Consider the following 141,928-nt stretch of genomic DNA (forward strand, 5'->3'; position numbering starts at 1 on the left):
AAAAACTTAGAAACTAAACATGAGCAGAGGGCAGCCTGGGTGGCTCAGCTGTTTAGCACCACCTTCAGCCCAGGGCATGATCCTGGAGACCCCGGGATTGAGTCCCGCATCGGGCTCCCTGCATGGAGCCTGCTTCTCCCTCTGCCTGTGCCTCTGCCTGTGTCTCTGCCTCTCTCTCTCTCTCTCTCTCTCTCTCTGTGTCTCTCATGAATAAATAAATAAAATCTTTAAAAAAAAAAGAATTATAAAAAATAAATAAATAAATAAATAAATAAATAAATAAATAAATAAATAAGAGCAGAAAGAAGCAACTTAAATATGACATATATCTCCTCACCACCCAGAGACTAACAACCATGAACATACTGGTGTACATCCCGGGTCTGTAACCCATGCCTATGGACACACAGGTTCTTGTTTTGTTTTGTTTTTTAACGGAGCCATATTTTGCAACTTGCTTTTCTGCTACGGTGCAAACATCCTGGAGGCATTACAACTGCTCAGGTGACTGGTATCATATCCAGAGGCTTTGGTGTCTGGGTGTCGCAGGCACCAGCTTTCCCCCAGAACAAGCCTGTTAGCTCTGGAGGCTGTCACTCCCCGCGTGAAGTGTGCACAGGATAATAGGACCGACCTGCCAGATTTTCAGGGGGATTAAGGCAGATAACGCGTGGGCAGTGCTTGGCTTAGTACCTGGTACTTCACAGGCCCCGACCCCGCCGGGGTGCTGTTAAGCTGGCCCTGAGCTCAGTTCTGCAGGTGCTGAGCGTCCCACGTTGGAATTCCTAGCTGGTTGGTGGGGACACGCAGTTTGCCCTCCCCGCACCCCCCCTTAGGCGGCCTGACCGATCCCGGGGCGGGGGAGGGGGGCGCGGGCGGCGGCGGGGCGGCCCCGGGGAAAGCCCGCGGCGGGGCGGGGCGGGGCGGGGGCGGGGCCGGGGCGGGCCGGGGGCGGGGCCGGGGCGGGGCGGGCCGGGGGCGGGGGCGGGGCCTCCCTCCGGCCTCCCATTGGCTGCGGCGGCCGCGGGCTGCGGGCCGGGAGCTGGGGGCGCGGGAGGTGGGCCCTGGCGGCGCCGGGCGCGCGGCGCGGGAGCCGGCCTGGCGGGGGTCTGGGCGGTGGCCCCCCTGCTGCTGTGCCTGCTGCAGTCGGCGCTCGGTAAGCGCGGGGGGCGGCCGGGGCGGGCGGGGGCGGGGGGCCGGGGCGCCGATCCCGGCCCGCGGAGCTCCCGGGAGGGGGGAGCCCGCCGAGCTGGTGCGCCCGTCCCGGGCCCACCCACCACCCTTGTCTTCCAAGCTGGGACTTGGGACGAAGCAGACCCGAGTCCCTGACAGTTCCTTTTTTCCGGACGAAACTGAGCCAGTTTCCTGATGCCAGGTCGACGGACCGGGGCCGCCTAGACAGCAGCCGCGCTGTTCCATCAAGGGCTGTTTAAGTTTCCTAAAAGCACTGCCCCCTGCGCTAATGGGACCCTGGGTCCTCGCTGCGGGGAGGGCAGCCCGCAGCCCTTCCCGGGGCCACGGTTTCAGAGGCGCCCCCCAGACCGAGGGGAACTGCTCCAGCTTCCCCGGGCGCTGCCTTTACTCCGCCAGTCCAGCTGCTTCTCTGGGCTCCCACTGGTCAATAAGGTGGCAGGGTGCAAAATACCCCGGCCGGGACCCAAGCACCAAACCCGAGCCAACCCGAGTCCCAATATTGCCCCTAGTCTTAGGCTAACAATTTCAGAGCAAGAGGATTGGGCATAATCTAATACTAATATTAAAAGCCAACGTTTCTTGAGCAACTTCTTTGTGCTGGACACCACTCTGTCCTATGGAAGAGGGAAAGCCCAAAGGTTCTAGAGAGGCAAGTACTATTTTCTCCCATTTCAGATGGGGAAACTGAGGCTCTGAGCAATCAGGGGAATTGCTAAGAAGGAAAACGCAGGTGGGATGTGTGGAAGAGAAGACGGACGCTGAAGCAAGCGTGGCCAGCTTTGGCCGTGGGGTGGGCAGCTGGAGAGAGACCATCCATCCACCTAGGTCAGCTCAGGGGGTGCCTCTGGACTGTACCTCCAAAGCAGTAGCTGTTTTTGCAGCTGGTGAGGGATAGTGTGCCTGTGTCTATGTGGCGGGTGGGGGGATCCTCTGTCCCCCGTTTCACTGTCAAACTCAATAGTTTGCTGTCTGGATGTAGCTACCCTTTAATCTGAGGAATATTTAATACACCCGACACAAATGGTGTTGTGGGATGATTTAGGGTGCAGGGCAGCCGAATCCAGGTTCAAATCTTGGTTCACACACAAACTGGCTGTGTAGCCTCAGGCAAATCACTTACCATCTGTCTCTGAGTCCAGGGCCCCTCCACGGAGGGGGAATGGCACCTTTTTCATAGGGTGGTGTGTCCTGAGGACCGAATGAGGTTTTGTGTATCAAATGCCAAACCAGTGCCTCCCACCCTTTGAAGGCTGGATAGATGGTAGTTACCATCTACTACTCTAGCTGCTGTTTCTCCAGTGTGGCCGACTTCAGACTCTGGACGTGTCCTGCCACCAGATACCGTCTAAGCTATCGTATAAGATACCTTGTAGGACAGACTTTGGCCTCACTGCTCACCTGCTAGAAAGCTGGGAACAATGACAGCATCTGCACCCCAGTGATCCAGTTCCAAGTAGGGATCACAAGATGAGGTGGGAGCAGCCACTCATATTTGAGCTAAAAGGTCAAGGGTAGGGAACTGTGCTGAGAGCCATCAGTAGACCTGCCCCTCCCCCATGCCACTCTGTAACCTGTATGGATTTCCATTAGGGCCGTGTGACACTTTAGGGAGCTGAATTCTCTTGGGACCAGCAGGAATGGAATTATATTCCTCTTTGAAACTTCCGGTGTGCAGTGGTCAACAGATGTCATTGGCCTATAGTGGTTCATAGATGTTGGAAGAATAAAGCTGAAAAGTCCCCCTGAGAACTTCCAGGAGGAAGTGTGGGTCAGGAGCTCAGAATTTGCAGTTGGCTAGGCCTGCATTTGAATTCTGATTCTACAAGTTATTACCTGAAAAGTCCTCTGTTTCCCTCATCCGTAATGTGGTGATCACAGTTAGGACCTACCTCCTAGGGATGTGGGGAGGATTGAAAGAAAATGCAACAGTGTGCTTAGCATAGCTCCTGGCATATAGTTAGGACGCAATACACGTTAGCTGCTATCATCATCCTCATCATCACCGTCACCCCTCACCACCACTTCTTAGAGACTCGCTGAGGAAAGTGACATTTGGATCAAGTCTTTAAAAGATTAGCTGGTTAAAAAAAAAAAAAAAAAAAAAGATTGGATGGCAAAGATGAGGCAGGCAAAGACCCCTGGGTTCAAAGTCTCCCAAGAGTGGGCAGCCCCGGTGGCGCAGCTGTTTGGTTTGGCTATAGCTGGGGATCCTGCTGGGGGAGGTTGACAAGATGGCCTGTCATGTACCTCAGTAAGGAGCGTGGACTTTATTCTAAGTTCCAGGGAAGGACACCGAACTGGGGAGAAGTGTCATCAGGTGTATATGTCAGAAGACAAGGGTTAGCGGTGAAGTAGAAGGGGAAGTAGAAGCTAGTTAAGGGAAAGTGTCCCTGAGAGAGTGACATCAGAGCAGAGATGTGAAGGAAGCAAAGGAGTGAGCCGGGTAGAGATCCAGGGAGGCGACAGTCTAGACAGAGGGCACAGCTCGTGGAAAAGCCTAGAGCTGGAGGTAGAGTGTGTCTGGGATGTTCTAGGAATAGCAGGAAGGCCAGTGTGGCTGGAGAGCAGGGGCCAGGGGGAGAGCAGTGGGAGGGATTAGGTAGGCCTTGGGGGGATTATAAAGACTTTGGATATAACCTTGAATGAAGTGAAAGCCATTAGAGGGCTTAAAGCAGAGGAGCAACATGATCTGACTTTCATTTTCACCCTTGCTGCTGTGTGCAGAATGGACTGAAGGGGCAAGGTTGGAAGCAGGGAGACCAATTGGGAGGCCTTTGGAATAATCCAGTTTATCACAATAATTCATTCATTCAACACATGTTTATGGTGCATCTACTCTGTGCCAGGGACCATGGCAGGCAAGCTCCCGGACATGGCTAAGAACAGAATTTAGTGTCTGCTCCTGAGACCCTTAGCGCTGTTCCCTCCTAGAGTCTAGCAAACCCAGCAGATGGTTCCTGTTGGGAGGAGTTCTACTGAAACCCTCAGGTGCCTGAGTGGGCAGGAGCTTCCTGTTGTGGTACAAATGGGCCACTGAGACTGGGTTGGGGCGGTGAGGCGTGGGGGAGAAGGGACTGCATACAGGCCGTCAGTGGCACGACTGTGACTGGAATCCTGACCCTGGGTTCCCCGCCTACAGCATGTCACCTGTGCTTTAGCTACCCCAGAGGACTCCTGCTTCTCAAACCCAGTGAACACCTGATTGCCCACCACGCCACTCCTTGGCTCCAATGGCCCATGTCAAGACCAGCCAGCAGCTCCAGGCTTCAAGACCTCTTTCTCTCCCACAGGGAAGCCCTGTCTGGCCCCTCCCCAGAACGTGACACTGCTCTCCCGGAACTTCAGTGTGTACCTGACTTGGCTCCCGGGGCCTGGCTACTCCCAGAATGTGACCTATTTTGTGGCCTATCAGAGGTAGAGGGGAGCCTCCAATCTGGGGACTGAAGAGGTGGGCAGAGGCTGGAGGGGCTTGGCTGGGACAGCTGCCCTGGGCATGGTCAGCTTCCTGGTTCTATGTCCCATGGGAGGCAGCACATGGCAGGTGCTTGGAGAGCACCCTTTTAAAGGTCTGGAGGTGGGAAGGATGTAATCAGGAGGGCGGTACACAGGTGCTGGGTCTGCCGGGGCTCAGGAGATCTTTGAGAAGAGTCCAACAGGGCTCAAGTAGAGCTACAGGGCCCAGTGGTGGAATTCCTCAGGGCTTGGATGAGGGGCTTGGGACGGTTCCAGCTGACAAGGGAGAGCATATCTCCTGCAGAGCCTGTGGTAGGCACTGCTAGAGGATCGCCCTGTTCCCTACAAAGCCCCGGGGTCCTTCTCAACCCCAGCGGTCCAGGCCACCACTATGAAACCAGAGAAATCTGAAAGTGGAAGCACATTTGCCATCTTTGCACATAAATGGGAATCATTTGAGGTTCTCTAATGGGCCAGTCAGGTGATGAAAGCAGATAGTCAAGAGGACCATCTAGGATTGGCGAGGAGGAAGAGGAAGCAGGCAGGGGACGTAAGTGCCATGTGCACAGGGCCCACCTATGCCAGGCTGAGTCCTAACATCTTGCGTGACTGTTTCACTTCTGCCTCCCTGTATAGCCAGGCAGGTGCTACATTTCCCCTATGTTATTTTTTTAAAGATTTTATTTATTTTATTAGAGGGAGAGAGTGTGAGCAGGGGGAGGAACAGAGGGACTGTTGAGCCTGACACAGGGCTCCCTCTCACGACCCTGAGATCATGACCTGAGTCGACATCAAGAGTCAGATGCTTCATCGGCTAAGCCACCCAGGTGCCCCTGTACTTCCCCCATTTTAGAGGCAAGGAACCTGAGCTCAGAGAGGTGCCACGATTTGCCAAGGAAACCAGGGACTGAACCAGGAGAAAAACCACCATCTGCCTGGTGCCAAAGCTTATGTGCTTCCTGTTCTGTCATGTTCCCTCCTGTCGAATCCAGATGTGAGCGATGGGGGCCTACTTTGGAAGAGCACAGATTGCAAGCGAGCTTTCAGCAGAAAAAACTGTACAGAAATGTATCAGGAGGCAGAAAATACCTAATGTGTACTGTGTGCCGTGTGTCAGGCACTGTGTCCACACAGACTTCTTTATTCTCACACAGCCCTGTGAGGAGGGATGAAGCACCTGCCCTCTGCAGGGCGGAAAATGGAGACACCAAGAGTGTATTTTGCTAGAAGTCACACAGCTGGGGATAGTGGAGCCGGGATAAATTGATTAAAATCAAAAGTCCATCCTCCAGACCTTTTATGATATTGTACTTCTCTTTTACACTTTTTAAGCACCCGTGAGGATTCTAAAATGATGATATTCTAATTTTTTTTTCATTTATTAGGTAGAATTATTTTATCTTTATTTTTTTAAGATTTATTTATTTATTTATTCATAGAGACACAGAGAGAGAGAGAGAGGCAGAGGGAGAAGCAGGCTCCATGCAGAGAGCCTTGACGTGGGACTCGATCCAGGGTCTCCAGGACCACGCCTTGGGCTGCAGGCGGTGCTAAACCGCTGCGCCACCGGGGCTGCCCTAGGTAGAATTATTTTTACAAAAAGATGCTTCCTCTCTTGTAGTATTTGCTATTCAGTAGTATTATTCAGATAGGCAAAGAATTAAGAATTTTTTAAAAAATTTTAATTGATGAGAGTAACAGAGAGAGAGGCAGAGACATAGGCAGAGGGAAAAGCAGGCTCCCCACGGGGAGCACCATATGGGATTTTATTCCAGGACCCCAGGATCACGACCTGAGCCAAAGGCAGACGCTCAACCACTGAGCCACCCAGGCGCCCTTCAATAGGCGAGAGCCTGGAAGCATATCACTGAGGCTGAGGAAAGTTCTTGCAGCATTTCAGAAACCCCAGGGTTGTTGTCAATTGGCTTGAGCAGTTTATTCAATAGATAACTCTAATCCCACCTCTGTTCCTGGCTTCTGCTGAGATGACTGATGAAGTCCATGAGTCCATTCGTGACCTCCTTATCAAATGATTTCCTAGCCACACCCTTGGTGTTCCATCTAGAACTTGCTTTCTTATTTGTTTGCCATTTGCATAGGCTGAGCTTTTTCCAGTTATGGTTACTTTTTTGTCCAACCACCCTTTCTATGTGCTTCTCTCCTGTCTCCTTTTACCATAAACAGTAAGGAGAAACCAGGTCACATCTTCAGGTCACATCACATCTTTACATCTTTGCCTAGAAATCTCTTCCTTGCCTAGAAAATGAGCCAAGTTCATCAATTTTAACTTCTGTTTCCTACTACAGACCAAAACAATTCAGGCAAGTTCTTTGTCACTTCATAATAAGGATCACCTTTCCCCCAGTTTCCGGTAAGACATACTTCCTTTGCATACGAGTTCTTCCCAGAAGCACCTTTGACTCCGTATTCCTACCAACAGTCTCCTCAAGGCACTCTGGCATTTCTAGAGTTAGAAAGAAAAGCATAATTATCAAAGTTGCAAAGTTGCAAACTGCATATGCAGTTTCCAAAGCATATTTGGGCCAAATATGCACCCAAAAATTCTTCCCACCTCTAGCCATTCCCTAGTTGCAAAGCCACTTCCCCATTTTAAGCTATTTTTTAGCATCCCATGTGTGGTACCAAAATCTGTATTAGTCTGCTAAGGTTACCATGACGAAATACCGTAGCCTGGGGACTTAAACAACAGACATGTATTTCTCACAGTTCTGGAGGCTAGAAGCCCAATATCAAGGCATCAGCAGGTTTGCTTTCTCCTGAGGCCTCTCTCCTTGGCTTGTAAGTGGCCACCTTCTCTCTGTGTCTTCACATGGCCTTTTCTCTGTGTGAGAGCATGCCTAGTATCCCTTCCCCTTCTTTAAAGAATATAAATCCTATTGGTTTAGGGCCCCACCCTCGTGACTGCATTTGATCTTAATTACCTCTTTAAAGACCCTATCGCCAAGGGCCTAGACTGCCATATGGGGGGTTTGGGCTTCAGCATATGAATTTGGGGGGAATACAGTTTAGTCCATAATGCCAAATAAACTGGATTCCATCAGATTTAAAACTTTTACTCTTAAAAAAAAGGCTGAAGAAAATGAAAGAGCCAGCTACTGAGAAAAAACAATATTCACAATATATACACAGGAAAGACTAGTATCCAAAATAGATAAAGAACTCCTGAATCTCAATAATAAGATAGATCACCCAAAAAGACTTGAATAATTGTTTCGCAAAGGAAGATATTCGAATGGCCAAAGAGCACATAAAAAGATGTTCAACAGCCTTAGTCATCAGGGAATGCAAATCAAAGCTACAGTGAAATACTACCACACACCAACTAGAATGGTTAAAATTAAAGGGACTGATAATACTAAGTGTTGATAAGCATGTAGAGTAACCAGAACTCTTGTGCGCCGTTGGTGGGAATGTATGGTCACTTTGGAAAGCAGCTTGACAGTTTTCTTGTTGAGTTTCACCTTCAGTTAGCAAATCTCCCAGATTCTACTCCTAAAGCTTTATTTAGGAGAAATGAAAACATATATCGATACAAAGACTTATACGTGAACATCCATACCAGTTTAATTCATAATAGCCCTGAAATATACTGAATTGTACACCTCTATACTCATATGCTGCAGCCCTAACCCCCTATACAACTATTTGGAGATGGGAATCTTAAAGCAATTAAGATTAAACACTGCCATTAGGGTGGGGCTCTAAGCCAGTAGGACTATGTGCTAATATTTTTGTTAATATTTCGTTGATGGTTCATGTGTGACTCAACTAGTGCATTTCTATTTATGTTCATTAGACCAACTTTGATAATTATGTTTTTCTTTCAGTGTGTTTTACATACTTCCTGATGATTTTTCTTTGTTCAGTCATCAATTACTGAGTGAAGTGTATTAAAAACTTTTCATGATTGTGGATTTTCTGCTTCTTCCTATAATTTCGTCTATTTTTGCTGTATAGAGTATATTTAGCAAGCACATATAAGGGAGAGTTTTTATATCTGCCTGATAAATGGAATAATTTCTCATTACGTGGTGATTCTTCTCATCTTTAGTATTTCTTTGAAGTCTGTATTTTGTCTTACATTCATATAACTACACCAGGGTTTTTTTATGTTTTGTTTTGTTTTGTTTTGTTTTGTTAGTGTTTCCATACTATAGCTCCATCAAGAAACAAAACAGAGGAGTTCTTTCCAAAAATCTGTTCTTTTTGCCTATGCCATCTCACCCTCCTCCATTCACATACCTCTCGGTCCCTAAACCCAGGAGTAGCTGTCAGTCCTCCTCTCCTCACGTTTCATATCCAATCCATGAGCAGGTCCTACCAGCTTTACCTCCAAAATATATCCCCCGCCTAGCCCCTTCTCTCCATCCTCACCTCTCTTCTCCCTTAGACCACTGCTGCAGCCTCCCAGCTGCTTTATCAGAGTAATCATTTTTCTTTCAAGATTTATTTATTTATTTGAGAGAGAGAGCGTGCATGCTCAAGAGCCAATGGGGGAGGGGCAGAGGGGGAGAGAGAGGAAGAGAATCTCAAGCAGACCCCCTACTTAGCACAGAGCCAAAACGGGGTTCAATCTCACAACCCTGAGATCGTGACCTGGGCAGAAACCAAAAGTCTGATACTCAACCAACTGAGCCACCCAGGTGCCCCAAGAGTGATCTTTTAAAAAATAGAAATTAGGCCCCTTCAGTACCCCTAGTCAAAACCTTCCACTAGGAATAAAATCAAGCTCCTTAACAAGATGGGGAGTCCCCAACTACTCTGCCCACCCACTCCTCTACCCACCTCTTCAGCCTGTCCATACCTCTCCCTACCTCCTTCCCCCTTGTCCACTGGCCTACAGCTATGCTGGCCACCTTACTGTCTTCTGGACAGGCCAAGGTCCTTCCCACTGCAGGGCTTCCGCTTTTGCCATTCCTTCCCCCAGGCCTACATACACCTGGCTTCCTTGCCATCAAGACCTTTCCTGGCTTTCCAGAGCCTCCTTTTGGAAAGCGGTCCTCCCACATTCCCCATTACCACTGCACTTACCCGCTCCTGGGTTGACCTCATGGATGTGATGATTGTCTTTCTCTGCCACTACCCCCGCCTCCCACCGCCAGCCACCAGAATGTAGGCTCCAAGGGCAGGACCTATCAGACGTTCCCAGTTCCCCAAGAACAATGTCTAGTGTGCAAGTCCCTTTTTTGAATCCCGGTGTTCTCAGAAGGTTGGTGTCACAGACCTGTGTGTCCCCTCTGACAGCCACACGGCATCCAGTAGGATGCCTGGCACACACCGGGTAACCCGAAAGGCCTGAATGAAGAATGTGGGATGTGGTTGCTATAACTAGTAGTAGCAGCCACCACGTGGCCCCCGGGAGGCAGGAGGATGAGGAGGCTGACCTGCTGAGAACCAGAGCTAGTGAGGGGCAGAGCCAGGATCCTGCCACCTGCTTCTCTGCAGAGCCTGAGCTCCTAATTAGACTGTTCTCATTCTGTCCCAGCCCATGGCTGGTTGATAGGATGGATGAACGGGTGGACAGTCAGGTGGATGGAGGGACAAGGGACCCCATGTTCACTAAACTCCCTCCCCCCAGAGGCAGTCCACAGCCCAAGCTCCCCTGTCTCCTCCCTCAGCGCTCCGACCCCTAGAAGGTGGCGAAAAGTGAAGAAGTGTGCGGGAACCAAAGAGCTGGCGTGTTCTTTGATGTGCCTGGAGAAACAAGACCTATACAACAAGTTCAAGGGGCGTGTGTGGGCGGTTTCTCCCAGCGCCAGATCCCCCTCTGTGGAGTCCAAGTACTTGGATTACCTTTTTGAAGGTGAGTGTGTGGCTACGGGACCTGGTGGGAGACTCCCTGTGCAGGATCTTGGCCCAGTGGCATTGCAGTCCCAGCCACTGGCTTCCACTTCCCCAAGGCAGAGGGCAGCCTCGGGTAGCCTGGCTTTGTGGCAGGGAGTCAGGGGGCTTCTGCTGGGCCACCAATTCTGTTTGTACCTCCTCCTGGTGATGTTCTTTATCTTCTATCGAGCACAACCTTAGTCGTGAGCTATATGAGGCATTTTAGAGATTTATTCCTATTTTTTACGTTCAAATTCTCTTTAAGAAACAATTTTTTTAAATCCCAGTTTTGAAAGTAATTTTCGGGCAGAGAAGGAGATAAGAATAGAGAGGAAATCATCCCCCATGTGTACCACGTTCAGAAATCACCAGTGTTAACACTGAGCCAGTCAAGCCCTTTTCTCTTCCCAGAATATTTTATTCCTAATCCTAACGACAAACCTGTGGGGTTCGTTTTCATCAACCCATTTTTTAAAAAAAATAAACAAAGTAAGACTCACAAAAGTTAAGGAACTTGCCAGGATACACAGCTAATAAGGGATGGAGATGGAATGTGAATCTGGAGGGTTTTGGTTTTTTTCTTTTTTAAAGATTTTATTTATTCATGAGAGACACAGAGACAGAGGAAGAGACATAGGCAGAGGGAGGAGCAGGGCCCCCGCCGGGAGCCTGACATGAGACTCCATCCCAGGACTCCAGGATCACGCCCTGAGCTGAAGGCAGACGCTCAACCACTGAGCCACCTAGGGGTCCTGAATCTGGAGCTTTCTAATGTTGGTCATGGTACTGGACCAGACCAAGTGTGATGTGGGGTGGTAAGAAGGAGAGGATAAATACTCAGAAAATAGCATCATGGAGCTGAGATCTGTAACTTGCTGCCCAGTCTTCTCAAAATATTTGAGAGCAAAATAAAGTTTGGATAGAGAGGAGGACAGGCCTGAATGAAATGGGGCAGGGGCAGGGAGCAATAATAGGAAGGAAGAAGAGCTGACTTGGGTAGAAGAGGCTGGCTGGCCGGCTGGCTGGATGAGAAGGGGGAAAAGGATGGATGGGTAAGAAGAAAGGCAGCATGGGGGGTGTGCAGGAGTACATGGCAGAGAGGGCAAAGAAGAAGGCTCTGTGGGAAAGCATGCTAACTAGAAAGGGAGCATGTGTGGACCGGAAGACAGAGGGAAAGGCAGATGGACCGATCTGTGGGTGGATAGAAGGTGGGGAAGAGAGAAAAGATGGAAGGGCAGGAGGAAAGGGGAGACAAAGGAGGAAGGGAGGAAGGAAGGAGGACTAGAGGGAATGATGTATGGAAAGTAAAGGAGGATGGATGGATGGATGGATGGATGGGGAGGATGGAGGGCAGGCTTGGCTAAACTAAAGGCAGGAAGACAGTATGCAGGAACAGGAAGAAAGGATGGGTGGCAAGGAAGGAGCGTTGTTTGGAAAGAAAGGAAGGATGGGCAGGCAGGCTAGAAGCACGACGGATGAGCCAATAGTTGGGGGACAGGAAGAAGAGATTAGGGTAGAAGGAAAGACACAGTGGAGAGGTTACTTCTTTTATTGTGTTTGCCGCTGCCTCCCTAAAGCTCTCCTGACTTCCCGCAGCGCACCCCAAGCCAGGATGAGCCTTCCTGCCTCTTTCTGCCCTGGGCTGGAGCTCTGGCCATTTGCTCTCTTTGGTAGTTTGCATATTTCATTGCCCCCCAATTTCCTCCAGCTCCTGGAGGTCAAGATCCCCGTTCCTGCCAGCTGCCTGCCCAGGGCTTAATGTGTAATCTGTGTCCACTGGACTCTGACCTGCAGAACTGGGAAATCATGTGTCCGTGTTGCTTTAAGGCACCCCGCTGTGGGGATGTGTCAGCAGCCGCAGGAGGCTGACCCAGGTGGGCAGGATTCTGAGAGATCAGTGTATGTGAAGGGCACGCAGGTGCAAGGGGCAGCAGGAGGAAAGGCGGGTGAGCTGGGAGCCCAGCCTGTTCATTCCTCTCTAAGCCTCAGTTTGTCCCTCTGTAGGATGAGAATAGGTATCTCCCTTCCAGGGTCACTGCAGAGCTTAAATAAAATGGCCTTAAGGCTCTTGATGCATAGTAGGTGCTTAACAAGCCCTAGAGCCACTTTTCCCTTTCCGGGAGCGCTCTCTGGGCTGGGGGTAAGGGCGGGGGCAGGGGTCTGGGGGAGGGGCAGGCCTGCCTACAGGCAGGAGGATGGATGCTGACAGGTCCTGTTCTGTTTCTGCCAGTGGAGCCAGCCCCTCCCACCCTGGTTGTCACTCGGACAGAGGAGATCCTGAGCATCAATGCCACGTACCAGCTGCCCCACTGCATGCCCCCACCAGATCTGAAGTATGAGGTGGATTTCTGGAAGGAAGGAATCAAGAACAAAGTAAGAAGTGCCTTTCCTACCCCCAGGCTGGACCTCCCTCTCCCACTGCCCCACCAAACCCCAGTGCCTCTCACCCTCCCTGCCTACTTTCTACACACTTCCAGGAAGCCCTCTCCGCATGCCTCTCTCTCCTAGCAATCACCCCCTGACTCTGTACAGTACAATTGGCCTGTGGCCTTCTCCACCTAAGAAGCCAAGTATAGAACATGCTGCCCCTGCACATTATAGGTGGGAACAGCACACTTGTTTTCTACCCAATATATATGTTTTTAAATCATGAAACCCTTTTTGTCCAGTGAAATCTGATTGAAGTATTATAGGCTCTAGGAGGCCTGCTTGCCGAGCCACTGGATTCATTACCAAAAAAACCAGAAAACACAGGTACGTTCTAGGAAAAAAAACTAAAAGTGCCCAGAGACCACAAATATCCACTTTCAGATTTATTTCTCACGTACGCAGGTGTGTGTGTGTGTGTGTGTGTGTGTGTGTGTGTATTGATTGATGGCAGAGGTTGTCATTTTCTGTAAAGGGCCAGATAGCAAATATTTTCTTACTTTGAGAGTCATGTGGTCTGTCACAGCTAGTGCATCTGCTGTGACACTCTGCATCTAACACACGAAAGGAGCCACAGACAAGGGTCAGTGAACGGGCATAGCTGTGTTCCAGGGAAATGCCATGTGCAAAAAAAAAGTGGCAGGCCAGATTTGACCCATGGGCTATAGTTTACTGACCCCTGTTCTTACTCATTCTTGCTTTCACTGAACCAACTAACATTCACATTCCCGACTGCCTGCATCTGTAGTCTGGATTCTAGAGCTTCTTCTGACATGGTCCCTGCCTCCGAGAACATCACAAACACCCTAGACCAGCGCGGTCCAATAGAAATGTAATGTGAGCCACAGGTGTAATTTTAAATGCTCCTCATTAAATTAAGTAAAAGAAACAAGTTGATTTAATTTTAATAATATATTTTGTTTCATCCAATAAAATGTTATCATTTCAGTATGTGAATAACATAAAAGTTATTGGCATGTTTTGCATTCTTTTTTCACTTAGTCTTTGAATTTCTTATTTTTTTTAAAGATTTTATTTATTCATGAGAGACACACAGAGGCAGAGACACAGGCAGAGGGAGAAGCAGGTGCCCTGCAGAGAACCTGATGCAGGGCTCCATCCTGGGACCCTGGGATCGTGCCCTGAGCCGAAGGCAGACGCTCAACCCCTGAGCCACCCAGGTGTCCCTTTTCACTTAGTCTTTGAAAGCCAGTGTATATTTTATACTCACAGCACATCTCATTTTGGACTGGTCACGCTTCAAGTGTTAGTAGCCACATGTGGGCAGTGGCTACTGGACTGGGCAGGCAGCCCTAGGGTTTTCTGGGTCTGTAATGACTGAATGATGCTCCCTACCCCCAAATACATCAGGAAGCCCTGAGGGCAGGAATCCTGAGCAATCTGCCCTTCAGAATGGGGACCCGGAGGTCCTCGGGGGCACACACAAGGGTGACCCTGAATAGCAGAGCTGCCTCTGAGCACAGACCATCGCTACTTCAAGACTCAGTGGAAAAGAAGGTAGATAATGTAGGGGAAGTGCTCCCTTAATGCTTAAACTGTAATGCAGGGAAAGATGTGGAGATCACAGCAGCAGCCTATGGACCCCACCATGTCCTGGCTCCATAGAGCCAATCCCCACAGCAGGTCTGCCCACCTCTGTCTCTCCAAACAGACGCAATTTCCAGCCACCCCCCGTGGCCAGCCAGTCCAGATCCCCCTGCAGCCAGCCATCAGCGGACACTACTGCCTCCGTGCCAGAACCATCTACACTTTCGGCGATCCTAAATACAGCGAGTTCTCCAAGCCTACCTGCTTCTTCCTGGGGGCCCCAGGTGAGTGCCAAGTGATACAGAAGTGAGGACATCCCCCCTCCTTGGTCCCCAAGGGCATAGTATCTCCATCATATGGTGGTTAAGGGCATGAATCTAGAGATAGACTCGCCTCGATTAAAATCCCAGCTCCACGCACTCACTGTGTCTTTGGGTAACCTGCATAGCCTCTCTGAATCTTGGTTTCCATAGTCTGTAGGATGGCTTTACTCTTCTGAGGATTACATGGGACAATGCACGTGAAGCTGGCGCACATATGCAGTTGATAAATGGGAGCCATGGTCATTGTTTCTGCAGTTTTGGGGGGAGGGTTAGATTTATTTATTTCAGAGAGAGAGAGAGCTCACGAGCAGGGGTGGGACGAGGGACAGAAAATCATTCAAGCAGACTCCACCCTGAGTGCAGAGCCCCGGTGACTTGGGGACTCGGGGCTCAATCCCATGACCCTGAGATCCCTACCCGAGCCTGAATCAAGAGTCAGAGGCTCAACTTCCCTGAGCCAGCCAGGCGCCCCATGTTGCTGTAGTTCCTATTTTTCCTTCCCTAGGAACCAGCTGGGCATTCCTGGGGCTGCTACCACTTCTGCTTCCACTGTTGTTGGTCATTGCCATCGGCCACGTGTTCTGGAAGAGCCTCACAGCGAACCCCTGGTTTCAGCGGGCAAAGATGCCGTTGGCCCTGGTATGGCAGGTCTGGGCGTGTGCAACAGATGGGGAAGGTTTTTGAAGAATAAGGAAATGGGGCTGGACTTAGACATGGGTCAGATAGAGTATCACGATAGTCCAGACTGCAGACGTCTCCTATCTTCATGCCTACATTTCCATCCTGAATAATTCATTCCTTTGGCCCCAAATCCAAATGGCAATTATACCCGGGAGGGAGAAGTGCCTTAAGGCCCCTTAGGGATATAACTTCATCTCTGCTGTGGATTTGTCAGGTGCCAGGAGCAGAGCCCCCATCCTTGGGACTCCCAGAAGGGGGATAGGGGAGAGGGTAGGGCCAAAAGGGAAATCTTCGAAGGATCCCAACTTCAAAAATCTTCGAAGGATCCCAATTCACAGCCTAACCAAGGGTATGTCTTGCCCAGGCTGACTCTGGAACCTCCTCACTTGTCTGCTGGCTCACTCCCTTAGAAACCGGGGCAGGAGGAAGCCTGGTGAGGCCAGATGTGTCCAACTTGTTCAGATTAGGGCCTGGCCAGGGCGGCTGGGCTGTAAGTGAGGTTCAGTGGGCACTTGGGTCAGGATGGCTTTGAGGATGGATTCTGAGAATCTGCTACACAGGAGTAGGTTTGAAGTCCCTAGCTCTGGGACCTGTAGGGAAATCCCAACTGAACTACATCCTCTGTGTTAGACATTTCTGTACCCTGCCCCACCCTTCCGCCTACCCATTACATGCAAAGTCACCACACAACTCCCAGCAGCCAGCACCTGCCTCCGGGGGGCTTCCTCTGGCCTCTGGTGTCCACTCTGCCCATGCATGTGGCTGGGTGCAAGTGCCGGGGACCTAGTATCACCGCCACCCTCTCCACCCCTCACTGGATGGTGCCCTGAGGTGTGTGGGCTGCACTGGCGCCCTGAGCCCCCGGCAGGGTTAGGCCCCAGCTGCCCTTGGGGGTAACTTGCCTCTAGACACTCTCTATTGGTGGCTCTCCCCAACCCCCTGAATTTTCCCTTACTGGTGTTTCCTGGGATCATTTTCCAAAAGAACTACTTACATTTGAATCCTTATCTCAGAGTCCATTGCCAGGGGAACCTATGCTTCAGGAAAGCCTGAATGTTCTGTTCTTTTCTCCTCTCCCCAAATCAGGACTTTTCTGGATACAGACACCCCGTGGCAACCTTTCAGCCCAGTGGCCCTGAGTACCTGGATATCTTGGTCCTCTGTCCCCAAAAGGAACTGACCAGAAGGGTCTGGCCAAGCCCTGGAGTCAGGACCCCAGTCATTTTCCAGGCAGGATATGAGAAGAACAGTACTGAAGAGGAGAAGGAGGATGAGGAGGACACAGATGACTGTGTCAGCTTCCAGCCCTACCTGGAACCACCCCCCTTCCTAGGGCAGGAGCACCAGATCCCAAGGCATTCTGAGGCAGGCAGCACCTGGAGTGCTCCCGTCCAGGTCGAAGACTCCTCTGCTACAGATGCTTCAGACAGAAGCTGGGCCAGCACTGGGGGCTCTTCCTCCTGGGATGAGCCTGGGTCCTCTTGCTATTTGGCCAAGAAGACACCGGGCCAAGGGCCAAGTGGGGATGGGTGTCAGGAGCCTCTCTCTCTGCTCGAATTCTCCAACGACATGAGTTTCCTGGAAGATCCCCTGAAAGATGACCTCTCCTTCTGGGCCAACTGGGGCTTTTCATCACCAGGGCTGAATATAGTCCCTGGGGAGCCCCCAGTTTCTCTTCACACACTGACCTTTTGCTGGGACAGCTGCCCTGAAGAGGAAGAGGAGGAAGAGGAGGAGGAAGAAATAGAAGGAGGAAGAGAGCAATCAAAAGTTGAGGATGACAGTACTGGCAATTGGGGCGCCAGGAGCCTACAGAAGAGTGAGGTCAGAGGTGAGACACTGGGGCATTACATGGCCAGGTGAGCTGTTCCCCAGCTTCCCTCCAAGACTGGTGCCACTGAGCTTTCCTAGGACCCAAGACACCACCAAGATGAGAGCCTGGAAGCATATCACTGAGGCTGAGGAAAGTTCTTGCAGCATTTCAGAAAACCCAGGCTTGTTGTCAATTGGCTTGAGCAGTAAGAAACCACCCCATCCTTTTTTGACTCACCAGCTCTGGGCTGAGCTCCAAGAAGGGTGGAGACAAGAATAAGCTGAAGACAGAGGTAGATTGGGTGTCGCAACCACCCTACTGCCTTCGGGGTGGCAGGCCAGTTAGAAAAATCATCCCTGGACAACATGTAACAGGTGAAGTCAGGTCACGGTGGACACCAAGGGCTAACCCCGCGAGGGGCCATCTGGATCTGGGGGGAGGAAGTATCAACTCCATCAGCGTCAGGCCTCTTTCTAGCATCTGCTGAGCACCCTCCCCCAGGTCTCGGCCTCCTGGTTCATGAGTCCTTCAGGGTGCGCCCCAGCGAAGACAAATCTAGTAAGCAGAGGATGTTGAAGAGGAAGGGAAAGAGTAGTCGTCATTCAAATCCCAGCCTCTGACTCACGGAATTACATCGCTTTTATTATCAGACGACCTGGGTTCAAATCCCAGCTCTGCCACTGACCAGTCATGTGACTTTGAGTAAGCCACCTTCCTTCACTGCGCCTGGGCTTTCTCACCTGCAGTAGAGGATCCCAAAAGAGAGGTGTGTAGCATGGTGTGTGTCACAACACTGGGACTCTCCGCGTGATGGCTGGCAGGGCTCTCCATCCTCCCAGGCTCTGAGAAGACTGCTGGGCATCTCCCACCTGTGACCCCTAAGCTCTGAGTGATCCGCATTCGCCTTTCAGTTGGCCTCACCTCTCATCTACCTCTTGCCTTCTACCCTCACTGCCTCTCTCCTCCTGGTTGGGAAACTGCACTCTCAGAAGCCAGAGCCCAGCCAAGAGGGACCCTGACCTCTCTCCCCTTTCCAAAAAAGGAAGGAACCAGGTGATCCACCTTCCAGCGGTCAGATTTGTTAGGGTCTGGGGTAGCAACCTGGCAGGGAATTAGACTCCTGGGCCTGTGATCCCTGTTTTAGACAGCACTTTAGACTCTTTGATTATAAAGAAGTCCCATTTTCCCTTCTAGTTGTGAGAAGCCAATGTCTTCTGGCAGTAAGTATGTTAAAGGTGGGGAGAAGCAGTAAAGTATCCCCCAAACTGAGAAGGCACTTTGTGACTGGAAAATGAAGCAGGCCACTGCATACAGTTTACACAGAGTTTTATTCAGGGTAACTCATTGACGGGGGGATTGGCAGAGGATAATCCATGCAGCGCCATAGTTACTCTCTGCAAAATCCAGGGCCTCGATCCACAGGTTTAATAGAGCCAGGGGACACACCGAAGGGCATTGTAGTGAGATCAGAGAGCTCACACACACCTCAGAGGACTTGAATGCACCTTGTTGACCCCTAACCTTTCATTACCCCACCTGTGCAGCAGGAAGGGGAAAGAGTATGTTATCTCTAAGAGTTTCGTGGGAGGCCAAAACAAGCCTTCCCCCATCCCAGCCCTGGTGGGCATTTCTAAGGTATGTATATTGATCTCCAAGGGCCCAAAACACATGGCCCCAAGGTCATGGAGCGAACATGAACAAGACGGAGGGCCAAAGATGGAGTTGGTATTGTCAGTGCTCCTACAAGGTGACTCTCCTTACCTGGGGGGTGGTGATGGGTGTTCTCAAACAACTGCTTTGTTAACCTATACCCACCAGTGTACGGGCGAGCAGAGCTGAGTTTTAACCCATAGGGGCTGAGATTCTTGTCCTTTTGTGGCTGGGATCTGAACAATCAGGTTCTGGGACCTGGGCCCTGCCATTTTAATTGCCAGCACTTACATTTCTCCATTTGTGAAGAGAGCATTTTTGTAGCCATTTCCCCAGAAAGCTGTGTTGTTTTGAAGGCAACATGAAGATATACCATTAGATGAAAGATCTGGAACAGGGTGACTGCTCCAGGGGTTCTCAAGCCGTGTCCCCAAACAGTCTGGGGTTTCACAGAGTAAGTCTCAATTACAGGGGGAAGCGTGGGCTGTAGGATCCCCCACTTCAACCAGAGTGGCCTCCCTGAGCCCTGATGCTTCCCATGACCTTCCACGTGAGGCTGTGCTTAGGAGGCTCCACTGCTAAAGACGTCAGCAAACCATGTTTTTAAATTAAATACCTGTCTTTTCGTTTCGAACAAAGAAATATTGACTCCCTATATATGTCGCTATGGAGGAGATCCTTGGTCTCCAGCCAGCTGAGCCAACCCCTGTGTCCATGGCCATGTCAACACAGTGCCGAGTTCTCAGCTAGGATTGCCAAGGAGCATAAAGCTGGCAGGAGGCCTTCAGCCCTGCTGGGACCCACGCATCCATGCATGGGCACACGTACACACGTGCATTTCCACAGGAGCTGAGGCCTGTCTACATCCCTAAGCACAGAGGAGCAAAAACAGTGAACACTGAAGCCTGGCATCGGGGAAGCCTATGGCTCAGGCCAGTTCCCAGGAAAATACCCAGACCCACGCTGAGGTTCTCTCTGGGACCAGCTGAACTGCTTCAGGGAAGTAATTTTGAAAAATGAAAAGCTATAGTCACAATTGTCTAGGCCTACATGAAGGAACCCCTTTATCTCTTTTCTAAACCCTTGTTTCGTTTTGTTTTTTTAAGCCTGGTTCTTTTTTATAAGCATTATTTTCAAAGTTTTCATTACTGAAAGAGGCTGAGCTCTTTTAGTAATCCTCAGTGCCAGCTCTTTGATCATCATTAAGTCATTAATAAAAAGCCAGGGAAGCATTAGGAAAAAGCATGATATTCAATATAATAATTTGTCAGGCGAGCTCAGGACCTGTTTACAGAACCCTCTTACGCACACGGTGGCCGGTGGAAAAGTGCGCAGCATGAGCTCCAGAGCCAGCTTGAAGGATGTGAGGGTGATGCCCTAAGCTAAGGAATTAGCCCACTGAGACTATGCATTGTTCTTAGGCACTTGCTTCCATTTCTAATTTTGTTCTATGTTGATATTATATTTAAATAATTTTCTAATGATCTTGGATATCTACCCTAAATTGTTCTAAATAAAAAGCTCTATTTTTGGAGAAAACAGGATTGCATGGAAGTGTGTGCACTCATTTCTTAAAGGCTCCTCACCATTCATTCAGCTGTTAGACCACAAGGATTTTGGGGTTGGGTGCCTAGCAGCAGACCCAGAAATGGGAATGCCGCAGTGCTGTGATCCCAGAAAGCACCAACAGGGGAGTGGGAAGCCAGGCAGGAAGGGAAGGCAGCCATCCAGGTACATAATCAAACATGTCACTGCTCTGGGGCTCAGTCCCCCTGGAGGCTCAGCACATGGGACTCTCCAGACTTCCAGTGATTCATTCTCCCAGGACCACCTGGTAACTCACCAGCACGGTGCCTGCCGATCGTCATCATTACTGGGACCAGGGCAGGTGCTAGACTCAAGATGAGCTGACCCAACAGTCCCTTTCTGTGGAATTCAGAAGTCTTGGCTGCCTGGGCCTAGAACAAGGACGTTCTAACCTGCTGTGGCCCCATTTCCCTCGCCAAGGAGCAGGAAGGCACAGCGTGCAGAAGAAACAAGAATGAGGCAGCCAGGTGAGCTGCCCTGATGAGAAGTGATAAATCTTGGCTCCTGTCCATTCCTGAGGCCCAGCTACAGCCCTGCCCCCGGCTTCCCAGCATCGTAGTTTTAAATCATCTTCCCAGGCTGCCTTATTTCTTGTAACCAAATATCCTCACTGATTCACAAAGAGACTGTGCACATTACAGCTTGTGGTCACTTTGGAGCATCTGACCCTTGAATGGATGTGCAGTAGGTCCTTTCCAGAAAGCAGGGCAGAGTTTCATCTCCAAGAGATCCCGATCACCTCCCACCCTGCCCTCCGATGCCAGGTTGCCTTTGGAGCGTCTCTTGGCCTGTTTGCTGCCCACCTTCTGGACAGTGGAGGGTTGGCAGGGCTGCTAGATTGCACAGGTCCTTGGAGCTGGGAGAGGGCAGGTTAGGGTGCTCTGTTGCATCTGGAGAACTCCTTTAGGGAAGGGAGTGTTTTCCTCCTGGCACCAGCACCTGGCAGAGGGTGGAAGCTTGATATTAGATAAATTAATGAAGGAATGAACAAATGAATTGATCTAGGAACTGGAGTTCATGAGGGGCTGGCTATGGCTGAGTCACATATAAGGCAGCCAGAGATCTTGCATTAGATGGCACCATCCCAAGTCCCAAATTCCTGTCACAAGTGAATGATGGTCCTTCCTCAGCCCAAGGGGGGGCAATCTGTGCCACTCGGTGAGTGAAATGGCGTGGAACGGGTCAGAAGTGGGAGACAAGAAAGTATCTTCACTCCCTGACCATAACTTCTGCTTTCCCATCAGTTAGGACTTAGGACTTGATCGATGGCTATTTGCTTCTAGCTTCTTTGAGCTCATTCACTGTGTATACAAAGTGAGACTAACGTGATAAGAGTTTCTGGGTTAAAAAGAAAGAAAGAAAGAAAGAAAGAAAGAAAGAAAGAAAGAAAGAAAGAAAGAAAGAAAGAAAGAAAGAAAGAAAGAAAGAAAGAAAGAAAGAAAGAAAGAAAGAAAGAAAGAAAGAAAGAAAGAAAGAAAGAAAGAAAGAAAGAAAGAAAGAAAGAAAGAAAGAAAGAAAGAAAGAAAGAAAAGGCCAGAGACTATATCTAAATGAATGAGTCAGTTCCATGAGTTCATTACTCAAGAGATACTGGTTGGCTCCAGGACCTATTCCAGGACATGCAGCCCCACCCCTTGGCACATGATGGTACGGAATGCAGAGGTTCAATAGCTTTTTATACATTATCAAGAGTTTTTTCCCCCTGACTGCCTCTCTAAGTGGGTTAGGAGGAGAAGGTGAGAATCTCAAGGTAAGAGTACACCCTGTCTTGGTGAGAAAAAAACATCAGCAGGTGTTGGGAGGCCCCGCTCCAGGTATCCATGCCTCCAAGATGAGTCCCATCCATTTTTGCAAAGCATATCCCACCCCACGGTAAGCCTCAGCTTCTCTGGGCACTATGTAGATATCTCAGCAGCCAGATTCTAATAGGGGCTCAGATTCCCTGCACCCTAATTCCTATCTCTGAGCTCCAGGCCCTGTCATGGAATGCGCCCCCTCCAAATAACTTGAATCCAGCCACCATGCTTAATCTGTATGATGCAATGCCCTCACTTCTATCCCTTGGAATTTGGCTTCAGAAACTACAGGCAACTCAGACTTCTTAAGAGAACACTTATCACTTCCACCATCTCCACACCCAGACACCCAGGATGGGTTTTGGCAAAGGTTTTTAAAAGACCTCCTTGGTCTTTTGTTCCTCATTTTGTAACAGGAAACTCCCCTAGAGCTTCTCCTCAGAAACTGTCTAGAGACCTAGGTATGTTTAATCCTCCCAACACCACTGAGAAGAAGATTCTCACTTTCCTTTTGCTGATGAGAAAGCTGAGGGTCAGAGATTAAGTAAGCCACCTGTACACCTCAGGTTCAGGGGCAGAGCTGGGATTTGAACCTGGGTCTGTCTCCCCAAAGCCCACATTCTGTTCACTTCCTGGTTCCCAGGTCACATATGAAACTGGACCCCCCAATTCTAGCACAAGACACAGATCTCCTTAATGCTTTTGTGAAGAAGCATGGTCTTTTAAGCATGTAAGAAGCTTCAGGAATTCCTTACCCTGAGAGAGAGCTGAAATTATAAGTCAGAGTCAATAAACGCTGAGCTGCACTGTGCTTGTGTCACCCATCGTAGCCAGGAAGGGAATTCTGGGAAGTCAGGGGAGGTTTCCAGCCCCAGAGTGACACAGAAGCGGAGACTGCTCTAACTCCAAGGCCCTTAGGGGTCTTCTAGACCAAGCCTCTTTTACAAACAGAGAAACAGGCTTAGAAAGGAGACAAGACTCACCAAGGTCACCTGGAGTCAGGTGCAGGTTTGGGTCCAGACCCAGGCTCCCGACCCAGAACACTAAAGTCAATGTCCCTGACTGGCAGCCCAGGCTTAGAGCCAGGTTTTCCAAAGTGAGTCTGATTCTCAGTCTCTTCTCTAAGAATAGGCTGGGGGGTGAGTTGCCGGGGCTTGGTTCCTTGCTCTTCGTGTCCATGAATGATCAGGGGCCCCTTTCAGGCTCTCTCACTGCTGAGTTATCAACCCAGGGGACTCTCCCCTCCCCCAGCACACACCCCACTGCCTTCTGGTGTTCTTGCTTCTGCAAAACAGGTTGTGGCATCCCTGGGTGTTGAAAGAAGGCACAGAAGCAGGTCACATTCCTGAGTATTTGTCATTTTAGGATGTGCTTTTTTTCCTACAGCTTAGGGTTTCTTCTCCGCTCCCCACCACACACCAATATTGAAGCCCTGGCCAGCTCCCCCCAGCAGACTCAACCATTCAGCAAATATTACCGGGTACTTGCTCTCTTCCAGATCATGGTAGATGCTGAGATATCAAGGAGACCAAATTACACCTTTTGGCCCCTTAGTCAGTAGCAGGGGGGAACAGACCCAGTGGGTGAGATTCAGGAGGCCAGGGGAGCACAGAACTGGGGCTTCTGACCAAGCCTAGATAGAGGCTCACACAAGGAAGGCTTCCTAGAGGAAGTGAGCTTGAGAAGAGGTCTGAAGAATGAACAGGAATTAGATAGGAAAAAGGGGATGGAAAGTGGATAGAAAGTTTGGACAAAGGCTCACAGTCAAGGTGATGCAAGGTGCTTTGGAGAAATTTATCAGAAAGCAAACAAATGCATTTTTCTGGCAATCTAAACCAGAGAGACTCAGCAGGGGGAGTCTGCAGCTATATAAGTCAATTCAATGTTGGACAGTTGCCCTATATTCAGCCACCAGCAGGGTATGGAGAAATACAAGGGGTGCTCTTTGCACTCAGAATGTTTTCTCTCTCCCTGGGGAGACAAGAACCTTTGAATTTTAAAGACCAGAGAATGGAGTTATTATGGAACATCTAGCAGTGGTCACAGCCATTTACTGGGCACCCCCAGCAACCAAGAGCAGCCCATCCTAAAGTCAACCACACTATCATACTGAGAGCTATTTCCTTAAATCAAAAGAATTTGCCTCCTTAATATGTGTCCCCACTGCCCCCTGTTTTTTCTCCATGCAACAGGTTAGGGTTAGGGTTAGGGTTTTTCAAAGATGGTGCTCCTGCCTCACCTTGCCCTCTCCCCAGTCTGTCCCTTCTAGTCTTAAACAGGAGCACACCTGAAGAATAATACTGGATAATGCCAATGTCAGAATCAGAGCCCTAGAAGGATCTTTATTTATTATTTATTTATTTATTTATTTATTTATTTATTTATTTTCCTAGAAGGATCTTTAAAGTGAACCTGTGATGAGCTGAAGTTGTTATGAGCATCTTGCAAGACAGGAAATCATTTCAGAGGGCTTTGAAGAAGTCTGGAGAAGGGAGAGGAAATGGAATTGCAGGAGGTCGGTACAGCCTTGACAAAGGCACCTCCTTACTGCCTTCTTGTTTTGTTCAGTACCTTGCTTTTCCTTAATATAAAATAATGTTTTGCCTATAAGAACTTTAGAAAATGCAGATGAGCAAAGGAAAGAAAGTAAAAACCGCCTATAATTCTACTACCACCCAGAGATAATTCCATTGATATTTTCACATTATAATCATATCATTTAAGACTTTTTTCCTTCTATATGCGTATGTGGATTTTTTAAAAGATTTTATTTATTTATTTGAGAGAGAGAGCATGAGCAGGAGAAGTGGGAGGGGCAGAGGGAGAGGGAGAAGTAGGCTTCCCGCTGAGCAGGGAGCCCATCTCGGGGCTCCATCCCAGGACCCCAGGATCATGACCTGAGCCAAAGGCAGACGCTTAATCAACTGAGTCACCCAGGCGCCCCCATATGTATGTGTGTTTTAACCAGACTTGGACTGTACATAGTATATGTCATGCTTCTTCTCATTTGACATAATATGGGGGATCTTTGGCCGCCAAATATTTTCTCCAGCACATTCAAATGCAAGGCTGTGCTCATCTTGCATTGGGTAGACATACCATTATTCAGCTAGCCAACCCTCTGTTGTTAGACACGGAGGCTCGTCCTTTTTTTTTTTTTTTTTCCTATTTACTATTAGAAATGAAGTCTAAATGTTCCCACATTCCTATAGTTTTTTTAAATTACATGACTGGCACAAGCCATACCCTAATTCCCCCAAAGCACAGCTCCATTTTGGTTGTTTGGTCAAACAAACTTCACCAAAGACTCACAGCTGATAGAAAGAAAACAATTACAACACAGAAAAGAAAAACTGAAATGCAGATTGCTGGATATCACAGTCTACTACATCCAAACACCATAGGCTTCTGGATGCATCTATAGGCTGCTTAGGGACCAGTTCTGCATGGATCTCAGCCTGCTGCTGTGTGGTGGGAGCCAGCCAAACTCTTCCCAGGGGCACAGATCTCGGATCATGTCCGACCTAACCAGAGTCCAGGCCCTTTCAACCTCCCTGAGGCCCAGTAAGAAGGAGAAAATCATTTCCTAACCACCCGTCCCAGTGAACTTCCCATTAATCCCTGTGGATACAGCTCTAGATGGCAGAAATAACTGCTTGGGTCAGCAGTATGAATTGTCATTGTCCCAAACCAAAGACCAGTTCAGGAGTTTTGCCCCCCCCCCCCCCCCAGCACAGCAGAATCACTGAAGTTTGATACCTGTTTTTTGTTTTGTTTTGTTTTGTTTTGTTTTGTTTTCCTAACCTTTTGAAAGTCCCAGACCCCCAAGGCTCAAGATAAGAATACCTGGGCTTTTCACTTTCAACAACCTCTCTAGAAGGAAAGCTATCCCCAAGGCCTTCATCCCACATGGAGAACCTGCTTTGATATGAGGCACCAGAGGAGCAGCAAACACCCTACATCTCTTCCTGCCAGAACAAAGCCAGCAAGTCACAGCTCTTCCTTTGCCACAAGGAACATTCTGGAACATATTTTCTGCTCCCTTGTCTGCCTCAGTTCTTATCCTCGGGACAAATTCCTGACGATAAAATTATAGGGACAAAAGACACATGCATCTGGAAGGTTTTTGAAACACGTCAAATTTTTGCCTTTTTCTGCCTCTGAGCTTTCTGATAAAGCACGGAAGAGCCTTGGGTTGAATCAGCCGCCAGACCTGACAAACCAGCTGGCCTGTCACTGTTACTGTTCTCCGCAAGTAGGAGGGGAACTCCCTTGGATCCTGCCCAGGACTTGGAATTCCGAAGCACACTCACCAGACACCTTTGCACCTGGCTCCCCCTGCTCAGGCCCCACCCTCCCCTCCGTCCCGCCCCCAGGCCGGGTGGAGCCCCGCCGCTGCCTGCCCGGCCGCAAAGCTTCCCAGCCCCTCCATCTGTGCTCAGCCCCGGGGAGGACAAAAGGGGGCTCTGAGCCCGGCCCCATGAGGACGCTACTGACCATCCTGGCGGTGGGATCCCTGGCCGGTGAGTGCCCGTTGCCCTGTGGTTAGACTCCCCCCATACCCAGGATAGTTGATCAGGGTTATACACACACACACACACACACACACACACACACACATACACAGCTAGCCTCAGGATGGCCAGTTTCATTTTCTTCTCCACCAGGGCTGCACTGGGTGACAAGTTTCCCTGGAGAACTGGGGAATACCTCAGGGTATTGGGGAGAATGAGCAGGTCCCTCAGACCCTGGGCTCTTCCAGAGACTCAGCCAACCTCAAGAGCCAGGGATGCAGCCAACTGTCTGAACTGGGTTCTAGATGCCCTCACCTCAGTGGATGGAGGATTGGCTTGAGGGAGGCAGACCCTTTGAATAATTGTGATAGTTGTACCATCCCTCCCTCTGCTTCTGGCTGACAACCGGCCCAACAAGGAGATATGGGGGGAGGATAGATGGACAGAACTTGAGTGCGGCCATCGTCTCTCTCCATAACCCGCTGGGGGCCTCTCCTGACCCCTCACGCTAGATCTAAAAGAGCATTAACTGGGGCATCTGGGTGGCTCAGTCAGTTAAAGCGTCTGCCTTCAGCTCAGGTCATGATCCCAGGGTCCTGGGATAGAGCCCCCATATGGGGCTCCCTGCTCAGTGGGGAGTCTGCTTCTCCCTCTGCCCCTCCTCCCTGCTTGTGCTCCCTCCCAATACATAAATAAAATCTTTAAAATAAATGAATATAAGAGCATTTACTCTAGGAAACAAACTGAGGGTCCCTGGAAGGGAGATGGGTGGGGGGATGGGTAACTGGGTGATGGGCATGGAGGAGGGCACTTGATGGAATGAGGACTGGATGTTGTACGCAACTGACAAATGACTATATTCTACCTCTGAAATTAATAATACAATATATGGTTATTAAATAGAATTTAAATTTAAAAATGTTAAATAAAATAAAAGAGCATTTTTTCCAAAAACAGCCAGGTCTTAAAACACAGGACCCTTTTAAAACTGAACTAAAGACAGTAACAGGTCTTAAAACACCAGGACCCTTTTAAAACTGAACTAAAGGGCACAGTTTTCAAATCCAATAAAATGGATTTCTTGATTTATCATTATAGAGAACTTTGAGACAAATACGTGAGATTCCAGATTGTCTCTATGCTCCCCAAGATGTTTAATAAAATTCAGGGAACTTTCTCAGGAAGTGAACACATAGTCCAGACTAAGAGCAGGGAGGGATGGCCTCTGCAAGGCCCCTTCTAGCTCAAGTGCAGGATGAAGCCCATAAAGAGCTGGAGCTTCCCAGCCCCCTCTCCTGTGGTCCCCTGCTTAGGTCGGCAGGATCCACAGTGCTTCCAGCTGCCACCTGGGCCCTTCCAGTCTGCCCAACTCCGGCATCAAGCTGGGCCTTCCCAACACACCGGGTCCTTGATGAGTGAGGAAGACTTGCTGCTTCCCCCAAAGACTCCATTCTGGTTGGAAGTCTTAGAGGCTTTTGACCCTTTCAGATGGGGACCAAGGAGAAACAGCCTTAAGAGCTGTTAAGAGCTGGGAAGGTTCTCCGGTCGCTAGGTCTCCTCTGCCCCAGCATCCATCCACCCATAACAAACATTATCCTTGTTTGTTTGCTTTTCCTTAGCTTCCCGAGTTGTTGACATAAAATTGTTTTTCCAAATAAATGTGAAAACTTCCTTTCGTGGAGGCTACCAGTCTGTCAGTTTCTAGACAACACATGTGTTCCCAGGATTTCACAATGTAGACTTTCACCCAGGAAGTGCAGAAACAGCCACAGGCTGAGGAACACATGATGGCTTTGAGGGGGAAAGAAATGAGCGGGGCAGGAGAGGGAGAGATTTTTTTTTTTAAGATTTTATTTATTTATTTTAGAGAGAGATAAGGAGAGAGCCCAAGTGCAGGGGGTGCAGAGGACAGAGGCAGAGGAAAAAAGAGAATCCCAAGCAGATTCTGCACTGAGCACTGAGCCCAACGCAGGGCTCGATCCCAGGACCCTGAGATCATGACCTGAGCTGAAATCAAGAGTCAGATGGTTAACCAACTGAGCCACCCACGTGCCCCGAGGGAAAGATCGTGTTAGTCCTCAATGCCCCCTAAAAGAAGAGTCCAGTCTACCCACCCCATTTCCAGACCCCAACTTCAATTCCCTCCTGGAAAATGGTGCCAACCTCCTCCCAACCTGGGCCCCTTACCTCCTGAGCAAGTCCCAGCCTCAGCCACCAGGCTCCCTTCACCACAACTAGCCTATCAGGATACTGACCCCAACGAGCAACCTTCCCAATGCAGCCCTAACCCACCATTAGGGGTAGTTAAGCTCAGCCTCAGATAGACGCTGGCCTTCTCTCAAATCCCACTTCTCCCTCTTTCTTCTGCTGTAATTTTATCTTCCCACCAGAAGCCACCCTTCAGTTCCAACCTCAAGTGGACTCTCTCCCTTATCTTAAGACCCAGCCCTGAATCCAGGACCGCTCCCTCCAAAACAGACCCCAATTCTGCCCAGACTCAAATCCAAACAGATGTCAGCCACATCTGGGCTCAGTAGCATAGCTATCACATTGGCTGGAGGCAGTAAGACATGTCTCCCCCACCCCCCAAGTCCCCTAGGCCCTGTTCTGGGAGCTCCAGGAAGCCTGCAACACAGATTTCTATAGCTGTTGGGACTGACCAACTCAGATTCAAAGAGAATGTGACCTTAGATTTAGCCAGTGGATGCACAGCAGGGTCAGGCTGTCCAGATACTCTTCCCCATGCCCACAGGTGCCTCCTAAGCCCATGGACCCCTCCTTTTTTTTTTTTTTTTTTTTTTACATTTTATTTATTTACATGAGAGCACAGAGAGAGAGAGAGGCAGAGACATAGGCAGAGGGAGAGGCAGGAGGCAGGCTCCATGCAGGGAGCCCAATGTGGGACTCGATCCCGAGACTCCAGGATCACGCCCTGAGCCAAAGGCAGACGCTCAACCGCTGAGCCACCCAGGTGTCCCCTATGGACCCCTCTTGCAAAAATATTGTATGTAGACTTGGAGTGGGGAGTAAATAACCATCCACTCCCTTACACTTTAGGCCCGTTGGTGGTCATGGCCATGGCCAGGGTGGGGCGAGACACACATAGATCAAAGACACATATGCACGCAGGGCCCCAAGACCTTGATATGACTGGGTCCGCACCTGTTTACTTCCCACGCCAGCCAACCAGGCCCTTCTTAGCATGCTCAGAGCCAGCTGGCAGCTCTGGCTGCCATATTCCTGCAACACTCTTCCTTTCCACAGACCAAGCTGGGAGGACCGAGAGCAGAGTTTTGTAAGTGAAAGCTCTTGTTTATAGTTCAAGATTGCATCAGGGGTGTAGACCCTCCCTGGTCCTCTTCTTGGGACTCAGGCCTTAGGTCCCCTCTCCCACGACCAGTCTAGCACTGCGATGAGTACTTGTCACGTACTCACTGAGACACTGGGCAGATAAACCTCCCTGGGCCTCAGCTCCTCTTATCCCTAAAATGGGGGTAATGAGAGTAACTGCCTCCTCAGGTTGTCGGGAGGGTTAGTGAAGAGACTTAGCTTAGTGCCTGGGACTTGGAGCGCATTTCAGTTGCTGCTCTTGTCATTAGTATTTGCCTTCAGTAAGTCAAATTATTCCCATCTTAGAGATGAAGAAAACAGGTTCCCCAGGGTGGCCCTGCCCACACACGGCCTCCATCAGCCTCCCTCCCCCGGTGAGGTCTGTGTGGCTGTAGAAGGTGCTTTGCCAAAAAAAAATAAAAAATAAAAAATAAATAAAATGGATAAATTAACTAAAATAAAATTAAAAATAAATAAAATAAAATAAAATAAAATAAAATAAAATAAAATAAAATAAAAAAGAAGGTGCTTTGCCTTCTCCCCGTGCTGGGTGGGCAGGGACTGGTTCAGCGAACAGAGAGGCAGGAGCTCACAAACGTCTTCTCCAGCCTTGTTTGGAATTCCTGACTTTGGGGGAGTTACTCTTGGAAGTTTCAGTTGAATAGTCAACGTGGAGTTGAGCTCTCTCCAATATCCAGGGAGAACGCCAACTTCAGGTGCGTTCAGATGTGAAGGAGAGACAGTAAGCATTGGCAGGAGCGTGGAATACGTAGCACGCACACACTGCTGGTGGCGACGTGAGATGATGCGGCCCCTTTGGAAGATGGTTTGGCACACAGTTTGGCAGTTCCTCAGAAAGTCCAACAGAATTACCAGATGACCCAGCAGTTCCACTCCTAGCTCTATACCCCGACAGAACTGGAAACACAGGGCCACTTAAAAACTTGTACACGAACGATCACGGCAGCGTTGTTCACCATCACCAAAAAAGTAGAAACAACCCAAATGTCCATCTACTGAACTGATAAACGAAAGCCATACATTGGTATATTTTTCAGCCATAAAAAGGAAGTCAGTACTGATGCATGCTATGACATGAAGAAATCTTGACAATGTTATGCTAAGTGAAAGAAGCCAGACACAAAAGGCCACATACGTAAGAGTATTTATCTGAAAAGTCCAGAAAGAGCCATAGAGCCAGAAAGCAGATTAGTGGTTGCCTTCATGCTGGGGGAAGGAAGGGATAGAGAGGGACTCCTCATGGACATGGGGTTCCCTTTTAGGGTAATGACAATTCTCCGGACTTGGATAGTGGCCCTGGTTTCACAACTTCTGTGAATATGTTCAGAAACCATTCAATTGCAGGCTTTCAAATAGTGAATTTTATGGGATGTGAATTATTGCTCCATTAAAAAAAATTAAAAAGAAGTGAAGGAGAATGGTGATGGTCAGTTGCAACATTTCTGGTGCATGGGTGCTGGTACTGCCCTCCTGGGACAACTTGTTGGAAGGCTGGGGGCAGGATCCTCATGCCCATCTATCTGCTCACCCTGCTCCCGCTTCCCGCAGCTCACATTGCTGAGGACACCTCGGATCTTCTTCAGTACGTAAAATTCCAGTCCAGCAACTTCGAAAACATCCTGACGTGGGACAGTGGCCTGGAGAGCGCCCCAGACGTGGTCTACAGTGTTGAGTATAAAACGTAGGCTTTCTTCACCCCATGACCTCTCTGGACTCTGCTCTGAAACCAGCCCTTCTAAGAAAATCCCCCTCTATGTCCCCAAGTCCCCACCTGGACTGAGGTGACACAGCCTGCCCCACCCCCCGCCAGATAGAGAGCTTTGCTCCTTTGTGGTCTCTTTTGCAACAGGAGGATAAAATAACAGCTAAAAGTACAGGCTCTTTGGGCAGCCCAGGTGGCTCAGTGGTTTAGCGCCGCCTTCGGCCCAGGACGTGATCCTGGAGTCCTGGGATCGAGTCCCACGTCGGGCTCCCTGCATGGAGCCTGCTTCTCCCTCTGCCTGTATCCCTGCCTCTTTCTCTCTCTCTCTCTCTCTCTCTCTCTCTCTCTCTCACTCTGTGTGTGTGTGCCTCATGAATAAATAAATAAAATCTTTAAAAAAAATTAAAGTACAGGCTCTAGAGTCAGACTGCCCAAGCTGGGCTTTGGAACCTGGGGCAATGGGGTAATATTGCCAAGCCTCAGTTTCCACACTCAGAAAGTAAGTCTAGCAAGGGAAACTTCATCATAGGATTCTTAGGTAGATTACACTAGAGAGTCATGAGCACCTGTGCCTCACAAATAATATAAGTGTTTTCTTATTATCAGGGAGGCTGGGTCCACAAAGAGTCGTGTCCACTCCCTTGAGCCTAAGCCCCTGTTCCTGCTCATCTCCCTTCCTACGCAGAGGAGGAGGTTGGCATGGGCTCAGGGGTCTGCAAACCTGGGTTGCCTCGCTGGTCCTGCCACTTCGTCCTGTGACAAGTCACTTCTGCTCTCTGAGCCTCACTTCCCTCATCTGTAAAATGGGGATAGCTGTGCCTTAAAGGCTTGTGGTGATGATGAGCCCAGAATGCGAACGCAGACTGGCTGGGTCCCCAAATTCACGGTCCAGACAGCTGCCCAGATTTTACTTCTGTAAGCCTCAGCTTCCTTATTCGGAAAGGAGGGAGAATCATGTACGAACCTCATAGGATCGTTGTGAGAACGATCAACCACATAGGGGGCCCGGGACACAGAATGTTCTAAGTAAATATGAGATATCATTATCATTTTTAATAAACCGCAGGCCCGGTGCCAGGCCTGTTCATTAAAGATGTGCTCCGGCCCCTCCCATGCTTCCAGGTACGGAAAGAAAGAGTGGCTGGCAAAGGAGGGCTGCCAGAGGATCACCCGGAAATCCTGCAACCTGACCACCGAGACGGGCAACCACACGGAGCACTACTACGCCCGGGTAACTGCCGTCAGCGCGGGAGGCCGCTCAGCCACCAAGATGACCGACCGGTTCAGCTCGATGCAACAAAGTGAGTGGCCACTCCTCACTGCAGGGGAGAGGGGAAGCCCAGCAGGGCTCTGCATCCTGGGCAGGGGCCAGAGAGAGATGTGGCTTTCAGGGAAGGTCACCCCAACCAGAGCATCTGCGTGCAGCTGGTCATCTTTCCTTAGTGGGCATCCCCCACTCTCGGCCCCAAAGGCCTCATGTCACTATGTCACCACAGTCGACTGTGCATTGTCCTCATAGTTCCTATCACCATCTGCAGTGATGGTGTCTGTCTGCCTGCCTGTACCCCACCTGCCTCCGTGTGGGGGTGCAGATCCCACATTCTCGGTCCTTCAAGTAGGGCCTGGCACCTGGGAGGTGCTCAATACATGGCTGATGAGTAAGTGAACCTGACTTGCCAAACTCCCCACACAAGCTAAGCAGGTGGAGATGTTCACCAATGGACTTAACAGCCACGTGGTTTCCCAAGAAAAGAAAAACTAAAATTAAACAAGTTGCTTTCTTTTTCTTTTCTTGGTTTATCCAATTAATACGTGTTTATCGTAGACAGTCTGGAAAATAGAGAAATGCACAAAGGAAAGTGAAAGTAGCCCAAAATAATCAGAACGCTTAAACTTAATCATAAAATTAATTAATTAATTTAATCATAGTTACTAGCGACTGTCTCTACTCTTTTGTAAGCTGGTTGGTGGGGTGTTTTTCATCTAATGCCACCAGGAACATTTGCCCGCGTCATTAAGTACTTTTCTACAACGTGACATTTCCTAGCTGCAAGATGATCTGTTCTATGGAGGTGTTCTTAATTTACTCCCCCCGGTTCCCTTTATGAGGACTTTTAACTCAGCTTTTCAATTTTATAAACAAAACTGGAAAAGAAAAAAAGAAAACTGAAGTGAACATTCTTCTAGCTCCAATGTTTTCAATCTTGGAGGTCAATGGACCCTTGAGGGATTTTTAGAAGTTCGCCTCAGGGGGAGTAGGGCTCATGAATCCCCGAAATTGAGTGCAACGTTTTTGTATATGCACATTTGGGGGAGAGAAGATCTGTAACATTCATCAATTTCTATAAACCAGTAAAGGTTATTTGGCTATTCAGAAAATTACATCTTGGGAAAGATTGAAGTCTCAGGCCTGGCCTTTGGGGTCAAATCACTAACTTGGGGCGCCCCAAACACTGCTCACTTTATATAGTTGAACCCTCAGGCCCTGAAGCTGTCATTGCCAGTAGACTGGGAAAACAGGTGCTCTAGGCAGACTCGGGGTGGGGATTGTGGTGGCTGACACAAGGGCATGGTTAATCGAGGAGGCCAGTACCCATCTCTCCCTGGGTTCTGCCCACTGACCCCTGGGCACCACTTTGCCAGCCTTAAACCCAAACACCGGTTGCTTGCTGCACTTTTCTCACCTGTTTGTTTGGCTGCTGTTTCAGAAGCATAACTGGGGTTGGGGTGGGAGAGAAGGGAAGCAGTCAGTCAAGTCCCCTGGTCCGGGGCAACCTCAGACACCACTGGCTGATCCCAGCCTTTTCTTTTTGTTTTTCTTGCTCCCCTTTCCAGCTACCATCAAACCACCCGATGTGACCTGTATTCCCAAGGTGAGATCCATCCAGATGATTGTCCATCCCACCTCCACACCTATCCACGCAGAGGATGGCCACCGGCTAACCCTGGAGGACATCTTCCAGGACCTATTCTACCGCTTAGAGCTCCAGGTCAACCACACCTACCAAATGGTAAATATATGTGTCTCCTTGGTCCTTCGCTGCCTGGGAAACTCATTTCCCTGTCAATTAGATCTGCATTGCTTTAAGTAGAAAAGAGATGTTTTCTATAAATCAGCATTTTCCAAAACACAGCCTTCCCTCTTGTAGATCACATAGACAGTAGCATGCTAAAATCTCTGATAAGTCCTGCAAAGCCAACACTCCAGTTTCAATTCATTGAATACAACTTCTCTCAAATTTTCAAATTTCTTAACCAGAGAAACTCTGTTTTGCATAATTTTTAACTTTATTTTTTTTTACTAATGCCATATAATATCCTAGTAACCTCTACTAACATCTTCAGATGTCCACTTTGGAAAATGCTGAAATCTGCTTCTACTGCTCCAATTCTTTTTGCTGGTTCTCCAGTATTGGCAGGAACTGGATCTTAAGATCACTAAGGTGGGAAGCAAGGACATAAATGATCAAATGATTCACGAGGTATTTCTTTTATATCCAGAAAATGTGTTTTCTCCCTAGCATGTGCCATGAATCCATCATTCCATTGAATGACTATTCCCACACCCAAGATGTTTATAATCTAGTGAATGGTGAAGGAGCTAAAACAAGAATTCGAATAGCTATAGATAGAGGAAAAGAAGAGTATTGTGTGGGATGGAGTGGGGACAGAGAGGGAGGAGAAGAGATGGCTATTCAAAGAGTTCTGGAAAAACTTCCAGATCAGAACACTTTCTGGTGCCAAGTAATACATGCTTTTTATCATTTATTCCTCACCATAACCCTGTGAGGTGGGGGTTACCATCTCCATCTTCAGAATAAGAAAACAGAGGTTCAAAGAGGTTAAGGCATTTGTTCAAGATTATTCAGCCAATGATAGCATAGTCAAGATTCAGACCCAGCTCTATTCACAGCCCACATTTTTCTCTCACTGCCCCCCATTATCAGAGAGAGAAGCAAGAAAATGTAAAACCTTACTGCAAAAGCATAAAACTGCCCAATTCAGCTGGATCATGGAGACATGCAGACCAGTTTCTCATGCGCAGCAGTTTCTCAAAACATGGTTCCAGGGCAGCCCCGCTGGCGCAGCTGTTTAGCGCTGCCTGCAGCCCAGGGTGTGATCCTAGGGACCTGGGATCAAGTCCCACGTCAGGATTCCTGCATGGAACCTGCTTCTCCCTCTGCCTGTGTCTCTGCCTCTCTCTCGCTCTCTCTGAATGAATAAATAAATAAATCTTAAAAAAAAAAAAAAAAAAAAAGGGATCCCTGGGTGGCGCAGCGGTTTGGCGCCTGCCTTTGGCCCAGGGCGCGATCCTGGAGACCCGGGATCGAGTCCCATATCGGGCTCCCGGTGCATGGAGCCTGCTTCTCCCTCTGCCTGTGTCTCTGCCTCTCTCTCTCTCTGTGACTATCATAAGTAAATAAATTAAAAAAAAAAAAAAAAAAAAAAAAAAAAAAAAAACCACGGTTCGAAACCAATGGCATCAGAATCTCCTGCAGGTTTTATTTAAAATGCAGGTTCCTGGGCCTTCTTCCAATCTACTTGATGCAATTCTGCAGGGGCACCTCTAGGATCTGAATTTTTAGTCAGCAACCCAAGTGCTTCTTACCCACCCTGAAGTTTGAGAACCACTGACATAGAAGGAGCCATGGGAGGTAAACCTGGGAGGACAGGCTGGGAGGCAGAGAGCTGGGGTGGTGGGCAGAGGCAGTTCTGCTTATTTTAGTAGTCAGGGGAGAAATTAGAGATTACTGAGCAGGGAACGTCCTTATCGTACCATCTGTTAGTAAATATTTGGGCCTTAGTTAATTTATTTACAACTAAATTTGGTTTGTGGTCAGAGAACATACTCGACATGAATGCAGTTCTTTTAAATTTGTGGTTCCGCATATGGCCCATCTTGGTGAGTCCTCCATGTGGACTCAAAAAGAGTGTGTATCAAAAAAAAAAAAGAGTGTGTATCTTGCAGTTGTTTGGTGGAGCACTCTATAAATATCAGTTGGATAATGGTGGCTAATCATGTTACTCAGATCTTCTGTCTTTCCTGATTTGGGGAAGATCTATCATTCTTTTAATTGCTGAGAATATGAAAATCTCCAACTATGACTGTGGATTTGTCTATTTTCCCCTCTAATTCTGGGCAGATTTGCTTCATGCATTTTGAAACTCTGTTATCAAACACATACACACTTATGATTGTTACAGGCTCCTGAAAAATTGACCCTTTTATCATTAGTAAATGTCCTTTTTTCTCCAGTATTATTTTCTGTATTGAAGTGTACTTCACCTATTATTCATATAGCCACACCAGCCTTACACTTACGGTCTGCCTGGTATATCTTTTTTTTTTTTTTTTTTAGATTTTATTGATTGATTGAGAGAGAGAGAGAGAGACCGCATGCAAGCAGGTGTGGGGCAGAGGGAGAAGCAGACTTCCCACTGAGTAAGGCACGGAGCCCACCGTAAGGCTCTAACCTGGGACTCCGTGATCATGACCTGAGCCAAAAGCAGGTGCTTAACCAACTGAACCATCCAGGTGCCCCTGCCTGACATATTTCTTTTTACCTCCATTTATTGTCACTCTATGTGTTATATTTAAAGTGCATCTCTTGAAGATAGCATTCTGACATCTCTGCCCCTTTTTTTTCTGAGATATAATTCACATACCATAAAATCCTCCCTTTTAAAGTGTATAGCTCCATGGTTCTTAGTACATGCAAAAAAGTTGTGTAACCATCACGGCAAATTCTCCTTATGCTGTTAATCTGGTTTCAAGTTCTCTGATTCTCCTGTCAACTCCAATCTGCTATTAAGATCATTGAAGTACGATTTTTATTTCAAATATTATATTTTTCAGTTCTAAAGTTTCCAATTTTCATGGTTTCTACATCCTAATGAGATTTCCTAGTCATTCAATATGAGCACATTTTCTTTCACTGCCTTGAGCATATTTATACTAGCTGCTTGAAAACCACTGTCTAAGCACATCTGGATGGTTCAGTCAATTAAGCAGGTAAGCATTAGGTCATGCCTTCAGCTTAGGTCATGATTCCAGGGTCCTGGGATCAAGTCCCCAAGCCTCCCTGCTGAGCAGAGAACCTGCTTCTCCCTCTCCCTCTGCCATTCCCCCTGCTTGTGCTCTCTCAATCTCGCTCTCTCTCAAATAAATATGTAAATAAAATCTTAAAACAAAAAAAAAAGAAAATCATTGTCTGCTAACTCCAGTATTTTGGTCATCTTGGAGTGGGGTGCCATTGATTGTTTTCTCTCCTGAATATGGATCACATTTTTTTCTTACTTTGCGTGTCTAACAATTTTGGAATGTATCCTGGATGTTGTGAATGGCATAGTGGAGGGACTCTGGATTCTGTTCTATTCCTCCAAAGAGTATTGATTTGTTTTGCTTGTTTTGTTTTAGCAGGCAGGTAATTTGACTGGACTTCAAACTCCAAAATTTCAATCCCATTCTTTCATCTTTACCTGGGCTGCTTGAAGTTTACCCTCCTGGCTTTAGGGGCCAAGCAGGGATTTGGGCTAAGTTTATACTCAGAACTTGGTCCTCCCTCTCTATAGACCTCTACTATCTGTGGTCTTTCCCCTCACTTTATAGCTGTTGGGATTGCCCAGAACCCTGTCTTCTTAAAAATCAAACTAGTAAGATTATAAGGTTTCCATTTAGGTTTAAACCATCCCACAAGGTAAAGGCCTGCTTTCAAGCTAAAAGACATTTTAAAAGATGATAAATTCACCCAATAACTTTTCTTTCTTCCTTTCTCCAATATCTGCATGCTTTTACTTATCCTCTATTACCTACAGGTAGTTTTTATTTAGCCAGAGTTTATAGTTGTTGCCTTAGGGGAGGGTTGGTCCAAAGAAGTTCTAAGTTACTGGGAGCAGAAAGAAGAGAGATCGAATGTGAAAATGAAAGAAAGATCAGGGTAGAAAGTCAGGCCCTCCTGCAATGGTAGGGGCTGGAAATAACCAGGCCTGAAGGAAGCCAGAGGCAGTAAAACATCTGAGGAAGAAGGGATCTTGGGCCTCAGCAACTCTGCTGGACTTGCATCACACGATTTGCAATGTGTGCCATTTCAACCATGAGTTACACAAAACAGTAAGTTGTAAAATCCTTTTATGTATTTCAGCCACTTACACCCACCTCAGAAAAATAAAAAAATAGAATTTAAATAACCCTAGTTTCCATGTGCCTGGAAAGGGGAAGATGTAGCTGAAATGCAAAGACCCAGAGAATAAAATTCTTAGTTTTTGAATGCCCCAGAACACAGCTCCTGGCCCTTTGAAGGAAGGTTTATGGATCACTTAACAGCAATTAGAAACAAAGGATGTGAGAAGCACTTCGTCAAAAATGGCTTCAAGTTTTGGACTTGAATACTGGAACAAGGAAGATACTATTAACAAAGCTAGGGATGCCTGGATGGCTCAGCGGTTGAGCGTCTGCCTTTGGCTCAGGGCTTGATCCCAGCATCTGGGATCGAGTCCCACATTGGGCTCCCTGCGGGGAGCCTGCTTCTCTCTCTGCCTGTGTCTCTGCCTCTCTCTCTCTCTCTCTCTCTCTCTCATGAATAAATAAATAAATCTTTTTTAAAAATTAACAGAACTAAGGTGTCACACACAGGTGCCACTTTGGGGTTCAGGATGGGGCGGGACTCAGAAGAGATCAGCACATTGGGACGGGATCAGGTAGACATGCCCACCAAGTGCCATCCAGCAGACAGCTGGAAGTGCACATCAAACTTTACAGCTCTTACTAAGTTTTCTATACATTGGTGATCTCAGGAGCCAGGGGTCCAGATAAGATCACTCGGTGAGAGAGAAAAAAAAAGTGGATGAAGGGCAAATCTTGCAGAACAAAAGAATCAAGGTGCTGAAACCAATGAGAGAAGTAGGATGAGAACCAGAATGATGGAATGAGGCAACCAAGGGAGGAGTTCAAGATCAAGAGGATAGAGACAAACAGAAAGGCGAGAGTTTAAGAAGCAGCTCTGCAGAAGGATCAGAAACTACAAAGGAGCAAGGGCTTGCTTCAGCAGAGCAAGATGTGGCAGGAACAACAGGAGCCCATAGGGCCAGGTGGGCCAGAGAGAGAGAGAGAGAGGACAGGGATGCAGGGACCAGCGCTTTATCCCATGATATGGGCCAAGCCATCAAAAGATTTAAACAGAGGAACATTGGAACTATGTTAATCCTTTAAAAATATCACTTTGGCCCCAGGATGAATATGGAAGTGGACAGGGGCCAAACTAGAGACAGGTGACCAGTAAGGAAGTCACTGCAGGAGTCCAGGCTCAAGATGTTGAGGCCTAGTTAAGGCAGAAGCAATAAGGAAGGCAAGAGAGGGATGGATGGTCAAGAGTTTTTGATGTTTGATAAAGAAGGAGGAGGAGAAGAAGAAAAACTAGAAGGAGGGATAATGATGATGTTGGTAGTGGTGGTGATGATGATGATGTTGGTGGTGGTGACGATGCTGCTGGTGATAGCGGTGCTGGTGGAGAAGATGCTGGAGGTGATAGTGATGCTGGTGGTGATAACAGCAGCCAGTATGAACAGAGTGCTTACTGTGGGCCTGACGCTATTCTAAGTGAAAGCACGTGTTGCTTGGTGACTGGCTGGGTTTGCAGATAAAGCAGAGGGTAGGGGGATAGGAATGGAGCACTACAGACCGACCCACCAGTTTTTGGTTTGGATAGCTGGTAGCACCACTGTACTAAGTTCAGCAACCCAGAAGTGTGCACAGGCTTGCTTGGGCTTCATGGGGAGGCTGGTGCATCAGAGGAGTCACTCTGGGTTCTCTTTTGAATTCAGCACCTTGGAGGGAAGCAGAGAGACTACGAGTTCATTGGCCTGAGCCCTGACACAGAGTTCCTTGGGACCATCACCATTTCTGTTCCAAACTTTTTCAAAGAGAGCGCCCCCTACGTGTGCCGAGTGAAGACACTGCCAGGTGAGTTCAGCGGAGACCAGAGACAGGTGGGACTCCTGAATTCAAATCTTGACTCTCTGCTTTCTTCTCGGTAACCGAGGTGAGGTTTGACGGTGCTCACAAAACTACCGAAGGACTGATTAGTGTTATCAAGGTCAGTCTTCCTTAATCCATCACTGAGTTAGCTGATAGGTTCTCATTAGACCCGTTTAATCCCCACCCTCCAGCCGGCTGGGTTTCATCTCACCGGCCAACGTTCTGTGTACCCTGGCGAAGCACATTCACTTAATATTAACCCAGGTGAGATAACCTGGGAAATCATCTGCAGGAGGGAAAGCAGAGAAGATAAAGATATGCTCCCTCAATCTCTTCCAAAGTCAAAGAAAGGGAACAGGGATGAGAACTAGCATTTCTGCAGTGCCGACGACCAGGGACCAGGCACCACAAGGCAAAATCCTCATGAGCCATCTACAAGACAAGTATGATTTTCACTTTGTTTTGCTGTGGGAGCCGAGGTTCAGAGTGGTTAAGTAACTTGTACGAGGGCACACAGCTGGCGAAGGACAGAATTGGGCTGAGGTCAGCAGCCCGCGTTCCTACCACGTTCCTACCACGGCTATAGAAATCGTTTTGAGTCATCGGCTCAGGGAGATGGTGCCGGTGCTCCCTTCCTCTAGCACACTGAAACTCGACTCTTCACCATCCAGCATCATGATATTTTTATTAGCGTTCATGTTCACAGAGATAGAAATGTTGTAATGCTCAGAGCTGCAAGTTTAGAAGATGAAAGCGATAGTAGTGGGTCAGATGGATTTGAAAAAGAGCCTCCTCCTTAGTCATCAGCTTCAGATTAATGATGTCAGTAGGTGATGTGTGTTCTAGCGAACAGAGGCGAGGTGGCCGCTAGAGGCCGGGCCCTGGGCTAGGCTGCAGCTTGGTAGCACCATCCTGGCAGGGGTTCTGGTCCTTGGTGTTGTTCAGGAACTCAACTCACCAGTCGCCCCCAAGAACCACCAAGGGACTGATTTCTCTCGCCGAGTCCCAGTGCAGTCACTCTCAGGGAAGGGACGCCTGGGGGAAGAGCCAGCCCCGGCCCGTTCGCACGGGGCAGGCTCTTCGTGGGGCAAGTGCCACCGGGGAGACCAGAATAGAAGTTGACAAGAGTAGTACTTTGCAGGCATCCCGCTGGGAGCATGTGTACCATTTGTGGCCCTCTCCCCTGGATGGGCTGGACAGATCTTGCCCACCCCTGGCGCCCCCTGCTCTCTGACAACATGCAGACCACCCTCCCCTCAGCCTTTTGTGGGCTGGTCCTTACAGGATCTAGCTCATGATGTGATACCTTTTTGTTTTTTCCGAGACTGTAGCTGCTTTTACATAAATCACACTTCTTTTTCTCTTTTATAGATTTTATAGATTTTAGTTAGTTAGTTAGTTATCACAGAGGGGAGTGCAGAGGGAGAGGAAGCACAAGTCGGGGGGGGCGGTGCACGGCTGAGGAAGAGGTTAGAAGCAGACTCCCCACTGAGCAGGAAGCCCTATGCGGGGCTCCATCCCAGGACCCCGAGCTCATGACCTGAGTTGAAGGCAGATGCTCAACCGACGGAGCCACCCAGGTGCCCCATAAGTCACACTTCTTATTGGCTATTTCTTGCTGACCTATAGAAGGCACCTTATCCTTAAAAATAAAGTATAGGAGTAACAATCCCTACTGTTTATTAAGCACCCACTCTGTTGCCAAGCACCGTGTGTTAAATGCTTTATGTATATTACCCCATTTAATTTTTATAACCACCCTGCAGTTTGGGTGGCTTCATTCCCATTTTGCAGAGGAGGAGCTCTGGCTCAGAGAGGCCAAGCAACTTGCCAGTAACCCCATAGCTGGTCAGTGAACCTAGTTAGTTCATCTGATCTTGAAGTCAGCACTTTGCAATTTTGTTTACAGCTAGGCCGCTCCACTACATATTTTTTCTTCTTATTTCCATTTCAGAGTGATATATCCTGCCCTTGACCCCATATCCTGTGGTCTGTTCCTATCCCTGGAGTCCAGAATTCCCACTTTACCTTCCAGGATGTCTGGGAGAGTCACAGAGCCACATCCCACATCTTGATGCTGGAAAGGACTCTGGGACTCATCTTACCCCATATCCAACTTTTACAGATGAGGAAACCAAGGCATCCTTGTGTAGTGCCTGTGAGAAGAGCTTCGTGCATGACAAGCCTAGTTCCCACTGAGTAGCTCTGTGACCTTGGCCAACTCACTTAGCCTCTCTGAGACTCAGCGTCCTGAGACTCAGCATCTCTGGCCCTCTTTGTTTGGTGGGATATCATAGGTAAAGCATGCCACACAGTGCACACAGGAAGAGCTCAATAACTGCTGGCTACTGCTCTTAATACAAAGTAGACCAGAGAGGGTCGTGCAGCAGAGAGAAGGCTTCTCAGCATACGAGTGGCTGAGCCAGACCTCTAACACCCCACATTCCAATGTCATTTCCATGATTTCTTCCTGCCTTCCCATGGGTGAAATTGCACATGGGATTGTTCCAAGTCCCTGTCCTACCCGGCTAGAGGAGCAGTGGTTTTCCTTTTACATTAGGCATGTCATGTTGAGACATCCTGGTCGTGTCTTCTCCCTGGAGCAGCAATGGGAATATCACGTGACAGGGGACAGGGTATTACCCAAGTGGGAAGTTAACCCAGAGAAGCCCAAGCCTAAAGGGCTGGGGAGGAGTGAGGAGTGGGCTCCAGTGATTCTGGGGGTTCACAGCCATTGCCAAGGGCACTGGCAGCTGGTGATCAGCACCCCACGCTGAAGCCTCAAGGGGGAATGGAAGGAAGGTGACCAGGAGAGTCAAACCCCCTGGAGAACATAAATCACCAGTTTTAGCAAAAATCCCAGCTACTGCATCCTTACTATGCCCCTCACTCATCCTACTAGGACTGGTGACAGGAAGTGTGTCATGCCAAGAACTGGCTGCTCCTATCCCAAAGATGTGGCGCCACAGGGCGAAGGCTCCACGCTAAAGCCCTTAGTTGTCCTTCTTCCCTTTCAGAAAGGGTGCCTCCAGGTGCACCTGGTGGCTCAGTTGGTTAAGCATCTGACTCTTGGTTCTGGCTCAGGTCATGATCTCAGGGTCCTGGGATCCAGCCCTATGTCAGGCTCCACACTCAGCGGCAGGGAGTCTGCTTGAGATTCTCTCTCTCTATGCCCCTTTCACTTGTGCGTGCTCTCTCTCTCTAAATTAAATAAATATTTTTTAAAAAGAGAGAGAGGTGTTACCCCAGGCTCCCTCCTGAGCAAGATCTTCCTGAACACCCAGCCCGTTACCTTTGTAGGGAGGCATGGAGGACAGGCCCCTCCCATGGCCACCTCTCTCCCCTCTGCCTCTGTCCCCAGCCCCCTGCCAGAGAGACAGGGTTGGCCTCAGACTCAGGCAGGAGAGGCCTGTTTAGAAGGCTCTTCTCTGGCTTTGCTCTGGCCACGGCCCTCGTCTCCCCACAAGATGAAGAGTCCATAGGTCCAAATGCCAGGTCCCCCTCGAGCCTGTGACATCCCTTCTAGCCTACCCTCTGAGTACCTGGGACCCTGAAATTCTCAGTTCAAATGCCCTGGGAATGTCCAGTCTAGTGGATCTGTCCCTTGCATCCTCCCTCCAGAGCGGAGATACCCTGTTGATGGACAGACCCTCAGCCCCTAGGGTGGCCAGTAGGCAGCTATGTGTTGAGGGGTATGGATGAGCTTGGCTGTGTGGGCTGGGGCATCTACATCCCTGTGCACGAGGTCCACGGTGGGCCAGGGGACTGTGGCAGGCTCTCCCTGCACCTCCACATTTCAGCACAGGACCCCAGGGAGTCCAAGAATTCAAAACTCAAACCTGGCCTTCCAGGTTGTGATGGAAAGCATCCGTGTCGGGGCGGAAGCATACAACGCATGTTACTCGGTGTAAGATACGATCTATAAACTCTGGATATTCAGACATAGCTAGTATGTGGCCCTCCACTTGGGCTCTTAACTCAGCCTGCACATATTGGGGGCAGGAGAGGCCTTCCCAAGGCGGCCGGAGAGGGCAGGGGAGGAAAAGCACCCAGCCTGCAGCATCCACACGGGGTGGGGCCCAGACCGGATCCTGGCCTCAGTCCTCTGCTCTGGCCCCTTTGCTCCCCCAGATCGGACATGGACATACTCCTTCTCTGGCGCCTTCCTGTTCTCCATGGGCTTCCTCGTCGCGGGGCTCTGCTACCTAAGCTACAGATATGTCACCAAGTTGCCTCGGCCTCCCAACTCCCTGGTGAGCAGTTGCGCCCGGGGCAGGAGAGAGAGGTCCTGGGGCGGGGGGGGGGGGGGAGGGGGATCCCCAAAGCAGCAGGGGACACAGGCCCAGAAGATGAGCACACAGCACAGGACATTAGGCCTCGTTCTCCTCTCCAACCTAAAGGTGACACAGACACGGCCTAGCAGGGTGTATTAGAGAAGGGCAGGTGACCGAGAATAGGGGGCTTGGAATAGAAGCCCCCTCGATTTGAGAACGTCAGCTTCCAGGCAGGTAACACGGGACCTGAGAGTGCAGGCCTCTGTAAGGGGCCTGAGGAGGGGTGGGCCCCATGGGGAGCCCCGGAGCTCATGCCCTGCCCAGATGGGCAGCCGGGTACGGCCTCCTGGGAACACAGGCAAGTTGCCAGGTCTTCTAAGCCCTTCTATAAACCACCCGGGTCACACTGGCAGCCCCAAGACGTGGGCTGAAGCAACAGCGTCTGCGGCAGGGCCCATCTGACAGGCCTGGGACTCCAGGAGCTGCCTCTTGTCTATGTGAGGGGCAGGGGGGCGGGAGGGCATTTCGCCCCATGCCAAAGCCCCCATGAGCCATTCCTGTACGACTCTCCCAGCCTTCCCTCGTTCCCTCTCCTTCTGCCCCTGGCGCCCGCCAGCAGGCTCTTAGTGAGTGTGGTCTCGGGAGTGGACCCCAGGGCAGCCTCCAATCAGTCATCGACTTCCTGGACTATCTACCTCCTAGAGAAACCACAGCCTAAATCTCTCTCCTTGAGATAACCCAGACGTTAGAAGTGGCTCGCACCTAACGGGCTGGGAGCCCCGTCCCTTAGGGAGGCCCAGCGCTTAGAGGAAGCTCTGGAAAGCCAAGGGAATGTGCAGGATGTGCATTTTGAAAAGTCCCCTGGGTGCTCTATGCCATCCCCTCTGCCGTCCGGGGCCCCCTCCCGGAGATTCGAGTGGGCCCTAACGGGTGGATTGTTGTCCCTGCACAGAACGTCCAGCGAGTACTGACCTTCCAGCCTCTGCGGTTCATTCAGGAGCACGTACTGATCCCTGTCTTGGACCTGAGCAGCTCCGGCAGTCTGGCCCAGCCTGTCCAGTATTCCCAAGTCAAGGTCTCCGGGACCAGGGAGCGCCCAGGAGCCTCCCCACTGCACAGCCTGTCTGAGATGGCCTATCTCGGGCAGCCAGACATCTCCATCCTCCGGCCCTCCAGAGTGCCGCCTCGCCAGACGCTCTCCCCACTGTCCTATGCATCCCAGGCTGCCTCTGAGGTCAGGCCCCCCTCCTATGCACCTCAAGTAACCCACGAAACTAAGCTTCCATTCTACACTGAGCAAGCCATGTCTGAGGTCCAGCCTGCTTCCTACACCCCTCAGACCACTCCAGACAGCTGGCCTTCTTCCTATGGGACGTGCGTGGAAGGCTTTGGCAAAGACTCCCCACCTGTGACTCTTTCTAGGTCCAAACACCTCAGGACTAAAGGTCAGCTCCAGAAAGAGGCACAAGCTGGGAACTATATCCCAGATGGCCTTTCTCTGCAAGGGGTGACCTCCTTGGATAGGGAGGCCCCCCAAGAAGCAAATTTCTTCCACCAGCATCTGGGAGTTCACACGGACAGAGTACCTGACCCCAGTGTGCGACACAAAGGGACACCATCGTACCTAAAGGGCCAGCTTCCCCTCCTCTCCTCTGTCCAGCTTGAGGGCTGCCCGATATCCCTCCCTTTACACACTCCTTCCCTCCCATGTTCCCCCATAGACCAGGAACCAAGTCCCTGGGGCCTGCTGGAGTCTCTCGTGTGTCCCAAGGATGAGGGTCTCATGTCTGAGATGGAGGCCCAGAGCCCAGCCTCTCAGACCTCAGACCTGGAGCAGCCCACAGAACTGGACTCTCTCTTCAGAGGCCTGGCCCTGACGGTGCAGTGGGAGGCCTGAGCAGAGGACAGGGCAGGCCTGGCGCTTCCTCCCTGTCCCCACCCAACCTCACGTGGTTGGCCATTGCTCCCACACCCAGCCTTGCCGCACACTCTGCAGCCCAGCCTCAGGGGGCTGCCCTTGAAAGAACCGAAGGAAAGAGGGACATAGGGCCTCTGCCATGGCTGGGCTGTGGTTGGAGCAAAGAAGTTGGGCATGATGAGGACTCCGGCCAGAGGAGCCCCGGGTACGCATCTTGCACAAATGAGCATGTGCAAGCAGAGCAGGGCAGGAGGGGACGGGCAGAGCGTGGGGAGCCGAGGCAGAGAGACTTCATGGAGATCCGGGCCCCAGCTCCGAAGATGCTGAATGCAAAATTCCCTACCCCACTCCTGGCCAGTTTCATAATCTAATTCGACAGAGGGTGACGTCCTCTCTGGTCCCCTACCCTGAGAAACGGAGCCTGGAAAGGATGCCTCACAGCAGGCTGGGCAGCACCAGGACAAGCTGCACTTCTGGCCAAAGCCAGAGGCAGCCCGATGGCGAGACTCCAGGGAGGAGTGCGGCCTGGGGCTCATTCCCAACCAAGCCGCTTGCTGGAAATCGCACCATCTCGACTTGGTCCCTCTGCTAGAGTCTTTACGCCAGGTGAAATGCAGGTCCACCAGTGAGGGAGCACACACAAGCCTCTTCTGCCGGCAGAAGTTGCAGACCCTCTCCTGAGAGCAGGGTTCATAAGGAACGTGGGGCCACGTGGCTCCCGACGCCGACACAATGGCAAAGTGCACGCACTTCACAGCTTAGAAGACTGAGCCGTGGGTTCAGCTCATCTGGGTTCAAATTCCCGCCTTACCACTTACCAGCAAATGAATCACTGCTCAAAACCTCAGTTTCTTCATCTGTAAAATGGGGATAGTGACGCCTGCTTCAAGGGGATGTGGTGAGGATGACATTCATAATGTCTATAAAGTACTTAACAGTGCCTGGCACGTGCTCAGTGTCGGATCAACGGTAGCCGTGTCCTGTTGTGGGTTTCTTTGCAAATCAGCCTGCACAGTGAGGGACCTGCTCCCTCAGTTCAGGTGGCTTCACACTGGGCATTTTCTCATGAGCTCGAATCATCCCGATTTTCTCAGGACAGGATTTCTCAGGACAGCTCTAGGCCAGGCCAGAGGGGCTGGGGGGAGGTGGAGGGATTGAGGGGCCTTCTGGAAACAGGGCCCAAAGACAAATGGGATCTTCTCCCTGAGGTTGTAGGGGGAAGTTGTTTGGGAGTGGCGGTGGCATGCCCAGATCTCCTCCGCACACCCCAGCGGAGGCAGCGCGGTGCCAGCTTACCCTGCCGCCCCTGTGGCTGCTCCTCTGGGAGGAAATGGCTCCTTGCTCATGCTTGCAGGGTGCCGCCACCGAAGCCGTGACACAGCTGGAGCTCAAACCTTCCACTCGTCACCAGAAGGAGCTTTCCACACTGGCTTGGATTCTCAGAGATGAGACTAAGGTGGCATAAGGAAGGGGGGGGGGACCCCAGTGGGGGTCCTTCAGGGGCCAGGACCTGTCATCACCCTTTTGTCCAGAAGTCTGTTCTGAACATTACTGAGAAACAGGATCAAAGTCTGTTGCCTCAGCACGACCTTCCCGAGTATACAAGGCCCTCCCTTCTCTGTACCCAGATGTGTCTCCCCTCCTCTTCCTCAGGGCACCCACCCCGCAACACAGCACCAGGTGTTGGTGTTCTTATTTATTTTTAAAGATTTTATTTATTTATTCATGAGAGACACACAGAGAGAAAGAGACAGAGAGAGAGAGAGAGAGAGAGAGAGGCAGAGACACAGGCAGAGGGAGAAGCAGGCTCCATGCAGGGAGCCCGACGTGGGACTCGATCCCCGGTCTCCAGGATCAGGCCCTGGGCTGAAGGCTGCGCTAAACCGCCGCCACCTGGGCTGCCCAGGTGTTGGTGTTCTTATCTGTTTGTCATTAATATTTAACAGCTCTTCAGGGTCATTGGTCTAGACCCGAATCTCCATAACAGAGGGGTGGGCCACCCTCCTGACCACCGCAGTCCTCCCCACCCCTCACCCCTTTTCTCCGCAGCAGCCACTAAGGTGGCCTCAATGATTATCCCCTCCCCCCACACTGCAAACAAGTTTCCTTCCTGTCACTTGGGGTGAACTTGGCCAAAGGTTGACTATCTTGACTATCTTCACCTTGTTTGGTAATGAGAAACAACTTAACAGCCGGACTGTTCTCACCAGGTAAGTGGGACAGGGAGTCACAGAGATATTTTTTTTTTTAAGGCCATAAAAGGGCTGTGAAGCTCTCTAAGCTCCTCGGGACGATAGATAGATGTCCCAACTACTTGGTGACTCTCTGAGGGTGGAGTCTGAGTGCCTGAGGAGAGAGATGAATGGCTCTGAGCCGTAGGACCCTCCGCAGGCTGCCCTGGCCCCACCGAAGGGCAGGTCCCAGGTCTCTGGTCTCCCAAGCAGGCAGCCCAGGCCTGCAGACAGGGCTTGGAAGCAGCTAGAAGGCAAAGGGTCTGAGGCTCCGCGGAGCTGGGCTGAGGCATTAGCATCCCTGAGAGTCCTAGGCCCTGACCCCATTACCAGGAATCTGCAGAGCCTGGCCCCACCTAGCCCAGACAAGAGAGTCTTTGCAGCAGAGCCCAGCCCAGGAATAAACAAACAGGTGTGGTAGCAGGTAGCAATAATAATAGCAATAAGAAGGAGGAACCCAGCCATGTCACTTGACCACTCATCATCCTGGGAAACTGCCATGAAAGGTTGTATTATTGATATTTTGCAAGGGAGAAAGATAGCTCAGAGGGGTTACTCGCCCAAGTTGGTTTCCCAAACCTGCCTCATCATGAGATGTAAAAACGCAGCTTCCCTAGCCACACCCAGACCTGCTAAATCCTCGGCTCTTGGGGAATCTGTATTTCTGATAAACCCCTTTGATGATTCCTCTCTGGCAAGTGGAGGGAAGGAGGCCCTCCTACCCACAGTTTCCCTGTGCATAGCTTCAAATCACCTCCCAGGAGTCACCCTCATTACAGCCCCTGGCGAGGGGTGGGGGGCAAGATTACTTGGGCAGCATTCAACCTGCAAAGTCCGCAGACCCCTGGCCTCCCAAGCCCCCGGCCCCAGGAACATGCAAGAGTTGCCTGAGTTCCCGCCCAAGGAATAGGGCCCCTAGGACTGATGCTCCTCCAGTGTCCCAGAGGTTGGGATCCCTCTGCACCCCTCCCAGGTCTGAGCGTCAGCCTGAACAAGGAGGCTATGACCACGTGTCACCACCAAGGCCTGTCCCTTGTTGCTGTCTCCACCCTACGTCCCATAAAGTGGGCCAGAAACAGTGGAGGCAGGAATGGCTCACAGCCCTGAGACCCTGGCCCCCATGCTCTGCCCCAGGGCTGCTCCAGCCCATGTTCCTTGCCTACACTAAGGAGGAAGCGGCATTAAAGAAGATACCTTTGACCTGTCAGTATGAGAACAGTAAGAGGAATTAACTGAGTTGGGGAGACGACAGCGGGAAGGAAGGGCGACAAGCAGGAGGAAAGGAGGTGGTGGGCCGGACAGCGCTCCCCTTGGCTACCAGGTGAAGCCATCTGCCAAAAACAGCTCGGTGGCTGTCTGAAAAGTGGTGTGGAAGTTTAGGATGTTGGGCACGTGAATTTAAACAACCATCCTTAGGGGATCCCTGGATGGCTCAGTGGTTTAGTGCCTGCCTTCGGCCCGGGGCGTGATCCTGGAGGCCCGGGATCAAGTCCCACATCAGGCTCCCAGCTTGGAGCCTGCTTCTCTCTCTGCCTATGTCTCTGCCTCTCTCTCTCTCTCTGTGCCTCTCATGAATAAATAAATAAAATCTTTAAAAAAAATAAAATAAACAACCATCCTTAATGTTCATACATCCAGGGAAAGCAGTAAGAAGGAGAAGAAAAGAAGGGAAGGGGAGAAAAGAGGAAATATTGAAGGGTACTCGCCACAATGAGCCAGGTGCTAGACCAGGCGATTTATGCATTTTAACCTCATTTGAATCTTGCAACCATTCTGCAAGATAGGTATTCGTTCATTCACTCAGTCACTTATTCTTTTGTCTTTTAAAAGATTTTATTTATTCATTCATGAGAGACACAGAGAGAGAGAGAGGCAGAGACACAGGCAGGGGGAGAAGCAGGCTCCATGCAGGCAGGGAGCTCAATCCCAGGAGTCCGGGGTCATGCCCCGAGGCTGATGCTCAACCGCTGAGCCACCCAGGAGCCCCTCATTTATTCTTCAACAAGCATGTATCAAAGGGCTAGCTGTATGCCCGGCACTGTTCTCGGGACCAGGATACAGTGAACAAGGCAGGCAGGCTTCCCATTGTGTTAGAACTTACCTCCCAACTCACCAGTAAAGGAACTAAGCCCAGAGAGGAGGCCAGGGTCCCTCCATTAATGAGCACAGGTGCCTGAGGTTGGGATTTATTTTTTTTAATATTTTTAAAGAGTTTTTTAATTTAATTATTCATAGAGACACACAGAGAGAGAGGCAGAGACACAGGCAGAGGGAGAGGTAGGCTCCATGCAGGGAGCCCGACATGGGACTCGATCTGGATCTCCAGGATCACACCCTGGCCGAAGGCGGCGCTAAACCGCTGGGCCACCAGGGCTGCCCGCCGAGGTTGGGATTTAAACCAAGGTTTGGGGGCACCTGGGTGGCTCAGCGGTTGAGCATCTGCCTTTGGCTCAGGGCGTGATCCCGGGGTCCCGGGATCAAGTCTCGCATCAGGCTCCCTACATGGAGCCTGCTTCTCCCTCTGTCTGTGCCTCTGCCTCTCTGTGTGTGTCTCTCATGAATAAATTAATAAAATCTTTAAAAAATAAATAAGTAAATAAACCAAGGTTTGGGGGCACCTTGGTGGCTCATTCTGTTAAGTGTCTGCCTTCAGCTCAGGTCCCAGGGTCCTGGGATCGAGTTCCGCGTGGGGCTCTCTGTTCTGTGAGGAGCCTGTGTCTCCCTCTCCCTCTGCCTGCCACTCCCCCTGTTTGTACTCTCTCTCCATCAAGTAAATAAAATCTTTAAAAAAATACGTTTTAGGGATCCCTGGGTGGCGCAGCGGTTTAGCGCCTGCCTTTGGCCCAGGGCGCGATCCTGGAGACCCGGGATCGAATCCCACATCGGGCTCCCGGTGCATGGAGCCTGCTTCTCCCTCTGCCTGTGTCTCTGCCTCTCTCTCTCTCTGTGTGACTGTCATAAATAAATAAAAATTTTAAAAAAAATACGTTTTAAACAAAGTTTTGTGTAATTCCAAGTCTCACTTCTGCTCAGCCTCCTGACCTGTGGGGTTGGCTGTGTGCACTTTAAGGCCCACCTGGGCCTCCCCGAGGCGATGCCCCAGTGAGGAGTGAGGGCATCACTGGGGTGAATGGAATCCCACACACAGAAGGAGGGTAAGCTCTCAGCATCCGTAGTGCTGTGGACTGGTCAATGGAGTTCTCACGTAGCAGGTGTTCGCTGGGCGCCAGGGACTCCGCTGCAGGCTGCACATTCCCTGGTCGAGTCTTCTCAATCTCACTGCAAGGCCAGCATCGTTGACCCCACTGTACAGAAAACGGAAGCAGAATGGTTAAATGACTTACCCAAGGTCCTACAACTGGTAAGTGGTGACACCTCCACCAGGCAGCATTGGGGGAAAAGGGGATTCCAGGACCAGTTTAAATGTCTGTCTCCTGCTGGATTAGAAACCCATACCACCCTGCTGTATGTACAGCTTCACACTCACACCTCACACAGAATGTATAAATATGGATCCCTGGGTAGCTCAGCGTTTTAGCGCCTGCCTTGGGCCCAGGGTGTGATCCTGGAGTCCCGAGATCAAGTCCCACGTCAGGCTCCCTGCGTGGAGCCTGCTTCTCCCTCTACCTGTGTCTCTGCCTCTCTTTCTGTGTCTCTCATGAATAAATAACATCGGGATCCCTGGGTGGCGCAGCGGTTTAGCGCCTGCCTTTGGCCCAGGGCGCGATCCTGGAGACCCGGGATCGAGTCCCACGTCGGGCTCCCGGTGCGTGGAGCCTGCTTCTCTCTCTGCCTCTCTCTCTCTCTCTCTCTGTGTGACTATCATAAATAAATAAAAAACAAAAAAACTTTAAAAAAAAATGAATAAATAACATCTTTAAAAAAAAAGAATGTATAAATATGAGTCTTGGAAAGCCCTTCTGAGGTTGGTTCAGTTCCAGATGGAAGAGAGCCACCAAATGTTCTCCCCCAAAAGATGCTTTTAACGCTGCAGCCAGGGAGGAAGGGGAAGAAGCAGGAAAGCTTAGAAGGGGGTTTTCAAATCGGGCAGGAGATTAAGATTTTAGCTGAACAGCTCATTTGCATTCTCTCTTTCTAGCCCCTGAGACACTAGGAAGAATGACAGGCACAGTGTTGCTGGTCCCATCAGGCTCTAGGAGGAGGCCAGGGAGGAGAGCTGTACTCTGGACGACCAGAGCTGCTGGCACCCCCTTCCTCGAACCTGCTCAACCCCTGAGACCTGGCTCAGGTGTACCTTCCTGGTCAGCCCCCCCCCCCCCCTTAGTAACTGCCTGTCTCCCCACCTAAATTAAAGCTTCCACCACACCAGGAGTCTTTTTCCCTTCTGCCTACAAAGGGTGGGTGTGAATGAATGTGGGGGAAAGAACTGAGGCACTGGAGGGGGTGTGGCAAAGGCTGGAAAGATGGAGAGGCCCTTCTGGAAGCCTCCTCTCCTGCCTCAGCCATGCCCGGGACATACCAGGGCCTGGGAAGACAAGCAACCTGCTTCCATGTGGATGTGATAATGTACAAGCACTGAAGGCTTGTTTTGTTTTTTATTTATTTTTTTAAAGGTTTTATTTATATATTAATGAGAGACACACACAGAGAGGCAGAGACACAGGCAGAGGGAGAAGCAGGCTCCCTGCGGGGAGCCCGATGCGGGACTCGATCCCAGGACCCCGATCACGACCTGAGCCAAAGGCAGACGCTCAACCACTGAGCCACCAGGTGTCCCTGAAGACTCGTTTTAGGTCCCATTCCTTCCACTGTCTTTACAAATAGTGTCCAGTCTCGCAGCTCCGTTTTTCACAAGGTGGGGTCAGATCAGAGACGCCGAGCGCCTTCCCCAAGGCCCCAGTCAGAAGCCCAGCCACGGGGAGAACCGCTCCTTATCTGCTCTCCCTGCAACCAGGGCTGACCTGTTGGGGGGTCTTCTTTCTACTTCAGTTGGGGAGTGGGTGGGGGTGAGAACCTGGCAGAAGGGATCAGGCTGAGGGAAGGAGCAGTGTGCGGAGGCCGGGGTGGAGGTGGGGACAGCTCCACCTGTTGCTGCCGCCTGAGCAATGCTGGACTGACAGGACAGCCCCTCCTCTCTGCCCCCCCTCCATAGTTCCCATCCATTGTCATCAACTGTCTCAGCGCTGCTATATTTAAGGCCCATGCAAGCTCCAGGATCACATTCTTCTCCCAGTCCTTGCTGAGCCCGGGGCAAGAAGAAACCAAGGTCCCTCTCATCCTCTGGAATCTTCTCCCCAGAGACGCCTAAGTGGGCACAGCTGCTTCTGTGAGTGACTTCCAGGGATCCGGGGTCGGGAGGGACACCTTCAAAAAGGGAGACCCTCAGCTTTCCATTAAGGAGTCGGGTGTGTGTGTGTGTGTGTGTGTGTGTGTTGGGCAAGGAGCCTGGGGGATTTGGGAAGAGAAAGTACACACGTGCCCAGGTAGCACCCCGAGTGAGAATGGGAGGGGATTCTGTGCCCCGCGGGCCCTGTCGCTGCTGTGCGGCCCCGGGTCCTCTGCGCTGAGCCCTCTGTGATGTGAGAGGCGTCGGGGATGCTGGCGCAGTAGAAGGGCCCGGGGTGAGCTGGCAGGGCCAGCAGGGCTAGAGCAAAGCTGGCGGAGGCCTGCGTGGCCCACCGGGCAGGCAGGGAAAGGAAGTGAGCCCTCAAGGCCCGAACCCCAGGGCCAGGAGGGCACTCGGCCAGCCTGGGCTCGCTGGCAGGAAACCGAGGCCCAGAGAGGGAAGGGGTTGCCTCAGCTGCTCAGTGGCGGGGTCAGAAGCTGGGGGCGCTCGGAGGACCCAGCTTCCTGCCGTCAGGCCCTGCGGGTCACTCGGCCTCTGGCTTCTCTTTCCCTCCTGAGGAAGGGGAGAGGCCTCCTTGCCCCTCGTGCAAGGGGGTGCCTGTCAGAAGGCCTGGTGGGAAAGCAGAGAGGGGCTCGGGAGCAAAGGGGAGGCCCTGCTGCAGGACCCGTGGCCCAGGCCTCGTACCCCCAGGAGAGGGCAGCCGGCAGGTCCCCCCGCCGACCCGACCCCTCCCCTCCCCGGCAGGCCCACATGGCGCTGCCCTCCTGTTGCGCCTTAATCCCGAGCCTCAGTCAGTGCTTTAAAAAGAATTGATGGCTCATCTGCTAAAGCGAGGGGTCTGGTTGCGGGAGGCCCAGGAGGTCAGGGTTGGGTGCCAGTCACCCCCCCCACCCCCCCACCGCCACGGTGCTAATCAGGAACAGAGCATCCGGGGAAGGGAGCCAGCAGCTGACGCCAGGGAACGTTCCTCAGCTGCTAGGGCCAGGGCCACGGTGTCCCGGGAGAGCTGGGGGAAGGGGGCCTCCCCACCCAGGGTGGTACCCATGTGCTCCTCTGGCGCTGTGAGGAAGGAGGCACACAAGGAGCATGGGCCAGTCGTTCTCCGGGTGCAAGCAGACCCTATCCCTCAGGAGAGGCCTGACGCCCAAGGAGTGACTGTCCTGTTGGTTCAGCTCACGTCATCCCCTGGAGGCCAAGGAAGTTTTGGTGCAGCCTTTGTTCCTGGCTAACAATCTGCAGGAATCCAGACACTGAAAGGGAACAAACTTAGGAACAAGAAGGAGTAAAAGCCCACTAAGATTGTCCCTCAGCAGCCTGTGCCCCCCGACACCCCACAACAGGTCCATCAGGCCAGGGTGCTCAGATGAGGCCAGCGGGCCCATCTCCCATGTTATGGACTCAGAGAAGTGATCCTTTGGTGCCATGTTCACACCCAGGTCAGAATACGACACACACATTCCAGCTCGGTGGGGAAGACCTCAGGGAGGCTGGGGTCAGGGACGACTTCGGGTCAAGGCCCAGCAAGGAGCCTCCCAGGCCCCAGGCCTGCCCACCAGAACTGGCCCCTGGAGGAGGTGGGGAAGCCACCCCAGGGAGTCTGCGGAGCATCCCAGAGCCTCAGCATCAAAGGGGCCCTCAGAGACCCAGTGGTGACACCAAGGCCCAGATCTGGGAAAGAACTCTGTGTAAGAACCCAAAGCTAGCCAGCTGATGGGCTCGCACTCTCCCTGCCCACCTCTCCGTATCTGTGGATTTACTCCCTGGTCCCTGAGGCTCCTCCACACCCACGTGATCCAACCCTTACTGGGCACCACCTGTGGCCCAGACCTGAGCCTCGAGAATACAAAGGGGATCCCTCAGTTGTGATCCCTTTATGAGAAGAAAGGCCATGTGGCCCACGGGGTCCCCAACCATAGCCGCGGCCTGGCCCTCAGTAGGCATGTGACATAGATGTCAAGAGAGCTCGGAGTTGGGTACCAGTCATGGTCCCACCACCAACCAGCTGACCTTGGGCCAGCACTTTCCTTCCTCATCAACAAAATAGGCTGATGATGGGTCTGGCACATAGTGAGCACTCACTGTTGTTCCTTTTAATTCACTTACAATCTTGGAAGAGAGTGAAGATGTACACATATGAAATAATCGAATGGGAGCAGGTTTTTTTCCAAATCAGAGCTGAACTGGGGCGTGGGGACAGAAAAGCATAAAAAGGATTAAAGGAAGGAAAATTCTAGGTGGCCGGTTGTTTTTGGCAGTGTTAGTTAGAAACACAGTGCTCGTGTCTAACCCTTACATGGCACTTGCTATGCTCCAAGCACTCTTCTAACCTCGACAACCAGCCCAGAAAGTCAGCCTGGGCTGTGAAGCCTGGGTGGTGCTCAGCAGCCCAGGAGGAGACAAAGATCTTTCCAACGTGGCCACCAGGGCAGGCAAAGGCGCAGAGGTAGGGCTGGGTGGGCACATGCAGGAGGAGTGAGGACCCCTGCCCATCCCGAGTCACAGAGCAGCCCTCATCACGGGGTGGGATGGCTCGTCATCTGAGAAGTGGAGGCCCAGAGAAGGGACGGCGTGGCCCAGGTCAAGGTGAGGGCAGAGCTGTTGCTCCGGTGCGGGGCGGCCCTCACTCAGCGGCAGAGGGTGACGCGTGGTGCCTTAGCCCACGAGTGTGCAGCCGGCCTCTGTCCTCTCGGCCCGGTCCCTGCCCCTCCCCGGCCTCCATGCCTCTGTCTCGCCCCTGGAGAGAGAACCCCCGACCCCACAAACCTCCCGGGGATGCCGAGAGGACCACGCGGGGAAGGGATGGGCCTGGTGGAGTGACCACGCTCCTTGGCTTGGCAGGTTGTCGCTCTCAAAGCCATGACTCTGCCCCACAGCCCTGGAAATGTGGGGGAACCCCGGCCCCCCCAGGCCGTGGAGGTCCACCGGCTGGAACACCGGCAGGAGGAGGAGCACAAGGAAGAGCGGCAGCACAGCCTGCAGATGGGTTCCTCGGTGCGGAGGCGGACCTTCCGCAGCAGGTGGGACCATCAGGGACCCTACCCCGGCCCCTGCCTTGTCCCCAGGGGTCCCCAGTCTGAGCGGGGAGGCATAGCTTGCTTTGTGCATAAGACCAATCTGAGGTAAGAAGTACAACACTGTCCTTCGGAGACCCTTCTTTCTGGAGAACACGGTGTGAAGTGGGAGGCGCAGCCCTGCTTGGTGGAGGCCCCAGTCTGAGGGGGGAGGCACAGCCCTGCTTGGTGGAGACCCCAGTCTTGGAGAGAGGCACAGCCCTACCAGCTAATGTACTGAGACGGCAGGTAGATGCTGCCTCAATCTCAGGGACACCTGGGCCAGATCCCCTGGATCGGGCAGAGCCATTAACTCCCTTTCCCGGGCAGCGAGGAAGAGTATCAGTTCAGCGCCGCAGACTACGCCCTGGCAGCAGCCCTGGCTCTGACGGCCTCCTCGGAGAAATCTTGGTGAGTCAGGAGACCTTTCCAGAGAACACGGGGCCGAGGGAGGGCCACCCTGTGCAGTCCCTGCCTCTCCAGGCTCCCACTCTGGGCTCACAGAAGCTGCCCGAACTTACACATCTAGCACCAGGGCCCAGCCCGCTCTCTGGATGGGTCCCCAGCAATAGTGAGGGACCACCCCATCCCGAGGGAGAGGGTGGGGGTCCGCGCTCCAACCGGGCTTCGCCGGACGCCGCGTCCTGGGTTGGAAGGCCTGGGTCCCGGTCCTGGCCGGCTTGAAGCAAGTCCCTGCCCTAGGTGATAGGGGGACTGTCCCCGTCCACTTGGCCATCGTGAAGACAAGAGGAACAAAGATCTGTGAAAGAGCTCAGGGAACTAGATCCCTAGTATTTATTATGCACCGACTGTAAGCAGGGCCCATGGGGTATCTGGGAGGCCAGAGCGGATTAAAAGCTTGTCCTCGAGAACCTTAAGGTGCAGCCGCCAATGCCGGTCGGGCAGGACGGGCGGCCTGGCTGGGCCCCCCACAAACCCTGGGCCCCCCGCCTCGGGCCTCTGCCCCCAGGGAGTCCCAGCTGAGGCGCCAGACCTCCGCCGTGGAGCTGGAGGAGCGAGGGCAGAAGCGAGTGGGCTTCGGCAACGACTGGGAGAGGATGGAGGTCGCCTTCCTGCGGACCCAGTGGGTGCTGCGCCAGAGACGGGACCGGAAGGCGCTGAGGTGGCGGGTGAGGGGGTCTGGGGACCCGCAACCTTCAGGGGCCGCCCGCCCCACCTGCCCTCTTCTCAGGGAGCAGCAGTCCAGGCCCTGGTCTTGGACTGGGTTTGAGCCCCGGTGTCCCCGCCCTCCAGCTGTGTGACCTCGGGCGAGCCGCTTGCCCTTCCTGAGCCTCGGTTTTCTCATCTGTAAAACAGATGTGTGGGCGGTGTACGGACTCTGGGGGCCCAGGTGGGGATCAAACCAGGTCGGGCTGGTAAAGAGGCCTTCCCAGTGCCCAGGCCACAGGAGAGCGTCCGGAAACACTATTCCTGACAAACGTCAGGGATCTGAAGCCACCCTCCGTGCCACCTCCCGAGGGCCCGCGAGCGCAGCCAGCACTGACGTGGGCTTTCTCAGGGCCCGTGATTTTTCACGGACTAACTCATTTACTCCGCACTCCAACCCCACAGGAAGGTGGGGGGAGTATTATTCTCATCCCCATTTTACAGATAAAGAAACTGAGGACTTGCCTATGGTCTCACAGGTAGGAGGTAGAAGAACCTGGCCTTGACCCCAGGCCAGCTATTCCACAGCCCGTGCCCTGCCCTCCGCGCCACCTTGCTTCTCAGCTGGCGGTGGGTGAGGGGGTGGCTCCAGCCCACGCGGGTCTGACTCCAGAGCCTGAGTGTCAGGGGCAGCGGTGACAGCAAAGACAGAGATGTGACCTCCTGGCTCACGGGAGTCACAGATCCCCTCCCGCCTCCAGATGGAGGAGAAGGTGCGCGAGGCCAAGGAGCTGAGGGAGCTGTGTTCCGGCCGGGGGCCCTGGTTCTGGATCCCTCTGCGCTCCCACGCCGTCTGGGAGCACGCCACAGTCCTGCTGACCTGCACCGTCCAGGCCTCGCCTCCGCCCCAGGTCACCTGGTAAGCCCCTGGGGCAGGAGACAAGGGGGCCTCAGGCTCTGAGCCTCCAGCCGCAAAAGAGCAAGGAGTACAAGCTCTTCACAGCCCAGCACCACCCTTCTGGGAGCCCACCTCCTCCCCCAGAAGTTCTTGCTGCCTAGAGAAGCTGCAAGCCCACGGACCCCGAGCTCTGCCCACGCCCCAGAGAGCAGCAGCTGCTGCGAGGCTCCGCGGAGTTATTCTTAGCCTCCTCTCGGCCAGCCTGGGGCCAGCCTGGGGCAGGAAGACGCGGCCGCAGGAGAGCCAGCACTTGTAAAAATATGATTCTGGTGGCCAGCTGCTCTGAGCTGGGCGTCCCCGGGGTTGGAGGATGACGGTGGGAGGCAGGGCAGGGGGCAGAGGAGGAGGAGGGGAGGCGAGGAGGGCAGGGCCCACCCCCCAGCGAGGAGCTCAGACCTGGAGTGGGAGCCCTCTGTCCCACCCAGCTCTCTCTACTGTATCAGTGTGTGGCCCCAGCCACGCCTCAACCTCTCTGGTCCTGCTTCAGTTTTCCTGCTCTGTAAAATGGGTTGAAGGCCTCCTGCCCAGCCTGCCTGTGGTGAGGATTTAATGCCACGGCTACATGGAAGCCTCAGAACTCAAGAGGTGCTGGGAAAGTAGAAGAGTGCAACCATAGCAGAAGTCTAGGCCCTGCTGGCGGAGAGGGTGGAGGGGATGGGTGGGCAGGGGAGGCGGCAGGTGTCTCCCCTAGGGGTGAGCATGGCAGCCTCAGGACTCTCAGTCCCCCTAGAGGAAGGCTGAGCCTGTTCCCAGAGCTCCCTCTGGGTGTTAGGCCTGGGATCAGGCCTGCTGGGGGACAAGGAAAGGATTTCAACATGTAGTTACCGGCAGCATAATCTGCCCCAGGCCCAGACTCAGGTACTGAGGCATAAGAAATGAACCAGACACAATCACCCCTCAAAGAACCCTCGGCCCACAAGAGAAATGGCAACATTCATGGGTGCGACTTGAAATAAAAGAGTAAAGATGAAGACAGTGAAGTGGCTGCCTCTGGAGGATCCAGGAAGGCTTCTCAGAGGAGGCAGCACATAAGCCAGATCTTGGGGGTAAATAGACGATGGTCTAGTAGGAGAGAGAGGATAAGCATACAAATGACCGAGATCACAAAGAAAAAAGCAATATCTTATACTTGCACCCACTTTTACTGACTCACCACTTTCTTCTCATTTGAGGCCTGGGGCCACCCATGGCTCAGAGAGGTAGTGTGACTTGTCTAAGATCACACAGCCAGTTTGAGTCAGAACTTAGACTCTGTCTCTTGCCTCCCAGCCTTGGTGTTTCTACCTGCCTAGAAAGTAGCAAAGGGGTAATCACGATGGTTATTCTTTCCCGAAGCTCATGTAACACTTCAGAAGTCAGAGACATAGAAAGCACTTAGGCCGGGAGCAATCAAGAAAGGCATAGAGGGAGCTGGCATCGGGCTGGTCATTGCCAGATGACATTCGTTCAAAACAGCGTGCCAGGAGCTGGAATTGGTGCTGGGCGCTGGATTTCTGTGGGGACCGAGGCAGTCCCTGCCTGCAAGCGGCTGGTCAGGTAGGAGGATTGCTCCTGCCAGCTGGACTGGGCTGGGGGTGGGGGTCAGTCCCTCAGCTGTCCGGCCTGGCAGCCAAGCCTGCCCTGCCCTGCCCTGGCACTGAGCAGCCCACGTCTAAGGCATTCCGGGGGAGCCTCCCAGGAGGGGGACTCGTATCCACCCTGCCAGCAACGTTGCCACAACAGGGAGCTGAGCCTCCAGTGGGAGCAACTCGGGTGGGCCCTGGTGCTCCTGGTTTTGGGGGGTCTGGTTTTCCATCATCTACCGCTTTGGGCAGGGCCACACCCTGTCCTGGGATTGGCTTCCAGGGCTCTGTCCAGGTCCCCGTAGACCCTCTCCCCCAGCTGAAGAGGAGGAAGGGCCCAGCGCACCAGGCTTGTCAGACAAGTGCATTCATTCAGCAATTATTGGGCACTTCCTGAATGCACCGGATGAGTTAGGCAAGGTCCAGTGTGGCGACGTTTCCACTGCAGAAGTGGGCACTGGCCGTGATTCTATCTGATGTCGAATCAATCCACCAGGCCAAGCAGCCTTAAAAAGTAAAATCCGATACCAAAATATGTGTAGAAAAAGCATTTAGATAAATAGTAAAAATCTCACTCTTTTCTGAGGGCCTCTCTGAGCCAGGCTCTGGGCTGCGCGCCTCACCGCTGTTGTCCGGCTTAATGCTCTTTTATGACTGGCTGCCACTAGGGTCACCTGCACAGTCCGTGCCTTCGAGGGGCTGCCGGTGAGGCAGGAGACGGGGGCCCAGAGAGGGGGCAAGATGAGCGCTGAGGTCTCTGGCTGTCTGGGCCTTCCCCAGAGCTGCAGCTGCTGCTATTTTTCTGGAAAAGTTGGAAGCTGGCCAGGCTGAGGTGTCGGAATGTTCCTGATAGGTGGGGGTGGGACGACCTGACTTTGGCCCCCAGGCCTAGCAGAGGTGGAAAGATTGGCAACCGAGATTAGGTACCGCCCTCCTCCAAGGAGATTTAGTAGGGCTCCTTTCAGAAGAGGGTGCAGCCTGGGGGTGGGATGTGGGTGAGGCACTGTTTGGTTGCCATGGACACAAACAGGGTGTGTGGGGAGCCCAGTCCCAGGAAAGCAATGCACCGAAGCTGGGGCGCCCTCTCTCGGCGGTGGCCTCCTCTTCAACCTCAAACACCACTGGGGCTGACTGTCCATGCAACAGCCCCTTGGACAGAGACCCAGAGAGGGGGACTGACTTGCCCAAGGTCACAAAGCAAGGGGTGTCAAGAGTCCAGGCCTCTCGGCCTTCACAAACTTTCACTCTCCAGCCCTGACCCCTTAGGCCTCCCAACCCTATAGACACAAGCAAGGCCACCTCACTGCCCAGTGCCCACAGCAGGGAGAGCAGGACCTCACTCAGAAAACAAATGACAGTGTCGAGGTGCTGTGGGCTGGAGTAGTCCACTGGGCCACCCTTGGGAATCACCTGGGGAGTTTAAGAAATACTGCTGCCCAGGCCCCACCTCCAGAAATTCTGATTCCAGAATGATCTGGGACGCAACCCCGGGCATGAAGATTTTCTAATGGTTTAAATAAGATAGAAGTTTGTTTTTCTTGCACTGCGTGCCTGAGGTAGACAGAGTGGGGCAGCTATGGTGACTCCGCCCACGGCTTCCTCAGGGACTCAGGCCTGCAACCGTCTGGGCCATGTTCTTGCCATAGGATGGAGGGAAAGATGACATAAAGGGGGCAAAGGGTGATAATAGCAACCACATGGCACTTGTACTTACTCTCTGTTGACAAGTCTTAGTCACATGGCCACACCTAATAGAAAGAGAGGGTAGGAAATATGTTACACATCGGGTGGCTCGGTGATGAATCCTATTCCTTTAGAATAAGAGGGAGGGCACCTGGGCTTAGGCAGTTAAGTGTCAGACTCTTGATCTCAACTCAGGTCTTAATCTCAGGGTCCTGGGGGAGAAAAAAGAGAGAGAGAGAGAGAGAGAGAGAGAGAGAGAGAAAGAGAATAAGAGGGGATGGCTATTGGAGACCAATGAACAGCTTCTGATACAAATTCTCAAAGGAATTTGTTCTGTTCAGAGTCCGGGCATGTAGAGGGTGATGAAGGAGGAAGAATGGGGTACCTTCCTTGGCAACCCCATCAGAGAGGAGGGAAAAGCTGTATCCTGACCCTGGGGCCAGGGGGGTACCCCTGGTAGAAGGAGGGGCAGCTACCCCTAGTTACAGGCTCCCTCTTCTCTGCCCCCACCTCTCTGTAGGAGAATGAGCCTTTGAGCATCTAGAGTGTTCAGGGCACCAGAGAAAAGCTTTACATATCTTACCCCAGTTGATTGCCACAGCAACCTTATAGGTCAATGCTCTTATTAATCCCATTTCACAGATGAGCACAACTGAGGGTCAGAGCAGTGAAAGTGCTGCCTCACCTCACGCAGGCAAGTAAACAGCACAAGGCTGAGGTTGGAATCCAGGTCTGAGAGCCTCCGGACCCTTCCCACTCAGAGCCGCACAGCCTGCCACAGACCACTGTGTCCCCACAGGTACAAAAATGACATACGAATCGATCCCCGCCTCTTTCCTGCCGGCAAGTACCGAATCACCAACAACTATGGGCTGCTGACGCTGGAGATTAGGAGGTGAGACTGTGGGCCCTAGAGAGACCCCCGACCCCGGGGCCCCAACACCGCCGAAGCCAGAGCAGGATTTCAAATCCTCCCTTGGAGCTGTTAACTGAGTTGGCCTCATCTTCAGAAGAATTTGAGGTGCTTGTTAAGACACTGATTCATGAGATGGGCCCTCCTCTTGCCTCCAGAGAGTCAGATGAAGCAGGTCTTTTTTTTTTTTTTTAAGATTTTATTTATTTATGGGAGAGAGAGAGAGAGAGGCAGAGACACAGGCAGAGGGAGAAGCAGGCTCCATGCAGGGAGCCTGATGTGGGACTTGATCCTGGGGCTCCAGGATCATGCCCTGGGCCGAAGGCAGGCACTAAACCACTGAGCCACCCTGGGATCCCAGAGGAAGCAGGTCTTAATCTGGAGTGGGCCTGGAAATCAGTATTTAACAAACACTCCGGTGTCATCCCAATGCCTTGGAATGCACGAGGAGAAATTTGGAGTCAGAGGCCAGCTGGATGGACTGAATGCTGGGCTAGGGGTGCTGGGAGTGCTCCTCCCGGTGTGGGGAGGTACAGAAGGGGTGGGGGAGAGGACACACATATACACACATACGTACACACACGGGCATGAGTGCAAGGGGGGGCCATTGGAGGGGAAAGAGTTGGATGGACCTCTCAGGAGATGGTAAGTCTTAAGTGTGGTTTTGAAGGGATAAGCATCAGGGCGCCTGGGTAGTTCAGTCAGTTGAGCATCTGACTCTTGATATCTGCTCAGGTCTTGATCTCAGGGTTGTGACCTCGAGCCCTGTGTTGGGTGTGGAGCCTACTTAGAAAATAAATAAAGGGAGAAGCAGCATGCATGGAGGGAGGCACTGGGGAATATGATCACCAGCCTGCCCAGAGCACGTATTACAGCGCTCACAGGAGCTACCGCCTGCTGAACTCCTATGGGTGCCAAGCCCTGTGTGAGGTGCCAGATGCATAGGATTGATGACACCCACCGCCATTCTTGCAGGAAGCATTGTTCCATCCATGGTGCAGGAGAGGAAACCCAGGCTCCACAAAAAGGATCAAGGGTGTTGCATGGCTTGTGCAGGGCAGGGCCTGGATTTGAGGCACTTCTCCCTCCTGGGTTCTTTCCAGTACACCAATCCCTCCAACTCAACCAACTTGGGCTTCAGAGACATGAATACGGACAGGATATATATTGTACCCCCCAGAAGCAAAATGGGGATAACATGGATATAAGTATCTGGCCATGCAATGCTGCCAAGGGAGATGCCTGTGGGCTGAGCAGTCAGGGAAGTCATCCAGGGTCAGAGTTCCTAAAGAGGCAAGTGGGACTAGTCCTTGAAGCAAGAGGGATTCCTACCCCGAGCAGCCAGGGTAAGAGCGAGGATGCCAAGGAGCCTCTCGGCTTGTCGATGGGGCCAGATGTGCCACATCCCACCAATGACTTTTTCACCGATGTGGCCCTGGAATGGAGCCAACCCAACTCTGGGAACAAGACAGCGTTAGCCTGACTCGTGATGAGACCCAGGGCTGAGATTGAGAACACCTGGGCATCTGGCCCAGTTCTGGCACAGACATGCAGTAGTGCCCTGCTCCTGCTCCAGGATCCTGATTCGGAGGTGTTGACAGGCCAGGAGGCTATGCCTGTGAGACAGTTTGTCACCCTGAAGCTGGGTTGAATTTCGGGTGCTGTGTGACTCTGGGCAAGTCGCTTAACTTGTCTGATCCTACAGAGTCAGTTATCACAATCATATTTTCACAGTACATTCACCTGAGGTAGGTTAGGCTGGCGTCATGTCCCTCGTTCTTCAGGGAAGGACATTGAGGCACAGCTAAGGGCAGTGGCTAGCCCAGAGGCACACAGCTTTTCCGAGGTGGCATCTGAACTAAAGCCTGAAGCCTCCGCCCTCACCCCTGAAGCCTTCATATTAATGCCTGCCTCTCCCACCCACACACAGGGACTTGAATTTCCCATGGAGCCCAGCAGTCCTGAGGGCACCTCTTCCTCTCTCTTTTTCATTTTTTTTTAAAAAAAAGACTTTATTTATTCATGAGAGACACAGAGCAAGAGAGAGAGAGAGAAACAGAGAGACAGAGGGAGAAGCAGGCTCCCCACAGAGAGCCTGATACAGGACTCAATCCCTGGACCCCAGGATCACACCCCAAGCTGAAGGCAGATGCTCAACCACTGAGCCACCTAGGTGTCCCCCCGTCTCCTTTTCAGATGCACCATTGAGGACGCAGCCACCTACACGGTGATGGTGAAGAATGCTTATGGCCAGGCCTCCTCCTTTGCCAAAGTCCTTGTCCGAAGTAAGTACTCACCCTCCAATCGGCCAGGCCGGCCCGCAGCAAACCCAGGATGAGCAGACGAGGGTGTGCATCTGTGCTCGGACTTGAGGGGCCCCTTGACGCAGGGGTATTTTCCCTGGGGTCGGATGACCAGGGCAGCCATAAAGATTCACTTCCCTGGGGCCTTTGGAGCAAGTGAGACTCGCCTCCCTCAGACTGCTCAACCTCTACAACTATCTCCAAAGAGCATGCTCATCTTGTTGGGTTGGACTTGGGGTCCAGATGCAGCTCAGGGCACCCAGGAGGGTGGCCTGACCCTGCCAGCCCTGCCAAGGGTCCTCAAGGGGAAAGGCTGAGGCCTACCAACTCCCTTCTTGACCTCACTGCCCCATCTGGGTTCTGGTGCATATTTCCCAATGCTGCAATTCCCAACTGGTGTGATTCCCAATCCTGGAAGTTCCCCCAGGGGCATCTGAAACGACAGCATAAAGCAGGGGAGACACTCGGGAGTCAGGCAGACCCGTGTCCACACGCTGGCTCTGCTGCTCCCTGGCTGTGTGAGCCTCGGCCTCCTCCCTTCACTTCTCTGAGCCTCCTCATCTGTAGAGGGGGACTCCTCCCACCTCACTGAGGTCCTCGGGTGGATTAAATGGGATGGTGTAGGTAAAGCTTGGCGCGTAGTAGATTTTGGGAAGCCACACCATGACCAGGGAGGTGCATAGCCAGGGGGCCTTACCTCTGGGCCCAGGAGAGTGCTACCTCGCCCTGAGGGCTCCTGGGAGAGAGGTGTGTGTGCAAACACACACACACACACACACACACACACACACACAGTCCCTGGTCAGAGGACAGGCTAGCGTCCAGCCCCCTCCCTGCGCCTCACCAGACCTTGTTAAACTGTCCTTCACAGTCCTCTCCACTCCTCTGCCCTGTTCCCCAAATAGCTCTTAGGTGGCAGCTGTCCCCTCTGCCAGTCCGGCTCTGGAATCTGAGCTGTCCTTATAGGCTGTGCCTAGAGTTAAGCGCAAGGTCAAGCATCAGGGCCCTGCCTCCCTCTGTCACTTCTTCCAGACGCCCATCCCTCTCTCCTTAGGCCAACAACTCTGGATTCCCCTTGGCTTCTTGGCCCCCAGGACCTAGCCAGACTCCTCCTAAGAGCATCCACTCCCGATCATCACCATCCATGCCTGGATCTCATCTCCATAGCAACTGATAGAAGGCCCTGGGTTGGGAGGCTGGAGCTCTGGGTTCTAATCCTGAGGCTTTCACTGACTTTGTATGACCCTGGGCAGCCACCCAGCCCTCTCCATGCCTCACTCAGGAAGGGCCTTTCCAGGGACCAGTCACATCATGGCTTTAGGCTACCAAGGTACTAGCTGGGTGATTATGCCTCAGTTTCTTCATCTGTACAAGAGGATTATAATGGCACCAAAAGACAGGGTACTATGGAGATTATATGTGAGTTAATATGTGGCACGTGGTACGCCCCGTGTGAACAAGAGCTGCTGTCCTCTGGTGGTCTCTGTCAACATCACCTGGGATTTCACCTTTAAGCCCCCAGAGGGTCGTCTTAGCACTGCCCTACCCTTGCCAGCTGTCCTGGACCCCACCAGAAATCCCAATCTGACCAGACTTGGCCTCTATGAGGACTGTGTGATCCTGGCAGTGGGTCTGAGCAGAGGATGGAGACCACTATTTATTGAGCACCAACTGTGTGCCAGCCTCCAGCTGAGAGGGCTTTGTTCATATGAACTCACTTATTCAGAACCCCACCACCACGAGCAAGGAGCCACTGTCCCCATGTTACCAAGAAAGGAATAGAGGCCCAGAGGGGTGAAGGAACTTCCAGCAGCCAGAGGGGGACCCACCAATAGACCAGGACCCGAGCCCACAGCCAAGCCCATGCCTCTAATCTAGTAGGAATGTGAAGTCTGAACCTTCTCAAACCCCATCTGCCTTGGACTTTCAGCTTATGTGGGCAAGGATGCCGGCTTCGATTCGGAGATCTTTAAAAGTAAGGAGGCTCGGGGAGGGATGGCCTTCGGGAGGAGGGTGTCTGGGCTCCTTGTCATACCTTCCAGAGCCACCTTTAGAATATTAGCCATTCATTGCCCACAAAGGCACGTCATCGTCTATGAGCTGCTCATATTGCAGACTGGTGGGGGACCCCAGAGCTGTCCTTAGTGCCAAGCTGTCCAGGGGACAAAAATGAGGGAGAAAGGCAAAGCCAAACAGACAAATGGACATGACCTTTGGATAGGTTGCTATTTTGGCTCATCTGATCCCACCTAGATAAATCTCGCCCCACCTCCACCACCCAAGACAGGGCCCCTCTTTCCTGGTTAAGACCACCTCGGGAGCTGTGAATCCTGACTCAGAGGAGGGGGGATGTCCCAGACCAGGCTGGGGGCCTCAGCAGACTGCTGCTCTAACTTCTGTTCCTATGCCAGGACTAATGGTTGGCCCCAACGTGGAATTCACATCAGTGCTGAAGCCAGTCTTTGCCCGAGAGAAGGAGCCCTTCACCCTGTCCTGCTTATTTTCAGAAGATGTGTTAGACGCCGAGCAGAACATCCAGTGGTGCCTAGATGGTGAGGCCCCCCTGTTGTGGTCCCCAGCTTCAGAGGCAGAGATGGAAGCCAGAGAAGGACTGTGGACAAAGAAACTTGGCCATGCCCCCTCCCCAACCATAGGCTGAGTAAGGAGTCCTGAAGAAAACAGGAGCTCAGCCAGGAGGATTGAGATCAGGTCACCCTACAAAGGGTCACCAAGCATGTGTGGGTGCTGGTCCCTGTGCTGAGTGCCAGGGCAGGGATAGGCAGATATGCATGAACTCAAGGGACTCTTCTTCTGAGAGGGGGAGGAAGCCAAGGCACAGTCGTAGCCACTGCCCATTGACAGCCAGGAAGGAAAAGGATGGCTGAACCTTCTTCCCCACCTGTAACCAAGCCTATAGCCAAAGGACAAGGAGTGCTACCACCCTTAGGGAGACTGCACCTGCTGGGGGCAGGGGGCAGAAGAGCGGGGAAGCCACAGGAAGCCCTGAGAGACAGTTGCAAGAAGGCTGAGATGTCTTCCCCAAACCTGGGGATCTTCCAGAAAAGAGGTCTGACAGGAGGGAGGGATGCAGAGCTGGATGCCCCCCACAGTGTGGCCTCAGGGCAGGACCCACTCCCTGAACCCCAGAGCTGCTTCACTGAGTCCCCATCCCTCTCACTAAGGTCACACTAGTGAGTCCCCGCTCTCCTCACTGACCCCCACTACCCTCAATGAGTTCTCTACCATCCCCACAGACACCCCAACTCCTTCAGCAAGCACCCACTCCCTTCACTGAGTTCACATTCCCCACCCACTGAGCCCCCAACACCCACAGTGAGCCCCCAGGCAGCACGCAGAGACACCCTGGCCCTCACCAAGGGGCCCATCTCTCTTGTTTGCACTTTCTCACAGCACCTCTGACTCCTCACTGAGCCACTGACCACTTCCCTAAGCTCTCATTCCTCCACTGAGCCACCAACCCCTTCCCTGGACCCAGCTCCCCTCCCCAAGCTTTCTACAGAGGAGAGTTCAGGGCCACATTGTCAGACACCTGGAGGTCACTACCCTCTTCCCAACTCCCCAACGGAGCCTCAGGCTATAGCCACACCACCCACACCACCCACACCACCCACACCACCCACACCAGCCATGCTTCTGCCTAAACCCCTAGACCATCTCAGAGTTCCCAGGTAAGGGCAGAGCTCACACAGGATCCCTCCCCTCCTCAGGGAGACTCCTGAGATCCTCAGGACGCCGGCAGACCCTCTACGCAGACCGCCAGGCATCTCTGAAGGTGTCCTGCGCCTACAAGGAGGATGAGGGGCTCTACACTGTCCAAGTGCCTTCGCCCTTTGGGCTCCGGGAGCAGAGCACCTATGTGTTTGTGAGAGGTGAGAGGGGAATTGGAGAGTAAGAGTGTAGCTGGAGCCCACAAAGCAGATGGGCTCTGGAACCTTCGGCAAGTTCCCCCGCCCTCTTGGGGCCTCGGTTTCCCTGTTATAAATAGGGGTGTTGAGTGAGAGTCTCTAAGAATCCCTGTGGCATCCTATGACCCTCCAATAGAACACAGCTTGAGTCTCAGACTTAGTGGGAGCTGCGGAGGGAGGGCTGAGCATGGGCTGGGATGATTCTAGTACCTGGTGAGTTCTGCCTTTTGGTCTTTGGGTTTTTGGGTTTGTGTTTTTTTTTTAAGATTTTATTTATTTATTTATGAGAGACACAGAGAGAGAGAGAGAGAGGCAGAGACACAGGCAGAGGGAGAAGCAGGCTCCATGCAGGGAGCCCGACGTGGGACTTGAGCCCAGGTCTCCAGGATCACATCCCGGGCTGAAGGCGACGCTAAACCGCTGCGCCACCGGGGCTGCCCTACCTTTTGGTCTTTGAACTGATCTGGGTTCAAATCCTAGCTTTGCCACTTCGCTAGCTGGTGACCTTGGGCAACTCAGTTTTCCCCATCCACTAAAGGAAGGGATGGTCCAGGGCTCAGAGATTATTCAGGGGCGTGGAGTAGAATGGGCCCTTAATAACTCGTACTCCCACAGCCCCCCAGATGTTGTTGTTAAAAGGAAGAGGCTGTTGTTCAGGTCCAGGCCTTCAAGATCACAACTGAGCCCTGGAAGGTTCTCTCAAAGTGGTTGTTAGGAAGGAGTGGGAGGGGCCAGTTGCCAAATAGACACCAACTGGAAGAACCTTCCCCTTCTCCCTCCCCAACACCCCCCACCACGGGTTTCAGATGCACCAGCTGAGAAGCCAGGGGCCCCAGGCTCCCCTCTGAATGTCCGATGCCTGAATGTGAACAGAGACTGCCTCATCCTGACCTGGACCCCGCCCAGCGACACGCGGGGCAACCCCATCACCGGCTACTCCATCGAGCTGTGAGTCAGCCTCTTGAGTGGTAGAGTTTCCAGGGGACACTATTGCCTGGTTGTGAGAACAAGAGTGGGGGAGCACAGGAAAGAGGGAGCCCCCTGCCTAGCCTTGGAACAGGAGGTAGGCCAGGTTATAGAACTTAGGGGCAAGAGAAAGGTATCCATTCCTCCAAATATGTCACAGCGATCCCTGGAATTCCACCGCTGGAGTCGGCCTTCCGGACCCCGGGAGGGCCAAACATCAGCCGAGCACGGGTGGATATGTTGCCGACTTTTCACCCTGAGTGACAGGGACGGACAGCACTGACCCAGAGGGAAGGGGCACGCTAGGAAGGGGAGGGCCCAGGACACCCCACCTCCTCCACAAGCTGCCAGCCCTGAGGCCCTAGCGTGAGGTGACACCTAATCCTGCCACTGATGGGGCTCACAGACTAGGTACTGGAGCTGCGTGCCTAATCTCACCGAATCCTGGCAGCTCCCATCAAGGCGGTAGGGGACTCTTTAGTGCCCCCATTCTACAGATGGGGGAACTGAGGTACATGGGGTGATGACTTCGCCCAAAGTCACCTTGCTCATCAGTGGTAGAGCCAGGATTAGGCCCCATGTGCCCCTGCCCCGTCCAGCTGGCAGCGTGTGCTCGCGTACCGCCTGAGGACGGTGGCACCCAGATGGCACAGAGAGCCCAAGCTCTGGGGGTCAGTCTGGAATGCACGCCAACTTAGGGAGTGGACGGCCCTTGGGTGACATTCACGAGCCATGGGACTCACGGCTCATCTCACTCCCGGAGCCCAGAATGGATCCCCCATTTGTAGAGTGAAGCTAATGAGACCTAACACTGAGGGCTGCTGGCATCAAGTGATCTGGGCGGCTGCGAGGGGGCGAGGGTGCAGTGCGGCTCCAGGCCCACGGGGAAGCTGCAGGAAGGCGCTAGCTATTTTGATTAGCATCACCAGCAAGGTGAAAAGGCCTCCTGGAAGCTGGAGGCTGGGGCCAGGCGCCCTAGTGGAGAACAGGACTCTGCTTGGCAGCCTGGGGCGGAGGAACAGCCTTGGGAGGGGCTCAGACCCCCATATGGGAGTCGGGGGCAGGGGCTGAAGCCGAGGCCTCTCTCCCGCAGGTGCCAGGGCGAGTCTGGGCAGTGGGTGCCCTGCCACCAGGCCCCCAGCGGGACCTGTCGGTGCCCTATCCAAGGCCTCATCGAAGGCCAGAGCTACCGGTTCCGGGTCCGAGCCGTCAGCACAGCAGGCAGCAGCCTCCCCTCCAAAGCTTCTGAACTGGTTGTCATGGGCGACCACGAGGAAGCCCAGAGAAAGATAGGTGGGTACAGAGGCCCCGAGGGACATCCTAGAGCATCAATGCAGGACACAGGTGGCACGGTCCCCATTCCAAGCCCTATTCAAAGTGGGGGTGGGGGAGACACAGCACAGCCCTCGGGAACTGGTAGTCTGATGGGGGAGACACAGTCTTGGGAACCCCTAGGCTGTTGGAGGAAGCACAGTGCTGTCCTTAGGAACCCTTAGCCTGAGGGGGAAGGTACTAGCCTGATGGAAGGAACACAGATCTGTCCACGGGAGATGCTAATCTGAGGGAGGACCACAGCACCTTCTTCAGATGCCCTCAATCTAAAGGAGGAAAGCAGCCCTGCTCAGGAGCCCCGAGCCTGGGGGGCATGGAGGGTGGGGTGGGGGTGGGGGCATCACCCTTTCGGCCTTGAGGGACCAGCCTGACTTGGGTTGGCCTCCCAGCTCCACCTTGCCTTAGGTATCCAACCCCAGACACAGACATCACTTCTCCCCTGTCCCCATTTGTCCCAAGAAGGCAGCATCTCTCAGAGTCTAGAACAGCCATAGAACAGTCTAGAACCCTTTGGACCCCTGCGAATATGGAGGCTCAGAGAGTGTGCCCGAGGTCACACAGGAGGGGCCCAAAGGCCAGGACTGGGAGCAGGGTGAGGGATCAGCCCCCAGAGTGGGCAGGTCCTGCCCTGACCCCTCCTGACCCAGCCTGCACCCCCTACTTCTCCCCCAACACGCTCCATTCTCCACCCTAGAGATCCCCTTTGATCTGGGAAACAAGATCACGGTCAGCACAGATGAGTTTGAAGGTACGTGTGAACCTCCTGACACTTTGCCTCAACATTCCAGCCTCCTTTATGGTTCTGGAAACTCTGGGACACACACGGGCAAAGAGGCAGAAAGTGTCCGTGTCCAGGGTGTGGGGAGGGAAGGGTGGGTGAGGTCCATTTGGAGGAGGCCAGGCCTCCCATCTTGCTGTGCTCCTCGTGGAGGAGGTAGCATGTTGGGGGAAGTCCTGGGGAGGACATCGGGACACCTAGCTTCTGGCCCTGGCTCTGCCTGGCCTTGCTGGGTGACCTAGAGCAAATTGATGTCCCTCTCTGGGCCCATTTCTTCTTCTATGAAATGAGGGGTCTCTGAGGGCCCACTCATCTCTGCTCCTCAATGACTCTGATTCCAGACTTTGTGACCATCCCCTCGCCCCCCACCAACGTCCACGCCAGTGAGATCCGCGATGCCTACGTGGTTCTGAGCTGGGAGGAGCCAAGGCCTCGGGGCAAAGCCCCCCTGACATACTCCCTGGAGAAGGTACCGAGATACCAAGGGCCCCAGCCGCAGGTTAGGCTGAAAAACAGACATGCTGTCACACAGGAGGTGTGGGGAGCACAGGGGCAGGGTCCCCGGGGGAGGCCTTCGGAGACTAGAAGAGAACCCGTGCCTGGAAGGGCTGAGAATAGCCTTCCACAGGGGGCAGACCTTTCGAGGTGACCTCAGCCCTGTGAGGCCAGTGACTGGCAGCAGCTCCTGGGGCTGTTCATGGAAATACACGGGAATTAAGACACAGGCAAGAGTGACAACAATACGATCCACCATTTCCTGGGTACCTCCCCGCCCCCGAGTCTGGCTGGCATGGGATCACGCATTGGGCCCAGCACCTCTTCTTGGCCAGGGCCACTTTGGGAGGGTACCCACGAGCCAGGGTCATGAGCAACCAGGGGGATGGGGGTGGCGGGTAGCCCTGGAGGCAGTTCCCCGACGGAGGGGGGGCAGGTGTCTGGGGGTGCGGGCAGCTCACACAGAGTGGATTTCACAGCAGAGGGGAGGCAGCTGGCACAGTGAAAAACAGCATGGTGTTAAGATCAACTCAAATCCTGACTTCTGCTGTGTGAGCCAGTTTCCTGAGCTCCCTGAGCCTCAGTTTCCTCTGGCATCAAATGGAGGCTGAATATAAGACGCAGCACACAGCCAGGCCAGCAGCCCTGAACCTGTAAACTCCTCTGGGTGACACGTTCTTGACTCCGACCCCCGTAAAGGAAGAGGCCAGGTTTACCGTCTCATTACTCCCTGCACCCAGCACAGGGCCTGGCACATAGTAGGTGGACATACAGGGTTAGCGAAAGTTCCAGGGAGGAGTCTCTGCCTCCAGTTATTCAAACAGGCCTCTCTATGCCCATTCTTGGGTGACCCTATTTTTCCCACATAGGAAAGCTGTAGATAGTTACGGATTTGTTCTGTGAGGCTGTAGCATGTCATGCTTAAAATGTTGGAGTCACACCGCCTGGGTTCAAATCTTGTTTCAGTTACTAGCTGTGTGGCCTTGAGCAAGTTTTTAGTCTCTCTGTGCCTCAGTGCCTTCTTTTTTTTTTTTTTTTAAGATTTATTTATTTACTTATTTAATGATAGAGAGAGAGAGAGAGAGGCAGAGACACAGGCGGAGGGAGAAGCAGGCTCCATGTCGGGAGCCTGACGTGGGACTCGATCCCGGGACTCCAGGATCACGCCCTGGGCCAAAGGCAGGTGCTAAACCACTGAGCCACCCAGAGATCCCCCACTGAACCACCCAGGGGTCCCCAGTTCCTTCTTCTGTAAAACAGAGATAATAACCGTACTCACCTCATAGACTCAATATGAGGATCTAATTAATTGAAGCACATAAGGACTTAGAACCTGGCAAACAGTAGGTGTTCAGCAATATTCACTGGTTTTTATTGTGATTTTTGGGGGGCCTAGCTGAGTTCTGGATATCCTGGCAGATGGCTGGGCCTTGGGAGGGGAAAGCACAGGGAGGGTGGGGTTCAGTGAGTTCCCACAGGGCTTCCAGGTCTGAACTGTCATAATCCAGACCCAGCAGAAGTGGCCTCTGGATGCCTCACTCCCCTTCAGCATCACCCTCAGCTCTTCACCCTCTATCTGCCCAGAGATGCAGGATTGGTGGCTGCCTTTTGGGTCCCTTATGCCGTAGACAGCAGATTCGGGGGCACCCACACCTGAGCTTAAATACCAAATACACCAATCATGAGATGCATGATCTTCAGCCAAGTGACCAAAACTCCCTGAACACAAGTTTTCTCACTGGCGGAGAAATGAAACCCACCTTGCAGGGTTATCGTAAGAATTCATTCATTTTCCCATTTATTGGTCCCACAAACATAGACTGAGCACCCTCTATGTGCCAGTGCTGTTCCTGGCCCTGGGGACATGGCAGTGGAGAAAACAAACAAACCCTGCCTCATGGAGCTGAGCTCTGAGTCAGGGGTGCAGAGACCGCTGTTAAGAAGATAAATCAGGAAAATACTTAGCAAATTAATTAGTGGTAGGCCCTAAGGAGAAAGACTAAAATCAAGGAAGGGGTTTGAAGTGTTAGGGGACGGGATGATTGGCATTTTAGACGGGGGACCGAGGAGTCCTCCCTGAGAAGGTGAGTTTTGAATGAGAAGCCCACCAGAGGTTTCTAGAGGGAAGAACATCCCAGGCAAAGATTGTTGCACTGAGGGAGATGTGGCTGTGGGCAGCCAGGGATGTGATCTGACTTGTGTTGTGAAGGGATCCTTCTGACCATCATCTGGAGAAAAGAGTGATGTAGTTCAGGTAAGAGATGATGGCGGCTTGGATCAAGGCTATAGCAGGAGCATTAGGGCGGTAAGCCATGGTTGGATCCTGGATAAATTCTGAAGGTGGAGACCACTGGATTTGTTGAAGGAGCATATTTGGGGTGTGAGGGACAGAGGGCAGGAGTCCAGGATGGCTTCAAGGCTTTTGGCCTGAGCCACGGGAAGGATGGGTCCCCTCAACCAAATGTGGATGGGTTTGGGGACAGATGCAGAGTGGAGTTCCGGATATGTTGAATGTGGGATGCTCAGTAGGCATCCAGGCAGAGATGTGGAGGAGGCTGCTGGGTCCAGAGCTCAGTGTCCAGAGGCCGCCCAGGACTGGGCTTAGAAGTTAATGAGAGCATGTGTGGAAGTGCCCCGGCCCAGAGCCTCGGCCCAGGCAACTGCTTAACCGGTGTGTATTTCTCTCCTTTGTCACAGTCAGTCATAGGAAGTGGCACCTGGGAGGCCATCAACTCAGAAACTCCTGTGAAATCCCCAAGATTCGCCCTTTTGGATCTGGAAAAAGGGAAGTCCTATGTCTTCAAAGTGCGAGCAATAAACCAGTATGGCATGAGCGATCCCTCGGAGCCCAGCGAGCCCATCGCCTTGAGGGGGAAGCCAGGTACCCATGTGATGCAGGAGATGGGGGCAGCCCAGACCAGGCCACTGGGACCTGTCGCTGCAGGGACAGAGCCATACTCAGAGTCCCTGACCCCTTCTACCCATCATGAAGCTGAAAAGCAACATGATCTCAGGCCTATCAAGCTTCAGAGCATCAGGAATCCCATCTCTCCGGGTGGGGAGTTTGTGAGAGTATGGGAATTTTTTTTCCAGATCAATAATTCACAGATTGCAGGATCCAGCTGGTCCGACGCAGGGGCCCAGTGTGAGCAGGTGGTCCCTCGGTTCTTAAGCTGTCCCACCCCAAGCTCTGGCTCACCGGGCAGGACACGTCTCAGCCACAGCGCAGCGTGCGCCTGGGCAAGTCCTTTCCTAGCTGCGAACCTCGGTGTCCTCAGCTGCCAAACATGTTGTTCCAAAGGCCTGGCTATCGCTCCCACTTCTGCCCCTCCAAGTCTCCCCTGTGCAGTGCCACCCTGGTCCCCACCTCCTGCGGCCCCTCCCTCTTCTGAGGCCTCTGGATTCTGGGGTTCTTCGAGTTTTGATAAGAGCAGATCAGAAGGTTCCCTGCAGCTGTCATGACTGACTGGCCCTTTACAGAGCCCAGCTGCAGCACTACCTATTCCAGAGGAGTCCGGTGTGCTGCAGGCCCGTGTGGGGGAGATAGCGGAGTCCTAGATTTGCTCTGGTCCAGTAATTTAGGAAATATATATATACACACATACAGATATATGTATGCATATGTATTATGTGTGTGCATATTATATATATACTCATAGCAAATATGAATGGGTTGGTGAATAAGTGATGTTTTCCTCTCATTCTGGCCCAATTAACACTTAGACGTGATTCGGGGTCTGGCCAGTGAGCAGTGTGTGATCAGACCACAAGGAAGTTTAGGGCAAAGTTCCAGTACAGTTCAGTAAAGGAAAGGAGAGAAAAAGAGAGGAGAGGATGGGAGGGAAGGGAGGACAAAAGAAAAAACACTTACTTGTGTTAGAAAAGTAAAATTATACAAAAATGAGAAAACACAAAAAAAGCAAAAGAGAGAGCATGGCGGGGGAGGGGACAGAGACTAAGGATTAATGACAGAGGCTTTGGTAAGGAAGCAGAGAGGAGGGGAGAGGGGGGAGGAAGGGGACTCTTGATGCCCCAGGGCGTGTCTGCCACCCCCACCCCCATCGGCCTGGATCTCAGTGGGGGCTCCACGCAGCCTCTCCCCACCTCCCCTCCCTCCCCAGTCTGTTAGGCCGGGTCACTCAGCCTCCTCACACAGCCCACATTTCTGTTTTTTAGCTACTCTCCGTCCTCCAGCTCAAGTTCAAGCGTTCCGGGACACACAGACGTCTGTGTCCCTGACCTGGGAACCTGTGAAAGACGCCCCAGAGCTCCAGGGTTATTACATCTACTCCCGTCAGGCAGGATCATCCGAGTGGCAAACGGTTAACAACAAGCCCATCCAGGGCCACAAGTGAGTCTGCTCCCCCCTAACTCCACCTCCTGCAAGGATGAGCCCTAAGGATCCTGGCACCTGCCATTTGACAATGTGGCGCTGTCCGAGCTCTTCTATATTGGGTCACTTAGTCTAGCTGCCATCCTTTGAGTTTAGGACTAGTATTTTTTTTTTAAAGATTTTATTCACTTATTCATAAAAGACACACAGAGAGAGGCAGAGACACGCAGAAGGAGAAGCAGGCCCCTGCAGGGAGCCCGATGGGGGACTTGAACCCTAGACTCAGGATCACGACCTGAGCCGAAGGCAGAAGTTCAACCGCTGAGCCACCCAGGCGTCCCTAGGACTAGTATTTTTGTTATCACTGTACAGATGGTGACACTAAGGCATAGAGCACTTAGGTAACTTGCCCAAACCCCCTTAGCTGGTAGCGGAAAACTGGGACTTGACCCGAATGGCCTTTTATTCCACAAACACTGGCTGAGGGCCTGCTGTCTGCAGAGGTGGCGGACTGGGTCTTGTCGGTCCAGGAGCTTAGAGACAGAGAGAGGGCAGAGGATGCAGCCACGCACCCCTCACCCGCCTGGTGCCCCTGCACTGACACTTGCCCTCCCGGAGCCTGGGATCCTCTGTCAGCTGGAGGGGGTAGCACCAGACTCTCCTCCCCGCTGAGGCTCCCTCTTCACTTACAAGGCCCTGGTCCTTGCAGGAATGGTAAACCTTGAGGCTCTTGGGCTCATGACTTCTGTCACCTGGGGGCTCTGTGGGGTCAGGGGCTTGGGTGGTGATACCCCATCCCTTCCATTTCCATCAGACGGCTGGCTGGGCCCTGAGCACCGCCAGCTGGACTCCCCTTGGACATGAGGCCTTCAATCATCTTACCCAGAAAGGACAGGACCGTGTACCCCACAAGTCTCTGGTGCCTCATGGTCAGCTATGAGGGGTCACTCATAACTTGTTATTACTAAAGTTCCCAAATTGGAGAATCATCAGGTTTTTTTTACAAATTCTGACAGATTTGACCAAGTTGTTCCTAGAATGACATCTCTCCCCCAACTTGCGTTCAATATGCTTCCCTGAGGGGAGCCAGGGGTTGTGGGACAGTCACCTGAAGGGAGTGGCACCTCTGGGACATATATCATACATGGGGGGGGTGGCACGCTCCTCTGGTTTGTAGAGAACATGTGTGCATGCCACTGGTTATGTGTGTCATGGCTGGAGAGAGGCTCCAGCCTCCACTGCTCAACCACCACGGCCCACGGGTGCTGCCTGTGTGATGGTGTAGAGGGAGCCCCGTTGGGCTGTGGGGGTCCGGTTCCCTGCTGTATTATCCAACCCCGCAGAACTTGGCTCTCACTGGAGATGCTCAAGCACCATCTGAGTGTCTGAATGAATGACTAGCAAAAGGGCAGGCTCTTCTCTGGGATTCAGGACACCGGGCAGCGGTCCAGGCCGAGTTCCTAACTGGCCGTATGCTCTTGGCTCGCCTCTTTGCTTCTTGGGGAGCCCCCTCCCACCTATAAAAGGGAGAAACTGGACAGTGTGATCCACAAGGGCCCCTCCCACATCCCAACATTCAATTTCATCCCCATCTCCAAAACGGGTAAGCCACCGTACCTCCCTCAGAAGGTGTTGTGACAAGTGCTCGAGTTTGCATAGATGACAGGGAAAGCCAGTGCCAGGCGTATGTGCATGGCTGCCGTCACAGCTGTCATTGTCATCATCTGTTGTCAACAGGGGCTGGTCCAGGGAGCCATCCCAGCCTCACCTGATCAGGAATTCCCTGAGCTTCATTCCCCTGGTGATTCATCCCTCTTATTGAGGTGTGCTTCCCCCGTTAGCATGTCCCTGAGCAGGGAACGAGTTGCTATGTCTGCCATCAAGGGTTTTATCAAGAAGGGACAGGGTGAGGACATTTTTCTTTACACCAGAGTGTGTCTGCATGACAATTATCTTTGAGAGTCTTTTTTTTAAAGATTTTATTTATTTAATTATTTATTTACTTATGAGAGAGAGAGAGAGAGAACACAAATGGGGAGGGGGGCAGAGGGAGAAGCAGATGTCCGGCTGAGCAGGGAGCTGTGATGTGGGGCTCCATCCCAGGTCCTGGGATCATGACTTGAGCTGAAGGTGGGTGCTCAACTGACTGAGCCACCCAGGCGCCCCTCCGTGAGGGTATTTAAATGGACTTCCAGCTTTAGAATCACAACACTCATGATAAGAGCCACTGTTGTGTTTCAAGATTGAGGCCCAAAGTTCTAGAGATGCACCAGGTAGCACAGCTCAGGGGCTGGCTACCTGGGCCCTCAATGGTTAGCTTTCCCAGCATATTTGTATTCTAATGGTGGGCTCTAAATGAGCCAGACCCTTTAAAATCTTTTCCCCCCAGTTTTACTGAGAAAGAATTGACATACATGACTGTGTGAGGTCAAGGCGGACAGCATGATGGTCTGATTTACACATATTATGAAATAATAACCACCAGAGGTTTAGTTAACATCCATCATCTCATATAGATACGCTAAAAAGAAAAGAAAGAACTGATTTCTCCTTGTGATGAGGACTTTTAGGATCTATTCTCGTAACACCTTTCCTGTATATCACACAATGGTATTAACTGTGCTCACCATGATGTGTGTTACAACCCGAGCACTGATTTACCTTATAAATGAAAGTTAGTACCCTTTGACCAACTTCCTTCAATGTTTCGAATCTTAATAACTTCACCCTCCAGAGTGCAGGCATCGCTTTGGGGGCAGCGGCAGGGGCAATATCTTTTAGGTAAGAACTGACCCCAAATGTCAAATCCTACTGCTGGTGGGCTGTTCTAGAAAGTTCAGGGATGCCTGCAAGCTGTTTGGCCCTCCCTGAAAGCTTGCACATTTCCCTTCCAGGTTTACAGTTCCCGGGCTAAGGACAGGGAAGGAGTACGAGTTTTGTGTCAAATCAGTCAGCGAGGCTGGGGTAGGTGAGAGCTCAGCCATCACCGAACCCATCAGGGTCAAGCAGGCTCTGGGTAAGTCCAAAGGGCAGGTGCAGCCTGCACATCTCTTGGGGGCAGCCCTGGGCTGGGCAGACAGCAGGGCTGGCCAGAGAGAGACCACATCTTGGAGGGTCCAATCCCAGAGGCCAAGGGGGTATAAATCCTCTGAGGGGTTCTAGAGTTGATCCACACACACACACACACACACACACACACACACACACACACACTTTCCTTTGGGGAAGAAATGACAACGGTCTGAGGCCATAGGGGAATGTCTGACTAGCTCTGAGGCCCAGGTGCCCTCCAAGTAGCCGAGTTTGGGTTACCAGCAAATGCTGCTGGCTAAGTTAGTACCCCCAGAGCAGGGTGGGCATCCACTGCAGGAGGCTTGTTGGCTCTCTCAGGCCCCACTGCCCAATCCAGCCACCCCTAGGAAGCAGCAATCCTCACCTCCTCCCTCCCCACAGCCACACCATCCGCCCCGTATGATTTCGCACTTCTGAACTGTGGGAAAAATGATATGGTCATTGGGTGGAAGCCCCCCAAGCGTCGTGGAGGTGGCAAGATCCTGGGCTACTTCCTGGACCAGCATGACTCAGAGGAGCTGGACTGGCACCCAGTCAACCAGCAGCCCATCCCTACCCGGGTCTGCAAGGTAAGCCTGGAATGGGGCCACTGGCTTGGTGTCCTGGACTATGCAGGTGGAGACCAGAGGTCACTATTGGAGGTTCAGAAGTCAAGAGAGGCCTCAGATTCCCTGGACTCAATAATCTGGCTAATTTTCAAGTACAGATTCACTTGATTGAGCTCATTTAAGTCCCCATGGACTTCCTGCTCTGACTTCTCCCCTGTCACTGTACCGCTTTCCCCTTCGGCCCCAGCTCTGCGGAGGGAGGGGGGGTCACAACCTTTCACATTTGTCACCATCTGTCTCTGCTCCTCAAGGTCAGTAACCTTCGTGAAGGCCACTTCTATGAGTTCCGTGCCCGGGCAGCAAACTGGGCAGGTGTTGGTGAACTATCAGCGCCCAGCAGCCTGTTCGAGTGCAAAGAGTGGACGATGCCCCAACCAGGTGAGAGGTCTGAAGATGCCGAAATTCAGTACCTGCTCTTGCTCCCCCTCTCTCCCCACCAGTCCAACCAGTAAAAGGAGAATCACTGAGCTTTCTATGCATCCAAGCTTGCTCTGTTGGTCCCAGGCCCCAGACCACTGGCCCTTTCCACCAAGAGACCCTGTAATCTCTGATACAGTCTTAACTCTGCCTTAGAGGACCCCTGACCTTGGCCATCATCTGGCCCTGTAACTTCAGCAAAAATTATCCCCTAACTCAACACACCATCTGAGCTCTGACTCTGGCCACAGACCAATGTCAAACCCCAAGGGCACACTGCTAGGGTGACCGACACCCCACATGCCACTCCCACAACCCCATTAGATTTCCCCAAGTGAGCCCCCATCTCCTATCTAGGAAGGAAGGATCACAACCTTCCATCATTCCGTTCAGCTCAGTGCTGGTTTTTTCAAGCAAATTGTAGATAACTAGCATGTGTGATGCTTTAGACAATAATTATAAACAACTGATATTTATTGGGTATTTACCATGTACCAACAGAGTTCATAAATTATGCCATTAATTCTCATAACAGCACTAGATTATAAGAACTATCATTATCTCTATTTTACAGATGAGGAGACAGGAACACAGGAGCTAAATAACTTGCCCAGAGTCCCCATGGCCTGAAAGGGTCAAGCTAGGGCATGAACTCCAGTGATCTGACTCTGGAGGTCACACCTTGGCCCCTCCACTAATCACAAAAACACCAAAGATATGAGAAGCATTACTGCTGCCTGGGTTAGGAAAGGGGAATATCACAGATACTTCCAGAAAAAGTGGTGCTGAGCACATTTTGAAGAGTTAACCCTATTTCAGGCCCAGGCCAAGAGCAAGCTTTGTCATGACGCCAAGGCCTGCCAGGTCCTCACTGTGCCCAGGGCAGACGCTTCCAGGCCCCGTTGTAACTGGCAGCTTGACAAGGTTGATGACTGCCTTGCTGCCCAATGCTGGCTGGCCAACTCCTCCTCTACCCTCCTCCTACAGGTCCCCCGTATGACGTGCAGGCGTTTGAGGTACGGGCCACCTCCCTGATGCTCAAGTGGGAGCCCCCACTGTACACTGGAGCTGGGCCGGTCACGGGCTATCGCATCAGTGTCCAAGAGGAAAGCTCTGAACAATGGAAGCCAGTCACCCCAGACCTCATCTCTAACACCCACCTGAGGGTGAGTCCCTGCTTCTTCCCCCCTACCCACCCTGAGCCTTCCCGTCCACTGAACAGTACAGGACTACAGAACATCAGAGCTGGAAGGACCCTCAGAGATCACTGCCCTCACTTAATGTCAGCAGAGGACCAGAGAGGGGAAGTGGCATATCCAGGGTCACACAGGAAATTGAAAGTCAGGCTGGCTGGCTGGTTGTCTTAACCTGCTCCAAGCTGGGCAAACTCCTCCCTCAACCCTCACTTATAATCAGCCAGGTATGTCCGCATTGGGGTATGCATATCCCTTGAGCCAGGAATTCGGCTTCTGGGATTGGATTGTAGGGAAATAATGAAGCAAGTGTGCAAAGGCCTAAGGACAACGGTGCTCACTGCAGCATGTTTATAAAGGCAAAAGTTGGAAAAAATTCAAATGTCCATCAATAGGAGGTTTGCAGCATGTTTATAAAGGCAAAAGTTGGAAAAAATTCAAATGTCCATCAATAGGAGGTTTGCTTAAATAAATCAGTGTGTCCTTCAAGCAGAAACCTGTGCCAGGTGGTGTAAAGACTATGGGTGTTTAAGGAATGACAATGGTATAGACAATGACGTAGACCGATGTGTATGTATTGACATGAAAATATATCCATCATATGTGGCTAAGAAGCAAAAGCAGAATATAAAGTAGGATATTTATGTCTGATAACATAGTGCATATACAGAGAGAGCGCATACATTAATAAAAATATACACAGATATGTCTTTCTTAATTTAAATGAGAAACAAAGGCTAAACTCTTGGGATAAATAAGAAATCTAGCAGAATCATTGGTTTTATTCACCTGTGGTGGTCGTTTTAACTCCACCAACTCACAGAAATTGCCCATGCCGGAAAACAAAGGGTCGATTGAAGCGTTCTTAGCAGACACAAACCACTACCATAGACAATCGGTCGGAATCCCAGGCCTCGGGGTCCCTGAGGCCGCTCCCACACTCCCAGCGCCCATCTCGGCAGCCTGCATGTCTCACGGGCCACCTGTGTTTGGAGGAACACTGGTGAGGACAGTTCTGTGATGTAGATTAGATTTTGTTTCCCGGAGCTCTAGGGACAGGGGAATATCTTCTCCAACTCATTTTGCTTCTCCAGCTCACTTTGTGTAGCAAAAACTACACACCAGGGGGTGGGGGGTGCAGTTTTCGAGACCACCCGTTAGCATCCCATCAGTTAGCAACCGAGAGAAAAGAAGGCGAGTTAGAGACGCCCAAAACAATGTGGAAAGAATAAGATACTAACAAACATGGTGCATGTCACGTTTCTACATGATTTATGTGCAGTTCAAAGTCTAAACAGATTTTTACAAAATTGTTATTTCTGGTCACCTCTGTGGGTGCAGCTGCCAAGGGAGCGTTAACTCTTTTCATTTTATAGTCTTCTCTATTGCCTTCATATTATCCCAAGGGTGTATTTTCTGATCATCAGAAAGAATGAAAACTTTCATTTTGAAAAAATAACAGTAAGGCCAGCTCACACAGAAGCAGGGAGGATAAGCCTTGGCCAGTGGAATGCTCTGGAACTCCGTAGTTTCTGCCCCATGGGGCCAGGCTCCCTGCAGGAGAGTCGGCCAGCGCTGGACAGCTGGCCCGAGAGCCGCACGGGATGGGCAGTCCCTCTGCCTCCTCACAGAGGTTGGCCCAGGCAAGGACTGGGCGGGCCTCGGCCCCTTGGCACCACTTCTGCCTTGCGGATCGTTGGCTGGCATTCGCTCAGTCATTTACTAAACACCTCTTGACACCAACTTAGTGCCACGTCTGGAACCAGGTCCTAGACATAAAAAGCTAAATAGGCCCTGGTCTTTGGGCAACAGGCAATCAGCATGCTGTGCACTGTACCATTGACGGGGGAGGGGGGCGGGGAGGGGGGGCAAAGGGATCCTAGGAGTTCCAAGGAGGAAGGCGAGAGACCCTTCCTGGAATCCTCAGTCTGCCCGAGCTGAGTGGTCAAGAATGAACAGGCGTTGGCTAGACCAAGAAAGAGAGAACATTCCAGGCAGAGGGCCCAGCAAGGACAAGGGTGTGGAGCCGTGAGAGGGGAACGGAGGAGGTGACCGTGGGCACCCGGAGGGAGTCATGGGGTGAAGGGGGCATGCAGAAGGCTAAGGCCCGATGAGGAAGCCTTTAGGAACTAAACCTGGAAACCTGAACTTTCCCGAGAAGGCCGCGGGAAGGTTGGAACGCAATCAGACTGGCACCTCGGAAGAACTGGCGGAAGGAAAGGTGGAGCGGGAAGAGGGGCCCAGGGTCAGGGACAGCATCTCGGACGCTGCTGGACCAGTCCAGGAGAGCAGAAATGAAGCCTCCATCGGGACCGTGGCTGGGACGCCGGGAGGAGAAGCCACGTTCGAGAAACGTTAGGGACATAAGATGTGAACCGGGTGGGTGGACGTGTAGGGCTCGAGAAGATGTTGGAGACGATGCCCAGGCCTCTCCCTGGGTGATGGCCGGAGGAGAGATGGGTCGCAGGAAGGGGGCGAGGCAGCTGGTGACTTGGGCGCACAGAGTTGCAGGTGCGTAGGCGCGGGAGGCGATTCCAGCCCGGGGACCCCTACAAACTGGGCCTGGGCAGAGCACGGTGCTCCGGGCCCGCTCCCCACGCCAGGGCGGCCTGTGCCCTAACTGGGTTCCACAGGCGAGTGGCTCCCTGCACCCCCCGCCCCTGTGGCCGGGGCTGTAGGAAGGGCCAGTCTGCCGTCTTAGGTGCTCACCCTTACCCACCCCTCTACCCCCCACCTCCACCCCCAGATCTCTGACTTGCAGCCGGGGAAGAGTTACGTGTTCCAGGTCCAGGCGGTGAATTCAGCAGGTCCGGGACAGCCGTCCCTGCCCACCGACCCCATACTCCTGGAGGACAAGCCAGGTAGGGGCAGGCGGAGGCGCCGGCACCACAAGGCCAGACTGTGCCATCGAGGACAGGCGGAGGTCAGATGGGGGTCGGGAGAAGCAGGTGGATCAGGACGGGGCCCCCTCCCACTGCCACCCTCCCCGTCTTCTAGCTCTGCCTTTCCTTCTTGCCTATTTCTCCCCCACCCCCCACTCCCGTTTATTTATGTGGGAGCCCAAGATATGAACATTTCTATTTGATGGGGTCTTCCATTCTTTCATATGCCAAATTCATAAACTCACACAACCCTTTGTGGATATTTAAAATAATACCCAACTGCATTCCAGATGCTACACGAGGCTTTGTCTGTCTTGCAGTCACAACTGCTGAGGTCCCCTCCTACCACACACACCATGTGCTGTGCTAGGTCCTCCCACGGCCCTGGCCCTTGCGACAAGCCCCCAGGTGAGGGATCATTGCCCACACTTTAGAGCTGATTTTTGCTGTAGCTCAGAAGTTAAATGATCTGAGCACACAGCCGGTATGAGATGGAATCACTCCGCTCTGCAAACTCTAAAGCACATCTTCTTTCCATTCTTCTGCTTATTCCTTCATTCAACGAATATTTGGTGACACCCACATTGCACCAGGGTCAGAGCAGTGACAAGAAAGCAAGGCCCCTTGCTCAAGCATGGGGGAGGGGCAGGAAGGACAGTAAGCCAGGTACCGATGACGTGAAGGTGATCATATAAGAGGATAGTAAGTGCTAGAAAGGAAATGAACAGGGTGGTAGGGTGGAGTGAGGCTAACTTTAGCCAGAGCAGTCAGGGATGGCCTCCCTGAGGAGGTGTGACATCTGAGCCGAGAAGGGACTGATCGCACAAGTCCTTGGAGGCCACGCAAGGATACTGGGGTTTATTATTTTATTCAAGCACCGTGGACAGCCATGGAAGGTTTAAGCAGGGAGGTGTAGGACCTGGCTTATTACTTCTAAATGTCCCGTGCCCTCCCTTGGATCCTGCCCTCAGATGCCCGAGAGATCGAGGTTGGGGTGGATGAAGAAGGCTTTATCTACTTGGCTTTCGAAGCCCCCGAGGCCCCTGACTCGGCGGAGTTTCAGTGGTCCAAGGACTACAAGGGCCCCCCAGACCCCCAGAGGGTCAGGGTCGAGGAGAAAGCTAACAAGTAAGTGAGGGGAGTGGGAGGTGGCGGACCCAGTCCACAGGTCCCAGATGTTGTCGGGCGTGTCGCCGGAAGCTCATGGGTGAGACCGCCTGGCGGGACTCACAGATAATGGGCCTGACAGGGGCTGCTTGGTCCCTCTCCTAAGAATGCTGCCTGCCACCGTAGGGAGAAATGAGGGGACAGTACATTTAAGAGCAGACCGGGCAACATTCGTTGGCGATTCTTCTTCTGCAAGGAATGGCGTGTGCCTTTGCACCTGTGCTTCCAAGGCCACGCTAAGCACTTGGTTTCTAGCCTTGGTTTCTAGTCACAAACAGTGACCTGCTCTTGGAAGAGGTCTGGGCTCAGCGTCTTCATCTGTAAAATGAGGGATAGGGGCCAGATGTCGAATGTCCCCCATGTCGCACTCCCCCACCCCCAGTAGCTCTGGCTTTGGCCCTGTCCAGACGATGACTTGAGCCATGGGGGGAGAGACAGAGCAGTGCAGCCAGTAGAAGACCCTGTGCCAGAGAGCCCCAGGGAGGTGTAAGGAGGCAACCATCCCTGCTCCGTAGCATGACCAGGGGTGCGTCTGGGGTACAGAGCCTCCAACTCCCAGGCCTCCGATGCACGAGGCACCTCACTGAGTCTGTGTTCTCTCTCTGTCTGCCAGGTCCAAGGTCATCCTGAAAGAGCCTGGCCTTGAAGATTTGGGCACCTACTCCGTGGTGGTCACCGATGCTGATGAAGACATCTCGGCCAGCCACACGCTGACGGAGGAAGGTAATGCCCTCCGCTCCACCGCCAGCTCCTCGGAGAGACAGGCCCTGATGGAGAGTCCCAAACACAAACATCCCCAGAGGCTGGCAAGAAGCAACAAAAATTAATGCAGCAGCAAGTTCCAAAGAAGTAGGCCCTCACCCACCCATTCAGTCAGCCAGGCGATTAATCAGGACTTATTGAGCACCTAGCGTGTGCCAGACACTGTCCTAGGCCCTGGGGGTTACATCAGTGAGTGCAACAGCCAAAAATCCCTGCTTGGTGGAGTTCACATCCTTCCTGTCTCTCTTTCCTTTTTCTACTTTTGATAAAAGCAAAGGTACCAGCATTCTTTCACCTTCTTCTGCAGCCCTGGAAATGCAACAGTGCAGTGTGAGGATAAATTGCAAATGGAAAAAAAAAAAAATTGCAAATGGCAGTTGGTCTGAAGAATGAGGATGACAGTAGGGAGCAGTGGGGACTGTGACAAACCAGGGAGTAGATGCTGCCTCTCAAGGGTCGTTCATGTTTGATTTAAGCAGAACTGGGACCAGGGCTGACAAATGACAAGACTCATGCTCTGCAGTCTCCAGAGTAACTGAGGGACAGACCATTGCCCGCTGATGATTGTACAGGAGACTCTCTGATTTTGTTAAGAATAAGAAGCCAAAAAATAATAATAATATTTTTTTTAAAAAAATAAATAAATAAATAAAAATAAAAGATTAAGAAGCCAGACAGGCTCAGGTTCCAGTTCCGGTTCCATAGTTTTCTGGCTGTTTGAGGTTGAACAAGTCATGTCACCTTTCTGGACCTCAGTTTGCTCATCTGTAAAGGGAGATCATAGTCCCTCGCTGCCCCAACTGAAACAACGTTATGCAGATACCATCAGATGATTCTATGGACTCTGGGGCTTACAAGGAAAGCGAAGTATGGCCTCTACACCCTGCCAATTCTTCCATCAACACACATTTACTGAGCACCTACTGTGTACCAGACACTCATGTAAGTCCAGAGCTCAACTTAGCAGAAGACACAAACCTACAAACCTAATACACAGAAGCAGTAAGTGAAGAGAACTTTGCTGAGCTGCCCTTGAGGCTTGTAGACTGAAGTGCTCAGGATGGGGGGCCTCCCCCCTCAAGAAGGGACAACATATTAGAGTGGGTTAACCCTGGGGCTCAGGAACCAGTGAGCCCGGAGTGCTCAGAGGTGGACAGTAATGTTCGTCCCACAGCCCTTTGTGAAGACTAGTGAGGTAATGCAGAGCCTGGCACATGGTGGGCACTTCTCTGAGGAAGTGGCACTTGATCTTGGGGTGGCTGGCAGCAGCCCCCCACATCCCCCTCGGTGCTCCGGGGCCAAGGCCCACAGTGCTCATCATCACCACCTGTGTAGCAAGTGACTCCAGGTTGGCGGGGGGAGTCCCTTGGGATGGACCCCACGGCCCAAGCATTTCATTCTCTCTTTCATTCTCTTTTCCCCCTTGTTCCTCCTGTTCCAGAGTTGGACAAGCTGAAGAAGTTGAGCCATGAGATCAGAAACCCAGGTAAGCTGGGCCCCCTGGGGTGTCCAAAGCAGAGCTGAATAGGGTTGAGAGCCAGAGCGTGGGGGGTTGGGGGGTGGGAGGAAGATAGGAGCATCCAAGAGCTAGAGGGTCAGGGTCCATGAGAAAGGGGGAGGCCAGCAGGGTGGGAAGGGGGTAGGGTACCGAGGAGGGCTGTGTGGTTGGTTTCATCTCCTTATGATTATTATTACTGGCTCTTTAGTAGTTTGGATTTGGGATCCTCTAAACCCCTGCCTCCCGTCATTGGTGAGGAGTAGCCTGCAGTCCCTGGAGCAGGGGTCACGCACTTGGGCTCACGTTGGAATCTCTCTGAAAACTTTTCAAAGTCCCAATGCCCAGGCCCTGCCCTAGACACATCAGATAACCTCTGGGATGGAGCCCAGACATTGGTGTTTTTTGAAAATCCTCAGGGATCCAGTGGCCAGCCAGGTTGAGAAGCATGGCCTCAAAACCATAGGAACACCAAATGCTTCTCTGAGATAAATTCTATCTAGAGTGGGGGCGCCTGGGTTGCTCAGTTGGTTGAGCGTCTGCCTCCGGCTCAGGTCGTGATCCTGGGGTCCTGGGATCGAGTCCCACATCAGGCTCCCCACAGGGAGCCAGTTCCTATGTCTTCTCTGTGTCTCTCATGAATAAATAAATAAGATCTTCAAACAATTTTTCTATCTAGAGTAGCTGAAATGGAAACCCTCCTAAGGCCCCCATCCCGGTGGTGTGGCCTTCAGAGCTTCAAGCACTTTGCCCGCTCAAGGCCCAGGGTGCGCTGGAGGTGGGGCTGGCCTGGGAGTGAGCAGGGGGGAAGGAGGCCCCACCCACCCCCTCCGTGTCCCCATCCTCCCATCCTCCCAGTGATCAAGCTGATCTCGGGCTGGAACGTTGACATCCTCGAAAAAGGAGAGGTGCGGCTGTGGCTGGAAGTAGAAAAGTTGTCTCCGGCCGCGGAGCTGCATCTAATCTTCAACGAGAAGGAGATCTTCAGCTCACCGGTAACTGGGGGCTCAGACTTCTTAGGGGAGGCCCCCTGCCTTGAGGATGTGGCCTCTCGGGGCAGTGGTTCTCCACAGCCCAGCACCACCCCCTGGTGGACATTGCAGAAACAGCCACATGCTTTGGCTGACCCAATGGTGGGGTGAGGGTGGGACCCCTGGCTTTGGGGGGGGGGGGCTCGTGGCTAGCTGCCCACTGATGCAAGGGACCCTCCAGATAAAGAATCCTCGTGCCACCCACAACTTTTGAATGTCCTACCATCCGTTCTTAAGATTAAAAACTCACATTCGTGCTCATAATTATCCAAGCCTAGACCCTAACTCTATAATATACAGGATTTCTGCACAGTTTTAATATACACCAAATACAGGGTTATTCTATGAGCCCCTTCACCTACGCTCTTTCGTTCACTTTCCTGTCCTTCTCGTACCAAATAGCTCCTGATCCTCTTGCTTTACTTAACTTCTCTTAAATTCAAACCAGTTCATTATAAATCAGGGCAGCATGAGTGAGATTATGTTGGAGCATCTACTATTGAAATACATATGGCTTTTATTTCTTCTTCATATTACAGTCGTGGTGTTACATTGCTTTTCTGGAGGGGAAAAAAAATCATGTGTGTAGGTTGTATTAGATTCAACCACGAGCCGCCCGTAATCAACTTTTTACAAACATGGGAGGTTTCGATCTCAGGAGAAATTCAGTCGTGACATCCATCGTGTGATTTGCAAATTCCATCCCCAGATGGCACCGTGGCCACCAGAAGATACGTGTTACAGAGAAGGGCTGTGGTTCTGACAGAGGAGAAAGCGCTCAGGGCTGGGCGTCAGACTCACACCCACCTCCTGTGTGCCCCGGGGCAGTTCTCGTCACCTCTCTGTGCCTCAGTTTCTATATCTGTACAATGGGGCTGGTTGTCCCAGGATCAAAAGAAGCAAATGAGAAAATTGCTGTGAAAGTTGTGCATAAAGATTAATCAAGACCTTGGCACGTAAAAAAAAAAAAAAAAAAGACCTTGGCACGTGGTAAGAGGACATGTGACAAAGTCTGCACTCTTTAGTGCACAGCATCGGGACTATTGCTTGTCCCGACAGAAAAATAAACTAAAACTAGATGGCTCCCCCATATCATATATACAAATAAACCCAGAGGGAATACAGTCCTAAATGTGGAAAATAAGACTTTTAAGAGCTGTTAGAACGTGACACAATGGAAATGAATGTTAATTCTGGGTAGCAAGGACAGAGGCAGGCATTTTTTACATTATCCTTTATACTTTTGTGAGGATTTGTAGAAAATGTGGCACAGTAGGGGTTGGGGCTTATTATGAATTGCAATTAATTCAAGCACCCAAGACTCTTTCCTGTGCCTGCTGGATCCCATAGGTGTTCCCAGGGCCCCCAGGGGTGGTGGACCCCAGTGTGTGGAAGCCTCGGAGTTACCCAGGGCCTCCCCTCGCATCTCGGAAGGCTCCTAACTCTGCACACATCCCCTCCCCACGTCCAAGCCCGCCCTGGGATAGGGCACAAATCTCCTGGGATAGGAAAAGAGCAAAACAGAATCTCCGGGTTTATTCTCCCCAGAACCGCAAGATCAATTTTGACAGAGAGAAGGGCCTGGTGGAAGTGCTCATAGAGAACTTGTCCGAGGATGACAAAGGGTCCTATACCGCTCAGCTGCAGGACGGAAAAGCCAAAAACCAGATCACCCTGGCCCTGGTGGATGACGGTCAGCCCCGCCCCCACCCCCACCCCACCCACCCCCAGGTCCCCGCTCTCTGCTCTGGGGCGCCCCGTCCATCCCTAGGCCCCGTTCAGGTCCTGCGCTCCTCCTGGCTCATGCCAGCTCCTCCCTGTGTGTTCACAGAGTTCGACAAACTTCTGAGGAAAGCAGAAGCTAAGAGAAGAGACTGGAAGAGAAAACAGGGTAAGAAGTGCTGGGGTGCAGTTCGGACGACGTGGCCACCAGGCCGGCGGTGGGTGCTGGGCACCTGCGGGGCACCTGCGGGGCACCTGCCTGTCGGTGGGCTACTAGAGCCCAGAGGGAGGGCCGCTGCGGTGCAATCCAGGTGGGTCCTCGTGCAAGAACAAAACCCAGAGCGACACCCCTGAGAGCCGATCCACCCCTGAGAGTGACGCCTCCTTGAATTCCGCGCCCCAGTCCCTGCCTGGGCTGGGGCCCACCCGGCCTGCGGTCACTCGCTGCCCCTGCCTCGCTGCCCCCTCGTCTGGCCACCAGGCGGCGCCCTGGCGGAGCCTGGAGCTCTGACGGTGGGCGTGTTTGTTTGCGCTCCCAGGTCCGCATTTCGAGGAGCCCTTGCAGTGGAAGGTCACGGACGACTGCCAAGTGCTGCTGACATGCAAGGCAAATCCCGGCCCTGCCTCCGGCCCTGCCCCCTGGCCCAGTGCGGGGAGCGGGTGGCTCGTCCCCAAGCCCGGTGGCCGTCCTTGCCCACTTTCCCAAATTCCTGTGCTTGGCTGAGGCCCAGGAGCAGCAGCCCCAGGGAGACCACATTTAACTGGAAAACAAAACCACCCCCTGGAGAAACCCACCAATCAGTGTGGTTTGGGTCAGCCTTCAGCCAGATCTCCTGGCTGTTCCGGGAAAGGGTTCTCTAGGGCCTGGGCATCTGGGAGCATGTGAGGATCTGTATATTGAGAGGGATTCCCTGATGTTTATTAGGGACATCAGGGTCTGATCAGGGACATCAGGGACACAGGGCCTTGCCAGACCCTGTGCTCAGTGCTCATCTGCCTCACAATCATCTGTGAGATAAGCATGGACCAGAAAACAGGTAGAGAAATAGCTCAAGACCACATGGTAAGAAGTAGATCTAGAGCACGGTTTTCACCCAGTCTGTCTGACTCCAAAGCTGAGGCCCCTTCTCCGCACCCTGCAGCCTTTTTAGATGACTGGGGAAGGGCAGGAAGGGTAGGGGGAGTGCTCTCCCAGAATCATATCCATTCAGCTAACTCAAAGCAGATACTATGCAGCAGATACTCTGCATGGCACTGAGGACACAAAGATGAAGAAGTGAGGTCTCCTTAGGCCTCTAGGAGCCCAGGGGTCTGAGGCAGGATCCTTGGAAAACAGCATGCCCTCCTGCTGTGATCCAGACACGTGCAAGAAATTGGTTAATCATGATAGGGACACTCTGGGGTGCTTCACGGAAGGCTTCCTAGAGGAGGTGACATCTAACCTGCATCTGTAAGTTGCAGAAGCAAGGAAAAATGGGAGTAGGGAAGAGATCAAAAGTGAAAATCATTAGTGAAAATCCAGAAACCAGAGAAGAGATACGGTGTGAGGAAGGAATAGCTGAGACCTGGGAGGGAATTAGCTAAGAGTGAGTATGGGGGTGGGGGAGAGTCAGATTTGTCAAAAAAAAAAAAAAAAAAGAAAAAAAGAAAAAAGAAAAAGAAGAAAGAAAGAAAGAAAGAAAGAAAGAAAGAAAAAGAAAGAAAGAAAGAAAGAAAGAAAGAAAAAGAAAAAAGAAAAGAAAAGAAAAGAAAAGAAAAGAAAAGAAAAGAAAAGAAAGAAAAATGTGGTGAGTTGAGTTTTTAGTTAAAAAAAGAGAAAGTTTGAGGAAGTCTCTTCATTCCCCATCTCCCTCAGGCGACCAACACCAAGAAGGAAACCCACTTCCAGTGGTTCTTCCAGAAGAGAGAGGCACCGGATGGTCAGTACGACCCCCAGACTGGAGTGGGAATTCTGTGCATCGAAGAGGTAAGTGCAGCTCCAGCTTCATGTCTCCTACCCTCCAGGCAGCACCAGGAGCACTGGGCAGGGAGTCAGGGGCAGGGCCAGAATCAGGGTGAGGCACGTGAGGCACTCACTTTGAGCGCAAAATTTAAGGGGGCACTAAAAACCCAGTAAGCGAGATTAATAATATTTCATGCAGTGTTTTTTACAAAAAATTAATGCATAAAAAGCCCATGGAGGGGAAAATAGCAAAATCTTAAATAAAGAAGGAACAATAATACTGATTTTTTTCCTTTTTATTTGGATTCCATTTCTGGCCCTGCCACTGTGTGGCCTTGGGCTAGTCACCATCCTCCTGTGACCTCGGTTTTCATCTGTTACATGAATGGGTGGGAAGGGATGCTCTCTCCGGGCACCTGGGTGCTCAGTGGGTTAAGCCTGCTCCCTGCTCAGTGGGGAGCCTACTTCTCTCTCTGCCCTGCCCTCTACTTGTGCGCTCTCCTGCTCTCCCTCCCTCTCTCTCTCTCTCTCTCTGTGTGTATTAAATAAATAAATAAATAAATAAATAAATAAATAAATAAATAAAATTTTTTAAAAAGATAAAACTCTTAAAAGAAGGGATGCTCTCTCAAAGATTTGTTCAGTCTAGGATTCAGGACAGGAATGCTTGCTCTGTGCGAGGCAGGTCTGGGCGGAGCAAAGCAGGGCTGGGGCTCCATTGTCCAGCCCATGACCACCTCCTGGCCTCCAGAGGAGGGTGGTCTGGTTACGATAGAAACATAAGGCTTGTTCTCAAACATTCCATGCTTTTCTGCCCTGCTGCTGGTCTCTGTGGCCTCACTGGGTGCCAGGGAGGACTGGCACCAATGCAGGTTTCCTGACTAGGAAGGAAAATAATGATTTCAGGGTCTTTCCCCAAATCCTGGCCAGGATTTGCCCTTTGTCACCTCCTTACACAGAGCTGGGCGTCAAGTAGGTGCTTAATAGCTACTGTGCCTTGTTATAACAGCCCGACCCACTGGCACAGAACTTTCCAGGTTCCAAAGGGTTACCTCCCTTGATCCTCACAGCAGCTACAGCACCTGGCCAGGGCAAGGATTGTGCCACCATTCTACAGACGAGTAAACGGAGGCTCAGAGGTTTACATACTAAGACACAAGGCTGGAGAGTGGGGTCAGAAGTCACTCCAATCACCCTTCCCCCAGGTTTGGCTGGGACTTTGGCACCTTCACTGGGGAAAGAGAGGGGTACATAAGAGAAGACTATTGGGGTTCAGCCCTGTGATCCCCAGATTAAGGGCTGTCTCTGCCTTGGATTCTTCCTCAAAACAGACTATGTAGACCTGGAGTGGGAGGGACACTTCCAGGGGAAGGGGAAGCAGACAGCACTTCCCAGGACCTGAAGGAGGTGCTTCAAAAGCACAATCCAAGTTCTTGCTTTGCTGAGTGTTAGTTCAGACTTCATTTGGGGATGACGAGCATGTGCCAGAAAGGAGCCCCTTGTCATGGGCCAAAGACAACTCACTTCCTTCAGGAGAAGTGCAGAGGGGTTCCCGGGGTTCTCCATCTGAGGACCTCCAGGGAGCAGGGTGGCTCAGGTTACCCTGTGAGGAGAGCTCATCATGCTCTGCTTGGCACAGCTGCCTGTGAATCCAAATGTGGGGTGTCTGCTTCTGCCCTCAGTTCCCCCTCACTCCCACCCTGGGCCCAGACCAAGCCTTGAACTTGGAATCGAAGAGCTCTGGAGCTAGAAGGAGCCTTAGAGATCACCCATTCTAGATGGTACACTGAGGCTCAGGGAGAAGAGTCTTACCTAAGATCACACAGCTAGGGGCGGGCCTGGAGTCCGGGCTGATTTGCACTCCTTCCAGAACCCATGCTGACACCATCATCTCTCTTCTTTCCAGCTGTCCAAAGAGGACAAGGGAATTTATAGAGCAACAGTTTCTGACGATCGAGGGGAGGATGACACCATACTGGACCTCACAGGTGAAGGTAGGAGCTGGCAATGTTAGAGATGGGCCAGGAGGACCCAGGAGGTCACACAGAATCAAGAGACATGATATGACCTGTGGGGTAAAATGTATGGGATCCCCATATCACTTGGGGCAACAGAGAGGCCAAGTGACCTCCCCAGGGCTGCACAGCTGGTCAGTGACAGAGGCCTGGTCTGTGATACCAACACCTATGTTCTCTGCAATGTACCACAGTGAGCCTAGGCTTCAAGACCCAAAGCCAGAGTTCGTTCCTCCACCCTCCCCTGGGCCCCAGACTCCTCATCAGGCTGTTTGGTCCAGCCTCAAGAAAATTGTCAAGCTGACCCATTTGTCTTCCATCCATAGTGCCCCCTTGCCCCATCCATCAGGGAGTGCCCCAGACCCCCTCTACCCCCAAGCCATGGGAGTCATCTCACAGAGCTCCCCATGCTCTGAGCTGTCCATGAGTGTCACCAGCCTTTTCCAGGGACGTGCCCACCCCAGGCACATCCCTGGGAGGGCCCTACATCAACTAATCATTCTCTCTGTCTTCCTCCAGCCCTGGATGCCATCTTCACTGAGCTGGGCAGGATTGGTGGTAAGCAAGCCCCCCTCCCTGCTTTGCTCAGCCCTGTCCTGATGCAAAGACCCTCCAGGGCACCTCCAAACAGGCTCGGCTACCAGGCATAGGTTTATTTTCCAACCTCAAAGACTGAGGGAGAAGTTCCTGCCTCCTCACAATGAGGCATTCCCCCCACCACACCCCCAGAGCAGGGGTGAGCTGGCTGGCCCCCATGTGTGCTGCCCAAAGGACCTTGGCTTTCTCCTTTGCCTCTCCAGCGCTCTCTGCGACCCCACTGAAAATCCAGGGGACTGAGGAGGGGATCCGGATCTTCAGCAAGGTCAAGTACTACAATATCCAGTACATGAGAACCACCTGGTTCCACAAGTAAGTTGGCTTTGCCCTGGAGCCCTAGCCAGGCTGGGGTGGGGGCGTATAGGATGGAGGAGGACAGGCACATCTGCCCCAGAGCCCAGTCCCAAGGGATTGGTAGAGACAGGGTCTCCCACCAACTGCAGTGTCCTCAGAGGGAGTCAGAGACAGGGAACAGCAATTAACAGAAGGGAGGTTCCCCAGGGAAGGTGGGAACCCTGGTGATAAAATCATTTTTCCAGAACATCCATGGCCACAGAAGGATCATTGTCTTAGAGCAGCATCTGGGAACTGGGGCGGGGGGGGCGGGGGAGGGAAGGATGCAGAACGGGGGAGAACCAGAAGGTCGGGTGGGTCACGGTGCCCTTGTGGGTCTTTGCAACCTTAGCAAACTGTGGCAGCCAGGCTGAGGGAGAGGTGCAGCAGAGACTGACTGAGTTCCAGGGCTTGAAGGCAGGATGGACAAGTTGTCCACAGAGACTCAGCCTGGAGCTAAGTGACCACAGACAGTTTGCGAGCATTATTTTCCCAGGGCTGCTTATCGTTTGCGTGCCTCGGCCTCGCAGAGCAGACATGACTGCCCCTGTCCCATGGAGAAGGCTAGGCCGACTTGGTCAAGTTTGTCAAATGAGTGAGAACCAAAGCCAAGAGCTCCTTTCCCAGCTAGAGTTACGGAGCCCAGTGATCAAGTCCAGAAGTGTCACTTCTGCGACATGACACTGAAGATGTGGACCAGGTGTCTCCAGGAATGGAGTTTAAGGAAAGAAAGGAAGGAGTTCTGTGGTTTTTAGGGGCAAGGGAAGGATGACTGTTAGAAGAAACACTAAAGGGTTTAAGCGGAGCAGAATGAAGAGGTGAGGAAGTGACCCCTGCCCCAAGGGTGGAGGAAGTGGTAGGCACTGACCCTGGAGCCCCGTGTCCTTAGATCCCCAGCCTGAAGGACATGTCACAAATATAGGCTCGGCACTGGAACACCACACACCTGGAAACAAAGCCCCAGGAGAGGAGTTTGGGGCAGGGGGTGCCTGCAGACCCCCAGCCAGCCAGCACCGATGAGCAGGGCGGCGCTGATGAGCTGAGCCGTGTCAAACATTTCTATGTCCTCATATCCAGAGAGAAACGCCTGGAGAGTGGTGACCGGGTGAGGGCTGGCAACACCCTCGATGAGATCTGGCTCCACATCCTGGACCCCAAAGACTCAGACAAGGGCAAATACACCCTGGAGATAGCCGCGGGGAAGGATACCCGGCAGCTCTCCACGGATCTCTCAGGACAAGGTGAGCTGTCCACCTGCCCGTCCACAGAGAAACCCTGTTTAGAAAATCCCAGAGTCCTTTGAAGGGCAGGGTGTGCGGGGGCCTCCCATCGCCCCACCCGATCCCAGCACTGCCCTGAGAGCCCACAGGAATGGGAGGACAGTGGAGGAGCAGTCATCGTGAAGCCCTGTCCTGCAGGGCACAGGGACTGAGGGGTGACACGCCTCTTCTCTCCCCCTTTCCTTCCAACAGCTTTTGACGACGCCTTCGCTGAGCACCAGAGACTGAAGTAAGTGCCCTTCGCATCTCTTGTGTGAACCAACTTGTCCATTCTGCCCCTTGGGGTGTGGTGCAAGCTGGGTACAAGGACCCCCTCCTGGGAGCCCCGGCCAGCTCTGCCCCTCCCGCATCACCCCCTCACCCTTCCCAGGCGGGCCTGTCCTTCAACAAGCGCAGCTCGAGCCTTTTCCCCATGTCTGTTTTTCAGAGCCCTGGCCATCATTGAGAAGAGTAAGTCCCCTCGCATTGCTGTTGTTTTCGTGTCTGAGTTTGGGGCAGCTTCCCGTGAGTTTATGCCTCTGGGCAGGTGTCTGAAGTCCTGGTACCCCGTGGGGTCTGTGTGGCCGTGGCGGCAGCAGCACACAGGCAAATGGATGGAAAGGGGCCCGAGGATGGTGGACGTGGTGGGTGTGGACTGAGCAGGCCTGCAGACAAGGTCAGGGGCAGAAGCTGGGGCCTGCAAGGCCGGGAAGATGGGAACGGGGCTGGGCGGGCTCTCGAGGGGAGGCCTGGGGTGGGACGACCTCAGAGCTGAAGCTGGTTCTGGCTGTCGGGACCCAGGGGCCTCACCTAGTCCAGGCAGGACACAGTCCCAACCCTGGAGGAACGAGGCTTGGCCTCTGAGCAGCAGGGATGCCACCACCAAGCCCACATACTTTAGTTTCATCGGGTGTCCCCAGCCAGTTCCTCCTTCCCAGTTCTTGAGGGCCGGGGCACCTCACTGTCACCTCCAGGTTCCACCTGTTATAAGGATCGCTTCAGGTCAGTAACAGAAGCACAGTAGGTCCCCTATCTTCTGTTAGTGAAGGCAAGGAAACATGGAAACAAATCTAAAGGTTTCCACCCAAAATGATGAAAAGAGAGAAAAGAATCATTGCTTAAAAATAAACCCCGGCTCTGCGGAATCTGATTCTGGGAAGCAGCTGGCAGGAAATCATTCATCACTGGTGTCTCTCTTTTCCCTTCCAGATCGTGCCAAAGTGGTGAGAGGCCTGCCAGATGTAGCCACCATCATGGAAGATAAGGTACTGACCACCCCAGCCCGTGGCCGGCGGTGCCCCTCTTGCTCCCTCTGTATCCATCAAAGCTCATGATACAGTGTAGCGCCATGGACTCAAAAACCAAATTTGCCGGCTCCACCAAGGCCAGGTCAAGTGGCCACACCTCACTGGTCATATGTGGTACAAAGGAAGACGCTGAGCCTGGTGTCAGGCCCACGGGCATCACAGACTTCTGTGAACTTGCATTTCCGTTACAGGAGTTCTAGTAGATGATCCCTAAAAGCCCTTCTAGAACTGAAAGTCTGCAAGCCTCACGTTCTAGAAAATGATTGCCGATGTGCATGTGGTGCTTACTTTGTGCCAGGCACTGTTCCATATATATGCACATACCTTAGTTTGTTTAACATCAAGGCAACCACAGGAAACGAGTCACTCTTCATAGCTGAGGAAACTGAAACCCAGAGGGGCTAAGAGACTTTCCTAAGGTCCCACAACTCGAAGGGACCGACCTGAGATTCACAGAGTCTGCATGTGCCCAGCTCCAGTCTGAGTGTTTGACCATTACACTACAGGGCCCTGTGTTAGAGCTTGTCCAAGAGGTTTCAAACCCGATTCATAAATCTTTGTATCAAAACAACATAGTCTTATTTGCACGGTAAAATCATAATCATAAAATGGCATGTATGCGACAAAAAGCAAGAAAGCAAAATTCAGGCCAGTCTGGGGCAGGTAATTGCTAGGGTGGTGATGGTCTGAAATTCTAAGTATTAGTCTAGAAAATTTGAGGAGGATGTGGGAATAAAATAAAACGTCTCTCCCTTTAATGTTATCCTTTTATGGCTTACAGTAGAACACACATAATTCATTTTTCACGGGGAGCAACTTGTACTGGGAGCTCTCTGGGGGGAGCGAAGGTGAATGCCAAGGCGGATTATAAGGAGGGGAGACTGAGCATTCCCTTCCTGTCCTTTCCAACAGACCCTGTGCCTGACCTGTGTCATCTCAGGAGACCCCACCCCTGAAATCTCTTGGCTGAAGAATGACCAGCCTGTCGCCTTCCTTGACCGCTACCGCATGGAAGTGAGGGGTTCGGAGGTCACCATCACCATCGAAAGGGTCAACAGTGAGGACAGTGGGCGCTACGGTGTCTTTGTCAAGAATAAGTATGGCTCTGAGACAGGACAGGTCACCATCAGCGTGTTTAAGCACGGGGAGGAGGCCAAGGTGCTGGAGAAGACGAGAGGGCATGCGGAGGCACCGCCTGTGTTCTAGTCTGCATGGACCAGTAGGGTCAACCAGTGGGTCACAGCCTGGCACAGGCCCTGGGTTGGGAGGGGAGGGGACAGGATGGAATGCAGGACGGGGTGGAGGGGCAGTGAGAGTGGCGTGGGCACACGAAGCCCAGAAGCAAAGACCTTGCTGGGGTCCTGAGGGGTTTTGGGGTATTGGGATCGGCACCGGACTTGCAGTGGGAGAACTATGTGCAAGACTCTGCTCCAAGTCCAACTCCGTGCGAGCCTTGCGTTTCTCATCTGCTAAATGGGAATTTCTGCTCCGATGGATTGTTTATGAAAGACCCTTGATAAACCATATTCTGGGGCTCTCAACAGGAGGCACTGTGCCTTCCAGAGGGCATATGGCAACGTCCAAACTTTTGGTTGTCACAACCGGGGGTGTCTGCTGGCGTCTAGTAGGTAGAGGCCAAGGATGCTCCTAACCCACAGCTCCCCACCACATAGAATTATCAGACCCCAAAGGGCGGTGGTGCCAAGGTTGATGAGCCCGGGCAGATCCCTTCGTTAGGAATCTGTATTTTCAATTCGCTTCCCTTCAGCAAACACTGATCTGAGCTCTACCTCTGCCAGGCGGAGGATATTACTGGAAGCCCAACCCACCCTCGAGGTTTCAGCCCAGTAGGAGAGACAGACCTGGGTACAAAAGACTCCAGGACAAGGCAGATAAGGATCACAAAACGGATCCAAAGAAAGTGCCACTAGTGGTCAGAGGAGGGAGATAGGTGTTCATCTCAATGGGGAAGGTGGACGTTAAAACACCTTCGCAGAATCAGCAGAATTGGTGTTGGACCCTGAAAAATAGGTCCAATTTGGCAACGGTATTGAGAGGAGGACATTTCAGGAGGTGGGGAGATGCCGCCTAGCTGGCCTTGGTGCCAGGCGGGAGAGGTGGATGACCTCAGGACCTCGCCCGGCTCAGGGCCTCTGCCTGGCGTGACAATACTGGTTGGCTTCAGTGGACCCCATTGGAGGGCATGTCAGGGCCCTCCAATTTCCTTCTTTTTTAAAATAAGATTTGGAGGGAGTGAGGTTTATAAAATTATAGATGTTTGTTGTAATATTTTAGGAAACCCTGAATATTATAAAGGATAAAATAAAGATCATTGATACTCCTGCCACCAGGAGATCACCGCTGCCTCTGATTTCTGGAATGGCTTCTGAACTTGAGGATGAAATGAATCTTTCCTACGTCTGCCACCTACACGTGTACGCAGGCGTGGTGGGTTAACTTGCACCCCCAGTTGTTCGTGTTCTGGGCTACATGGGGCAGTCAGACCAGGTGTTTAGCAGTGGGGTGGGGGATGGGGGCATGGGGGTGCAGGGGGGTGAGGGGGGGGAATGTGACTGGCCCTGGCTGGGAACAAGTATGGGAATTGTGCAGATCTTAGAGAGAAACACACCTAGGGTTGAAGCCACAAGCTCACTGTGTGCTCTTGGGCAATTGTTTTCCTTTCTCTGGGCTTTGCTCCGTTTCCCATCTGTAGAACGAGAAGGCTGAACGATCATTTTTGAGGGCCCTTCCAGCCGACCCTAAAAGTTTAATCACCTCCCAGAACTTAACTCTCTCTTTTGCTTTGCTCTTCTCGAAACTGTGGTGCAAAAGAAGGCTCCATCCTAGCCCCTGCTTGCTCCCACTCTGGTACTTGGGATCTCAGAGTCGAGACTTGGCTTCTTTCATGTGTCACTGCAAAATATTACACATTTCAAAGAAATCGGAGAGCATGGTATCAACGCACTTCCTGCTTAGAGCCCTACCAGCCTCACATTTGCTTATGTAAGTACTGCGTCTTAACACAAAGCACTTCCGCTTCTCCTTCACAGGATCATCCCCACACACAGGGAGGAGGTAGGTGGAGATCATGATGGTCACATGCATACAACACTTCAAAGATTATGAAGCGTTCTCGTATCTCATTGCTCATCAGATCGAGTGGCACAGCATCACTGGCTCCATTTTCCCAGGTAGGGCAGTTGAGACCCCAAATGTAAGTGGCAGAGTCAGGACAAGGACGAGATTCCCTGGCTCCCGGTTCAGAGGATGTTTTGCTTTACTATGCCACCCCTGGATAATGTCCAAACCACCGGCCTTTGCCTTCTTCTCCCCTTCCCAGCCTGTTCTCAATGGCCTCTACTCCTGCCCCCAGCCTAGGCTGCTCTGGACCCCTATGGTCCCCCCTTAATTACAAATCCCACTTGCTCCTTCTATTATTCTTTTAATGGCCTCCACTCCTGCCCCCAGCCTAGGCTGCTTGCTGGACCCCTATGGTCCCCCCTTAATTACAAATCCCACTTGCTCCTTCTAATATTCTTTTAATGGCTCATCCTGGGAAACATCTCAGTTGATCTAGCCTGATACCCAGTACCCTATGTGGGACTCAGAGGGTCAGAACTTTCTGGTTTTTTACCTAGTGGAGCCCATCAGCAAACATCTGATCCCAGCATTCTCTAGGAGCCCTCTGTGGGTCTCCCAACGTGCTAGACTTCCAGGGAGCCAGGCAGGATTAGAGGAAGGATGGCCAGTGAGTACCCCTTTATCCTACCATCAGCCACACGTCTCCTACAGGTACTTATTTTGCCACCTTCCACATACCAGCCCTAGGTCCAATCCTTGACCTAAAGCACTAAGAGCTGTAAACAGGAAGAACATAGGGAGCAAGAATCCTAATGGGAAATGACTGGCCAGGATAATAATTAACCTCTACCCACTAGGCCTCAGCCACCACACTAGTCAGATGCTTTCAATACCTTAAAATTCCCAAATCACTTCCAGCAACTTGGGTGACATTTTCATGCCAAAAATACTTTCAGAAGTAACACTCCCAGATGTCTCTAGCTAGAGGGAAGCCAGATATTTTATTTTCAGCATTTGAAAAAAATATAAATCTTAAGGCCAGAGGAGTTTCAGCGAAGGAGGGCCCTGGGTTGAGAGCAAAACAAATTGCACAGCCTGGAAGGAATGTGCCCCTCCGCTCCCGGGCCTCTTTTATGTCATGGAGCCGGCTGACTTTCATCCCACTGCTTCCTATGTGAGCAGACCTAAAGAAAGAAACACGAGGCCACTCAGAAGGCTTTTTATCCCAATTATAAAAACGTTCATGATGAAATGAGTCTTTGGGTTTGCTTAAAAATGCTCTAGTTTTTTTTTTTTTTAAATAGGAGGGAGATAAATGGAAAAAGTAAAATCTTGATGATTCTTGAAGCTGGATGATGGGTACAGAGTCCTACCACCATTTTCTCTACTTTTGTATACGTTTTTTTGTTTGTTTGTTTGTTTGTTTGTTTATTCATTTTATTTTTTTTTACTTTTGTATACGTTTGAAATTTTTCATAATAAAAAATTTTAAAGACTCCACGAGAGGGATGCCTGGGTGGCTCAGCAGTCTAGCATCTGCCTTCAGCCCAGGGCATGATCTCAGGGTCCTGGGATCGAGTCCCACATCGGGCTCCTTGCATGGAGCCTGCTTCTCCCTCTGCCTGTGTCTCTGCCTCTCTCTCTCTCTCTCTCTCTCTCTCCCTGTCTCCCATGAATAAATAAAATATTTTTTAAAAAAGACTCCACAAGAAACAAATCCTCAGCTGTCTTTTCATCTGAAGTCATATTAAGTTTTTTAATCCAGATATTAGTCAAGGATATTAGATACAGGCAAGAGAGCAGAGTTCTTCTCTTGCAGGCAATCTGTAACAGTCTCTTCTATCACACTAATTAAAATAGTGGTAACAGAGATATGCTGTAAGAAATAATTATCAAGTAATAGCTGTAGTTAAAAAAATTTGCACATCCATCTATATGATGTTCTGCAAGTATACTTTCCAGTCTGTGGCTTGGATATCCATTTACTTAGTGGTATCCTTTGATGAGCATAATTTTTAGAAGTTTTGTGAAATTCATTCTGTCAAAAAACATTTGCACATCTAAATGATTCATCTACTCTGCATTCATTCAACACAATCTTTACTGAACTTGCTGCGTGGCAGGAATATACAAAATTAAAGCTTGGTGCCATCATCTGAGACTTGGCTTTGCTTTATACTGTGTGTGAATTAATTGTGTAACCATCCTTCATCTCTTCTGGGAAAGGTGGCTGTTATGAGAATTAGGTGAAGGGATGTTTGCCCGAGTAGCTAGCACAGTGCCTAATTGGGGGAAGGGGGTGGAGGGGACAATAGATGGGTCAATCCAGCTCCCACAGAATTCAACAGTTGCTCCTGTACATTCGTGACTGATGACAATACAGGTGCTTCCTGAGACATAAGCCCACAACTTCACAAGGAATTTCTAAAGTAGCATCTGTTGTATTTTTCTTTCAATCATAGAAATTATAAAGGCCGGTTGTAGAAAAATTGGACAAAACAGAAAAGAGCTAAGAAAAGTAAAAATGTCCATAAGCCCGCCAACCAGAAATAAGCAGGGTAAAAGACACTGTTTATTAACTAACACCACAGATATTCCTACCACTTCCCCACTGCGGCCTTCACTCTGGAGACCGGGAAGCTAAATACTTCTCTTTGGAGCTTCTTTGTAAATGGGGACAGCCACAGGACCCAATTCTGGTCAAAGAGACCTAAGCAAAAATCTGCTGGGGCACCTCAGTAGGCTCTCGATGTGTCTGATAAAAGGGACAGACACTTCAGGCACTGTGCTACTCCCTTTCCTCCTTCCTGCCTCAAATGTGGACATGATGCCTGGAGCTGGGGCAGTCATCTTGTGACCATAAAGAAGACAGAATCACGGGATGCCAAACTTAACATCACCAAGCTGCCAATGCCACTCCCTTAAATATCCAGGCTACTTATGAGAGAAAAATAAACACCTCTGTATTTAAGGCACCATAAGTCAGATTTTCAGTTCCTTAGAGATGAAAGCATCCCAATTCATACACCACTTGTTAATAATTTTTGGTATATTTCCAGCTAGTCTTAACAGAGTTGAGAAATCTTATAATTTTACATTCTGGGCTTTTCATATGCCACTAAATCATAAGAATCTTTTTTCATGTTACCAAAAAGCATTTTAAAACCCTATATTTGTGTTTGTCTATCATGTATTTATGTATCATTTCCCTATTCCTAGAAATAGTTTCCAATTTTTCCCTATTATAAATAAACCTCAGATGGACATCCTTGTATATAAATCTTTGCCTACATCTCTGAAAAAGTTTAGATTCAAGAAGAGGAATTGCTTGGTCAAAGAGCATGAATTATTAGATCAAAAACAGACTAGCTACGTGGCAAGAATGGAAGTTAGCCAGCAGTCATGGTACCCTTGGGCCTTCTCCTCAGGGGCACAGGTTAGAAGTTAGTTGATTAGCCAACACATATTTTTATTGAGTAGCTACTTCACTCCAGGCAATATGCTATGTGCTGGCAATATGGAGATGAACAAACCAGACATGGACCCTGCCCACATCGGAAATGTCATTTAATAGATGGTTATCCAGAGAGATGGTAGCTGATTTTTTTAAGATTTATTTATTTATTATTTGAGAGAGAGAGAGAGCCCATAACCAGGAGGGACAGAGGGAAAAAGGGGAAAGAATCTCAACCAGACTCTGCACTGAACGCAGAGCCCAACACAGGGCTCGATCTCACAACCCTGAAAACGTAACCTGAGCTGAAAACAAGAGTCAGATCCTTAATCAACTGTGCCACCCAGGAGCCCCAGTAGCTGATTTTTATTTTTTTTTAATTTTTATTTATTTATGATAGTCACACACGGGGGGGGGGGGGGGGCAGAGACACAGGCAGAGGGAGAAGCAGGCTCCATGCACCAGGAGCCCGACGTGGGATTCAATCCCGGGCCTCCAGGATCGCGCCCTGGGCCAAAGGCAGGCGCCAAACCGCTGCACCACCCAGGGATCCCAGTAACTGATTTTTATTGGACTATTGCCAACTGAGGAAAGCATAGGCACACAGTGATTTGCATCAAAAGCAAAAACCAACTGAGAAAAACATTTGTAATCTATATGGAAAATATAACACTAATACATTTAGTATATAATTACTATCCAGTCATATCATCAAAAATGATGTTGCAAGAAAATATTTAGAGGCATGGAAAGATGAGATGTCCAGGACAGGTATTAACATCAAAAGGCAGATTTCAAATAGTATATAGAGTGTGAACTTATTTGATTAAAATAAAGATGATAAAAATACAAAATAAAATAAAATAAAGATGATAACATTTTAGAAGACTAGAAAAATAAACAGCAAAATGTTAACAGTAAATTATGCAGGTGGTGGTATTGCAATAGATATTTGTTTTCTACTCTTATCTGTATTTTCAAAATCCCTACAATAAACTTGCATTATATTTTAAACAGAAAAGAGAAGCCCTTTGAAAGTTTTAAAAGCTACCACAGACATCTGTCTTATCTCTGCCAAACTAGCCTCTCCTTCTTCTCTTTGTTTCTTGGTCCAGGACCATTTATTTTGCTTATTTACTTCACTCATCAATGGTAACTGGCACCCTCACTTCATGATCTTTTGAGACTTAGATGACTTCTCACATTTCAGATACTATATTTCATACCTTGGGAATTTCCATTTGGTTCTTTTTTATACTTCTATTTCTTTATTAAGGTTTCCTATCTTTTCCTTCACTATGAATAGGTTTTCCTTTATAGCAAAGAGCATAGCTATAATAGCTGCTTTAAAATCATTATCTGTTCATTTAGGGTAAATCTTTGTTGATTATCTTTTTCTCTTGAAAATGGATCACATTCTCCTCTTCTTTGAATAATTTTGGTTGCACTGTGAATGTTATGAACACTCTAGATTCTGTTATATTCCTCTAAAGAGTGCTGATTTTTGTGATTGTTATTTTGCCAGGTAATTTATTTGGTTGGGTTCAAAGCACATCATCTTTGGAAAAGCAGCTCAAATATCAGTTTACTTCTTGTATCCTTAACTGACCTGCTTATAGTCTTTCCTATATATGTATGATTTGCTGGTCAGCCACAGAGATCTGGAGTTTATTTTTTTTAAGATTTTATTTATTTATTCATGAGAGACATAGAGAGAGAGGCAGAGACACAGGCAGAGTGAGAAGCAGGCTCCGTGCAGGGAGCCCGATGTAGGACTCGATCCTGGGTCTCCAGGATCCTGCCCTGGGCTGAAGGCAGTGCTAAACTGCTGAGCCACCTGGGCTTCCCTACTGTAGGTTTTCTATTGGGATATTAGACACCCTCAAATGGTACTGACTGCAGTGTGCTGAAAGCCATAAAATATTAGAAACTCATCCTGTGGCATTCTTTTCTTCCAAGTGTTAGCTTCTTTCCAGGACCTATCTGCTTTTGTTTATTCTCCAGTGCTTCAGGTAAAATGTGGGGGGTAGGGATGTGGAGCAAAGGTGAATAGCTGCAGCCTGCAGGAGGATCAGTCTAGTTAGAACTTTCTCGGGCATATCACAAGTACAACTCCTCATTGTGACTTACTGTCCTTGCTTCAATCTTCAGGAGCCCCTTCTAGATGAGGAGCCCACATGGCCAAGAGGACATGCCTCTCAGAGCAGCCGTTCCTTCTGGTAAATGCCACAGGGATTTCTGGCATCTGCCTCTTGATCTATAACACAGATATTGTATATGGTTGGGGACCCTTTGCCTTGGCATGGCAGAGATGGCATAGCAGCTCTGACCCTTAAGTGGCCACCCACAACTGTACAGTCAGAACTCAAGATACATTCTTTTGAATCATTTCAGTGGAGTGGTAGCAAATCACTGAGCTTTGAGGATGGGTTTATCTTCAAAAGCTCTTAAAAACTTCTTGGAGAAAACAGTATTGGCCTTAGACCCAAGAAAGAGGATCTTCTTCCCTGGGCCCCATCCTTTTAGCCAGTACTCTGACCCTCTGTGGCCACACCCCTCTCTATGGGTCAAGGACTCTATGGAGCCAAGGAAACATGGCTACACAGAGTCTATGACATCCCTTCTTTATAAACTATGTACCCAGTACCCAGAAAAAGAATCCCCTGACCAAAAGTCTCCAAATTCATTTCCAGGATCTATATGGACTTCTCCCACAGGTGCAGAAAGGAGAATAATAGACTCCAAAGATGTCCATTTAAAATAAATTGTAGGGCAGCCCCGGTAGCTCAGTGGTTTAGTGCCGCTTGCAGCCCGGGGAGTGATCCTGGAGACCCAGGATCGAGTCCCACATTGGGCTCCCTGCATGGAGCTTGCTTCTCCCTCTGCCTGTGTCTCTGCCTCTCTCTCTCTCTCTCTCTCTCTCTCTGTGTGTGTGTCTCTATGAATAAATAAATAAAATATTTTAAAAAGATAAAAATAAAATAAAATAAAATAAAATAAAATAAATTGTAATAGTTGGACAAGAAAGGCATGGTCTAAATGCAAAGAAACCAATCTAAATTAGAAAAAGGAACACAGGGATCCTTGGGTGGCGCAGCGGTTTGGCGCCTGCCTTTGGCCCAGGGCGTGATCCTGGAGACCCGGGATCGAATCCCACGTCGGGCTCCCAGTGCATGGAGCCTGCTTCTCCCTCTGCCTGTGTCTCTGCCTCTCTCTCTCTCTCTCTCTGTGTGACTATCATAAATAAATAAAAATTAAAAAAAAAAAAAAAAGAAAAAGGAACACAGAATGAGTAGGGAGCTAGAATGGATTAGGGATATGGTGACTATGGCATATGTCCCTTGGGAAGAGCACAGTGGTTAGGCATATAAAGCCAAGCCATCTGTATTAAATCCTTCACATCTTTGTGGTTCAATTTCCTCATCTGTAAAATGGCGATACTCTTGTGCGTTCCTCTTTGGGTACCTGTATTGATTGAATTATTATGTGTGGAGCACTTACTAATGTATCCAGCATGTGGCAACTGCTCAGAAAAGATTAGCGATTTTTATTAGTTACTCCCCACAAGAAAAACAGAGGCTCAGAAATGCCAGGGGGAAGCAACTGTACGGGAAAGGCATAATCCAAAAATAAAGCATGTCATGATTTTAAACAATTGGTGTTTTGTATGAAAGAAGAATCCATTTGAAATGGACTCTGGGGCATTCTCCTCTAGTGGCATTAAATTAGTAGAGATGGAAATGGCATGTCAGCACATTACTTGGCTCTACTTACATGATGCTTATATGTAAATTCTGTTTATTGGAAGCCAAAGGTAGCTGCAGAAAGCTAAGAGAAGGGAAAAAAGCTTTACAAAGCCTGAATGCTTATAACATCAAAACAAAAAGAGAGGAAAAGAGGTTGTATAACCCACCACAAGAAGTCAACAGAAATGTCTAAAATGAATACATTGAGAAATAACCACACAACTCTATCTTTAGAGGTGTGGGGCAGCCACTAGAAGAAGTAAAAACAGAATCATTTAAAGTACTGCCTCCAGGTTGCCTTCTGAGGAAGGGAAAGCAACTAACTGCATTCAGCTTATTTAGTATTTCTTTAATAACAATCTCTGGTCCCTAAAGCAGCCTCAGGGTCAGGCTACCTGAGTTCAACTCTCAGCCCATTTATTTTGGCCTAATCACTGAATCTTTCCAGAACTCAGTATTTTCATCAGCCAAGTGGTGATGAAAACATGCCTATGGACCTGGATAACTGATGCTCTCCATTATCAGAGGATGGCTTGCAGCTGGGCTGTGAAGCAGTGCAGCTTCCAGCAGAGCTTTCCCCCTCTAATTCTGAATTGCAAATGTAAGTGAATAATGTTAACACAGCAGATTACAGGCATGCAGCTTGCTGGCCCAAGAGCTCAGATCTCCCTGACAGTAGTAACTCCACAGGCTATCAGCTGGGATTGGGCTCAGTAGGCAAACAGACTGGAGACTCAGAGAGATTTGTACCTTCCAACTTTGACCAACTGAGCTGGCTTTCCCAGCTCAACAACCTGAGACATCGTTAGTTGCTTCCCACTTGCTTTTGTACTGATTTCATAGGATGCTAAAGATGCTTGATAAAGTTGCTTCATTATCCATCTGGTGTTCACCACATGACAACATTCCAAAATCGTTTGCATTTTAGGGAAATGAAAATAACACTCTGAGTACTGGATGCTCTACAACAAATCATTTTCATACATACATATATATTTACATATACACGCATTACACATGTATATTTCATATATGCTGCTCAACAGATCTTTACAATTGCCCTTGGATGCATATAAACCAACCAGGGAAATGGAGATCAAGGAGGGTCAGTGATTTGCCAGAGTCTAAACAGCTGCTAAACAGTTGAATCAAGATCCAAATCCCAGGCTACCAGCTTTAAGACTCCTTTGTCTATGTACCATGATGTCTGTGTAACACCTTTCACATTCTTCAGTTATTTCCCCTGAAAATTTGATCCATCAATCATTAAATTCAAATAGCTAGCTGGGGCTGGCCATAGTACCTTTGACATGTGGCCAGTCCAAATCCAGATGTGCTGAAGTATAAAGCACACACCAATCTCTCAGACATAGTACAATGACAAAATTATAAAATAGCAAAAAAAAAATTATAAAATAGCTTATTTAATAATTTCATATTGATTACATGAAGAAATGATAAGATTTCACATACATTGGGTTAGAGAAAATGTTATTAAAATCAGTTTCACCTGTATTTTTTAATGTGGCTACTAGAAATTTTTAAATTCCTCATATGACTCATGTTACAGATTCTGGACAGAGCCAAGCTAGGCTGTTCAGTTAACAGAGATACCTGTGGTTTAACAGAAAAGACTGTGGTACAAAAGTTGGGGGATGGAGTTTTAAGTCTTACCTTTGACAGCATCTAGCTCTGTGGCCTTACGCAAATCACTCACCATCTCTGAGCCTCAGATTCCTCCCTCTGAAATGACGGACTAGCTCATATTTCAATGAGCCCTTCCATCCTGACAGTCTAGGTTTGTATCAGCAACTCCCTTATTTCTCAGCACTTACTTACATCTCTGTCTTGTGGGGGTTTCTCAGCCAGGAGTTCTATCTGGCCCTTCTTGATCATAAGCTCCGTGAAGATAAAACAGCAGTACATTAACTCCCCTCTGCCCCCACCCCTATTCTTACTGCACCATAAGAAAGACACAGTTTGCATTTAATAAGAATTTCCTGGGACACCTGGGTGGCTCAGCGGTTGAGCATCTACCTTTGGGTTAGGTTGTGATCCCAGAGTTCTGGGATCGAGTCCCACATCAGACTTCTTGCAGGGAGCCTGCTTCTCCCTCTGCCTATGTCTCTGCCTTTCTTTCTCTCTGTTAATCAGTCAGTCATGAATAAATAAATAAAATCTTTAAAATTAAAAAAAAACTTCTTGATAGTTCGAACAGCTCCTGCTTCCTTTTCCTTCATCTCTCCATCTTCCCCTCTAGGGTTTACCCCAAAGATTCACATATTCTAATTCCAAGAAGCATGAAATGAGAATATAGGTTGGCAAAGTGTAAGCAGCTGCTTGCCACCTGATATGCAACAGATGAAGCGAAAAGCTGAAGGGCAGGCACCGCCTTCTAGCCCAGGATTTGGGGTCCTACTTGGATCACTAGAAGAGTACAAAGAGGAGACTTTTCATGCTTGATTTCTTTTCACCCACTTTGAAAAGGACTCCCAAGTCATACTGTCAGTTATGAAACAAATTTAATTCAAATTAAAACACAAGCTAACTCACTCCATGAACTGTTCCTCTGGTGTCGCTTTAAGGTCTATGCTCTGAATTTAATTTAATTATGAGCTGCTTGAGGACAAGTGCATGGTCTTGTTCATCTTGACGTCTGGTGCCCTCATGGCGTAGGGCAAACTAGAGAATGCCAAAAAACAATCTATGCTGGCAACAGAAAGATAAATAGAAGCTAAAATAGCAGTTAGGAAGGCCAGGAACTTGAACTATGAAGTGTTCGTTGGCAGCCACCATAAACAGAACTGTGACGATGTGCTAGGGCCCCATGCTAGGACGTGAGCCATTGCATTTCATCCTCTTAACACTCTTAACAGCCCTACAAGTTAGGTGACAATTATGATGCCTTGTTCAGTTTACCTGAGAAATGAGTTCCTTTCAAAAGTATGTATTGAGCTCCTACTGTGGGTCAGGCACTGTTGTAGGCACTAGGGTCTGTATTCTAGAGGAAAGGAGATAATAAACAAGTGAATAAATAAACAGCTATAGTATCAATTCCACTCCTAAATATGGACCCAAGACAACAGAAACCAAGGACTCAAACAGATCCTTGTACTCCTCATAGTAGCATTACTCACAATAGCCAAAGCGTAGAAACAACCTGAGTGCCTGCCGATCAAGAGCTGAATGGATAAGCAAAGTGTAGTATATCCACCCAATGGAATATTATTCAACCTTTGAAAAGAATGAAAGTCTGACACCTGCTATAGCACAGATGAATCTTGCAAGCCGCACACAGAAGGACAAGTATTATATGATTCTATTTACAGAAGGAACCCAGAATAGGCGAATTCATAAAATCAAAAAGTAGGATAGAGGTTATCAGAGAATGGGAGGAGGAGGGAATGGGAAGCTATTGTTTATGGGTATAGAGTTTCTGTTTGGGATGATAAAAAAAAAAAAGTTCTGGAAATAGCAGTGATGGTTGTATAATGTGGTCAACATACGATGCTACTGAACTGTACACTTAAAAGAGGTGGAAGTGGTAAATGTTAAGTTATGTAGCTTTTACCACAATAAAAAAAAATTAAAAACCTAACAATTTCCGATAAGCAGCATGTGAATGGAGTGAGGTGATAAGAGACAAGGGCTGAGAAGGGAGCTATTTTAGGTAGCATATCAAAGCAAGTCTTGAGAGGGTGACATTTGAACTGAGACTTGAAACATGAGAGGTGACAGCCACGTAGAGAATGTCCCAGGGGAAGGATGCTGCAGGCAGAGGCAACAGCAGAGAAAGGCCTCTCTGACAGTTGATGGAGCCCAGGGTAGAAGGGACATTGGCAAACAAGGGGTGAGTACTAGGAGCTGTGGAGAGGTCAAGAGCCCTGGGGCCAGGAGACCAAGGAGATGGCTACTCCACTGGTCCAAGATCTTCTCTTTCCTATCCATGCCCTCAGCCCAGATTATTCTCCCAAGTTCCATGGCATTAAGGTGCATTTATGTGCTGATGTAATCCAACTTATATCTCCCCATTTGTAAATCAGATTCACATGCATCATAGACCATATTCAAGACCAAACACTACTATTTTAAAGGATACAGTAATTGAAAGATGGAGGCAACACATTCATCCTTGGAGAAGTTTGAGACCATCGACGTAGCTCCCCATAAACCCTTCCTCTCCCACATACGCACATTGTGATTTGGATTTAACATGTAAGTCTTAACCAATTATACATGCCATCACTTACATGAGGGAGCCGTATCAGTTATAAAGCATCTTCTTTTTATGCCCCATTAATTACATGGTATTTGTAACATTTTCCAATAAGCAATGCCCCATAAATCCACAAATTCTGATTTTATTTATAATAAATAATTTGGGCAGATTAAGTATATACCAATAAATACATTTTACAGATAAAGACTATTACCTTTCTGCTAGTAAATACCATTTATTTGCTTATCAGATGCTCTGGTTACTGGAATATTTGCAAGGGGATCTGAGTGGAGATCCTTTTTTGTCCCTCCAAGGGTCCTTGGTAAAAAGGAATAGGTTACAGGCCCGCTGCTATAACTGTAAATGGAAAGTAACTATGTTCTCACATGTAAAAAATGCAAACAAAACAAAAATACCTAAAATAAAAAGCAGAAGTCTTCCCTTCCATCTCCCTCTCTAGTGTCACGTACTCAAGATCTCCATGCCCAGAGGTAACTACTATTAACAGTCTGGAGTGTATCCTTCCAGTCCTTTTTCATACATTTGTATACATACATGCATATATAGGAATATACCCACCTGTACATTTCTTTTTACATAAATAGAACCATACTATGTATATTCTTCTATTTGCTTTTTGAACATAATTGTTGAAGATTTTTAATAACCATTCCTCATCCTTTTTAACTGATGTATAGTATTTTATTTTATACCCTGAGCTAAATAGTGTTTAGCATTTTTCTATCAATAGACATTTAGGCAGTTTCCTATTTTTTTTCATCATTACAAGCAATGACAATAGACATTGTATGTGATCTTTATTTACACATCACTGGGTTCATGTGCTGTATTTCTAAGGAATAAAGTATTTCCGTAGGGTAAAGTATTTCTGTGGGATAAGTAACTAAAAATGAAACTGCTATGTTGAATGGTAGGCATATTTAAATATTTGATAGAAATTGCTTCCAAGAAAGACTATGCTAATTTATGCTCCCAACACCAATAACCAATCCTTGTTACCACCAAACTCTGTAATAGTTTAGTAGTCTAAGGGACTTAAAATGACATCTCAATTATTAATGGATTTGTCCTACAAATATTTTTCATACCTACTATGTGCTAGCAGGATAGAGAAGAGAGCAACTGGCAGGTGATTAAAAGCCATCCCTTGGGGGATAGAGAAAGCTCTGGCACAGAGATGGGTGTATGCACAGCACGGGTAGGAATCAGGGGCTGGGGGCAGCCCCGGTGGCGCAGCAGTTTGGCGCCGCCTGCAGCCTGGGGTGTGATCCTGGAGACCCGGGATCGAGTCCCACATTGGGCTCCCTGCATGGAGCCTGCTTCTCCCTCTGTCTGTGTCTCTGCCTCTCTCTCTCTGTGTGTCTATGAATAAATAAATAAAATCTTAAAAAAAAAATAAAAAGGAATCAGGGGCTGAACTAGAGAATGGGGTGGGGAGAGAGTTGGGAGCAACATTAGGTGGCCAATTACAAATGGCATCTAACACCAGGGAGCAGCGTTTGGACTCTACTCAGTGGATGGAAGGGAGCCAATGCAGCTTCTTGAGCAGCAGAATGAAAAGGCCAAAACGGTGTCTGTCCTGTGTGAGTTCCCCCAAAGCCAGTCCCCAAGATAAGGATTTGGATAGGAGTGGTTTATTTGAGAGACAATCACAGGAGGCATCAGTAGGGGAGCAGACAAGTGAGACAGGGAACAGAGGAAGCCAAGAAAGGGTGTGTTAACGAGCAGGTTACTGCTGTGGCTACGTGGGGCCCAATCCCACTGGAGATCCTCTGAAACATTGTGTAGAACAGAGAGTTGTCCACCCAAAGGACAAAGAGGCTGGGGTATTTATCCCCAAGTACATCCCTTTTAACTGGGGCATCGATCATCTTGGGCACTAACTCTCCAACATTTCTAATATTCCTGTGCACGAGCCAAGCAAGTTACTGCAGCCTGAGGGTACATTCAGGCAGAGAGAAACAGGAAGCCACGTGGCATATAATGATGGTCTACAAGTCATCTCCAGGGTGGGCCTTGAGAATATGAGCAGGGCACTCGTGGTATCTACGACTGAGTTCTAGGACAACTAATTGGTCCTAGCACCATGAGCACAGAAGAGCCTTGAGTGAGAACATGTCTTGTGCCAGAGGAAATATGCGGAGAATGTGTTGTACCTTAACCTACCAGCACCTTTACAACCAAAGTCTAACCTAATAATCGTAAACTGCAGTAGTTAAGATACAAATGGAAAAGTAACTCAGATGATCTTTCCATAAAACACAATGAACTACTAGTAATTAGCCATTTCCAAAAATTTACTTGTCAACTGTCTCTTAATTAATAATTTTCCATATATGCCTCATAAGATCCCACATTCTACGTAAATAACTTCAGATTCTCTATGAAAACATAGAGTTTCTTCCTGCCTTCGCCAACTACCCACTACCTTCTAGTTTCAAAGTGTATTTCAATGAAATATAGCAAGTATATAGGCAAGAAAACCTTGAGGATCACCCATGGATTCATGGTAAGCTTAGGATCATTGTTCCTGAAACTAGACTCAGGGACCCCTGGGTGGCTCAGTGGTTGAGTGTCTGCCTTTGGCTCAGGTCATGATCTCACAGTCCTGGGATTGAGTCCTGCCTCAGGACTGCTTCTCCCTCTGCCTATGTCTCTCCTTCTCTGTGTGTCTCTCATGAATAAATAAATAAAATTCTAAAAAAAAAAGACTATGTTAGAAAGTCACCTGGCCTTTGCAGTTTCCTAGAAAAAATTTCCCAGGTCGGAAGTCGAAATGAGAGGCCTCAGGACAAATCATAGTGACAGGGGTAAGGGTCGTATAAACTGTATCAGAACTAAAAGTCCAAGCCCCAGATCTGAAGGCTCTGTTACTTGTTGCAAGTCCCCCAATTTCCTCAGCTAGTATTTAATTACTTCATTCAAAAATTATTTTTCTGAACATCCATTCTGTGCCAGGCCCTCTACTAGGCACTAAAAATACAAAAAGTAACAAGTTTGGGGGGAATCATATGATCACCGCAATAGATGCAGGAAATGCATTTGATAAAAGTCAGTATCCTTTCACAGTAAAAATTCTTAGTGCACTATGATAGAAGGCAAATTATTTAATGTGATCATGGATATGTTTTATTTTTTTTTAAGATTTTTTATTTATTTATTTATTCATGAAAGACACAGAGAGAGAGAGAGGCAGAGACATAGGCAGAGGAAGAAGCAGGCTCCATGCAGGAAGCCCAATGTGGGACTGGATCCCGGGACCCCAGGATCACACCCTGGGCTGAAGGTGGTACTAAACCACTGAGCCACTGGCTGCCCCCATGGATATCTGTTTTAAAATAAAACCCACAGCATACATCATATGCAATGGTGAAACGTTTGAGATCAGGAATAAGACCAAGATACCCAGTAGCACCATTTCTCCTCAACATTGTCCTGAAGGTCCTAGTTAATGTAATAGGCCAATTAGGCAAAACAGAGAAGAGTTATAAGGACCGGAAATTGTCAACTCTTTCACGTATCAAGTGTCCATAGAAGTTTAGGTCTGTTTCTGAGGTTTCTAATCTGTTCCATTGGCCTATTTGTCTACATATTGTATACATAGAAAATTCAAAATGACCACCAATAAACTATTAAAGTTAATCAGAAAAAAAAGAAAAAAAAAAAAAATAAAGTTAATCAGAAGGTTTAGCAAGGCTTCTGGATATAAAATATATACATGGAAATCCATTTTATTCCTTATAAACACAGTTTATAAGGTTATAAACACAGTTATAAACAGAAAATGAAAATTTTAGGCACCTTGCTAGCTCAGTCAGTAGAGAATGTGACTCTCGATCTTGGGGTTGTGAGTTCAAGCCCCATGTAGGGCACAGGACATACTTTAAAAAAAAAGATAAGAAAATGAAAATACAAAAAGATGCCACATGAATAGACAAATAGACCAAAGAAACAGATTATAGAGCCTGGAAACTACTTGAACTTCTATATAACCTTAATAGATGACAGAGTGACTACTCATCACCCAGAGGACAGTCTTTCAATAAATGGTGCTAGACAACTGGCTATCCATTCAGCATTCATCAAAACCCTAAATATGAAAAATAAAAGGTATAAAGATTTTAGAAAGAGGGTGCCTGGCTGGCTCAATCAGTACAGCATGCAACTCTTGATCTCAGGGTCATGAGTTTAAGCCCCACATTAGTTTAGGGATTACTTTAAAAAAAATTTTTTTGGAAAGAATATCTTCATGATCTCAGGGTAGGGAAGGATTTCTTTAAGCAATATACAAAGAGCAATAATCATAAAGAAAAAGATTGATAAATCTGGTAACGCTAAAATTTAAAGCTTCTGTTTGCTAAATGTATAATATAGAGAGAAAAGACAAGCCACAGAGTGAAAAAGTTATTTGAAATACAGAAAAAACACCAAAGACAACCAGGACTTAGAATAAATGAAGACCTCCTACAAATCAATATGAAAACGACAGACAGGGCAGCCCGGGTGGCTCAGCGATTTAGCGCCGCCGGTGCCCCAGGGCCTGATCCTGGAGACCCGGCATCGAGTCCCACATTGGGCTTCCCACATAGAGCCTGCTTCTCCCTCTGCCTGTGTCTCTGCAGCTTGCACACACTCCCTCTCTCTCTCTCTCCCTCTCTCCCTCCCCATCTCTGTGTCTCTCAATAATAAATAAAATCTTTAAAAAAAAAAAAAAAAGGAAAAAAAAAACACAGACAAGCCTAGTAGAAAAATAGGTAAGAGATTTTTTTTTAAGATTTTATTTATTTATTTGAAAGAGAGGGGGGGGGGGCAGCAGGCAGAGAGAGGGGAAGAAGCAGACTCCCCGCTGAGCAGGGAGCCCAATGCAGGGCTCCCTGGGATCATGACCTGAGACAAAGGCAGATACCTAATTGACTGAACCACCCGGGTGCCCCAGTAAAAGATTTTTTAATATAATGTCATCAAAAATGGTAATACCAATGACTAATAAACATATTAATATGTTTATTTTAAATGCCAGTTAAAATCATAGGATACCATTACACATCCTCCAAATTAGCCAAAAATATAATTATAATAATAAATTCTAATCTGGTAATAACCACTATTGGTGTGACTGTAGAGCAAGAGGAATGTCATCCCTTTTTGGATGGAAATGTAAATTGGTGCAACCACTGTGGAAAACAGGAGTTGTGTTGAAAAGTTGAAGATACCTGAATCCATTGACCTAGCGATTCCACTTCTCAGTATGTACTGTAGAAAAACTTGCCTAGTCATACCTGAAGACCTGTTCAAAACTATTCATAGTTGCATGGTTCCTAATAGCTAAAAACTGTGGACAACTCTGTTGTCCACCACCAATAAAATGGAGACACTCTATGTTATGAATTCACACAATAAAATACTATAAAACAATCTAATAAATCAGAGCTATACACAATGACATGGATGGGTCTCACAAACATGAGGTATAAAAGAAAACATCCAGTAAGACTGTGTTCATATAGAATTAAAAAGAGACATAATTACATTGTTTGAGGATGCAAGCATATGTACTAAAACTATATTTAAAAAAAAAACAGGGATCCCTGGGTGGCGCAGCGGTTTGGCGCCTGCCTTTGGCCCGGGGCACGATCCTGGAGACCCGGGATCGAATCCCACGTCAGGCTCCCTGCATGGAGCCTGCTTCTCCCTCTGCCTGTGTCTCTGCCTCTCTCTCTGTGTGACTATCATGAATAAATAAATAAAATCTTTAAAAAAAAAATAAAAATAAAAAATAAAAAAATAAAAAATAAATAAAATAAAAACAAGGGCAGCCCCAGTGGCGCAGCAGTCTGGTGCTGCCTGCAGCCTGGGGTGTGATCCTGGAGACCCGGGATCGAGTCCCACATCGGGCTCCCTGCATGGAGCCTGCTTCTCCCTCTGTCTGTGTCTCTGCCTCTCTCTCTGTCTATGAATAAAAAAAAAAAAAACACACAGGATATTATCATTATAAAAGCCAGGATGGTAGTTATCTTGAGTGGGGAGAAGGGAGCTTGAAGATGGAATTGTGGATGGGAGGGGGCATGCTGAGGAATTTCAGGGTGCTTACAATGTTGTACTTTTTTTTTTAAGATTTTATTTATTTATTCATGAGAGATACACACAGAGAGAGAGAGGCAGAGACACAGGCAGAGGGAGAAGCAGGCTCCATGCATCCGGACGTGGGACTCCATCCAGGGACTCCAGGATCATGCCCTGGGCCGAAGGCGGTGCTAAACCACTGAGCCACCTGGGCTGCACCAATGTTGTACTTCTTGACTTAAGGTGGGAAGATATGTATGTTGCCTTTATCATTAAAAATTGGGGAAATCTAGGTGGCTCAGTTGGTTAAACATCCACCTTCAGCTCAGGTCATGATCTTAAGGTCCTGGGATTAGCTCCTGCTGAGCAGGAAGCCTGCTTCTCCCTCTCCCTCTGCCTCACCCACCCCCACTTGTGAGTGCTCACGTGCTCTCGCTCTCGCTCTCTCTCAAATAAATAAAATCTTAAAAAATTTTAAATTATATCTGTATACTTTTTATATAAGTGAGAGTCTGGGGAAAGATATGTGACAAATACATACCATGGTATTAAGATTCAGAATATACAAAAAGTTACTAAAAATCAATAGGAAAAAGACAAATGTGTTAGTCAGGGTCTAGTCAGGAGACAGAAATCACACAGTAATTTGAACAGGGAAAGCTCATTTAAGTAATAGCAGGGGGTTAACTACTAAGCAGTAGAGAGAAGGTGAAACAATGGAACAAGAGCTGACATAGGGCCCCAGCATTTCCCAGAGCTGGAGGCAGAGCACCAAGGAAAAAACAAATTTGAGATTCAGACCTCATGGGAGAAGGTGTGTCTTGGCCCACTAGATGGCAGAGAAGTTCGCGGAGATGACACAGGCCAGGGCTGGCAAGCAGAAAACTGCCCCTCTTGAGCACCAATAAAACTCAACAGAAAAAATTAAAAAATAAATAAATAAATAAATAAAATAAAATAAACTCAATAGAATACTACTTGTGAGAGAGGAACAGCTGGAAGCCACCCACTAGGTGCTAGTAGAACTCATGAAGATATGCACAGGGTGCCCCTAAAACTCACTGGGAGGCCCACAGGGGTGACTCAAACTCACTAGGCATAAGCAGCACTGGTTGCCCCACATGCTAGTGGTCACTACACACTGCTGGCCGCTCTGCGTCACAGGAGCAAGAAAGGAAGAACACAGGAATCAGGAGGAGAAGCCCCCCTTCCTCCAGCAGTGTCCCTCCAGTACGCTCTACACACAAGGCTTAACATCATGGCCACAGCAAAGGAGAAATATTTGCAGGGTTCCACCTTCGACAAAGCAGGGCATTAGAGGGTGGCTTTGGTGCTGACACAATAAATTGTTAACTGGCATCACAAACAGTAACACAGATAGTCCTTAGAAGGACAGAAAAGAAGCTGGTAAGGTATTTATCTCCAAGAAGAGAAATTTAATCTACAGCTGGGTAAAGGTGCGTGCCTTCCATGGGCAGACCCCAAGGGAAGAGCCAGGTGTGAGACGCCCAAAAGGAAATCTGACCAAGAATGGTTCCTGCCAGAAGCCAGGTGCCATTGGCAGAAAGAGGCTGGGTATTGGACCATCAAACACTGAAGCCAAGCTGGGGCGGCCAGCCAGCGGGGGCATTCTCTTCTCCGTGGAACTATAGGTGGAGGTCCTCAAAAAAATGTGAGGATCTCAAAAAAAAATCCACCAAAATCACCTCACAAGACAGTCATCCTTGGACTTCCGCCCAGAGGCACCAACACCAGATTACTAGGGAAATCACCAAGACCTTTCCCTCCCCCTAGAGGGACCCAAGCCAGCAGCTGGTGAGTGGGGAGGAAGTAAAAGAAAAGAGAAGATGCCTACCAGACATCCCGCCCACCCTGCAGCATTCCAAGCCTGGGGAAAGAGAAATTTCTCTTCCTTCCTTTCTTTCTTCCTTCCTTTCTTTCCTTCTTTCTTTCCAGAGAGAAGGAGCACATGAGTCCAAGTGACTGTAAGCAAGCAGGTGAGGGGGCGGGGGGGGGGGGGGGGGCGGTGCAGAGGGAGAGGGAAAGAGACTAAAGCAGGCTCCACACCCAGCGCTGAGCCCACGAAGGGCTTGATCTCACAACCTTGAGACTGTGACCTAAGCTGAAATCAAGAGTCAGATATTTAACCGACTGAACCACCCAGGTGCCCTGAAAAGGGAAACTTTTTTTTTTTTTTTTTAGAGATTTTATTTATTTATTCATGAGAGACACACAGAGAGAGGCAGACAGAGGCAGAGGGAGAAGCAAGCTCCCCGCGGGGAGCCTGATGACGGACTCCATCCCAGGACCCTGGGACCACAACCTGAGCCAAAGACAAGACACTCAACCACTGAGCCCCCCAGCCCCTGGAAAGGGAAACTTTAAATTGGACAAGAGTCTGCAGCTTTTTATATCAGATTGGACTGGACTTTTCATTACCCCATCTGCCAAGCCCACAATGAGGGTAAGCCCATAGAGATGGTGCCTCTTGGTCCCTTCCTGTACCTCCAAATGACATTTATTCGATTTTCTAAGGTTGGTTCCCATCAATCTCTTTCATAATTAAATGAGGTGGGTTTTTTTTTTTTTCCCAGAAGAAGAAAACAAAAAACCTTCAAAAGCACTCATAAAGTTGTAAGCTCCTGCCAAGTTCTTATGAGTTTTGTGAAATATTATTCACAGCACCACAAAACAATTCCACATATCCTTCCCTATTTCTGCTGTCAGTTCATACCCTGGTTGATAGATCCATTTTCAAGACGAACAAAGGAAAACTTTTTTAGCTTCATACTGGAAGAGACTTTCCCCTGAAGCACCACGACTACACAGAGTCACTATAAAAAGATACCTACTCCATGCAAAGACCAGCAGACCAGACTCTTTTCTTAAAGCATGTAAGGGACGTAATAAAACTAATAATAATAGATAATGCACCAAACACGTATCTATGCAATCTCACTAGAAGTTAAAACTTCAGGGCAGCCCTGGTGGCACAGCAGTTTAGTGCTGCCTGTAGCCCGGGGTGTAATCCTGGAGACCCGGGATTGAGTCCCAGGTCAGGCTCCCTGCATGGAGCCTGATTCTCCCTATGCCTGTGTCTCTGCCTCTCTCTGTCTCTCATGAATAAATAAATAAAATCTTTAAAAAAAAAAAGTTAAAACTTCACACAGAGCCCTCCTCCCCCCAAAAAAAGACTGACCAAAATTTACTCAATAATCCCCTTTTTCCCTAGGAAGCCAAAACTTAAAGAAATAACTCTGTGCTCTGTGCTGCTACTAAGTGATACATTTTTCAGACTAAACTGTCCCTGAGGCCTGTGACGGCGTTTATAACACTGTAAAAGTAGACAATAAAAGTCTGAAAGAGAATTTTTGGAGGGCCAAACCACAACTCACACTCCATCTGAGTCTAGCAAAAAGACTAGTGAAAAAATTCTATTTCAATAAATAGTGACTTTCTGAGTGTGCCTTCAAGACACCTTTGGGTCCCAGTCACTCACTTGGTTCTCTGATCCCAGGGAAAAATAAGGCAATAATTCTTTGATTGGACTAATCACCACCATGACTTCATGCGGTCTTGGTGTTTCTTGCTGGAGAGATTCTTCTCTATTCCTGTCTCCATCACTGAGACTTCTAAGTGATCTTGCCCTGACTGTAAAACACTAGTTTCCAATGTTTGCCTCAAATATATTTTGTTAAATATATTAATATCCTGAGTGAACCACTGACCAGAGGAATATTCTATTTCTTTTTCTTTCTTTTTTTTAAGACTTTATTTATTCATGAGAGACACAGAGAGGCAGAGACACAGGCAGAGGGAGAAGCAGGCTCCTCGCAGGGAGCCCGATGTGGGACTCGATCCTGGATCTCCAGGATCTCGCCCTGGGCCCAAGGCGACGCTAAACTGCTGAGCCACCCAGGGCTCCCCAGAATATTCTATTTCTGTCATTAACAGCCTTATCCTGCTTTTCTAGTCCCCAATCCAGTGGGCTCCCCAAAACTTCACTAGATGAAATTTAGGTCAAAATACCCAGGTTCTGGGGACTGCTTCTATCTCTAAAAAGAACATGCCACTCTATCTTACTTAAACCTCACTTTAGTTAATCTTGGCTCGAACCTAACAAAAACCTAAAGAGAAAATCCTGTCACACAAATAATTCAAATAAAATCATAAACCAACAACCATCTACCCATCTACACGCCCATTCATGCAGTCCATTAACATCTACTGAGCACTTTCAAAGTGTCAGGCAGTTTATGAGGCGCTTGGAACAGCTCAGTGAACAAAAAGACAAAATCCCTGCCCTTACAAAGCCGCTGTTATAGTGTGTATGGCAGGCGGGGAGGGGGGAGGGGGGAGGACAGACAATATACAATATACTTAATTGTTTTAAGAAACAGAAACCACACCAGAGATTTTTTTTTTTAATAAATGTTTTTTAAATATTTATTTACTTATTTATTATTAATTTATGATAGTCACAGAGAGAGAAAGAGAGGGAGAGAGGCAGAGACATAGGCAGAGGGAGAAGCAGGCTCCAAGCACCAGGAGCCCGATGTGGGATTCGATCCCAGGTCTCCAGGATCGTGCCCTGGGCCAAAGGCAGGCGCTAAACCACTGCGCCACCCAGGGATCCCCACACCAGAGATTTGAAGAAAGAACTTAGTTTAATTGTTAACTAGATATAAAGTTGTTCACCAGGTAAGTAAAGGGTTAAAATACTAAGAGAATGTTGAGATCCCCTGGAGGTTGTCACTGCAGCAAGCAGGTCCTGCTCCTGGGTCAGGGGGTACATGGGGAGGAGGGGGGACCATCAAACTTGAGAGGCTTTACAGGAGGCCCTGCAGAGGTCCTGCTGGGCTGGTGCTGGGGTCTCGGGAAGGGGAGCAGTGAAGCTGCTTCCTGAAGGGTTACAAATACTACAAATACCGCAAAGCCTGCCCCACAAAGGACCTGCCACATTGGGATGATGATCTGTTGCTGGGGAAGAGTTGGGGGGGGGGAGGGGGCAGAAAGCAAACTGGAGGCAGCAAGTCCCTTCTTCCTCCTCCTTCTCCACAGCCTCCCTCCAGCTTCTGCAGAGTCTAACAGGGACCAGCTGGCAAAGCAGAAATGCCCTAATTCAGAGTCCCAGCACCAGCAGTGGAAAGAGTAGGGAAAGGTGGATTGGCACAGTAATACATAGATAAATTATGTTACAAGATGGTTAAGGGCTCTGGGGAACAAAGAGCAAGGTAAAAAGGATCAGGATTGTGGAGGGGGGAAAAAAGGATTGTGGAGAGGGGGATGATACTACTTTTCTTTTTTAAGATTTTATTTATTCATGAGAGACAGAGAGAGGTAGAGACACAAGCAGAGGGAGAAGCAGGCTCCCTGCAGGAAGCTGGACATGGGACTAGATCCCGGGACTCCAGGATCACGATCTGGACTGAAGGTGGCGCTAAACCGCTGAGCCACCAGGGCTGTCCGATGACACTGCATTTTAAATAGGGTAATCAGGGTGGGCCTCATTGAGAAGGTGATGTTCGCAGGGTAATGAGATTTACTACTAATATAATAATGATGCCCTCAAGGGGGCTACTGCACTGCCAGTAACTGTCCAGGACCAGTGAAATTTGCTCCTTCCGGTGTTTCTTACCTAGATTTATGTTTAAGAGACAGAACTGCTCCAATTTCTTACTTGTCCCTTCTCCATCCTATGTAACAGACTCTGGACTGAGTGTAGGATGTGAGTTTACAAAGTCCTTTCCTGAAACTGAAAAAATATGTGATCTGAAGAATTTATTATAGGTAAAATCACCTGAAATGACTCCATATACCAAGACTATGCTAAAGAAAGCTTGTTCTCGGGCGGCCGGGGTGGCTCAGCGGTTTAGCCCCGTCTTCAGCCCAGGGAGTGATCCTGGAGACCTGGGATCGAGTCCCACCTCCGGCTCCCTGCATGGAGCCTGCTTCTCCCTCTGCCTGTGCCTCTCACAAATAAATAAAATCTTAAAAAAAAAAAAAAAAAAAAGAAAAAGAAAAAAGAAAGCTTGTTCTCAGAAACAGAGCCTTACCGGTATAAACACACACATGTGCACACACACACATGCACGCACACATTCTTCAAGTTATGAGAATACTGATGTCAGGGCTGGAATAATCAAATTGGTAAAAGCAGTCAAGTCATCTCAGAAACCATCTTAAACAATTGGCATATTCCACTATCCAAAATGGAAAGCTTTTCAGATGAAAAGTAAGACTGAGTAGAGTGACCCACAGAATCAAATAGCCTTGAAACACAAATTAAAAGATACCCATCAGAATGGCTATTTTTTTTTTCAAGATTTTATTTATTTATTCATGAGACACAGAGAGAGAGGTAGAGACATAAGCAGAGGGAGAAGCAGTTTCCCCACGGGGAGCCCGATGCAGGACTCAATCCCAGGACCCTGGGATCACAACCTGAGCCAAAGGCAGACACTCAACCACTAAGCCACCCAGGTGCCCCAAGAATGGCTAAATTTAAAAGACCAACAATGACAAGTGTTAGCAAGGACTTAGAGCAACTGAAATAGCTCATATTGTTGTGCCCAAGATTGGGAATCCGAGAAACCACCAAGGAGCCGACACCCATGCACACACACGAGGGTTTATTTACAAGCTCGAACTTGGGTCCAAGTATACCTCACACAGCGGAGCAGGGACTTGAACCCCGAGGGAGGTTCCAGCTTAGTTTTATGGGCTGGTCTAGGGGACCTCCAGAAAGGGGGGAGGAATTTCTCAAGTTCTGTTTACATTCTGATATGGGGCTTTCAGCCTCGGGCATTGAGCTCTTGTTCTCATTCTAATACGGGGCTTCCTGCCACTGCTTGACTCTATTCTCATTCTAATATGGGGCTTAACTGAAGTAAGGTCAAGTTCAGCTCTTATTCACACGGGCCTGAGATGGCTGTACTTGTGCTAATGCTGAACTTAAGGTGGAATGGCCTTAATTTTCTCGGCCTCCACAATATCTTGCTGGTAGGAATATAAAATGCTACAACCACTTTGGGAACCTGTTTAACAGATTTGTCTAAAGCTAAATACATGCCTACCTTCACATCCCACAATTCTAATCCTAAGTATACACCCAAGGGAAGTGATTGCACTGAAAGATATGTAAAAGAATGTTCCTAGTAGCCTGAATGGTAATTGCCAAGGACTGGAAACAATTCAGATGCATCAAGAGATAAAAGATAACAAACTGATGTAATCACACGGTGGATACTACTCAACTGCAACGAAACAGCCATGTGCATACTCAACAACATGGATGAATCTCAAAAACAATATTGAGCAAAAGGAGCCACACACAAGAGCACATACTGCATACACAAGAACAAGCAAAATAGAGGATAGAAGTCGTAATTGTAGTTACCTCCAGGAGAGGCTGGCATAGACTGGGAAAAAACACAAGAACCAGAATGGGTTGCTGGAAAACTTCTCCATCTTCATCTGAGTGACGGTCACATGGATGTGTCCATATATAAAAATCCACTAAGCACTTAGGGTTGGGACAGGCTATGAACTTTGTCATCTGTATGCTACTCCTCAACAACAAACAGAAAACACAGAGGAAGGGAGGGAGGCCAGCATCCTTCTTCGGAGGTATGGTAAGAAATAAAATAGTCTATAACCATCTACTGACTGCTCAAGGAGCAGTATGTACCTAAATCTATCAAATATGATGTAGATCATCTTACAGGATATGTAAATCAGGATAGACACATCAAAACCAATCATAGAAGTTTCAAGCTGCTATAAAATCTCTAAAGGTTATTCTAGGCAGCTGCACAAACTGGACAGTTGCCACTGGTGGACACTAAGAAAATTCCTTAAAGTACTAAAAAGTGTCTTGTTAGTTTTATGTCTGTGTTTCCTCTTTTATGACAAATGGTGATGCCCTAAATCTTCCTATGGACAAATAAAACTGCTCCTAATCAAAAAGGCAGTTAACTAACTATATTATAAACTATATACATAAATCCAGAAACAGAGGTGGAAATGGTTCAGATATAATGCTTATCCAACTATAATTGATAAATATTCCTTGTAATTAATGGAGAATGTGGAGGTCTGGCTGCCACTCAGTATTTGGGCAAATATTTCAAAAATTATGCTTCTCTGTCTCCCAACAAAATGTAAATATCCGAAGCCACCTAACCAAGTTGATGACAAAGCCCGTTTATTAACTGCAAGAGATTTTTCAGACAGCTGGTCAGCTACACAAGCTTCCCTGCCTTTAGATAGTTCAGATAGTTCAGCATTTGATTTTAAAAGAAACAATGCAATGTCCCACATTAGGGGTTACCCGGGCAAGTTGTGATACAGCCATATCTTGTAAGATAGTAGAGCACTTAAAAATCATGAAGTCTAAAAATAAATAAATAATAAAAAATCATGAAGTCTTCAGTCAAAAAAAAATTTTTCAGGAAATACAAGTCTACTCATTCATATGGCCAATAAACATTTAAAAGGAATCTCAGTTTCACTGAAAATCAAAGAAACATACATTTAAACCTAAAGATATGTTTGTTTTTTTTTTAATTATCTGTAGTTAAAAAAAAATCTAGGAACAACCAATGTCCATCAATAAGGAGAATGGTTGAAAACGTTACGGTGTACAAATACCACAAGAACACTAAGTAGCTGCAAAAAGAATGAAGTGGATCTACATTTTTGACAAGGAATAGTATCTATGATGTATAATAAATTGTTTTGAAGCCACAGAATAATATGTATAGAGAAACTTTTGATTCACAGAATAATATGTATAGAGAAACTATAGATTCGCAGAAGTAAAAACTCCTGGAAAAAAAGCATGTCAACTCTTCCCTCCACCAACAGACGGCATTGGCTACAGTGAAATATGGTTTTAGACTTGCCACTGTGAACAACAGTCCATTGCTTGATGGTGTTGCTGTCCTTGTGCACAAGGAATTATTCACTCATTATCGACCCCATGATAACCAATAAGCATAAAGCCAGTGTATCTTCAAAGCACTAATAAAAGATGAGCAATTACAAAAGAAACATATGTAGAAATAATATTTACTTCAAAAGTGGTGAGAAAGTGAGAAGTGTAATGGTACTTGTGCCTTATGAAAGGAACTGTCAAAGTGAGAACGGTTTTTATCTATTTTATTTTATTTTATTTTATTTTATTTTATTTTATTTTATTTTATTTTATTTTTAAGTAGACTCCACACTCAATGTGGGGCTTGAACTCACCATGCTGACATCAAGAGCCACATGCTCTACTGACTAAGCCAGTCAGGTGGCCGGCCCCAGGAATGGTTTTACATGCAATATAGGAAAAGAGTTGTGTCCATTCCATCAAAGGTGGAAAAGTGAAACTGATGGATAGAAAAAAAAAAGCTTCCATCTGTGACTAAATCATGAGACTCAAATCAGATAGCTATCGGCTAATTTGACAGGAAGTAAGCAGTGGGAAGGGTTAAAGTTTGAGCCCCAGCAGAAGTCAGCCCTGATGAATTTAAGGAGAGGGAATAGGAAGAGCCACAGGTAACTGGATCCTCCCATAGCCCATCAGCCCACCAGGTAGTTCCACTGCTCAGCATTTCCTTGTGCTTCCACTCCCTAGAGAGAAATAATGGGCGGGGTGTCGATTCCCCAGCCCTGGGGGTTGGAGAAAGAGGAGAGAGTAAATGATGCTCCCGCTTGCATGCTAATCCCGGCAGGGTTTTTGTATTGCCAACATCACCCACCTGTCTGTGAGGGGCTGAAGATTTGTCCCAAGACACTCAAAGAACAGGGGAGGCAGACCCGTAAACCAAACAAGTCCTGGTCACAAAGGCAGTCATCCCAATAAATCCCCCAAAAAAGAAGCAAAATTGTTGTCCTCTAGACTCACCCCCTCCCCCCACCATAGGTCTGCCTTCCCCTCTTCCCCCTTCTCCCAACCCCCCCCACACACACCCTGGTTGCGGCTACCTCCCTCCCACACTCAGGTTCAAGGCAGCCTCCAACTAGGGCTGGCCGAGGGGCCAAGAGGAGAAGGGTGGCCTCATTGTTATCTATTGGTTCTGGAATCTATGTTTCACTTTGGCTTTCATAGTTTCTCCAGGGCTGATTTTAAGGAAGGGAGCTAATGAAACTGGTCACCAAGGAGTGACCGTGACCAGGACAGATAAGTGAAACCAGCTTTTTCCCATTTCTGCCTTTTCTCATAATGCCATCTGCCACCATGTCCCTATAAGATAATATTCTTGCCTGACGCCATGATAACCAAATGTTAATTTAATTGTTCTGCAGGAAATCAAGTTTCATCAAGAAGCCACACCAGGGACCACCTGGTAGAGCTCAGTTGGTAGTGCATGTGACTCTAGATTTCAGGGTCCTCAGTTCTGAGTTCCCATCTTGGGGGAGGAGCTTACTTTAAAAAAGGATTCCTGGGGATCCCTGGGTGGCGCAGCGGTTTGGCGCCTGCCTTTGGCCCAGGGCGCGATCCTGGAGACCCGGGATCGAATCCCACATCAGGCTCCCGGTGCATGGAGCCTGCTTCTCCCTCTGCCTGTGTCTCTGCCTCTCTCTCTCTCTCACTGTGTGCTTATCATAATAATAAAATAAAATAAAATAAATAAAATAAAATAAAATAAAATAAAATAATAAAATAAAATAAAATGCCAGTGACCTCCTCTTGAGCTCAACAAAAGAAGATCAACCTTCCTTTAACCTAATGACTTTAATCTGATTTTGAATCAAGTAGCTCTTCTGTCCTTCACCCAGACCCTTTTCCACTTGCCCTTAAAAAAACCTCTGACTCTCCCCTTCGGAGAGGTGCATTTGAGGCTTATGCCCCCCTATTCCTTTCCTTGCTGTACCCTCAACATCTCTGCAATGGGCTTTGCTGCATGTCTGGCACACACGAACTTGGGTTCAGTTACACTAGCAACCCCAACTAGTTTATCATTTAAAGTTTGGGAGCTCACTGTGTCTTCCTTTAAGGTTTTTAAAAAAATTACTGTTGAAGTATAATTTGCATGCAGAAAAATACACAGGTCTTAAGTGTACATACAGTTTGATGAGTTTTGACCAATATATTAAACACTAATACCAATGCCTAAAACAAGTAGGAAGAATTAGGAGTCTCCAGAAAAAGAAAGATGAGACATAGTTTTCTTGATGTAAGAAAAGTCATTTCGGGCCCCTAGACATCTTGCATGATCTATGCTTCACCCGTACTACTTGCCCAAAGCACATTTCTTGCAGAGATTCCTGGAATATGTTGAGATTACAAAAAAAATCAATCCGAGTAGTCAGTGATTTTAAGGGAACAAAAGAATATAAGAACAGTCATTATCAGGCCAGGAGATAAACTAATCATATCAAGGGCAATAAATCACTGGTAAAACTCCCAGTGCTGATTCAAAAGTAAAGATTGACCTGATACAAAAAAAAAAAAAAAAGATTGACCTGATACACATTCTTGAGTTATCTTGCAGGGTTTAAACCCCATGAACATGGGATCCCTGGGTGGCGCAGCGGTTTAGCGCCTGCCTTTGGCCCAGGGCGCGATCCTGGAGACCCGGGATCGAGTCCCACGTCAGGCTCCCGGTGCATGGAGCCTGCTTCTCCCTCTGCCTGTGTCTCGGCCTCTCTCTAGCTCTCTCTCTGTGTAACTATCGTAAATAAATAAAAAAATTAAAAAAAATAAACCCCATGAACACTCAGATACTGGACCAATTAAAGTCAGGGGATTCATGGTACTGACCCACATCGGCCTTGTTACTTTGGTCTACTAAGACATGGAATCTGTCATGTGAAGATGATGTTTGCCCCAAGGCCACGCTGCATTCCCCATCGTGCAAGCCCTTTTGTGATATGTGTGCACCCTTGGCTTCAAACCTCCCCAGCTTTGTTGTTTGAAGAGACACAGTTTTGGGAAATATCCCCAGTGTTCTCCTTTACTTATTGCAAATACAACCCCCCCTTTTCCTATTCTTTGGCTCACTTGTGTCTTTGGCTCAACACCCACCAAGAGGCAAACCCAGGTTTCATAACAGTAGGACCTTTTAATCAACCCAGAAGGTTAGGTCATGAGCCTTCATGTATCTTTGCCCGTCAACCTCTCCAAAGGTGACCCCTATTCTGACTTTCACAGCCATATATTAGTTTCTACCAACTCTTGATCTTCATATCAAGTGCAATATTACAGGTATCTTGCTTCTTTCACTTAACCCTAAATTTATTTTTAAATATAAAAAAAGGGGATCCCTGGGTGGCTCAGCGGTTTGGTGCCTGCCTTTTGCCTGGGGCATGATCCTGGAGTCCTGGGATCGAGTCCCACATCAAGGCTCCCTGCATGGAGCCTGCTTCTTCTCTGTGTCTCTGCCTCTCTCTCTCTCCCTGTCTCTCATGAGTAAATAAATAAAATATTTTAAAAATAATAATAATAAATAAATCTAAAAAAATTACTTTTGAATATAGGTTGGGAGTGTGGTGAAATTCATCTGATAGAAGCCCTTGTGTCAGCTAAGTATCATTTACTTTGGGGTACCCCACTTTACTTAGCATGTGCCCGGCTCTGCTTATCTGGGAAAAAAAAAATATCTGGAACAACAGTTCATCTTAACACAAAAATAGAGAAGGATGGGGACCCCTAGGTGGCTCAGTGGTTTAGTGCCGCCTTCGGCCCAGGGTGTGATTCTGGAGTCCCGGGATCGAGTCCCACATGGGGCTCCTTGGATGGAGCCTGCTTCTCCCTCTGTGTCTCTGCGCCTCTCTCTCTCTCTCTCTCTCTCTCTGTCTCTCATGAATAAATAAAAAAAAATTTAAAAAAATAGAGAAGGATACATGGTTGACTGCATATAATATTATTAACGTGAAGTCCACATATAAATATCGAACATCACTCGAAATCCAGGTTTGAAATTATCACTCTTGGAGCACCTAGGTGGGTGAGTCAGTCAAACATCTGACTCTTGATTTCAGCTCAGGTCATGATCTCAGGGTCATGTGATTGAACCCTGTGACCTGCTCTGCACTCAGTGAAGAGTCGGCTTGGGATTCTCTTCTCTGTCTCCCTCTGCCCTCCCCTCCCCTCTCTAAAATAATTGATAGAGGGGATCCCTGAGTGGCTCAGCGGTTCAGCCCCTGCCTTTGGCCCAGGGCATGATCCTGGAGTCTCAGGATTGAGTCCCACGTTGGGCTCCGGGCATGGAGCCTGCTTCTCTCTCTGCCTGTGTCTCTGCCTGCCTCTCTCTCTCTCTCTCTCTCTCTCTCTCTTTCTATGTCTATCATGAATAAATAAATAAACTCTTTAAAAAAATAATAATAAAATAAAATAATTAATAGGAAGAAAGAAAAAGAAAGAAAGAAAGAAAGAAAGAAGAAAGAAAGAAAGAAAGAAAGAAAGAAAGAAAGAAAGAAAGAAAGAAAGAAAGGAAGAAAGAAAAAGAAATTATCACTCTTGGTCCCATGAGGCAGGCAGGAACCTCTCCTGTCTGTAGTGCAAGGTAAAAGGGCGCACAGTACCACCAAGCTGAATACAAACAGGCTCACTAAGTGACCCACTTCAAAATAGCCATTGGCCCTAACTGACCAGTTACAACCAGGCACAGATCCTAAGATTCTCAAAAGAGGGAATATTTCATATATCCCTGACTATGCCCTATAACTATGGCCCCTCACCACCGCCTCTGGGCAGACAGTTTCTCCTTTGCTGTCCTACTCGCCACTCCCTGGTGGTGTTTTCAGTAAACTTCTGTATCTTTTGTTCTGCTTTGGGTGAACTCCTGCTTTGGGTGAACTCTTTCACCGCCCATGGCACTGACCTCCATCCAATCGGAGTGCCCCACATTTGGTGGCCCCCATCCCAGAAGAGCCCCCACACTGGCCTGAGTTCCCACCTCTGTACCCTGTTTCCAGCTCTCTTTCCCCCTAATAGCACTTCCTTAATTTCCCAAATGTCTGACCTCACCCTGAGAGCCCCCTTATATTTGCCAAGTGCAGGCAAGGCCTTCCAAATCATTTTCCATTTACTAGAATTTTCTTTTCACCAATTTTTTTCTCCTTAAAAGGAACTTTTCTCTCCTGCTTAGAAAAAAGAAAAAAAAAAAGTTCTTTCAGTCAAAAGGTCAGTGACCATGACCCCCACAATTGATACGCAATAAAGAGATTCATGAGTGAACAGGAATGTCCCAGAATTGCCACAGTGACAAGTGGGGGGTTGCTTCTGCAGTTTGTGTGCACAGATGAAGTCCCATCAACAGATAGAAAGGTTGCAGATGTGAAAGGGCAGGATGCCAACTACCTCCTCTCTGGGGCTCCTAGCCCTCTGACTGGATCTCTCCAGGGACTGCCAGGGGGTTATCTCCCAGGTCCTCTGCCCACATTAGCCTGCTCCAACTACACATCTTGTGGCCCTCTTGGACCAAAGCCCCCATGTACCATTGTAGTGGCCCCTAATATAGCTGCTGACACTGCCCAAACCACGCCTGCCCTAAAGCACCAATCCCATTGGTCACTTCTCTGGTACCACCAGCATCATAATGACTTGGACACCCAGCTCTCTCTGATTCCCCCTCATCTGGTCTGCAGCTTTGAGTTTCCCAGAAGCCAGTGACACCTCTTTAGAAACTGTCAAACAAAGCTAGACATCAGCGAAAGTGGCAAAAACAGATTCTATTCAGTAACCATTGACAGTTGGGAAAATTGCTGAGCTCTGTTCCAATTTGTGCAGAGGTGACTGGTGTTTTAAAGGAAAGAGGATGGGTTGCCTGGGTGGCTCAGCGGTTGAGCGTCTGCCTCCGGCTCAGGGCGTGGTCCCGTGGTCCAGGAGATCCGGGATCAAGTCCCACGTCAGGCTCCCTGCATGGAGACTGCTTCTTCCTCTGCCTGTGCCTCTCTGCCTCTTTCTGTGTCTCTCATGAATATATAAATAAAATCTTTAAAAAAAAATAAAAAATAAAAAAAAAAATAAAGGAAAGAGGAGAGAGTTGGGAGGGGAGAGACTGGGAGATTATCCTTCCTGGCAATTACTTTTCAAAGGAATGGCTCTCAGGACCTTGGGAAAACCACTCCTGACTTGTAGGAGATACTTACACATCTCAGAGGGACAGAAGAAGGAATTCTAAGCCTTTTTAAGTAAATGATCTAAGAAAGAGAGGCCAGAGCCTATGCCAGGTTCTGGCTGGAACACAGTAAGTTCTTTTGACAGCCCTGAGTTTTTCTAGGCAGGACCTCAAAAGGGGGCTGGGTCAACCCAGAGATTCCACCTTAGGCTTCTAGAAGGCCTCCTAGGGTTGGTCAGATCTCTCGGTTTAGGGGTTTGGACAAAGTCATCATGTGCCAAAACTTCTTGCAAATCTCACTACCCACCATCCTGATCCTCACCCTGACTTTGCCTTTGCTACTTGCCTACCTGCCTCCAACCTCTATTCCTGCCCACAAGCTGCCAACACCACCACCAATCGCCACTTATATATCTGTCTCTGCTGTTGCCCGTTTGCTGCTGACAAGGGAAGAACTCCCTTTCTCTGTTGCCATAACCATCTCAGCTTTTCCACAGAACTCTCCTTGCCTGGAGTAACCAGGAGCCACCACCAAGGGGTTCCAGCTACAGCCTCATGCTGGGCAGAGAGGCACTGCTCTCACATCCCATCCAAGGTCCTATGTCCGAGCTCAGAGGAGCCAGATTCCTTCTTCCTCATTGTCACCTCTCTCTCTGGAACATAACCCACCTGGGTTGGGATATGAGGATCCATCCACTCCACTACCACTTCACCCCACCCCATCCCCACCAAATATGCTCAAATAAATTCTATCCCAAGTGAGAGCAGGTTCAAATTATTTCCCCTGGTGCTCCCAGGCCTATGTAGATAAACAGCTCAAACCATGCAGCAGGTACTTTTTTTTTTTTTTCTTCTATTTTACAATGTAATCCTGTGTGTATTTTATCTTTGAATCCTTCCCCTCCTCAAGACGCACACAGGTAGGGCATTTGAAGCTCTCCTTCTGGGAAGTGATGGAGACTAGAACAGAACAAAGAGTCCATTCTTAGTTTTTGAGTTTCAAAATAGACCTCGAAATTCAAGGCCAAGGCCATATTTGAGGGAAAAAAAAAAAAAACGAAATAGGGAGAGGGAGGCAAGAGAAGGAGGATGTTGAATTTTAAAGTCTAAGTCATGAAAGATTCAGGGCATAAAATTTATGTCTCAATAAATTCAGAAGAATGTGCAATAAAGTAAGAACAGTTTTTCCAGCCCCAGGATTGCAAAGAGAGCAGGGAAGCTTCCTGTGGGTGTGGCACTGAGTGAGCCCTTCTCCCTGCTACCCTCAGTCCCTGGCCCCTTCCCAAGAGTGGGAATAACAGTAGAATCCTGTAAAGGCTCACTGAAGGGGCAAGAGCAGAGAAGATCAGAAATGGGTGTGCTAGCTCAAGCTTTGGGCCCCTGACTTCCAAGGCCTTACATCTGATTTTACAGTAGTAATATTTTATTTTCTTGAGAGAGCCCCCAGAACTGCATAAGCTCCAAGATCTGCCCCTGAAGGGCCCTGAGCTTCACTCCTGAGCAGAGCTGGGGAAAGCAGCAGGCCTCAGAAGACCTGAGCATACCATGTGAAGAAGCCCAGGCAGCTTATTTGAAGATAAAACCACAAAGAGCAGTAACTCATCCTCACTGAGGCTCCAAGCAACCCATCAGCTGACTGCAGTTGAGTGATCCCAGCCAAGACCAGCAGAAGAACCACCTCACCCCATCCAAATAGCTGAGCCCTAGAAGCCTGAGCAAATAAAATGATGGTTGTTATAAGCCACAAAGCTTGAGAGTAGTTTATTACCAGCAATAGATAGCTGATACAGTGAATTTGGACAAAACATTTATTGATAAAAAAGAAATAAATAACAAAAACAAACTGAACTTTATTAACATGTATAACTCATGTATACATGAAAGAAACTCAGTACTAAATAACTCAAAGAGGTCGCTTAGAACTCAGGCTTATGTAGCATCTTCGACAAAGAACAATACATTTCTAGAGAAATGGCAGGACACAGAAAGGTGGTTTCAGGCTTCCAAGGGTAGCAAACTGTGTGAAGATAAATACATGAGGGGAAATTAATGGAGTAGGGTTTGTTTGCAGATTCCTCTGGTGTCACCTCTGGGCTGATAAGAGTCTAAAGTAAAGAAAAACTTATATCCCATCTTTAACCAGAAAAGGGGAAGGTATAGAGAACTTTTCCTGAAATTGCATTTTCTTAATTGCCTTCAGTTCAAAATAATTCTTATATTAAAGAGGCATATTTGGGCAGCCCAGGTAGCTCAGCAGTTTAGCACTGCCTTTGGCCCAGGGCATGATCCTGGAGACCCAGGATTGAGTCCCATGTCAGGCTCCCTGCGTGAAGCCCACTTCTCCCTCTGCTTGTGTCTCTGCCTCTCTCTCTCTCTCTCTCTCTCTCTCTCGAATAAATAAATTAAAATCTTAAAAAAAAAAGAGGCATATTTTAGGATGACATATTCTGGTGTCCTTCACAAGTTCCATGGACCAGGCATCCGTTTGCAATGGAATTATTTAAAAAGTTGGAAATTATGAAACAAAAGATGGTGTCTTATCCTGGCACCCAAGGCAAGTTCCTAGAACCTCAGTAGGACTGAGCAATGAAATAGGAAAAAAAACTGAACTCAGAAAACTGAGTTCAAATCTGGCTCCCAGGGCTCCTGGGTGGCTCAGTCAGTAGAACATGAGACTCTTGATCTCAGTGTCATAAATTTGAATCCCACATTGGGCATAAAATTTTCTTTTTTTATTTATTATTTTTTTTAAATTTTTATTTATTTATTATAGTCACAGAGAGAGAGAGAGAGAGAGAGAGAGAGGCAGAGACATAGGCAGAGGAAGAAGCAGGCTCCATGCACCGGGAGCCTGATGTGGGATTCGATCCCGGGTCTCCAGGATCACGCCCTGGGCCAAAGGCAGGCGCCAAACCACTGCGTCACCCAGGGATCCCGGGCATAAAATTTTCTTACAAAAATTTATTTAATAAAGTCTTTAAAAAAAATCTTGGGGTGCCTCGGTGGTTCAGTTGGCTGAGTCCAACTCTGGAGTTCGGTGCAGGTCATGGTCTCAGGGTCATGAGATCAAGCCCTGCATCAGGCTCCATGATCAGCAGAGTCTTCTTGAGTTTTTGTCTCTCTCCCTCTGCCATTCTCCCCCCTGCCCCCTCTCTCTTTCTCTAAAAAACAAATAAATAAAAAATTAATTTAAAATAATTTTAAATCTGGATCCAGATGTGTGATCTTGGGCAAATTATTCCCTCAAATCAATTATATTCTGTTTCTCCATTTACAGGTAACTCAAATGTAACTCAGCCTCCTTGAACCTTCCCAAGACTTAAAGTCAATCTCGCACATTATCGCATTAAAATATGCACACACTCACATACACACACATCCAACTACAAAGGCAAAGATGAGCGATGTGGTTTTTTTCCTTAAATTTTGGAGGAGGGAATCACAGTGCATATCATGTAGAAAACTTGTCAAAAATCTTGGCTCTGTAGGAGAGGAAAAATAATTTTCTTTTTACACTTCTGAGTTCTTGGCTGAGATCCCTGAATGAAAGATTAACAAGAGAGAAAAGCCACCAAAAGGTTAGCTTTAGACTTTTTTTTTAAGATTTTTATTTATTTATTAAAGAGAGACAGACACAGAGGGGCAGAGAAAGCAGGCTTTCCGCAGGGAGCCTGATGTAGGATTCAATCCCAGGACCTTGGGATCACACTCTGAACTGATGTTCAACCACTGAGCCACCCAGGCATCCCTAAATACCTTTTTTTTTTTTTTTTAAGATTTTATTTATTTATTCATGAAAGATACAGAGAGAGAGAGAGAGGCAGAGACACAGGCAGAGGGAGAAGCAGGTTCCATGCAAGGAGCCTGATGTGGGACTTGATCCTGGGACAGGCACTAAACCACTGAGCCACCCAGGGATTTGATCCTGGGACTTGATCCTGGGACAGGCACTAAACCAGGGATTTGATCCTGGGACTTGATCCAAACCCAGGGATTTGATCCTGGGACTTGATCCTGGGACAGGCACTAAACCACTGAGCCACCCAGGGATTCCCCCTAAATACCATCTTAATAGGGAAGGGGAGTAGGGATGTAGGCCTCTTATGGGAGAGTGAGTGATTTTCAGAAAGCTGAATGGGCTCCTAGAGGAATACAGGGAGATGTGATAGCTTTCCGGATGTGGTGTCCCTTCCAGTCTCCTCTCCTGTGATAAGAGCCCAGTTCATCTTCTCTGGCTGATGAAGCTCCCATGGAAGGGATTTATGACAATTGAGTTCCTTTTAGAAGACTTATTTTTAAAAAGGCAGATAAGGGGAGTTCAGACAAAGTCTCCCCCTGCGTTTGCTGTTTTTCAAGTGCCTATAGTTCAAGATAATCGATATGCCAAAGCAGCATATTTGGGGGTGGCAGGTCCTGAACTCCCACAGTCATATATTGGGGTAGCATGTCATGCTGGCCTTCGGCCCTTTCCTCAAATCTCTCCTCTTTGGCAGTAGCCACAATTTTTCTTCACTCTGTTTTTCTCTGTCTCTGTCTATCTCTGTCTGTCTCTTTATCTCTCTGTCTCATCTACCAGCCTGTCTCCATCCTCTCCCCTACTGATACCCCTTAAGCTTTGCCCCACCCCACCCCCCACCCCCACCCCACCTCACCCCACCCCCCGCAGGTCCAGCTATCCCTTTCCTATGAATAACAATGACTCCACTTGGCACTCTCCTTGGAGGATTCTCTATAACCAATTGTTGAAACACTTCTAATCTCAAAAACTGAAGGAAGAACAAGGACCCCACCACGGCACTGAGAGGATTAAATGAGATAAGCTTGTCAAGCATGAGCACAGAGTGGCAAATGCTGATCCACTTTTTGCCTTTCTTTCTCCTGGACAGTAACTGATAGATCCAAGTAGAAAATGGGAGAGTAAAGCAAGCTGCTCTAAAGAAAATTGTTGATCACTGAAAACCAGACTTTGTGCTGAGATTTTGGTGTGTGTGACCTTGAGCCCACCTCCCTGTACCACATCTTTCCAAAGTCCCCACCATCCCCTGTCACCTCATCATCCCATTGTCTTCAGACATTACTTCTTGTGGCCACTTCCCTACCTGACTCTTACTCTGTTCTCAGCTACCTACCAGTAGGTGTTCATGGACTTCTCTAAGTTAGCAGACAAATTACTGATAAAGGACCCCACTCCCCCTCTTTGCTACCTTAGAATCCCCTCTACATTCTACCCAGGAGCCATTGATTATTCTGGTCTCTGGGAACAAAACCCAACTGCCCCCAGGTCTGCCTCCAAACATGCTGTTTGCTGTTTGGCAACTTTTAACCACCATGTGACCCAGCCATTCCACTCAGGGTATTACCCAAGAGAAATGAGAGGATATATTCACACAAAGACTTGTACACAAATGTACATAGCAACTTGATCTGTAGTAACCAAAATCTGAGAGCAATCTGAATGCCTATTAACAAGAGAAGGGACAAATTGCGGTCACTCCACACAATGGAACCAGTGCCAGTCTGTGCAGCCACTCAGATGAATCTCAAAAGAAAAGAAGCCCGCCCCCAAAGTGTATGTGCTAGATGAGTCCATTTATATGAACTTCTAGAAAAGGCAAAACTAATCTGTGGTGACAGCAGATCAGCAGTGGCTGGGGACCAGAGATGGAGGAGGGGGTTGGGGGAGGGGGAATAACTACAAAGCAGCAGGAAGAAACTTTGGGGGTTGATGGAAAAGTTTCATATCTTGATCACAGTGGTCATTCCTCAAGTGTATACATTGTCAAAACTCACCAAACTGTACACTGGAAATGGGTGCATTTTGTCCCATGCAAACCATACTCAGCGAGGCTGAGCTCTTTAAAAACGTTCTGTTTCAAAAAAAAAAAAAAAAAATGTTCTGTTTCTCAGGGCTCTCAGTGGCAGGCTCTGAATATAACTGGAATGTAACAACTGGAGGAATGAGCTGTCCCAGTAACCTAAGGAAAGGCCATCACTGATTCTAAATCTGGGGGGCGGGAGCAACGAAGCACACTCCCCAGAAGCTTTTCTCACCCAGGGTCCAGTTTCCTAACTGAGTTCACCATGCCAAAGTTCATCCTGCTGAGTGCTGAGAGCAGGCCTGAACTATTTCAGGCCCAAGGGCAACATCTCTGAGAAATTCTATCTGGAAAGAGTAGGAGATCACCATGGCAACCTGTCCCAGGCCCAGCCCTGGCAGGGCTCCAAGACACACAAATAAAGCCATAGGAATGTGGTGCAGGGCTGGGGCAGGGCAACCAGGAAGTTGCCAAGTTTCCATGAAAATCAACTGTGGGAGGAGGCCTCAGCCTTTAGAAGGTGTCAGCAGGGAATCTTGGGTCCCAACAGGATCAGCCCCAGGGAAATGGAACACATTCACACACACACACACACACACACACACACACACACACACACAGACCCCTGCTTGGAGGACACCAGTACTGCTTCTTGAAAGAGAGACCTGATAAATAA

General features: G+C 49.5%; 3 protein-coding genes across 4 annotated transcripts; all 3 read left to right on the forward strand.

Moving 5' to 3' along the window:
* Positions 1-356: 356 nt before the first annotated feature.
* Positions 357-20,477, forward strand: IFNLR1 (interferon lambda receptor 1). Its single transcript, XM_072828451.1, has 8 exons — positions 357-381; positions 1,043-1,156; positions 4,485-4,608; positions 10,287-10,471; positions 12,722-12,864; positions 14,591-14,750; positions 15,295-15,428; positions 16,557-20,477. The coding sequence occupies exons 1-8, from the start codon at positions 357-359 to the stop codon at positions 17,331-17,333; spliced, it is 1,662 nt and encodes a 553-aa protein (XP_072684552.1). The 3' UTR covers positions 17,334-20,477.
* A 6,215-nt stretch (positions 20,478-26,692) lies between these two features.
* On the forward strand, positions 26,693-48,021 carry IL22RA1 (interleukin 22 receptor subunit alpha 1). 2 transcript variants are annotated; one of them, XM_072827813.1, is made up of 7 exons: positions 26,693-26,839; positions 31,730-31,862; positions 33,006-33,184; positions 34,719-34,894; positions 40,704-40,842; positions 44,989-45,110; positions 46,084-48,021. In XM_072827813.1, the coding sequence occupies exons 1-7, from the start codon at positions 26,797-26,799 to the stop codon at positions 47,026-47,028; spliced, it is 1,737 nt and encodes a 578-aa protein (XP_072683914.1). In that variant the 5' UTR covers positions 26,693-26,796; the 3' UTR covers positions 47,029-48,021. The 2 variants fall into 2 exon arrangements, with proteins under 2 accessions (XP_072683914.1, XP_072683915.1); XM_072827814.1 differs by lacking the exon at positions 31,730-31,862 and having other exon boundaries at positions 26,730-26,839.
* A 6,420-nt stretch (positions 48,022-54,441) lies between these two features.
* MYOM3 (myomesin 3) lies at positions 54,442-102,154 on the forward strand. Its single transcript, XM_072827815.1, has 37 exons — positions 54,442-54,567; positions 57,427-57,605; positions 57,969-58,049; positions 58,609-58,768; positions 59,507-59,664; positions 63,748-63,843; positions 66,058-66,146; positions 68,095-68,139; positions 68,576-68,716; positions 69,893-70,054; positions 70,897-71,038; positions 72,150-72,349; positions 73,083-73,136; positions 73,508-73,635; positions 76,359-76,542; positions 77,838-78,012; positions 80,889-81,010; positions 81,448-81,635; positions 81,926-82,052; positions 83,079-83,257; positions 86,031-86,145; positions 87,138-87,294; positions 87,947-88,056; positions 89,537-89,581; positions 90,449-90,585; positions 92,170-92,314; positions 92,453-92,512; positions 92,883-92,950; positions 94,199-94,309; positions 96,192-96,279; positions 96,820-96,858; positions 97,101-97,209; positions 98,308-98,471; positions 98,703-98,739; positions 98,938-98,960; positions 99,699-99,754; positions 100,709-102,154. The coding sequence occupies exons 2-37, from the start codon at positions 57,445-57,447 to the stop codon at positions 101,000-101,002; spliced, it is 4,350 nt and encodes a 1,449-aa protein (XP_072683916.1). The 5' UTR covers positions 54,442-54,567; positions 57,427-57,444; the 3' UTR covers positions 101,003-102,154.
* Positions 102,155-141,928: the final 39,774 nt, after the last annotated feature.

The sequence above is a fragment of the Canis lupus genome, chromosome 5, assembly GCF_048164855.1.
Source record: "Canis lupus baileyi chromosome 5, mCanLup2.hap1, whole genome shotgun sequence".
Taxonomy (NCBI): Eukaryota; Metazoa; Chordata; class Mammalia; order Carnivora; family Canidae; genus Canis; species Canis lupus.

Bases quoted from the DNA above. Each gene is read 5' to 3' on its own strand.
- IFNLR1 (XM_072828451.1), top strand. From the start codon at position 357: ATGAACATACTGGTGTACATCCCGG. The intron at 4,609-10,286 runs GTAGAGGGGAGC...CTCCTCCCTCAG, and splicing joins TATTTTGTGGCCTATCAGAG to CGCTCCGACCCCTAGAAGGT. The intron at 10,472-12,721 runs GTGAGTGTGTGG...TGTTTCTGCCAG, and splicing joins CTTGGATTACCTTTTTGAAG to TGGAGCCAGCCCCTCCCACC.
- IL22RA1 (XM_072827813.1), top strand. From the start codon at position 26,797: ATGAGGACGCTACTGACCATCCTGGCGGTGGGATCCCTGGCCG. The intron at 33,185-34,718 runs GTGAGTGGCCAC...TCCCCTTTCCAG, and splicing joins GTTCAGCTCGATGCAACAAA to CTACCATCAAACCACCCGAT. The intron at 34,895-40,703 runs GTAAATATATGT...TTTTGAATTCAG, and splicing joins TCAACCACACCTACCAAATG to CACCTTGGAGGGAAGCAGAG.
- MYOM3 (XM_072827815.1), top strand. From the start codon at position 57,445: ATGACTCTGCCCCACAGCCCTGGAAATGTGGGGGAACCCCGGCCCCCC. The intron at 73,636-76,358 runs GTACCGAGATAC...CCTTTGTCACAG, and splicing joins TGACATACTCCCTGGAGAAG to TCAGTCATAGGAAGTGGCAC. The intron at 96,280-96,819 runs GTAGGAGCTGGC...GTCTTCCTCCAG, and splicing joins ACTGGACCTCACAGGTGAAG to CCCTGGATGCCATCTTCACT.